The 140334-nt window shown below is 57.3% G+C and overlaps 3 protein-coding genes and 1 long non-coding RNA gene across 4 annotated transcripts in view; 2 read left to right on the forward strand and 2 right to left on the reverse strand.

Annotated features, from left to right (window-relative positions):
- Window positions 1-3583: 3583 nt before the first annotated feature.
- LOC120388394 lies at window positions 3584-10270 on the forward strand. The gene is made up of 5 exons (XR_005590554.1): window positions 3584-3790; window positions 7128-7283; window positions 7950-8028; window positions 8372-8539; window positions 9438-10270. It is a non-coding gene; the product is annotated as an uncharacterized LOC120388394 (long non-coding RNA).
- A 29657-nt stretch (window positions 10271-39927) lies between these two features.
- LOC120388473 lies at window positions 39928-96793 on the reverse strand. Its single transcript, XM_039510296.1, has 28 exons — window positions 96152-96793; window positions 95119-95412; window positions 94049-94114; window positions 93265-93378; window positions 92476-92503; window positions 92042-92091; window positions 91468-91505; window positions 90305-90450; window positions 89151-89329; window positions 88214-88426; window positions 82660-82937; window positions 80983-81274; window positions 75792-75921; window positions 75523-75697; window positions 75122-75181; window positions 65669-65696; window positions 63042-63323; window positions 56405-56480; window positions 56197-56293; window positions 54847-55018; window positions 53566-53847; window positions 52433-52509; window positions 52219-52390; window positions 50880-51170; window positions 49599-49880; window positions 41642-41770; window positions 40339-40376; window positions 39928-40023 (listed from the first exon to the last, which is right to left on the reverse strand). Exons 1-28 carry the CDS (start codon window positions 96627-96629, stop codon window positions 39928-39930), a joined length of 4563 nt encoding a protein of 1520 aa, XP_039366230.1. The 5' UTR covers window positions 96630-96793.
- Window positions 96794-106318: 9525 nt separating this feature from the next.
- LOC120388474 (platelet glycoprotein VI-like) lies at window positions 106319-111020 on the reverse strand. The gene is made up of 6 exons (XM_039510297.1): window positions 110798-111020; window positions 108905-109189; window positions 108042-108332; window positions 107520-107582; window positions 106488-106617; window positions 106319-106388 (listed from the first exon to the last, which is right to left on the reverse strand). Exons 1-6 carry the CDS (start codon window positions 110988-110990, stop codon window positions 106319-106321), a joined length of 1032 nt encoding a protein of 343 aa, XP_039366231.1. The 5' UTR covers window positions 110991-111020.
- A 7620-nt stretch (window positions 111021-118640) lies between these two features.
- TTYH1 (tweety family member 1) overlaps window positions 118641-140334 on the forward strand; it is a 22656-nt gene continuing 962 nt past the window's right edge. The window contains 15 exon segments of the mRNA XM_039510108.1: window positions 118641-118873; window positions 128617-128789; window positions 131500-131549; window positions 131552-131610; window positions 132546-132757; window positions 132939-133034; window positions 133607-133679; window positions 135217-135292; window positions 135426-135481; window positions 135899-135991; window positions 136099-136191; window positions 136778-136920; window positions 137344-137392; window positions 138847-138925; window positions 140268-140334. The exon segment at window positions 140268-140334 is cut by the window's right edge and continues 962 nt beyond it. Of these exon segments, the coding sequence (XP_039366042.1) occupies window positions 118748-118873; window positions 128617-128789; window positions 131500-131549; window positions 131552-131610; window positions 132546-132757; window positions 132939-133034; window positions 133607-133679; window positions 135217-135292; window positions 135426-135481; window positions 135899-135991; window positions 136099-136191; window positions 136778-136920; window positions 137344-137392; window positions 138847-138885 (1338 nt within the window). The 5' untranslated portion in view covers window positions 118641-118747 and the 3' untranslated portion in view covers window positions 138886-138925; window positions 140268-140334.

The raw sequence follows: 140334 nt of genomic DNA on the forward strand, positions 1-140334 counted from the left end.
GCTGTGCCTCCACAGCACAGGGAGGGGGAGCCACAGGTGAGCAAGCCCTGGTCATCATCATCATCACAGGCCCAGTAATTCTCTGGATATTTAATTTCACTGAGGCAAAATGTGTGCAATTTTATGGGTTGAATGATTGAATGACATAATACCCACCTGCCCACATTGTCCATCACTAAGTCCAGTAATTTTGTCAAGTGTTTGTTGCACAACATGGTGGTGCCTACCCCTACCTTGTGCTTCAGGAGGTGATGGGGTCAGGGAAGCCTGTTATAGAACTACCTGATTAGTAATTGGATATGTTGGCTGGCATCTTTTTTAGTAATTGGATATGTTTGCTCCCCCTGATGTTAGAACCTGGCTACACCACTGGGGAGGGGAGCTTCCTAGACCTGTGCAGCTGGGACTTAGGTGAATTTTGTGATACTGTGCCCCTCCCCAGCTACCACCCTGCAGTCCCCACTCCTGCACCATGCTGGGCAAGGGGCAGCTCCATCCCCAGTGAGGCTATGGTGAGGGGTGGCAGCAGGGGAGGCCATACATGATGGCAACCTCCCCCCTCGGTACCCACCATAGGGGAGCCGAGTGGGCTTTCTGAACCTGAGAGGGACCCTAGGAGCATGTGCAGTGAACTGCGGGGGAGAGGAGGGGTCCCTCCCCTGGAGCTTGCTGCTGCCAGGGAGGGTGGAGGGGAGTCCTCTTTGGCCATAGCCCTGGGACAGCCTGTCTGCACCCCAAGTTCCTTATCCCCAGCCCTGCCCCAGAGTCCTCACCTGACCGGAAAAACACGCAACTTAAATTTGGTGGTCAGTTTAGAGTATCATAGAATATCAGGGTTGGAAGGGGCCTCAGGAGGTCATAAGGTCCAACCTCATGCTCAAAGCAGGACCAATTCCCAACTAAATCATCCCAGCCAGGGCTTTGTCAAGCCGGGCCTTAAAAACCTCTAAGGAAGGAGATTCCACCACCTCCCTAGGTAACCCATTCCAGTGTTTCACCACCCTCCTAGTGAAAAAGTTTCTCTTAATATCCAACCTAAACCTCCCCCACTGCAACTTGAGATCATTACTCCTTGTTCTGTCCTCTGCTACCACTGAGAACAGTCTAGATCCATCCTCTTTGTAACCCCCATCAGGTAGTTGAAAGCAGCTATCAAATCCTCCCTTCTCTTCTGCAGACTAAACCATCCCAGTTCCCTCAGCCTCTCCTCAGAAGTCATGTGCTCCAGCCCCCTAATCATTTTTGTTGCCCTCCACTGGATTTTCCAATTTTTCCACATCCTTCTTGCAATGTGGGGCCCAAAACTGCACGTAGTACTCTAGATGAGGCCTCACCAATGTTGAATAGAGGAGAATGATCATGTCCCTCGATCTGCTGGCAATGCCCCTACTTATACAGCCCAAAATGATGTTAGCCTTCTTGACAAAGGCCAGAGGAGGGAGTGTTAGTGCCTGTGTGGACTTCTGAGAAGTGCATGGGGTGGAAGGAGATGCTGGGATGCTCTGGAACCACTCCTTCAAAGCCAGTCAGGACTCTGGGGGAGCCTCCTCTCTGAGCAGACTGTCTCCAGGGCAAGAAGCTTACACCTTCCTGGGTCTGACCTCAGAGCATTCAGCATGCCCTTCCACACCATGCACTTTCCGCAGTGAGTCCGCCCAGGCAGGGTTCTGGGGCAGCCAGAGGTCCCTGCACCCCAACTCGGCAGTCAGATGTGACTCTCAGCCAGACTGTAAAAACAGAAGGTTTATTAGATGATGGGAACACAGTTTAAACAGAGCTTGTTGGTACAGAAAACAGAACCCCTCTGTCAGGTCCATCTTGCGGGGTGGGGAGCCCAGAACCAAGTTCTGAGTCTCTCCCCATTTCCCCAGCCAGCTCCAAACTGACACTCCCTCCTCTGGCCTCTGTGTCTCTTCCGGACAAGGAGGCCACCTGATCTCTTTGTCCCCAACACCTTCAGTTGGCATCTTGCAGGGGAAACTGAGGCACCCACACAGTATTCAGAGAAAATATTAAGAACATTCCCACTTCATCACAACAGGTACAACAAAATATAATGTATATTGAAGTAGGCAAGTGCTGCTTCTGACTTTCCACTTTTAATTGACCCTTGTAATCTTGTGGCGCTGACGCGTTGTAGCTTCATTTTATATCGGCTTACAGGGCGGGAGCGGGGGGGCACCACCATTTTGGGCCCCACCAAAAATTATACAAACCTGTCGCCTATGGAGCCTGGCTCTGACTGTCCCCCAGGGTCCAGCTGGATGTGAGGCTGGGAGCGGAGACACTGAGCCGGGCCCTGCTACCACCAGCTCCACAGAGCTGCAGGCACATGACAAGAGTCAGGAGCTAGTAGCTGCAGCTGTAGCTCCCTGCGAGCTGCCGGCCCACTTCTTCCTGATACCTCACACATTGTCTCTAATCTGCCGCCAAATCTAGTGCGGTCAAAGTAAGCCGAGGTCCTTGCAACATCCAGGATACCCAGGGGCCCTCAGCCTGGGCAGGTGTCATATAGTTAGTCTGCAGCTTGTCCCTGTCTCTGTGGGGAGGGGGGAAGGTCATTTTCAATGTACCCTGCAGCCTTGGGGGAGCTGCAGCCCAGAAACCACAGAGTCTGATCTTCAATCTTCATCTGACCATTGTAAATATTTCCATGCAGATCCTCCCCAGTGTTACATTCTGGTTTCAAACCCAGCTGATGACTCATGTAGCTAAAATTAATACATGCTCATGTGTAACCTTCTGCTGGGGGGAGTCGGCAGCAACCAGGGCCAGGTTCAATATCCAGGGGTCCCTCCTAACAATACAACACAGACCCGGCTCGAGCCTCCGTCCAGTCATCTGGGGAAATGAAACAGCCGCCCTGCGTGTCTGTAAGAGACAACCCTGCCCCACGCGCAAGCCCTGAGAAGGACCTTCCTGGAGAGAAAATAAGGAGTCCCAAAGTGCTCGTTAATCTCGCCGCGAAAGGCAGAACAAGAATCAGCGTCTGCCAGCTGAAGCCAGAGACATTCAAGTGAGAAGCCAGGCACCAATTTTTGACAGTGAGGGTGATTAACCACTGGAACGAATTACCAGGGGAAGTGGTGGATTCTCTGTTTCCTGATGTCCTCACATCACAGCTGGGTGTCTGTCTGGGAGGCGTGTTTTAGTGACACACAAGCTATTGGGCTTAATATGGGGGTAAGTGTGTGAAACTTCCTGGCCTGTGAAATCCAGGTCAGATTAGGAGAGCAAACGGCGGCCACGTCAGGCCTAAAAATCTGTGAATCTATGAAGTGTGTGGGAGCAGGAACAGATCCTGCTGTTTTACTGTTTCTCCTGCTTGTTCCCTAGACTCACTAGTGAGCAGTGGGGTGATTTGGGGAGCAGCTGAGACACCCAAACAGGCTGGCCAGGGGCAGACACCAGCCCTGCAAGGGAGAGGTGGGCGTGGCAGTGACTTCACAAGGGCCTTGGGCAGGAACTCAGCCTATTGGGCAAAGGTGGGGAGGCGGCTGTGACCTCACAGAGCTCCCTTGACATCAGACACGCAGTACAGGGGGGCAGGGCAAGGGGGACCTCAGAGACCCCTGTGGCCTTGCTGCAGCAAACCCCCTTCTCGCCTCTATCCTGGGGGATTTGTGTTCACGCACCTGAGTGCTAAGGAGGAGCTTCAGTGGGAGTTTTCTCCTTTCCAGCTTGATCCTGTAGAACGCAGACACCCCTATGGAGAAGGTCAGATTCTCAGGGAGGGAGGGAACATTGATCCAAACATTTCCAACTCAGTGCTGGGCTCGGAAAACACAAGGTAAGCTGGCAGGAAAATGTCCCACCTAGGAATCCACCCCTTAATACCTGCTTAACTAATAGGTCTCAAAATGTAATTGTAAATGAGGAATCATTATCGGACAGGTGTCTTTCTAGTAGGGTCCTGCAGGGATTGGATCTTGGCCCTATACGATTTAACATTTTGATTAGTGACTTGGAAGCAAATATAAAATCATCACTGATAAAACCTGCAGATGACCGACAGATCTGGGGAGTGGTAAATAACAGACAGGACACGGCCTCGATACAGAGCCATCTGGATTGTTTGGGAAGCTGAGCACAAGCAACATACCTGTTAGTTTGTCCAAATGTAAAGTTATACCTCTAGGAACAAAGAATCTAGGCATTATGTACAAGATGGGGGGGCTCTATCCTGGGAAGCAGCAACCCTGAAAAAGACTTGGGGTCATGTTTGCTAATCAGCTGACCAGGAGCTCCCAGCGGATGTGATCTTTGGATGCATACACAGCAGAATCTCAGCTAGAAGTGGAGAGGTGTATTTGGCACTGGTGTGACCCCTGCTGGAATATTGTGTCCAGTTCTGGTGTCCACAATTTGAGACGGATGCCAATAAATTGGAGAAGGTTCAGAGAAGAGCCAGAAAGGATTAGAAAACCTGCCTGATAACGATAGACTCAAGGAGCTCAGTCTATTTAGCTGAACAAAGAGACGGTTACGGGATGAGCATAAGGGAACAAATATTGGCTAATGGGCTCGTCACTTTAGCAGACACAGGAGTAAGAAGATCCAATGGCTGCAGGTTGAAGCTAGACAAATTCAGGCTGGAAATAAGGGGAACATTTTTAACTGACAGGGTTTGGAACAATTTCCCCAGGGTTGTCATGGATCCTCTATAACTGGCATTTTTGAAATCAAGATGGGATGTTTTTCTAAAAAATCTGCTCTAATTCAAACAGGAATTTTTCTGAGAGACGTTCCACGGCCCATGTAATACAAAAGGTCAGACGAGATGGTCAGAGTGGATCTTTCTGGCCTTGGAATCTATGATTCACTGGGGCATTTGGAATTTGTTCTTTTTCGCTTGCCTTCACCTCCCTTCCTCTTGTCCTTTCTCTTTTCTTGTCCCATTTCTCTCTGCTGCTCGTCTTCCTGATGAGGGTGGGGCTGTTCACCAGCTGTGCTTGTAAGGGGCCCTCGCAAAGAGGTGGGGCGGGAATCGTGTGCGGATGGTGATCTCCCCCAGAATGATCTCATAGGGTGATGTAGCAGGGTGGCCACCCACTGCTGCCCTGAAAAGCTTAAAACAGCCCTGGGAGAGGGCTGTGGTAGGGGAAAACCTGGGCTGATTGGGGAAGTAGCCACAGCTGGGCCACACCCCAATCAGGCCTCAGCCGGCCCTATAAAGAGGCCATGGGCCGGGAGCAGAGAGAGTTGTCACGGAGTCCCCGGGCGATGCTCTGGACCTGCTCCCCACAAAGCCAGACTGGACTTTGGGGAGCCTCCTCTCCCTTGGAGCAGGGCAAGAAGCTCACACGGCTTCATCTCCTGAGTCTGACCTTGGAGCATTCAGCATCCTCTGCCCCTCCGTGCGCTTCCCACAGCGAGTCCGCCCAGGTGGGGTCCTGGGGAAGCCACAGGGTCCTGCACCCCAACTCCGCAATCAGACTTGACTCTCAGCCAGCCAGTAACACAGAGGTTTATTCGATGACAGGAACAGGGTCTAAAACAGAGCTTGTAGATACAGAGAACGGGACCCCTCGGCCGGGTCCATTCTGGGGGGCAGTGAGCCAACGTCTGCACTTCACTCCTCATCCCCAGCCAGCCCCAAACTGAAACCCCCTCCTCCTCTGCTCAGCTCCTTTCCCAGGCCAGGAGGTCACCTGACCTCTTTGTTCTCCCATACCTTTAGCATCCCCTTTGAAGGAGGGGAAGGGCCTGGCCATTAGTTGCCAGGTGACAGAAACTGAGGCCCCACAGTATTCAGAGGAAACATTAGGAACAGTCCCACTTTGTCACAGAAGGGCCTGGTTGCCTGGGACTTGAGTAAGGTACTGGAGTAGATCAGTGCTGGAGAATAACCCCCCAGGCTGCAGGCCTAGCCAAAGGCCTGAAAAGGTACTGGGGTTGCAGAGGTGCAGCCTGGGGGTAGGTGGAGGCAGCAGGTTCAAACCCCCCTCACGGATGATGAGTGATATGGACTGCAGTCTGCCCCAGAGTGCAGGGGCTAGATGAGGACTGGCTGTGAACACTGAGGCAAGATGGGGCTAGAGGGTGGGGATTCCCCAGGGAGGGGAGCCCAGAGAGTGGGGGTACTGCCAGGGGGCAGCACCCAAAGGAGAAGGGCACCAGGGTCCGGGAGGGACACAGGGCCGGCGACAGCGTGACATTGACCTGCAGAGGGTGCTCCCACAGCTGGAACGCTAATTCCCCAGGAGACCAGCAGGGGGCGCCGCAGGGGTGAGTCCCACATTGCTACTGATGCTGTTGTCTGCCCGTCTGTTCCCTTGCTCAGCTCCCAGCCCGGAGAGTCTCCACACGGATGGGCCGAGCTTCGGGTCCTCACTGAGTTAACAGGGCGGAGACTCAGGTCCCTGTTGGCTGAGTGCAGCGAGGCCGAATGCTCAGTTCAGGGGCGTTTCTTTGTCTGTAACACGACAATTTTTGAAAACTGCGTTAAATTGATTCCAAAATTTCTGGGCATCGGCGGGAAGAACCTTGTTGGTTTTGGTGACAGCTGGAAAACAGCAGCACCAGAAAAGCCTGATTTTCTGCACCATCCCCATTAAATTGGTGCCGTAAGCAGAGGCGCTTTGTGACATCAGAGTTAACTCAGCCAGTCAGTGCTCACTCTCTGCAGGTGATTTGCATAATTCCACCCCATTGGTTAAAATGAGTCAAGCTGGCGGTTTCAATGTGGGAGATGACCCAGGCGGGTGGCAGGGGGAGGATTTAAGATCAGGGTTAGGGGAGTGAGTGAGTGACGGGTGAGTTGCTGAGTTACCTTCGATGTCACAAGGCGACTGCTCAGGCTCCTCTGCCTGCAGCGCCACATGGGCACCGACGGCCCAGGGGAAGGTTTTGTTGATCTGAAACGTATAAAACCAGAACAGACGAGCAATGACTCAGGGGATTTGACAGGGTTTGGGGCACTATCCCGTGCAATTGTTACTGGTTCAGAGATGGAAACTGGCCCTACATAAACAAACAAGCGGCCGACCCTCTAGTTAGTCTCTTTTAAGGTCGAGTAAATAATTTTCAATGAATTATTGATATGCTGAATTTTGCTGCCTTCTCTCCTATAACTGAATATGAGCAGTTTATGATTCTCTTGAATGTGGTATTTCTTCTCAAATCAGGTTGAATCAAAAGGGATTTTTTCAAAAACAAAGAGCCACAAAAGGGATTGTCCTTTCAAGCCCAAAGGTGTCTAATGCTCATGATCTACTGAAATCGCACTGCAGCTGGGAGTTAGAGAAGTGTCTCTATCCCGAACAGAGGTGGGGAAAATAGAGGTGAGAAGCAAGAGGTGGTTACAAAGCAAGGTTGCGGCAAAGCCAGAAAGAGAAGCATAAGAAAAAATATTCATCAAAAATGTTTTTAGTTTAAAACTGAGTTCTGAAACAAAGGAAATATTATCTGTAGTTAATGAACTGAACTGATACCTTCTGCTCACCATGTCCTTCGAGATGTATGAACTGGTAGATCTCATCCCCTCACACCTCCTTTTTAGTTATAGATTGAAGGAAGAAAACAAGTTTGCTTGTTTAAGAAACCCCGGGGGTTTCTTAAATCCCGGGAATTTGTCATTGAACCGAACCAATTGGATAAACTGAAATGAAAAAAATCTTTTTCCTGCACTTTCAAAGGAGGCTACTACTGTCGAAAGCTGTTTTAGCGCTTCAAGTAATTGTGGTTCTAGGGGCTTCAGTGGTTTGACTGTCCTTAAAACTTGGCAGGAAACATGTACTGCTTAATATTGAGTTTTCCTATTCTCTTTAAATTATTTTAAGAGATTATAATAAGGTGAGGGCTTAACATAGGTGAGGGCTTAACATAGGTTGTCAATTTCAAATTTAATTTTAAGCAGCATTAGTTTAACAAACCAACCTGTGGTTAATTTAATTTAAAAAATCCAGTTAATATTATTAAAATAATCTATTTTTCATCCATCTGCCTAGGGATTGAAAAGCCTCCTAGCTCATCTCCCAGTCCAGGGTGCCTTTCCCTGGTTAAATCTCAGAGCGCTGACAACAGTGGGTAAGTGTTACAGACCCTGTTACTGATGCTCTCGAAGGGAGTGTCCTCCAGTGCTCAGTGCAGGGGCCTGGACACAGGACTCCTGGCTCCATCCCTGGCTCTGCCACTGGCTCCCAGTGCGACCCTGAGGCAGTGACTCCGCTGCCCAGGCCACAGTTTTCCATCAGGGGGTTGGGGTCCCGCCCCCATGGCCCAGGACTTGTCAGGCGTCGGGAATGTGTGTAAGGTGCCAGCAGGCCCTAAGCTGGGAGGCGCTGCCTGTGGCAGGTCCGTGTTCGGGACCCCGGCTGCTGGCCTGAGTTTCTCCATCCCTTGGCACTAAAACATCGTCTGGTTTTCACAGCCGCGGCCGGTCTCCCAGTTTCTACACCTGGCCCTGTCGGCAGCAGGGCATTGCACCGCCCGGCACAGCACCTTCCGCAGCTCACATTGTGGCGGGAAAGCAAGGAAGGGGGCCAGGGACGGGCCAACTCGGAGCATCTGCCACCCAGCTCCACGCCACCTAGAGCAAGTGAGTGGCACGTAGCCCGTCCTCAGGGGCTTCCCTGTTCTGCCTGGGGAGGGGCAGAAATGGGGGAATCTCCTCCTCCCAGGGGGACGAGATTTGCTAACAGCCCCCTGCAGCCCTTCGCTCTGGGCCTGGGCAGCACGTTTTCTGCTGGGCCTGAGGCACCTTCTGGGCCATTGTGGAGGTGGCCCAGGGTGCAGCTGTGCGGGAGGGACCCAGAACAGGGCAGAGCCGGGCACGGCGGCTCTGGGGCTTCCTCTCCAGGAAGCAGAGGAACCAGGAGCCCAGCCCCAGGGCCCAGCAGGGGCCACCCCCTGCCTGGTCCCTGGAGAGCCCCCAGCCTGCCCAGAGCAGGAGATGAGTGACCCCGGCTCCAGCACCAGCAGCTCTGTCTGCTCCCCAGGGGCCAGCAGCAGCCGCGCAGGGAGTGTGAGCGCACGGAGGCTGAAGGCTCCCCCAGGGCAGGTGAGGGGGGACACCGGGGAAGGGAGGAGGATGGGGTGGGGAGGGCTAGTAACACCCGGCGCCCGTCGGTTCACCAAGGCGTCAGGCCTGAGCCACGTGAGCCCCCTCGACACTCACAGAAACTCGCAGCGTCCAGCGGGCAGAACTGGGCACTGCAGGACGGAGGTTCCCAGGGGGGTGTCTGGGACCAGAGATATCGGCTGGTGACATTCGGTTGCACAGTCCAAGCAGCGGCTGCCCAGAGTGCTCACTCCCGGAGCTGGGAGCCGCTCACACGCCAGAGGCCGTGCGGGAGCAGCCCGGGGGTGGGGGTCTCCCAGCGCAGCAGGGTGGGGCTGGCTCCCAGGGTCGAGGGCTGGAGTGACCGAGCGGCTCACCGGCCGGGTAACACCAGGGGAACGTCACAGGCTGGTTTGTGGTTCTGTGTTTATTACAGATCTGGAGATTAACAGGATGCAAGTAGCACAAACAGCTTCATCGGCGCGTCCCCTCCCCCGCCTGGTGCTGAGCCCCCCTGGCCCCCCACCCATGGGGCTGGGTGGGACACCACCAGCTGGAGGGAGGGCTGTGGGGGGGGGGCTATAAGCCGAGCCCGTTCTCTGGGGGAGAATCACTCTGTCACCCTCTGGTGGCCGATGCTTCTTGCCCCGTCTCTCCAGTGACTCCCCCTGGGTTCACGCTATGCCGGAGGGTGGGGGGCTCCCCTGCACTCCAGGGGCGCTGCCCGTGGGGCTCCTGGCTGACATCGATGGCAGCGTACAGGACGGGCTCGGGGGCAGGAGACGCCCCACCCCGCTTGGCCTGCAGCACCTGGCCATCCAGTTCCCTGTAGGTGAGTCCCTCGGGGTCGGGCTCCAGGGGCTGGGCGGGGAGAGAGACACTGTGTGTGTGTGTGTGTGCCAACACCAACACGGACACACACCAGACAGTCCTGATCCCACTCCCAGCCACCAGGGGGCACCGATTCTCCCCCAGTCTTCCCCCCACACACCCTGCTGAACAGTTGCTCTGACACTCTCTGTCCTGTCCAGCAGGGGGCTCCCGAGAGCTGCTCTCTCCCCCCCCCCCCCAGGGAATCCAGTAACACCCCCCGCCCCCATCACCCACTCCAGCCCACAGAGCCCCATGGGGCAGAGATCAGGGAAATTCCCCCCCCCCGACACCTGCCCCCCATGGAATTGCGCTGATCCTCCCCAAATCTTACACAAATGCAAACGTTTGGAAGACAGTTTGAGGGGGGGAGTCGAGGTGAGTTGGGGGGGTGCAGGCTCAGGCTCTTATTCTCTGTTCTGGGTCGCCTGCCCCTCTCGGGTGGGGAGCCCCATTGCTGATCCCCAGCTCCAGTGTCTGCCCTGAGGGGGGATGGGGGTGGGGGGGGAGGCAGATCATGGCTTTAGTGGGACCTGTGCAGGGCCGGATGGTGGGGAGGGGAGGCTGGATGGTCCATTGGTGCTGGGGGGTGGGGGGGCTTGAGGAGTGGGGGGCACTTACCAGGACATCCAGCTGCTTCCGTTTGCCTAGGAGGGCATCTGAGGAATAGAGACACCCCCCGGTGAGTGGCTGGACCCAGATCAGGGCCCTGGGCCCAGCCCCCCACCCCCCATCTGAGCCCTTCGCAGACTGGCCTGCCTGCCCCGCAGCACACTGGGGTGGGGCAGGGTCACTAGGGGAAACTAAGGCACAAACGGGGGAAGGGGTGTCCCCCAAAGGCACACAACGAATCAGGGCTGCACCCCATATCAGCATGCCCCCCCACCAGGGTGTGGCCTGCTCTGCCAGGGGGAGCCCCACCCCCCCCAGATGCTGAGCCTGGATACCCTAGAGACAGGTCCCTGCCCCCTGCACCACAGCGCCCCCTAGTGAGCCCCCACCCCTGCACCACAGCGCCCTCTAGTGAGCCCTTACCCCACCCCCTGCAGCACAGCCCCCCCGCCCTTCTCCCTGCACCACAAAACACCCCCAACTGAGCCCCCTGCCCTGTTCCTTGCACCACAGCTCCCCCTACTGAGCCCCCACCCTCTTCAGCACAGCGCCCCCTAGTGCTGCCCAGGAGCTTTGGGGCCAGCCCTGACTGCCAGGGGAGACGCACCCTGCTAGGCCCCTGCCCCACCCCCTGGGTTTCCTTCCCCGTCTCCCATCCAAGCCGTGACCCCTTCCCAGCCCGGCTTAGCCGCAGGTTTAACCCTTCCCTCGCTGGGCGGAGCACTCACTTCCTCGGGTTCGTCTGTAGCGGACGAAGGCCACGAGGAGGAGGAGGAGGAGGAGGCCGTCGGCTGCCACACTCACCCCGGCGATGACGGTGCAGGTCAGACCCGGTGCTGGGCTTGGTTCTGATCCACCTGGGAAGCAGCACCAGGCCATGAGCATCTTGTTACCTGCTGCCCCAGCCCCTCCCTCTCAAGGACCCAGAGACCCACAGCAGAACATGCTATGGGGCTAGTGGGGAGGGGCAGGAGCAGAGGTGATTCTGGGTAATAGTGGTCGGGGGTTCACTCCCAGTGGCAGAGGGCTGTACTGGGGTGGGGGCAGGGTGTGGGGGGGGCTGTACCTCAGGCCCCATGTACCCTGTGAAGCCAGCTGGGCCCAGATACTGCAGCACCCCTCCCCCCCAAAGTCATGCCCCTGTCCTGGGAATTTCTTCTGCGTAGGAATCATATGGGTGGGGGGATGGCAGTGGGAGGAGGCTTCTGGCCGGGAAGGACACTTTGAGATCATTGGGAGAGCCATGCCCTGGTGAAGTGATCAGCAGCGGAAGATGTAAAGGTGCTGTCATTGTAACCACCATCAGTAGGTTCCAGAGTCAACAATATCTCACTCTGAATCAGTGGGTTCAAGTGTTAACACCACGTCTATCTGGACTGAGAGGTTCCAGGGTTAATGCCCCACTGGGCAGCACCCCGGCGAAGGGGGAGCCCTGCTTCTGAGCCGTTCCACTCGGCTGTCTGCAGACTCAGGCAGACAGACGGGATACACGGGGATCATTGTCCCCAGCTCTCCATCCCCAGTCTCCCAGGGGGATAAGCACCGAGCTGTGCCCCACACAGGTGGCTTTATGGTGCCGGTGGGCAGTATAGTACAGGGTTCAAAAGGGAGCTAGATAGAGCCATGGAGGATAGGTCCATCGATGGCTATTAGCCAGGACGGGCAGGGATGGTGTCCCTACCTCTGTTTGCCAGAAGCTGGAAATGGGCGACCGGGGATGGATCACTGGATGATTCCCTCTGGGGCACCTGGCACTGGCCACTGGCAGAGGACAGGACACTGGGCTGGATGGAGCTTTGGTCTGACCCAGTCTGGCCGTTCTTATGTTGCCTGTTTGTGGGGTCCCCGGGGTGGGGCTGTGCATTGGGGGAAGCTCTCCCAGGCCCTGCCCCCACCAAGCCAATCTGGCATCTGTCCAGTGACACCCCCCTCCCCCGCATATGAAATGAGGCTGGGGGGGAAGGGGTTCAAATGGGACATTTGCTGTGGGGATCTGCCCCCATCCTATCCAGCCAGCCCTTCATGGCTCCCCCTGAGGGCGGCTCCTTGGGCAGCACAAACCTGTTTCTGGGGGGGTTGATGGTGATTTCCTGCCCTCAGTCCCTGTACCTGGCCCTGCGCTGCCTGGGCCGGTGGGAGGTGGTGTCGTTCCCGGCTGAGTCGGGTCGGTTCCCCCTGCGGGAATAGAACCAGCGTCTGTCAGGGGCGGGGCGCAGGGCTGAGAAAACTGGAGCCCTGGTGTCTGTGGTTAGTTATACAGGGAACCTCTTCTCCCTGCAACCGGCAATGGTGGCTCTTCCCCGGGCTGAGCCGGCGTCCCTGGGGAGAGGATGGGACCCAGGGATTCAGGCCGGCTCAGCGCCCCCGGGATCCCAGAACGGGGAGGATCAGCCCAGCGAGACCCTGAGCGCAGATACAGCCCCTGCCTGGCTCCACGGAAACCGGAACCAAAATAATTACTGGCTCATTTTAATTACCAGGAGCCCCTGTTCTGTTCTGGGCCAGCTCCCCCGTGTGCTCGGAGCTGTACGGACACATGACACAGAAAGGGTCCCTGCCCCAGCCAGGTGCCATTCACACCTGGAGTCACTGCGGAGCAAGTCTGGGTGCGGCTGTTCCTATTTGGGAGGAGGAACGTCCCTGTGTCTGTAGAGCTACAGGGGAGCTTGTCTGCCAGCCGGGCCTGTGTCAAACCAGGGAGCGCTAATACCGACAGCCCAGACCGGCTGGGTGTGAGGATGGGAGCAGGGATGCTGAGCTGGGCCCCTCACCTGCTACCACCAGATCCACGGGGTCGCTGGGCTCCGACCAGATGGGCGGGTCCCACTTGGTGCGATATTGGCAGCTGTAGTTCCCTGCGTCTCCCTGGCTCACGCTGCGGATGGGAAACTCAGCCACGTCCCCCACAGGGTCCATCGAGCGCCGTGCGTCCGGGTCTCCAGCTTTACTCAGAAGGACCCTCGCTCCCCGACACCGACACTCACACCGGATGGTCACGGCTCCCCCGAGGGCGACCTGCCCGCTGGGGTGCAGGGAGATGCTGGGTTTGGGCTCTGCAGGCAGGAGGAGACAGGCTGTAAGACACAGACCCCAGCATGGTCACTGCGCCCCGTCCCCACCTCCCAGCCCCAGTGACGAGGCTGATACAGGGGCTGCAGGGAGAGTCTCCTGGATGCTTTTCCCTCAAATCCAAGACCGAGAGAGCTGGGCTAGCGACACAAGGGACACAGGGACCCCCACCCCCCAGCAGGGCAATGGTGCGGATCCATCTGCCAGGAACCCAGGGAGGGGTGCCTGGGGCAGGGCAAGGAGAGGCCGAGGGGACCTAGAGGCCAATTGTGTTTTCTCTCCATCTGCTGGGGAAGGAGAAATCAGTTCAGTGGGGAACGATCACAAGTGAATCAGAGTTCGCTGGTGTAGCAGGAACTGCTGGGGAGGGTCACACTGGGAACTATTGCTGAGCTGCCTGACCAGTAACTACCATTGGCTGAATTAAACCCACTTCATGGGCAACACTTTACATTCATGGAGCCCCAGGAGCTGGAGTTGGAACGTCCCAGGCACTAGGCCAGAACCCACCGCGCTACGGTCCCGTCGCGGCTTCTCTGTCCCTAGGCTGGTTTGTTGTATCTTGAGCCCTCCCCTTGCGCCGTCTCTGTTTGCTGCTCTGAGCTCCAGCTCAGACACCTGCAGCGATTTCTCCAGGCGATGGGTCGGCTTCTCAATTTTTCATGTTTCACTGCCTGGTTCTTCCTTTAACTTTCCCCTCCTGCCTCTGCCTTTCCTCTCTCTGCCTCCCCCTGTTCCTGCCATCTCTGCCCCTTCTCAACGGGACTGTCCCCCTGCCAGCTCTGGGCCTGGCCCCTTCGATGACACAGCTCGGCCACCGGGTCCCTTTCCACTGGCTCCCGCTCGCTGGGTCCCTGCGGTTCTGGTGCCGGTTGGTACCTCGCTGGCTGCTGGTGTCTCTGTCCCGGGGCTGGACACCCTCCCTCCAAACTCTACCAGCCGTTTCCACCAGCAGCGCTGGGGCGGGGGAGGAGCTGCTGGCTACTGTCCCCCGCTGGTTTCTTTCTTTCTCTCCCCACCACAAAAAATCCCGCCCCAGGCTCGAGCTCCCCCCACTTCCCCTGCCCGGGAATCCTTGGGGGTCTCCCCACAGCCAACGTGTGCAGCTCCCACTGCTCTGTAACCCGACAGCCCCCAGCCCAGGTGGGCATCACACAGCCGGCCCTGGAAGGCCGTCACAGGCTGGGGGCAGGGCCGGCTGGGCAGCCCCTGGGCCCGACTCCTCTGTGGGTCCCCAGAGCCGGGGCAGCCAGGGGAGCACCCCCCTGGGACAAGCCCCTGCTCTGCAGCTCCCCCTGGGGGCAGGGCCGTGTTCCTGCTAATTTTTTACATCCATGTGCGGAATGAATTTTGTTATGTGCACAGAGAGGTGATATGTGACGGAGGTGGGGCAGAGGGTTGGGGTGCAGGGGGGGTGAGGGCTCCGGCTTGGGGTGGGGCCTCTGGGGTGGGGCTGGGGATGAGGGGCTTGGGGTGCAGGCTTCCCCAGGGCTGCAGCGGGGAGAGAGGACTCCCCCCAGCCCTCTGTTGCCGCAGCACCCCGGGGCCGGGGGAAAGGTGCCTCTCCCTGGCCATGGCAGCTTAGAGGAAATTTAGGGGCAGGAGTCCCGCCCTCCCTCGGCCCCTAATCTCAGGCAGCTGCTGCACCCCCCTAGCTAGGGACCCCCTAGTGACTCCGTCCCCGCTCCCCAGCTGGGCGTCCCTCAGGGCAGATCCTGGCTCTGAGTGTCCCACTGGTGCACAGCCCTGGAGGGTCTGGCTGGGGGTGGGGCTGGGAACGGGGATGCCGAGCCCGGCCCCTCACCTCTCACCACCAGCTCCACGCGGTCACTGGGGTATGACACGTTGAACGGCTCCGATCTGCTGTGATAGAAGCAGCTGTAGCTCCCACCGTCCTCCCGGCTCATGTTGCTGATGGGAAACACAACCTCCAACCCATCCGAATCCACAGGTGGGAAATGGCGTCGCTCTTTATTCAGCATGAACTGCACGCCCCAGTGCTGCCCCCGACACCAGACGGCCACGGCTGCCCCCAGGGAGACCCCCCCGCTAGGGCTCAGCAGGGAGATGCTGGGTTTGGGGTAGCTGGGCTCTGCAGGGGGAAGCAGACAGGCCGTGAGACACAGGCCCCGTCACTCACTCCTGGGGCCCGTCCTCACCACACGGCCTCAGTGGTGGGTCAGACCCGGCGGCCCTGGGGATGGGCTCCTGGATCCCTTTCCACAGGGGCCAGAGTTTCCCCTCAGCCCTGGGCTCACAGCATTAGACACGGAGCCACCCCAGCCCCTGGGGCCCAGAGCTCTGCTCCCCGGCGGGTGACAGGCCAGGCCAGTCTCCAGTGTCCATTCTCTCCCTGGCTTCTCTGCTGGGAGGGCTGGGAGCCAGGACTCCTGGGTTCTGCCCTGGCTCTGTGAGGGGAGTGGGGTCTAGTGGGGAGAGCAGGGGGGTGGATGGGGGCCAGGACTCCTGGGTTCTGTGCACAGCACCACCACTGACTTGTAGGGGACTGTGCAAGTCTCTACTATACACTGAGGTTTAAAACCTTCAGCTCCACCCATCACCCCCTAACTGGTGTGTTGCCTGGGAAAGATCCCCCCTGCTCTGCAGCTCCCCCTGGGGGCAGGGATCCCCCCTTCCTCTTCCCCAAATCTCCAGTGCCTGCTTCTCCCCCCTGGCTGGGGAACCTCCCACTCCCTGACTCCCCACTTCCGGGCCGGGTGTCCCCTCTGCTGGGCCCAGGGCTCAGGGCAGAGCCTGGCTCTGAGTGGCCCATCGGTGCGAGCCCCCGGGGATCTAGCTGGGTGTGGGGCTGGGAGCCGAGGTGCCGGGCTGGGCCCCTCACCTGCTACAATGATCTGCACAGGGTCACTGGGCTCCGAGTAGGTAGTTGGGCTTGTTCTGTCACTATAAAGACAGGTGTAGTTGCCCCCGTGTTCCCGTCTGGCACTGGTGATGAGAAATTCAGCCTCAGAGCCGGCAGGGTCTGTGTAAGTCGTATGGTTCCTATCTCCAGCCTTGTAGAAGAGGATCCTCATGCCCAGGCGCTGATGCCAGCACCGGATGGTGACATTTCCCCCCACGGGGATCACCCCACCGGGGCTGACGGAGATGGAGGGTTTGGGGTAGGACCCCTCTGGAGTCACAAACAAACAGGCAGTAAGTGGGGGTGACACAAACCGTGTCCGTCTGATTCAATCCTCTGCCCATCTGTCACTCCAGCGTTTCACCCCCTGCCCATCCCTGGGGTGCAGCCCGGCCCCGCGGCTCACAGCCGGGGAGAGACACAGCAGAGGGGAAAGGAAATTTCCAGTCTCGGATTCCCTCTGTTCTCCAGGGTCTATTCAGCCCTGCCCCTGCTGCAGTCAGAGGTGACTCCGGATTGACCCTGGGGCTGAGATCAGAATCACCCTCCTTCTGTGTTTCTAACATTGTAGCTGAGCTGCAGCTCTGCTGGAGTTGGGCTGAATATGGATTAGTCTTTAAAATCTTCTAAAAACCACATTGACCCCATGTGACGGTGCGATTCTGGCGGGACCCAACTGAGAGTGCCAAATCAGGACCAATTGCTTAAACTGGGCAGTTACAGCCCTAGGCTGGGGTTTTTCCACCTCTAAGGCAAACCAAACCAGCCAGACAAAAAGGACTTTGGTCTCACCCCACTGGCTAACCACAAGTCACACAAGCAATTTCCTTAGACACTCCAGTCTCCCAGCATCACCACCAGTGCACTCGTCCTGGGGATGAATGGTTATGAAAACCAACACCCCAATAAAAGAAAAAGGTTCCCTCGATCCCAAAGGACCAAGCCCCAGACCCAGGTCAATATACACATCAGATCTTACCCACAAATCACGCTGTTGCCAATCCTTTAGAATCTAAAATCTAAAGGTTTATTTACAAAGGGAAAAAGGTAGAGATGAGAGGTAGAGTTGGTTAAATGGAATCAATTACATACAGTAATGGCAAAGTTCTTAGTTCAGGCTTGCAGCAGTGCTGGAGTAAACTGCAGGTTCAGATTAAGTCTCTGGAACATCCCCCGCTGGGATGGGTCAACCGTCCTTCGTGCAGAGCTTCAGTTTGTAGCAAAGTCCTTCCAGAGGTCAGAAGCAGGATTGAAGACAAGATGGAGATGATGCATCAGCCTTATATAGACTTTTCCAGGTGTAAGAATCTCTTTGTCCTCACGGTGGAAAATTACAGCAAAATGGAGTCTGGAGTCACATGGGCCAGTCCCTGCATACTTTGCTGAGTCACAAGGCGTGTCTGCCTTCTCTCCATGGGTCAATTGTGTAGCTGATGGCCCTTAATGGGCCATCAAGCCAGCTAGGCAGGGCTAACATTAGCTTTTCTGGGATCTTTCCCAGAAGCAGAGCATAATACAAAATACAGACAGTACAGAGCCAATACTTATAACTTCAACTACAAAATAATACACAGACATACAGACAGCATAATCATAACCAGCAACCCAGAACCTGGTCTTAGACACCTTATATGACCCCCTTTACTTAAGATTTGGTGCCACTACAGGACCTTGGTTGCAACCCATGTTCTATATGGTCCCAATTTATATCAATAACGTTGTTGCCGGCTCAAAGAGCCCGAGGCAGAGCAACAGCAGGGTTCGTTGCCCGGTGTGCGTCGCACTAATTATCACACCAGGGTGGAGAAGCAAAACCAGGTTTATTTGAGCCCAAAAAGGTGCCAGGGAGAAAAGCATTCTCAAATCCTGCACACAGATACAAAACAGCTCTCTCTCTTTTTATACATGATTTCAACTAAGCATTCCCATTACTCCTCACACTCCTCCTCTCCCCCCACCTTTCATTCTCATGCAGCAAATACACTTTGCAATAGCAATCACATGAAGCAGTTAAGTCATACTTGGCAAAAAACCACCTTAGCTCGTTAGCAACTCTTCTGTGATCAGTTATCTGTACTTTCCCACCGTGGGGGCTACGTTCTCATGCATATAACTTTAATTACAGCACCTGCTTTCCGCCTATCTTATTTAGTATTGGCTACATCTAGTATTAAGCAACCTTGCCACTGCCAGTAATTAGCACATAACACAAAAGGTTACAAAAGCTTAGCAAGGCTAACAAAAGCACTTTACATAAAGGTACTTTGGGTCACATAGGCCCAAAGCCATCCTCCCGAGTTACCTAGATTTATGCCTAGTGACACCAACAACTCCCCCCTTTGAGAATACTCAACAAATTTTTGGCTGAGTCTTCTCAAACTTTAAAGACAAAAAAACAATGAAGCTTTGCAGAAATATGTACAACTGCTCTTTTGAGCTTAATCACCCCAACCCAAGAATGAACGCATGGACAAAAGAGTGGAATGTTCATTTAACAACTAAGGGATTGGGACACTGACTATAAATCAGGTAGGTATACCAAGTGGTTTAATTTCCCAGATGTCTTGGTGAATAATTTAGTCCCATATGCATCCTCCCCATGGACCCAGCAGGATTCGGTATGTGGAAGCCCACACCCACCCTAACCGGTCCATATGCTTGGAAGGAGCACTGTGAATGTCCCCACTTCCATCCAGAAAGTGTCCAAGTATGTCTTCATGACCACAGATCAGATGGTACTCCTGACGTGTCTGGAAGGGCAGTGGGCCAAGTCTGGTCTAGATCCCACTGCAATGCCTTCCCAGCCTCAGTGATATTCAATACCATCTCTGTCAGTAACTTCTGGGTCACAGAACTAAGGGCTGAAATGACATGTAACTACCAACTCCAGCCTGTACTTAAGACAGCTGAGCTTCAAGAGTAAGTCTAGTGGCCTTTTCTAGTTGGCCCAATTTCTCATCATTTTCTTGGCTTTTAGGTCCCTCTTTGTTCCAGAGGAAATAGCCCAGGCTCTCTGTTATACTAATGTAAGGGCAGCCCCTTGTGAGCAATCTGGGTATGTAAAAGTGATCTGAAAACTGGATAAGGACAATGTTATTCAAAATGCAATGAGGGAGGGCAATACATGCTGAAGGATTTATCCAAAACACAGGGCGCAGCCTGTAGAATAAACCCCAAAATCCAATTAATACCACAGTTCCAAATATAAGTCCCACAAATTTCGTCCTGCCAGTGTGTAATTCTTTGTTTCTTCACCAGGGTCAGTTCTTAATGTCCTTTCTGGTCAGGAATTCCTGGACTTTGGCAATGTCAGTGGAGTGAGTGTTTCTTCGTCTTTCCCAAAACAGATGTAGTTTAGCATTCTACAGGGGAGAGATTATCAGTACATCACCCTGTAATGGTTTTGCTTCTTTTAGAAAAATTCAAAGGCACAATAGATTTGTCCGTGGACAAGGGAGAGGTTCAACCAGCACGTCACCTTGTCCTTTTGCCCTGCTGTTCAGAAGCACAATAGAACTAGAAAAAAAGAATAGGCTTATCATCAGTAGGAGAATTCTTCTGAGGTGGAGGGGTCTTTTTGCAGTGAGAATCCTGGGTCCAAGCAGTCAGTCTTTGGCACTTCACAGCGGTGTTGGTAGTCAGCAGGATTCAATACGGGCCTTTCCAGCGTGGAGCCAAGGCAGTCTTTCGTTGATGGATCTTTATGTAGACCCAGTCTCCTGGTTCCAAGGGGTGGGAGGGCTGCTAGGATCTTTGGGTTGTTTCTTCTTTACCTGTGTGAAAAAAAACCTAACACATTGCATTAGTGTCTTTGCAGATTTTACAAATTTTATAGCTGCATGGGCAAATTTAAGTCCCCCCCTTGTTCCTTTTTTTGGGGGTTAGCCAAGTCTTAGCTGTGAGGAGTGTCCTTGAACAAAGTCAGTGTCTCAGCTTTAAACTGAGCATGTTATCTAGTTTTTTTTTCAGTCAACTTGTTTTTTTTTCGCTTCCCTTCTCAGCTATTTTTTTTTAACCTACAAAAGAAACTTTCACGTTTTACGTATACACCTGGTGTTAACAATGAACACATACACATTGCTGTTATACAGTACATTAGTCTTATCTAATATATGCCACATATACCATTTCACTAAAATAATGTTATTACAGAGCTTGAGAACAACAAACCAGGACAAGCACACCCACTTCGATGAGTTCATTTAATACAAACTGTAGTCCAATAGCTTCCCACCATCCCCAGCCCTCTGGCTAGAAGTCTGAGGTAGCCAGAAGGATCCCATGTACAATATGGGGAGTGGGTTAACTTTCCATGTCCTTGCTTTTAAAGACTGTTAGTATGCAAATTTTAATAACCACTCTAAATTAAAAGATTTGGCCAATAAAGTTTCTTTCTCTTAAGGAAATGTACTAGACTTTAGTATATCACATTTTTCTGATATATCCAAACACTTTGTATTCTAAGTAAAACAAAACAAGTATCTGCACTTCAATTTAACACTGCCACTTGATTTTAAATTAGACCATCCCATAAAAATATTAAACACAACAATTCTGGCCACTTGAGACAAACACCACAAGACAGAACATAGAACACAAAACATAATTGTTACTCTGTCAGTAAATGCATGGTATGTTGAATGCTGTTCAGCTGGCATTAGTTTTCTTTGATTATCTGAAAGGCAAAACAAAAATCTACCCCTTCTGGGCAGTCAATCATTACTTAAAATATACAAATACTCTTGTTAATTTAGGAGAATTACCCCATATTTTTTTTGCCTGAATTTATTTACAAACATTTCAGAGACACCAAGAACTTTTTACTTTAGTACGTTTACAAAGTTCAACTGCTGTTCCCTCCAGCAACTATAGAGTTAACTTTTCACTGTGCCTTAAATCACTTGCCTGTCCTTTCAACAGCCACTTACCAACTCAGATCACCATTCAAAATATTCTTCTGAGTATATGAACCCCTATGCGTATACTTACTTACTCTGTTCTTGTTTTTTCACTACACCCTAAAAGTTTCCAACCTGTTCTCCAAGCTCTCTGTCTGTTGCCTGGCCGCCTGGGCCCGATCCTTTTTTTTTTTTTTGCTGAACCGTTTCTTTCCATGGGTACCAACGTATTCCACTACCAGTTAGCTAGGAGGGTGGGCTTTTCAACTTGCCCCCACCCTTCTGGTCTTTTCCCTAAAACATTTTTACTCCCAAAACTACTCGAGTCCTCCCTAGTAAGGCTTGCCACCTGGCAAAAATACATGGCCATTGGGTAGAGGCCATTTACTTAACACACAATCCAAACTCCTTTGGGGGTCTACCCAGAGACCCACCCATTTGTCTGCTGACACTTAAACAGAAAAGAAAATTACACAGAGAGCAGTGAAAATTACAGTCTAAGCCAGATTTTTCCACTTCTATTACATTGTCCGTTACAGGGGGGGCGGGACAGAAAGATCTCAATACAACCTCAGAGCTTCATCGCACACATGGCTTCCACCCTGAGGAATTATGAACGAAAAGTTCAGTTCCGCCCACACACCTAACGCCCAAATGAACAGAGCAGAAAAACAACAGTAACCGGTTAAACAGAACAGAACCAGAACCAGATAGTGCACCAAAACCAGATAGTGTTTCCTTATTCTATTAGGGCTCACCTTTAACCATACAATCCTTATCATATAATACCAAACAATACCAAACAAAGCAAACATAAAATAACAAGGGTAAAACAGATAGATGGTGTATATTCTGCAGGGCTCCCCCATTCTCTATTGCTCACCAAACTGTGACAAATTTCTGTTACCAATTATTCCTCATGTCAGGTGATCAAACTGACACTGCATATAATTAAATTTTAAAGCTTCATTAAAAATAATAAAACAACAATGGAGAGTATTGGGAACACTCCCACATCACTCAGGAAAAATATGAATGCCCCAAGCCTTAAGCCACTTCAATGCTTACACATATCCAGACTGGCCACGTCTGTGTATAATGGTCAAAGAAGGGAAATAGGTGGACGGGAGATTATCCTGTATACAGCTTGTCCAGAATTTCCAACATGCTTCCACTCTTGGGATGGCTGTTCTTTTACACCCTGGACTCTCCTGCGGCGTCTCTTTCAGAGATTCCAGTTCAGGTCAGCTGCCTGTGGCTTTTCCAGTGTCACCGAGCCATACCAGCTACAGGGTTGCAGAAGCACACTGTTGGATCTCACTGGAGAATTAAGCTTTGCAAATGCAATCTCAGTTCTGTAACTTGTACTGCGCCTTTGGTTTGCCTCTGTCTCTATTTTCCACAACCAGCTGGGGCTGAAAGCAGTTTTTTTTTTTGTACTTAACATAGTCTGTACTGATTCTTGACCTTGTACACAGAGCAGCTTTCTCCTTATCTCTGGGGTTAGCCGAGTTTCAAATTAACCAGTTCCTAGACAAATTGCTCACACTGTGTCAGAGGCTTTTCTTTGTGATTAAAAGCTCCTCTGAGATATATGATCTTATCTAGATTGAAGATACCTTCTAATGGGCATTGTTTAGATGGATTTTCACACATGTGAAGATTCCAATTCTCTAAATACCTGCAGGTTTTAGGACCATAATGTACGTACATGTAACATGCTGGGGTACCCTTAGGGGGTGAGGTGGAATATTTAGACTGTCTCTCCCCCATTTTCCACACACACACACACACACACACACACACACACACACACACACACACACACACACACACACACACACACACACCAAGGCCATTATTTCCTATTACCACGATGCATCTTATCTTGCTGCACAGTCAATAAATTCAGATGGCGTGAGCCCAAGAGAGACAGACGTCCCCACGGACAGTCTTCCTCCCAGTGTGGCTCTGGGGCATATGCTGGGGGAATTTTTACAAGAGCTCTACATACAAACAGCTTCAGAAGCTACCCATTCGCTGACAAAACAGAAATAATTGAAGGATCATGTTGTAATTAAGTGATCCTTCTGGTGGCCACCTTTCCTGGCTCTCTAGCTGATACTGAGGCCAGTCTACTATACAAAACCTTTTCAGTTTGCTTTTAGTCAATGGATCTGATTCAAACACTTTCCAATTCACCAGAATGCATTCTAAGGGTGTACACCATACCCTGCCTGTACTCTGTTCCTGCCCCATACCTATGGGAAGACACTGGGCGTCCCCAGGTCTTAACAGGCAAACAAAAGGTTAACAGCACTGGACTGTTCCTACCTTATCCACAGGACCGGTTCCTCACCGTCGCCCGCAGCTGCTTCTCCACTATCTGAGCGCGTTGCACCGTTGTGTCCTCCAAGGTCAGCCTGACGCGTCTCTGCCAAGGCCCCCGGTAAAGGCACCGGTGCGCGCCAGGCATCAACTGTGACCATCGTCCACCGGCCATTGGAGGAGTCCGGGCAAGGCACAATTTTGCCTCGAGCCCACCCAGGGACGCCAAAACTGTTGCCGGCTCAAAGAGCCCGAGGCGGAGCAACAGCAGGGTTCGTTGCAAAAGGCCGTCGCACTAATTATCACACCAGGGTGGAGAAGCAAAACCAGGTTTATTTGAGCCCAAAAAGGTGCCAGGGAGAAAAGCATTCTCAAATCCTGCACACAGATACAAAACAGCTCTCTCTCTTTTTATACATGATTTCAACTAAGCATTCCCATTACTCCTCACACTCCTCCTCTCCCCCCACCTTTCATTCTCATGCAGCAAATACACTTTGCAATAGCAATCACATGAAGCAGTTAAGTCATACTTGGCAAAAAACCACCTTAGCTCGTTAGCAACTCTTCTGTGATCAGTTATCTGTACTTTCCCACCGTGGGGGCTACGTTCTCATGCATATAACTTTAATTACAGCACCTGCTTTCCGCCTATCTTATTTAGTATTGGCTACATCTAGTATTAAGCAACCTTGCCACTGCCAGTAATTAGCACATAACACAAAAGGTTACAAAAGTTTAGCAAGGCTAACAAAAGCACTTTACATAAAGGTACTTTGGGTCACATAGGCCCAAAGCCATCCTCCTGAGTTACCTAGATTTATGCCTAGTGACACCAACAACATCACACCCCAATTGTCCGGCAATGTGCTGTATGCACAGGACTGTGGGGTGGGGTTTGTGGGACAAATCCGAGTCCTTTGAGCAAAGGCTATGAAAAACACGTTTGCAAAATCCCCCGGTTGTTCTAACATTTTCCATCCCACCCCTGGGGCTCAGACTCCGGCTCTGCTCCGCCCCAAACCGCTCTCAGCCGCTGGGGATTTAGCTCCGCTCTGCACGGTGCCGGGGGCCCCTTTGGGGACGGGATATTCCCAAAGCTGTTCAGGGGACATTCCAAATGCCGGGCCGGGCTGAGCCTGACCCACGAGCAAAGCAGTGACACGCGCGTGCAGCAAGCCGAGGGTGAGAGACAACGGGGCCTTGCTCCAGTCCCGCTGCGTGTCCACGTCTTACAGCCCTGCTCTGCCTGACCCGTTCCCCGGGCTCCTGCCAGCTCCCCGGGCACAGTGCGGGGGCGCTGCGGGGTGGCTGGTGCCTTCACTCTGTATTTCCTGCTTTGAGTGCAGGTGAATTCACCCTGTGTGGTGCCCATCCCTGTAATGAGTGGGGCGAGGTCTCAGTCCCACCTCGGAGTGGGGAAGGGAGCCTCTTGAGCCCTCCCCTCCCGCCGTCTCTGTTTGCTGCTCTGAGCTCCAGCTCAGATACCTGCAGCGATTTCCCCAGGCGATGGGTCGGCTTCTCAATGCCACAACTGTCCCTCTGCTGCTTTTCCTAGAGTCCCTTTGTTCTTGGACAAATTCTCTCTTCCTGTTGCTGCAGCTGAAGGTTTTCTAACAATTTGCTGCCCGGTTCCTCCTTTAACTTTCCCCCTCCTGCCTCTGTCTTTCCTCTCTCTGCATCCCCCTGTTCCTACCATCGCTGCCCCTTCCCAACGGGACTGTCCCCCTGCCAGCTCTGTGCCTGGCCCCTTCGATGACACAGCTCGGCCACCGGGTCCCTTTCCACTGGCTCTCGCTCGCTGGGTCCCTGCGTTTCTGGTGCCGGTTGGTACCTCGCTGGCTGCTGGTGTCTCTCCCCGGCGCTGGGCAGCCTCCCTCCAAACTCCACCAGCCGTTTCCACCAGCAGCCCTGGGGTCGGGGAGGAGCTGCTGGCTGCTGGCCCCTGCTGGTTTCTTTCTCTCCTCACCACAAAAAATCCCGCCCCAGGCTCGAGCTCCCCCCACTTCCCCTGCCCGGGAATCCTTGGGGGTCTCCCCACAGCTGGTGTTTCCAGGCTGCTTCTGAGCAGCCAACGTGTGCAGCTCCCACTGCTCTGTAACCCGGCAGCCCCCAGCCAGGTGGGCATCACACAGCCGGCCCTGGAAGGCCGTCACAGGCTGGGGGCGGGGCCGGCGGGGCAGCCCCTGGGCCCGACTCCTCTGTGCGCCCCCAGAGCAGGAGCGGCCAGGGGAGCATCCCCCTGGGACAGTCCCCTGCTCTGCAGCTCCCCCTGGGGGCAGGGCCGTGTTCCTGCTCATTTTTTACATTCATGTGCGGAATGAATTTTGTTGTGTGCACAGAGAGGTGATATGTGATGGGGGTGGGGCAGAGGGTTGGGGTGCTGGGGGAGGTGAGGGCTCCGGCTGGGGGTGGGGCCTCTGGGGTGGGGCTGGGGATCAGGGGTGTGGGGTGCAGGCTGCCCCAGGGCTGCAGCGGGGAGAGAGGACTCCCCCCAGCCCTCTGTTGCCGCAGCAGCCTGGGGCCAGGGTAGAGGTGCCTCTCCCTGGCCACGGCAGCTTAGAGGAAATTTAGGGGGGACCTCCCCCCCCTCCCTCGGCCCCTAATCTCAGGCAGCTGCTGCACCCCCCTAGCTAGGGACCCCCCAGCAACTCCGTCCCCTCTCCCCAGCCAGGCGTCCCCTCTGCGGGGTCAGGGCTCAGGGCAGAGCCTGGCTCTGAGCGTCCCATTGGCACCAAGTCCCCGTGAGGGTCTGGCTGGGGCTGGGGCTGGGAATGGGGATGCTGAGCCAGGCCCCTCACCTCTCACCACCAGCTCCACGGGGTCGCTGGGGTACGACACGGCGAACGGCTCCGATCTGCTGTGATAGAAGCAGCTGTAGCTCCCGCCGTCCTCCCGGCTCACGTTGCTGATGGGAAACACAACCTCCAACCTGTCCGAATCCATGGGTGGGAAATGACGTCCCTCTTTATTCAGCATGAACCGCACGCCCTGGTGCTGCCCCCGACACTGGACAGTCACGGCTGCCCCCAGGGAGACCCCCCTGCTGTGGCTCAGGGAGAAGTTGGGTTTGGGGTAGCTGGGCTCTGCAGTGGGAAGCAGACAGGCCGTGAGACACAGGCCCTTCACTCAGTCCTGGGGCCCGTCCTCACCACGCGGCCTCAGTGGTGGGTCAGACCCGGCGGCCCTGGGGACGGGCTCCTGGATCCTTTTCCACAGGGGCCAGAGTTTCCCCTCAGCCCTGGCTCACAGCATGAGAAACGGAGCGACCCCAGCCCTAGGGCCCAGAGCTCTGCTCCCCGGAGGGTGACAGGCCAGGCCAGTCTCCAGGGTCCATTCACTGCCTGGCTTCTCTGCTGGGAGGGCTGGGAGCCAGGACTCCTGGGTTCTGTTCCTGGCTCTGGGAGGGGAGTGGGGTCTAGTGGGGAGAGCAGGGGGGTGGATGGGGGCCAGGACTCCTGGGTTCTGTGCACAGCACCACCACTGACTTGTAGGGGACTGTGCAAGTCTGTGCTATACACTGAGGTTTATAACCTTCAGCTACACCCATCACCCCCTAACTGATGTGTTGCCTGGGAAAGGCCCCCCCTGCTCTGCAGCTCCCCTGGGGGCAGGGATCCCCCCTTCCTTTGCCCCAAATCTCTAGTGGCTGCTTCTCCCCCCTGGCTGGGGAACCTCCCGCTTCCAGTGACTCCCCACTTCCCGGCCGGGCGTCCCCTCTGCTCGGCCCAGGGCCCAGGGCAGAGCCTGGCTCTGAGTGGCCCGTCGGTGCGAGCCCCCGGCGATCTAGCTGGGTGTGGGGCTGGGAGCCGAGGTGCCGGGCTGGGCCCCTCACCTGCTACAATGATCTGCACAGGGTCACTGGGCTCCGAGTAGGCAGCTAGTCCTGTTCCGTTGCTATAACGACAGGTGTAGTTGCCCCCATTTTCCCGTCTGGCGCTGGTGATGGGAAATTCAGCCTCAGAGCCGGCAGGGTCTGTGTGAGTCAGATAGTTCCCAGCTCCATCCTTGTAGAGGAGGATCCTCAAGCCCAGGAGCTAATGCTGACACCGGATGGTGACGTTTCCCCCCAAGGGGATCACCCCACCGGGGCTGACGGAGATGGAGGGTTTGGGGTAGGACCCCTCTGGAGTCACAAACAGGCAGTGAGTGGGGGTGACGCAAACCGCGTCCGTCTGATTCAATCCTCTGCCCATCTGTCGCTCCAGCGTTTCACCCCCCGCCCATCCCTGGGGTGCAGCCCGGCCCCGCGGCTCACAGCCGGGGTGAGACACAGGAGGCAGAAAGGAGATTTCCAGTCTCTGATTCCTTCAGTTCTCCAGGGTCAATTCAGCCCTGTCCCCGCTGCAGTCAGGGGTGACTGGATTGACCCCAGGGCTGAGATCAGAATCACCCTCCTTCTGTTTTTCTAATGTTGCAGCCAAGCTGCAGCTCTGCTGGAGTTGGGCTGAACAGGGATTATTCTTTAAAATATTCTAAAAACCACATTGACTCCAATTGTCCGGCAATGTGCTGTATGCACAGGAGTGGGGGGTGGGGGGTCGTAGGACAAATCTGAGTCCTTTGAGCAAAGGCTCCGAAAAACACATTTGCAAAATCCCCCGGTTGTTCTAACATTTTCCCCCCCCACTGGGGGGGCTCTGCTCTGGCTCTGCCCAACCCCGCTCCTCAGCCGCTGGGGATTTAGCTCGCGCCTGCGGTGTGCGGGGCCCTTTGGGGGGGGGATATTCCCAAAGCTGTTCAGGGGTTTCCAAATGCCGGGCCGGGCTGAGCCTGACCCACGAGCAAAGCAGGCCGAGGGGACACACGGGGCCTTGCTCCAGTCCCGCTGCGTGTCCACGTCTTACAGCCCTGCTCTGCCTGACGACCCCCCCTCTCCCCTGCTCCCCGGGCACAGTGCGGGGGCGCTGCGGGGGGGCTGGTGCCTTCACTCTGTATTTCCTGCTTTGAGTGCAGGTGAATTCACCCTGTGTGGTGCCCATCCCTGTAATGAGTGGGGCGAGGTCTCAGTCCCATCTCTGGGTGTGGGAGGGAGCAGGGGTCTGAGAGGCTCATAACTTTGTGGGATCTGCTGCACCCCTCATCCCTCACCCATGTCCCTTGTCCTTAATGTGGAAATTCCCCCAGCTGCCCGATTCCCCACAGATACTCACCTCCGGACACCCCGCTCCGCCCAGCCAGCCAGCAGCCTGTAATGAGATGGATCGTTAGGGACCAGATCCCAGAGCAACTGGATCCTGCACCCTGGTCTCAGATCCCCCCAATGGGCACACACCCTGGCTGTCTCGGATACTCACCGAGTCAGAGGACGATGAGAGCAGATGCCATGACGGGGGCAGCGAGGGGCCCCTCAGCACTATCACCAACACCCCGGTGCTCAGCTCCACTGAGCCCCAAATAAGGAACTCGTCTGCTGGCTGCAGCTACAAGGAAGTCAACGATATCTCGTCTCTTCCTGCGTCCATCACAGATTGTCTCTAATCTGCTGGTGAAATCTAGTGCGGTCAAAGCAACCCAGGGACTGTCAGCCTGGCCAAGCGTCACGCAGCTCCCAGCTTGTCTGTGTCTCTGGGGGGGGACGGGACAGGTCACCCTCAACGTACCCTGCAGCCTTGAGGAAAGTGCATCAGCCTGAGAGACCACAGGGTCTGGTCTTCAATCTTCCACTGATCACTATTTCCATCCCCTTTTCATTCTGGATTAAAGCGGCTGATGACCCATGTAGGTAAAATTAATACCTGATCATGCAATTAAAGGCTGGTGTTGTGATGGAGCTGCATGAGTGGGCAGAGTTAAGGTCATTCAGGAAACTGTAACTGTGGCATTTCCTGGTGCTGGAGGGTTTGACTCTGCAGCCTTCCCGCTCAGCCTGCCAACCTGCCCACCTGCGACACGAGCCGTGGCACCGAGTGAGGAGCGGGCGCGATGGAGGACGCCTGGGTTTGCTGCCCCTTGGGCTTGGCACCAGGCTGCCCTCTGGGAAATGGCGCCTACCTGGGCTGGGAGGGGGACAGTGTGGGGGGCAGGAGAATACGGGGTGTCATAAACATACAACTAAGGGTAGCACAAATCCCTCTTTACCCTGTAAAGGGTTAATTTCTGCTTTACTTGTAAAGGGTTAAGAAGCTCAGATAACCTGGGGGGCACCTGACCAAAAGGACCCATAAGGGGAGAAGATACTTTCAGATCTTGGGGGGAAGGTTTTGGTCTGTGTCTCTTGGAGCCAGCCAGGAAACCAGGCAGAGAAATTACATCTCCTTAAGAATATCTGAACTAAGCATCTTGCAGAAATACTAAGTAATAGCAAGGAAACGCGTTAGGTTACATTTTGTTTTGGCTTGTGAATTTTCCCTGTGCTAAGAGGGAGGTTTATCCCTGTTTTGTAACTTTAAAGTTTTGCCTAGAGGGGAAATTCTCTGTGTTCTTGAGTCTTTTGCTACTCTGTAAAGTATTTACCACCCTGATTTTACAGAGGTGATTCTTTTACCTTTTCTTTAAGTAAAATTCTTCTCTTAAGAACCCAATTGATTTTTCATTGTTCTTAAGATTCAAGGGGTTGGGTCTGTGTTCACCTGTACCAACTGGTGAGGATATTATTCTCAAGCCTCCCCGGGAAAGGGGGTGCAGGGCTTGGGGGAATATTTGGGGGGAATAGGACTCCGAGTGGTCCCTTCCCTGATTCTTTGTCTAAACCACTTGGTGGTGGCAGCGATACCGTTCAAGGTGGAATTTGTGCCTTGGGAAAGTTTTTAACCTAAGCTGCTAAAAATAAGCTTAGGGGGTCTTTCATGTGGGTCCCCATATCTGTACCCCAGAGTTCAGAGTGGGGAAGGAACCCTGACATGGGGGGTGGCAGAATGTGGGGGAACACTGGGGGGTGAGGGGGCTGAGGGGAAGGAGCTGAGGGGGGCAGGGCAGTAGCGGGGAAGGGGGGACAATGGCTGTTGCCCCCCACAGTTGGGGGGTGCCTGGGTTCCCCCCTTGTGAGCATTTAAGGGTGGATCTTCCCCATGGCCATGAGGGGCACTGGGGGGCATCGCCTGCACCTGGCTCCCTGCCTCTCCCAAGCCAGCCAGAGGTGCCCCAGCTCAGCTGGAGTTTTGGCCGAAAAACAAATCCCTCCACACACCCCATCTGCCGACCCCGACTATGTGAGGGGGGAGCCAATCCCCATCCCCCATCCCGCTCGCCCCCATTCCCTTTCCACCTCCTCCCCACTCTTGTTTCCCCTCAAACGCCCGTCCCGTCACCCCTCCAGCACCCACCCACCCACCCCTTTTCTCTGTCCCCTCAAATTCCTGTTCCCGACTCCCTCCCTGATCTCAGCCCATCTCCCCTCTAATCCCTCCCCGCTGCCCTCAGCCTGTCCCCCCAAACTCCCGTAGCCCCGCTGCTCTTTGCAGAGGGGCTCACAGGCCCAGAGGGCTCAGGGGGGCTGGAAACTCTCTCCGTCGCCAGCGTTATCCAGGCCAGAGGCCGGGGCTCGTTTCAAACCGAGCCCCTGGTTCTACTCGGCTCCCGGGCAAACCCCCAGCAGCAGCTGCTCACAGGCAAAGCTTTCAGGTTAACCCCTCGGACAAGGAATCACACCCGGCCTGTCTATTGAAATGGGGGCTGAGCGACCGTGGCCAACAGCCGGAGTCAGCCCGGCTCCAAGTCTCGCTCCTTCGGGAGTCACCAGAGCAGAGCCACTTGTGTCCAGACCAGCCGGGCTGTGGGGGGAGGAACCGGTTCATTCACTCTCCGGTTGGATGGGCAGGGCGGCCGCTGACCCCGCTCCTAGTGTAAGCAGGGGAAGGGTCCCGCTATTGTGGGGAACTTTCCTGGCTTATACCTGCCCCGGTGGGATTGGCTTGTGAAAGGATCTGAGTCCTCGCTCCCACTCCCTTTACCGAGGCCTGACCTCGAGGGCTCCCCTTCCTCCCTCCCGTGCGGCAGAGTCCTCATAACCCCGGCTCTCAGGTTGGAAGCAACAAAACCGGAGACAGCTTTATTCAGGACATGCAATCGCAAGAGAAGAACACAGCTGACAGAGAGCATCTCTGCCTCAGTTTCTCCAAAGTGCAATCGATGTCACACAAGCATTTATGCATTTTAGCGCCCTGCATTAATTAACAACATCTGCAATTTGTGGGTTATGTCCTGCCCAGTCCTGTATTTTCACTTCTGTTCTCAAAACATCGCTATCTCAAGGCTGGGTCACACGGACTCCACTCTGCCGTCTTCCCACCCGCTTCTGACGTGAGCCCTGCTTCTACAGGGCCCGCGATATTAGGCCAAGGGTATGGCTACACTTACAAGTTGCAGCGCTGGGAGTTACAGCGCTGGTCATGCAGCTGTGTAGGGGCCAGCGCTGGAGTGTGGCCACACTGACAGCTACCAGCGCTGCAGTGTGGCCACACTTGCAGCACTTTCCAGCGCTGTATTGAGAGGTGCATTGTGGGCAGCTATCCCACAGAACACCTCGTCCCGTTTTGGCGCCGTTTTGGCGCTGAGTATTGTGGGAAGGGGAAGGAAGTGTGTGGGTCATTCCGCTTCCTGTTCCAACGCCCCGTGGTGCATCGCTTCACATCCCAGCATTCTGTCTTTCCGGCAACGTTTGGCGCCATTGTGAGTGTCTGTTTTACTCTGTGGGAAATGGAGCCCGAGCTGCTGAGGACTGTGCTGATGAGTGTCGCCAGCACAACACGTTTGGCAGTCGAGCTATTCCTTCAGCTCCAAAGTGACAGCGAGGAGTCTGATGATGATATCGATATCGATTCTCCTGCCACGTGTGACACCAAAGTGCTTGTGGCATTCACAGAAATGCTCAGCACCGTTGAACGCCGCTTTTGGGCTCGGGAAACAAGCACTGAGTGGTGGGATCACATCGTCATGGAAGTCTGGGATGACGAGCAGTGGCTGCAGAACTTTCGTATGAGAAAAGCCACTTTCATGGGACTGTGTGCTGAGCTCGCCCCCACTCTGCGGCACAAGGACACAAGATTGAGAGCTGCCATGACGGTGGAAAAGCGGGTGGCTATTGCAATCTGGAAGCTGGCAAATCCAGACAGCTACCGGTCGGTCGGGAACCAGTTTGGAGTGGGAAAGTCGACCGTTGGAATCGTTTTGATGCAAGTTTGCAAGGCAATTAATCGCATCCTGCTAAGAAAGACTGTGACTCTGGGGAGCGTGCAGGACATGGTGGATGGCTTTGCACAAATGGGTTTCCCTAACTGTGGAGGGGCAATAGATGGGACGCATATTCCTATTCTGCCCCCCCCCCCCACCTGGCATCAGAGTACATTAATCGAAAGGGGTATTTCTCTATGGTTCTCCAGGCGCTTGTGGATCACCGCGGGCGTTTCATTGACATTTACACAGGCTGGCCTGGAAAGGTGCATGATGCACGCATCTTTCGGAACAGTGGCCTGTTCAGGAAGATGCAGGCAGGGACTTTTTTCCCAGACAGGAAGATCACAGTAGGGGACGTCGAAATGCCCATTGTGATCCTTGGAGACCCCGCTTACCCGTTACTGCCTTGGCTCATGAAACCCTATACAGGGAAGCTTGACAGGAGCAAGGACCGGTTCAACTACAGGCTGAGCCGGTGCCGAATGACTGTGGAGTGTGCTTTTGGCCGTTTAAAGCACGCTGGCGTTGCTTGTATGGGAAGCTAGACTTGGGGGAAAGCAGCATCCCCGCGGTTATATCCGCTTGCTGTACCCTCCATAATATTTGTGAAGGGAAGGGTGAAACATTCAGTGAGGCATGGACCACCGAGGTTCAAGTCCTGGAGGCTGAATATGCACAGCCAGAGAGCAGGGCTAATAGAGAGGCCCAGCACAGGGCTTCAAGGATTAGGGATGCCTTGAGGGAAGAATTTGAGGCTGAAAGCCAACAGTAATGTTTGCTGACTTGCATGGGAGTGAATTGCACTGTTTACACTGTTATTCTATTATCCCTAAAATGATTTGCAGTGCCTCTTTCTTTACTGGGCTAAGGTATCTTTCACTATCTGCTATAATAAAGACTGTTTTCAAAGCCAAGAATTGTTTTATTGTAAAGAAAAAAAATTCCTTGACAGACAGACAGACACACAACATTTCATGAACACAAGAGGGACGGGGTGTGGGTTGGTGAACTGTACAGTCACAAGTTTGCATGTGTCCTGTCTGGAGTGCTGTTTAACGATTCCTGCACTTCAGGGTGCATATACTGCATGGTTATGGGGGTTGAGTGCAGAGGGTAAGGGTGGTAGGTATCAGGGCTGGTTGGTGAAAGAACAGGTGTTGGAGGCAGCTGGTGGTGGTAAGAAACTGAATGCTGGGGAAAGGCGGTTTGAGCTGACATTGGGGCACAAGGAAAACAGCTTTGGGACGGGGGCTGGGGCAGCACGGGACTGCTCTGCCTGCATGGCTAAGATTGCCTTGAGAGAGTCCGCTTGGCTCGACAGGATCTCTAGCAGCTGGTTTGTGCTTTTCTTCTTTGCCACAGCGTTTCTACGCCAATGTCTCTGGCGGATCATGCTTTCCTTCTCTCGCCACTCCTTCAGTTCCTTTCTCTCTGCAGCAGAGTGCTGAAGAACAGTCTTCAGCATCTCCTCTTTGCTCTTTCGGGGATTTCTTCTCAAATTTTGTAGCCTCTGTGCTGTGGAACATCTGCCCACTCCAGGAGTCAAGGTCACTGTAGAAATGAAACATTTAACAGGGGCAGCATTGTATCCACTATCTCCAGACATGAATTGTTACACTGAGGGAGTTTGCACTTTAACATTCTTTTCCCACACGCATAACACGACAGAAGCCACGAAATGGTGAGTGCTTATAGAAGGAGAAGTGGGGCTTGATTGATAGAGGGGGGCTGGTTGCTTCGGGTAATCTGGAGTGATAGAGGGGTTGAGTGAAGATGCAGCTGCAGGGGTGATCTTCACTATCTACCTATCTCTTCACTAAAGAGTCTCCCAACATTTTTCACAGGAGTTAATCCTGCAAGATATCTCCCTGCTGCGAGTCACTAGGGGACAGCGGGAGGCTCTTTACAGCAATGTGGATTCCGCCCGGGACCCTACGCGGCTTCCTGTGTTCAGAAATGATCCCCACTCGCGGAACAGTGGCGCGGACGCCAGCGTGACTGGGACAAGAAACACAGTGGCTCTCCTATAAACCTGCGCAGGCATATTGCCCACGCTCTGGCTGAAACTTTTGCTGAGATAACTGAAGCAGATTACCGCGACATGATAGACCACATCAACGGGCTATTCCACATCTAGAGGCTGGCATGCATGCAGCCATAACCCCCCTTCCTCTCCAGAAACATTTCCACCCAGAAAATAAAAGCCGCTTACCGTTAACCCGCTCCTCTGCTTGTCCTTCTGCAACTGCTGGCTGCTGCGATTGGGTACTTTCCTCCTGGCTTGAGAAGAGATCCTGGCTGCATGCCCACTCTGGGGTGTCTTCCCCCATCCCAGTAGCTTCACTCGTGGTTTCCTCCCCGCCTCCTCCGCCTCCGCCGCCTCCGCCTCCTCCTCCTGTCCCCCAGCCTGCTCAGAAGTGTCCATCGTTATCCTGGGATTGGCAGTGGGGTCACCCCCAAGTATCTCGTCCATCTCCCTGTAAAAACGGCAGGTCGTGGGGGCAGCTCCAGATCGGCGATTACACTCGCGGGCTTTGTAATAGGCACTCCGCAGCTCCTTAACTTTCACCCTGCATTGCAGTGCGTCCCGATCATGGCCCCTATCCAGCAAGGACCTTGATATCTGCTCAAAGATATCGTAATTCCTACGGCTGGAGCGCAGCTGGGCCTGCACTGATTCCTCCCCCCAAGCACTGATGAGGTCCAACAGCTCGCCATTGCTCCATGCTGGGGCTCGTTTGCCACGTGGAGGCATGGTCACCTGGAAAGATTAACTGATTGCACTCCACACCTGGCTGCAGCAAACAGGAAGGAGATTTTTAAAATTCCCGGGGCATTTAAAGGGCTGGTCACCTGAGGCAAGAGCAGTAGAGTGCAAACTGATGAGCAGAGTGGCTGAACAGGAATTCTGGGATAGCTCCTTATTCCCTGGAGGACAGGTAAAGCGCTGGTGAGTGTCCACACCTGCTGAGCAGCGCTGGATCCACCAGCGCTGCACTCCTTATACCCCTGCCGGGATGGGTTTTCAGCCAGCGCTGCAACCAGGGAGTTGCAGCGCTGGTTGTGCCCTGCAAGTGTGGACGGGGTGTAATTGCAGCGCTGGAAAGCCTCCACCAGCGCTGCAACTTGTAAGTGTAGCCAAGCCCTAAGACTTAGCACGACGGTTGCTCTGTTTCTTACAACTGAGAGGCCTACATTTAAATCCTTTAACCCTGTTGCCACAACATCTAAGTAGCAGCGTGGAGCCCCTGTATTCACCACTACAATAGAATTATGATGGGTTGGGTACAAAGTTGCCTTGTGAGGCATCATTTTAAAAGTCTTGATCTGCTGAACATTCATGTCCTGTTGCTCTGTGTGTGCTAAACTTGTGTGGGACGTTATGAAGCATTGCTGGGTGTGCTGCTGAAATGTGTTGTGAGGTTGGGAGACGCCCACAGCCAACCTTTCAACTGCAACAAAGGACCAGCCAGACACTGTTAATGGCTCATCAACACCCATCAAGGAAAGAATCCACTATCCCAGAGACTGTGCACAATGGAGATTGCTGGACCAATGGGGACTGCCTGGTCCCCGGGTTGCAGCAAAGATCTTTCCAGCAAACTGGAAGAAAATATAAAACAGGGGAAGGGACATAATCCCTGGGCTTCTCTTCCCCACAATTCAACATCTGGAGGAACATCTGGAGGACAAAAACTTTGCACTGGGGAAGGGTGGTCCCAGGCTGGAATGGAGTCCAGTCTGTGTATTGAGGATCTGTAACCTGCTTGTCCCATCTGTAAAGTGACCATACGTACTGGTTTTACCAGTACAGTACTGGTTTTTTGGACATTGGTCTGGTTAGTCGTGAGATGTAACCAGTACAGTTTAGAACTACAAAATCAAAAATTATTAATTTATCAAAAGATTGAGTACATCAAATCAATCCTTGATAAAGCAGCCTAAATCAATTTTATTAATTTATGCTAGTTTTAGTTTTATTTTACACGACGGTTCTCGTCGTTGGATCTCGGCAATACTCGGCATTCAGCACACGCACTCTCACTATATTGTGGCCACGGCGACTCTTCGATAATACTCCCGCGCATTACATACAGCCCGACCGTGGGAACTCGATGATGACATCATCACACAGAGCCCGCCAAAATTGACCAATTCGGTGTTAGCTTCGGACTATAAAAGGCCCTCCGCAGCACAGGACAGGCACCAGTGATCTGGCATCTTCGGACTGTGACACTGGCCTTCAGAGCTCCGCGCTCTCTTGGTTACTCGAGCTTTTCGCTCCGCCGTTTTCACAGCGCACCTCGCTGATTCGCCAGGACCCGATGACTTCGCCCCCTTGGACCAGGATCGACATCCGACGAAGTTTGTAATAATTGTTTATTTTTGGACACCCATGGCGCCAAAACGACGAAAGTGCGTCTTCAATGACGAGTTAAAATCGAAATATACATTCATCAAAGCAAGTACTAATAATGACAATAGTGAGGTGGAATGTGTAAAATGTAGAAGTGTATTTTCTATTGCAAACAGTGGAAAAACCGACATTGAAAACCACATACAAACAGTCAAACATAAACGGGCCATGTCTGCAGCAATTGCAAGTATGAGTGTGACATCATATTTTAAGAAAAAACTATTTGAAGATGCTGAAAGAAAACTAGCTGCAGCTGAAGGTTTATGGGCGTACCACACAGTAATGCATAATCACTCATTCCGATCAATGGATTGTACCTGCAAACTGATTAAAACATGTTTTGATGCCAGGTTTACATGTTCTAGAACAAAATGCGAGGCAATAGTTACCGATGTGCTGGTGCCTTATGCGAAACAGTTATTGGAAGAGGATTTAGATGCTGCAAATTTTATTTCTATTTATTCGGATGCATCAAACCACAAGGAAGTAAAGTTGATTCCCATAATAAAAAGATATTTTTCATACCAGTATGGAATACACATCAAAATTTTGGAAGTAAGAGATTTGCCAGGCAAAACATCTGACATAGTTACTGATTATATTTTGGAAGTGTTAAAAAAGTATCGTTTAGATACCAAGGTACTTGGATTTTGTGCTGACAACACCAATACTAACTTTGGAGGAATGCGAAGAAGTGGGAAAAATAACATTTTTACCAAGCTGAAATCAAATTTGGGTGGAAGAGAGCTTGTGGGAATTGGTTGTGCCGCTCATATTTTGAACAATGCTATACAAACTGCAGCCGACCGTGTACCAATTGATGTGCAAACTTTTATCACCAAGATTTATTCATACTTTTATATATATACAGTGCACGTTAATGAATTGAAAGAATTTTGTGAATTTGTGGACATCGAATATAAGAAAGTCTTGGGATACAGTGCCACACGATGGTTGGCGTTACGACCCGCGATTGAGCGCGTCCTACAAATATATCCTGCCTTAAAATCATATTTTGCCTCAAACGAGAAGAGCCCCACAATTATCACAAATTATTTGATAATTCAGAGACAGAGTCTTGGCTTTACTTTTTGCATAACGTGTCATCAATGTTCCACAATGCTATTTTGAAAATAGAAGGACAGGAGATTTCTATTATAGAAACTAGCAATATTTACAGTGACTTAAAAACAAAATTAGCTGACAGAAAAGCAAATGTTTTCTTGCCGTTACAGGTGCGGCAAAATTTGAAGCAGCTTGAGGAAGAAGGCATATTAAAACCTGCTATTTTACTTGGATCCCAAAATCATAAGTATACAATTATGTACTAATCTACCCATATCAAATATTTGGTTTTTTTCGCAAAATTACTTTCATAATATATAATATAAATAAAAGAAGTACATTTTATTGTATTCTTTCACTTAAAGAAAAAAAAAGATAAGCATACTCCGCAATATTTTTCAACTTATATTCTACTACAGCGACTATTACTCATGCTGGCTGAGCTATTTTAAATGTCCTGGTTTTAAATTTGAAAAAAATGGTCACCTTAGCCTTTACGTATGTAGGACTATAAAATCCCTCTTGGCAAGAGGTACAGAATCACTTCCCTGTAAGGGGTTAATCAGGCCAATTAATCTAGCTGGCACCTGACCAGAAGGACCAATAGAGAAGGAAGATACCTTCAAATGGGGGCGGGGAGGCTTTGTTTGTTCTCTTGTGTGTGTTCCCTCTTGAGACGAAAAGTGGGACCAAGCAGGTAACCCAGCTCCTACTGAAATGATACATCTAAAATTACAGAAATTGTAAGTAACAGCAAGGAAATGTGTTAGATTCTCTTTTGTTTTAGCTTGTGAAATTTTCCCTGTGCCCAGAGGGAGGTTTATTCCTGTTTTGTAACTTTGAAAATGAGCCTAGAGGGGAATCCTCTGTGTTTTAAATCTTTTTATTACCCTGTAAAATTACCTTCTGTCCTGATTGTACAGAGGTGCTTCTTTTCCTTTTTATTTTATTTTTCTTTATGATAAAGTTCTTTTAAGAACTGGATTGGTTTTTAGTGTCCTAAAAACCCAAGGATCTGGTCTGTGCTCACTTTGTTAACCTATTGGTTGGTATATTATTCTCAAGCCTCCCCCCAGGAAAGGGGGTGAAGAAGCTTGGGGGGATATTTTGGGGGGAATAGGGCTCCAAGTGGCCCCTCCCTGAATGTTTGTTTAAATCACTTGGTGGTGGCCGCGATACTAAGGCTAGAAAGGAATTTGTGTCTTGGGGAATTTTTTAACCTAAGCTGGTGGAATATAAACTTAGGGGGTCTTTCATGTGGGTCCCCACATCTGCACCCCAGAGTTCAGAGTGGGGAGAGAACCCTGACAGCGCCTATGCATCCTGCCCCTCCCCAGAGCAATCCCATCTCCCCCAGGTGTGACACACTCTCCTGGCGCCAGGACGGGGGTGTTGGGGGCTGGTTTGTGGTTCTGTGTTTGTTACAAATCTGGAAGTTAACAGGATGCAAAATAACATCAAAGCTGCCTTAATGTGTCCCCTCCCCCTCCCAGTGCTGAGTCACCTCTTCTCCCATATGTGGGTCTGGGCAGGGCAGGGGGACAGCAGCTTGATGAGATGGGGCTGCAGTGGGGAGAGGGCAGCATCCCCCCTAAATCTTCCCTAGAAGCAGAGTTCTCTGGAGCTGGCACTGGAGGGGGTGAGTCTGTCGCCCCCTGGGGGGATGGTGCCCCATGGCTGCGGGGGGCTCTCACTGCGGGACTCCCTGGCTCATGTTGATCATGTCGTACACCCTGGGCTGCAGCGTCTGGCCATCCAGCTCGGCGTAGGTGCCGGAGTCAGGCTCCTTGGGGTGGGAGGGAAGAGAGTCACTCGTGTGTGTGTGTGTGTGTGTGTGTGTGTGGCATGCACCAAACATCCCCCCCACACACACACACACACAGAGCAGGGCCCATCTCCTCCAGCAGGGGGCAACAGGGGGACACACCCACCCCCTGCAATCCCAGCTGGTGTTCCCATAAGCCCATTTCCATCCCAGCAGCCTGACCCCAAACCACTGAGTGTGTCAGGCAAGGTGTGTGGGGGGACTATGAGGGGGCTGCTGGACCCATGCAGGTCAAGGTTGGGGGTCAGACCCCCTGGGGGAACAGGGGACACTTACCAGGGTCTGCATCTCTTTCCCGTGGTCGATGTTGGAGTCTGCAGAACAGAGACACCTGCTGAGCTGCACCCCCGGCCGGCCCAGAGCAGAACCCCACACCCAGCTCCGACCCCTCTGTCCAGCCAGGGGGCTCAGAGCCCAGCACAGCCACCCCTCCCCCTCCCCACAGCATGGGCCAGGGTCATTAGCCCCGTGTTACAGAGAGGAAAACTGAGGCACAGAGACAGGGGCAGAGTCCAGGGGGTTATGGTGGGGGGACTCGGAGCCAGGATTCCTGGGTCATCACCCTAGCTCTGGGCAGGGAGTGGGGTCTAGTGGTTAGAGCAGGGGGGTGGGAGCCAGGAGTGGATGGGGATTCCCTGCAGGTCACTGGCTGGTCTGATGGAGAAGTGAAGGGGGGGACACAAAAGCCCCAGGCCTGGGATGGGAGCGGGGGGAGGGGGAACACAGAGGCAGGCCCTGAACTAGAGGGGAAGGGGAGCCACCAAAAGCCCCTCCCTTCCCCAGGGGTCCTGCCCCACCCTGGTACCGCTCGTGTGTGTTACTCACAGACGGGATCTTCCTGAGCCGGGGTCTTCAACACCCCCAAGGGGCTGGTGCTAAAAGAGAGAAAATCCCTTTGTAAATGTCATAGCCCCCCCAACCGCAGGGAGATTCCACAACACACCCAGAGAGCCCCCCATCCTGCCTCATACTGAACCCTGTTCCCTAACCCCCCTGCCCCCCTCCCCAACCACTAGACCCCACTTCCCTCCCAGATCAGGGAGCAACCCAGGTGTCCTGGCTCCCAGCTCCCCTGCTCTAACCACTAGACCCCACTCCCCTCCCCAAGGTGGGACAGAACCCAGGAGTCCTGGGGCAGGTAGATCGGGGGTGGGGAGCGGAGCTGGGGTCTCACCTGCTCTGTCTTGGGGCTGGTCCTGTCCCTGCAGAGACATGAAGCAGAATTGTCCATGAGTCGACCCGGATCTCGTGTACTATAGGGCAGCTGGGATGGGGGGCCCAATACAGATGAAATTTGCCACCCCCTCCAGCTGCTGAGCCTGGATACCCTAGAGACAGGTTCCTGCCCCCTGCTGCCCAGCGCCCCCTTGTGAGTCCCTGCCCCACCCCCTGCAGCACAGCGCCCCCTAGTGCTGCCCAGGGGCTTTGGGGCCAGCTCTCCCTGCCAGGGGAGACGCCCCCTGCTGGCCCCTGCCCCACCCCCTGGGTTTCCTTCCCCGTCTCCCATCCAAGCCGTGACCCCTTCCCAGCCCGGCTTAGCAGCGGGTTTAACCCTTCCCTCGCTGGGCGGGGCACTCACTTCCTCGGGTTCTTCTGTAGCAGATGAAGGCCACGAGGAGGAGGAGGAGGAGGAGGCCGGAGGCCGCTGCGCTCACCCCGGCGATGATGGGGCGGGTCAGACCCGGTGCTGCGTTTGGTTCCGATCCACCTGGGAAGCAGCACCAGGCCGTGAGCACCGTGAGCAGCTGATTCGTTATCTGCTGCCCCAATCTCTCCCCCTCAAGGACCCAGGGACCCACAGCAGAACATTCTATGGGGCTGGGGGGTGGGCAGGAGCAGAGGGGATTCTGGGTAATAGTGGTCGGGGGTTCACTCCCAATGTCAGAGGGCTGTACTGGGGTGGGGGCAGGGTGTGTGTGGGGCTGTACCTCAGGCCCCATGTACCCTGTGAAGCCAGCTGGGCCTGTATCCTTCAGGCCTAGCTCATGTTACAGTCTGCATACCTGCCTCTCACCTAAAATCCTCCCTGCTCTCCCATCCTCCCTGCTCTCCCATCCCCCACATAGACAGTCCCTACTCCACCACATCTCTCCCCCCTCCGAGACTGAACTGAGCGGGGTCACTTTGCCCAGGACAGCGCGTCCGCTATCAGGTTGGCACTTCCCTTCACATGGACCACGTCCATGTCATAGTCCTGCAGGAGCAGGCTCCACCTCAGGAGCTTGGCGTTGGCTCCTTTCATCTGGTGCAGCCAGGTCAGGGGAGAGTGGTCGGTGTACAGGGTGAAGTGGCGCCCAAAGAGATATGGCTCCAGTTTCTTAAGGGCCCACACCATGGCCAGGCATTCCTTCTCGATGGCCGCGTAGTTCTGCTCCCGGGGTAGCAACTTCTTGCTCAGGTACACGATGGGGTGTCTCTCCCCCTTTTCATTCTCCTGCATCAACACCACCCCCCAGGCCCGTGTCTGAGGCGTCAGTGAACACCAGAAAGGGCTTGTCAAAGTCTGGGTTTGCCAGAACTGGGCCACTAACCAGAGCCTCCTTCAGTGCCTGGAGAGCCTCCTGGCACTGCTCGGTCCAGACCACCTTGTCCGGCTTCCCCTTCTTGCACAGCTCAGTGAGGGGGGCGGCGATGGCGCTAAAGTGGGGCACGAACCTTCCCGCCATCCCGATAAAGGCCTGGACCTGCTTTTTGGTCTGGGGCGCGGGCCAGTCTCTGATCACCTCCACCTTGGCTGGTTCTGGCTTTAGGCAGCCGCTCCCCACCCGATGGCCCAGGTAAGATACTTCCGCCATCCCCACCAGCCTCCCGGAGTCGGTCCAGCACTCGTCTAACCGGGGACACGTGGTCCTCCCAGGTCTGGCTGAAGACGCAGATGTCGTCAATATACGCCACAGCAAAACTCTCCATCCCCCTCAGTAGCTGATCCACCAGGCGCTGGAAGGTGGCCAGCGCTCCCTTGAGGCCGAAGGGCAGGGTCAGAAACTCATAGAGCCCCAGAGGGGTGATAAAGGCTGATTTCAGCCTGGCATCTGCATCCAGCAGCACTTGCCAGTAGCCTTTGGTAAGATCCATGGTGGTGAGGTACCGAGCACCTCCCAGCTTGTCCAGGAGCTCGTCAGGCCTTGGCATGGGGTAGGCATCCGATACATTGATTGCATTGAGCTTTCGATAGTCCACACAGAACCGGATCGACCCGTCCTTCTTGGGGACCAGCACCACTGGGGAGGCCCAGGGGCTGGCGGACGGCTGGATCACCCCCAAGGCCAGCATGTCCCTGACCTCTCTTTCTAAGTCCTGGGCAGTTTTCCCGGTGACCCGAAAAGGGGAGCATCTTATAGGGGAATGTGACCCAGTCTCCACCCGGTGGACAGTCAAATTAGTGCGTCCAGGTTGGTTGGAAAACAGCTGTTGGTACAGATGCAGCACCCCTCTGATCTCAGCCTGCTGGGCCGGAGCCAGCTGATCAGAGAGGGGAATCGCCTCCAGGGGGAAACCAGCCTTTGTCCCTGGGAATAGATCCACTAAAGGGTCATCCCCCGGCTCCTCCCAATGCCCACACACGGCCAACACCATATTCCCCCGGTCATAATATGGCTTCATCATATTCACATGGTACACCCGGCGGTGGTGCGCCCGGTTCGACAGCTCCACCACATAGTTTACCTCATTCAGTTGCTGGACAACCTTGAAGGGCCCTTCCCAGGCAGCCTGGAGTTTGTTTTTCCTCACGGGGATGAGAACCATCACTTGATCCCCGGTGGCAAAGGCGCGGGCCCGTGCCGTGCGGTCGTACCAGACCTTCTGCTTCCTCTGGGCTCGGGCCAGATTCTCCCTGGCCAGGCCCATGAGCTCAGCAAGTCTTTCCCGGAAGGTCAGGACATACTCCACCACCGACTCTCCATCGGGAGCAGCCTTCCCCTCCCATTCGTCTCTCATCAGGTCCAGGGGCCCCCTTACCCGCCTTCCATACAACAGTTCGAAAGGCGAGAACCCAGTTGACTCCTGGGGTACCTCCCGGTACGCAAACAGCAGGTGATGTAAGTACTTGTCCAAGTCCTGTGGGTGCTGATGCATGAATGTTTTTAGCATCATCTTTAGCGTCCCGTTGAACCTCTCCACCAACCCGTTGGTCTGGGGGTGGTACGCTGAGGCCCAGCTGGGTCGGACCCCACATTTCTCCCACAGGGACTGGAGCAGCTTCGACATGAAGTTGGACCCCATGTCCGTTAAGACTTCCTGGGGGAACCCCACCCGGCTGAAAATGGTCAGCAGCGCATCCGCCACGGTGTCTGCTTCGATAGAGGACAAGGCCACCGCCTCGGGGTATCGAGTGGCGAAATCTACCACCACCAGGATGTATTTTTTCCCTGACCGGGTCGCCTTGCTGAGAGGCCCCACCATGTCCATGGCCACCTTCTGGAAAGGTTCTTCTATGATGGGTAAAGGCCTCAGAGCTGCTTTCCCCTTGTCCCGGGCCTTCCCCACCCGCTGGCAGGGGTCACAGGATTGGCAGTACTGCCGGACATGGGTAAAGACCCCAGGCCAGTAAAAGTTCTGAAGCAGCCTCTGCCTGGTGCGCCGGATTCCCTGGTGCCCTGCGAGGGGGATGTCATGGGCCAGGTACAGCAGCTTGTGACGAAACTTCTGGGGAACCACCAGCTGCCTCCTAATCTCCTATGACTCCACTTCCCCGGGGGAAGCCCATTCTCGGTACAGGAACCCCTTCTCCCACAGGAACCTCTCCTTGCAACCTCTCCTCATGGTCTGTGCTGCATTGAGGTCAGCCCGGTCCCTGGGCTTCTGCAAGGAGGGATCTTTCTGCACCTCGGCCTGGAACTCAGCCGCTGGGACAGGGATGGGGACCTGCTCTCTCTCACCGGCTGGGACTGAGGCCGCAGCCTCTCCGGGCCGTGTCCCTGGGCGTTCCCTCCCCGCCAGGTCAGGGTCCTGCGCCTCGGGCAGAGTACCTTCCCCGTTGTCAGGGCACAGTGCCCTGCGCCGACTCTGACTACGGGTCACGACCAGGGCACCCCGGACATTGCCTGGCCAGGCCTTGAGACCCCCCCCCATTAGCACCTCTGTGGGCAAATGGGGGTGTACCCCTACATCCTTGGGGCCCTCCTTGACCCCCCACTTCAGGTGCACCCTCGCCACGGGCACCTTGAATGGGGTCCCGCTCACGCCCATCAGGGTCAGGTAGGTATCAGGCACAATATGATTTGGGGCCACCACCTCAGGCCGGGCCAGCGTCACCTCTGCGCCTGTGTCCCAGTACCCAGTGACCTTCCTCCCATCCACCTCCAGGGAAACCAGGCACTGTTTCCGGAGAGGCAGCCCCGTGGCCACCCTGTAGCAGAACCTTGTGTCCGGAGCATCCAGCCCCCCAGAGGCGCTGGCCTGGGGCCCTCCTCCCTCCTTCCCAGGTGGGACGCTGCCAGCCCCCCTCTCTTGGGCATGTTGCCCCTCCTCCGATTGGGTCCTTACCCAGTCAACCCTCTGCGGGTTGGGTCTGCTCGGTCTGTCTCTGAACTTGGGGCATTGGGCCCGTATGTGGCCTTGCTGGCCACAGTGGAAGCAGCCCATGTCTCGTGGGTCCCCTCGAGTGGGTCGGGTGGACCTGACGCTGGACGTTCCCCTTTTGTGGGGGTTCTCCATAGGGCCCCGCTGGGAGGTCCCATGGTGACTCTCTCTCTGCGTTGAGGCAGGCCTGTTCCCTCGAGACTCCTCCCCGCCATCCCCTGCCCGACTGTCCACATATTGGTCGGCCAGCCGGCCTGCTTGCTGTGGGTTCTCCGGCTTCTGGTCCATCAACCACCGCTTCAGGTCGGATGGGCACTGCTCATACAGGTGCTCCAGTACGAATAGGTCAAGCAGGTCCTCTTTAGTTTGGGCCCCAGCCGTCCACTTGCGGGCATATCCCTGCGCCCGGTTGACCAGTTGTAGGTATGTGACCTCCCGGGTCTTACGTTGACCCCGGAACCTCTTCCGGTATATCTCCGGGGTCAGCCCAAACTCGCGGAGCAGGGCCTCTTTGAACAGGTTGTAGTCCCCCGCCTCCGCCCCCTTCATTCGGCTGTACACCTCCACAGCGGTGGAGTCCAGTAAGGGGGTGAGGAACTGGATCCTGTCTGCAGGGTTAACCTGGTGCAGCTCGCAGGCATTCTCAAAGGCCGTCAGGAAGGTGTCTATGTCCTCCCCCTCCTTACGCCGGGCCAGGAAGTTCTTATCGAAGCTCTTTGTAGGCTTGGGCCCCCCCTCACTCACCGCAGCCGGGGCCTTACTGTTGCTCAGCTGGGCCATGGCCAGCTCATGTCTGCGCTGCTCCTCCCTCTCCTCGAATTCGTGTTGCTTCTCCTTCTCCTCCCGCTGCTGCTGGCGCTGGGCCTCCTCGAATTCGCGTTGCTTCTGCCGGTCCTCCATCTCCATCAGTTTGATCTCTCTCTCCAAGTCCAGCCGCCTGAGTTCCACGGAGGCCGAGCGTCGCCGGGATGATTCCTGGCTGGCCGGGGGGCTCACGGTGCCCTCCATAGCTGGTCTCCTCCTCCCCCTCCCCCTATGCCTAGGGGTGGGGGGTCTTGGGGAGCCCTCAGCGGCCGGCTGACCACTCCCAGCGGAGGCAGACACTGGTGCCTGCGCTGCATCTGCCCGGTTGCTTCCCTCAGAGACAGGGACCGGTTCATTCCTGCGATCTCTCTCCTCCAGCCGGGCAATCAGCTGGGCCTTGGTGAGCTTCCCATGGCGCAGCCCCCTCTGCTTGCACAGCTCCACCAGGTCGCACTTGCGCTTCTGGGAATACATCTTCCTGCTAGCCGCTCGCAGGCCGGGGTGTTCGCCGCTCCCCACGGGTTCCAGGGGGACCCCTAGTGTGCCAGTCCTTCAGGTCACCACCTCTCTGCCAGGGTCGAGCTGCAGACTCCTCCGCCCCTGGGACCGCTCGCTGCGATCCCCCGGGGGACCCTGTTACTGCAAAGTCCTGCACTCTGGTCACACTCTCCCAGGGGTTAATCGCCCCTTCGTTTTACTGCTCCCCAGTCATTCACTGCAGGAAGCGCCGTCCACGGGGTGCAGTCGATCCCACTGCTGCCACCAGTTGTCACGGAGTGTGGGGGAGTCCAGCCCTGCACCCCTCTTCCTGGGCTCACAGTGACTCTCAGCCAGCCAGTAAAACAGAAGGTTTATTGAACAGCAGGATCACAGGATACAGCCCAGCTTGTGTTCAGAGCCAGGACCCCTCAATCTGGCCTATCTGGGGGGTTCAGGGTGCTTGGATCCCAGCCTAGGATCCCCTGAAAACCCACCTCCCAGCTCCCAACCGAAGACTGACTTCACTCCACCCTTCCCTTTTGTCTAGCCCCAGCCAGAGGTGTCACCTCCCCTCCCCCAGGCCTAGCTCATGTTACAGTCTGAATACCTGCATCTCACCTAAAATCGTCCCTGCTCTCCCATCCCCCACACAGACAGCCCCTGCTCCATCACAGCGGGAAACTGAGGCACAGACAGATTCATTGTCCTCACTGAGCTCCCAGGGGCAGGGACTGTCTCTTCACTCTGTGTTTATGCAGCTCCTGGCACAATAGGGCCCTGATCATGGCGAGGGCCCTATATGCTCCCCCAGCACAAGGGATCCAGCACTATTGAGGCCAGGGTTTGCAGAGGTCTCCACTAACTGTGGGTGTCTCAGTTTGTGGGTGTTCAGCCTGAGATCCCTGAACATTGAGGCTCCCCCACCATGAAGGACACTTTTGGAAACCAAGACGTGCTCCCATCACACAGAGTCTGTGGCTGCTCCAGGAGCTGGTCCAGATCTTCTGGGTCCCAGCCCAGCGCCGTGTCCACCAAACCACTGATTCTCCTGCAGCCCCTGCCTCATTCAGCCCCAGCCGGGGCACTGCCTGGGGCGGGCGCTGGAGAACAGAGGGGTTGGGACCACGGGATTAAATAGCAACTCACGGTTTATACAAACTGGGGACAGCGTTAAAGTAGCCTCCAGGGCTGCTGCTCCCCCTTGGCTGGGGAACCCCCAGTGACTCCGTCCCTACTCCCCGGCCAGGCGTCCCCTCTGCGGGGTCAGAGCTCAGGGCAGAGCCTGGCTCTGAGTGTCCCATTGGCACCGAGTCCCCGTGAGGGTCTGGCTGGGGGTGGGGCTGGGAACGGGGACGTGGAGCCGGACCCCTCACCTGCTACCACCAGCTGCACGGTGTCACTGGGCTGGGAGGAGACAAAGGGCTCTGACCGGGGCCGGTAGCTGCAGCTGTAGCTCCCTCCGTGCTGCCGACCCACACTGGGGATGCGGAACTCGGACACGTTCCCGGCAGGGTCCATGTGTTGCTGTGGGTTCAGGTCTCCCACCTTGTGCAGGAAGAACCTCACGTCCCGGCGCTGCCCCTCACACCGGATGGTGACGTCTGCCCCTGGGGCGGTGACCCCAGTGGGGCTCAGAGAGATGGAGGGTCTGGGTAAGCTGGGATCTGCGCACAGGAGACAGGCCGTGAGAGCCAGACCCGGGCACCCACCCAGCCCCAGCCTCCTCGCCCAGCTCCAGCCACGGGCAGATCCAGGGGCCCCCGGGGCAGAGATTCTCTCCCAGATCCCAGAGTTCCCCCCACCAAGAATCCCAGCCCTGCGAGCTGGGCTCCCAGCCCCACAGACAATGAGCCGCATCTCCCTAGTGCTTGATACCCTCATATGCCCGTGTGTGGCCCCTGCCTCATTCACTGCATCCAGCCCCCCAAGCACAGAGCGACTCACGGGCTGGTCTCTGGTGCCCGGCACCGCCCAGCACCACAGGCCCCGAGCCGCACACAAGGAGGGAGTCAGCCTCCCATTCTACAGAGCGGGAAACTGAGGCACAGACAGATTCATTCTCCTCACTGAGCTCCCAGGGGCAGGGACTGTCTCTTGACTCTGTGTTTATGCAGCGCCTGGCACAATGGCGCCCTGATCATGGCGAGGGCCCTACATGCTCCCCCAGCACAAGGGATCCAGCGCTATTGAGGCAGCGTTTGCAGAGGTCTCCACTAACTGTGGGTGTCTCGGTTTGTGGGTGTTCAGCCTGAGATCCCTGAACATTGAGGCCCCCCCACCATGAAGGACACTTTTGGAAACCAAGACGTACTCCCATCACACAGAGTCTGTGGCTGCTCCAGGAGCAGGTCCAGATCTCCTGGGTCCCAGCCCAGCGCCGTGTCCACCAAACCACTGATTCTCCTGCAGCCCCTGCCTCATTCAGCCCCAGCCGGGGCACTGCCTGGGGCGGGCGCTGGAGAACAGAGGAGTTGAGATCACGGGATTAAATAGCAACTCACGGTTCATACAAACTCGGGACAGCGTTAAAGTAGCCTCCAAGGCTGCTGCTTCCCCCTGTCTGGGGAACCCCCCAGTGACTCCGTCCCCGCTCCCCGGCCGGGCGTCCCCTCTGCGGGATCAGGGCTCAGGGCACAGCCTGGCTCTGAGTGTCCCATTGGCACCGAGTCCCCGTGAGGGTCTGGCTGGGGGTGGGGCTGAGAACGGGGACGCCGAGCTGGGCCTCTCACCTCTCACCACCAGCTCCACGGGGTCGCTGGGATCTGACATCTTGAACGGCTCCAATCTGCTGCGATAGGAGCAGCTGTAGTTCCCGCCGTCCTCCCGGCTCACGATGTTGATGAGAAACAGAGTCTGTGAGTTCGCATCCACACTTTGGACATGGCGTCCATCTTTATTCAGCACGAACTGCACGACCTGGTGCTGCCCCTTACACCAGATGCTCACGGATCCCCCCAAGGAAACCCCCTCGCTGGGGATCCCAGAGATGCTGGGTTTGGGGTAGCTGGGCTCTGCAGTGGGAAGCAGACAGGCCGTGAGATGCAGACCCAAGGCAGGGAGGGGCCGACACGACGACCCAGCCACCCACCCTTCCCCAGAACAGCTCCCGACTGAGTACTGGGTTTCCAGAGGAGTGGGGAGGGCCGGCTGAGCAGTTCCTGGGCTCCTAGCTCTCTGGGTGTCCCCCAAGATGGGGAGTGTCCCCCTGGGAAAGGCCCCCTGCTCCGCAGCTCCCCCGGGGACAGGGATCCCCCCTCCCTCAATCTCCAGTGCCTGCTGCTCCCCCCAGTGACTCCATCCGCCATGGGCGGTGGGTGGACCCCCCTTTCCGGGAAGCTGGCCCTGCAGCCCCACCACACACACACACACTGCACAAGGCCCCGCTTCTAGTGGCAGGAGCCCTGAGTGCCCCTCGCCACCCCCTCCCCCGGACGGAGAACCCCCAGGCAGGCCGGAACCACGAGACAGCCCCCCACCCCCACCGCCAGAGGACCCTCGGCACAGCCCCAGTCCCGGGTCAGCTGCAGCCAAACAACCGACCTGAGCCCCAGCCCTGCCAGCCGACTGAGCCCAGCCCCAGCCTGGCCAGCCCCAGTCATGTCAGCTGGCCTGAGCGACCCTAGTCCCCGGCTGACCAACCCCAGCCCCCGGCTGCCTGGCCAGCCCCAGCCCAGTCCCGAGTCAGCCACAGCCACCCAACCAACCCGAGCCCCAGTCATGCCATGCCAAGCAGCCCCAGTGGCGCTAGCCAGCCCGGGTGACCCCAGCCCCTGGCCCCGGCCTGCTGGCCAACCACAGCCCAGCGTCCCTCGGCAGCGGCTCCAGCCAGGGAAGGCAGAGCTTTCCCTGGACTATTATACCCCCCACCCACGTCGTCCCCGCTCCCCGGCCGGGGGTCCCCTCTGCTGGGCCCAGGGCTTAGGGCACAGCCTGGCTGGGAGCCTCCTAGCAGCATGGAACCCCCCACAAGGGTCTGGCTGGGAGCCGGGAGGTGGAGCCGGGCCCCTCACCTGCTACCACAAGCTGCACAGGGTCGCCGGGCAGCGAGGAGATGAAGGGCTCTGACCGGGGCCGGTAGCTGCAGCTGTAGCTCCCTCCGTGCTGATGGCCCACGCTGAGGATGCGGAACTCGGACACGTTCCCAGCAGTGTCCATCTGTTGCTGTGGGTTCAGGTCTCCAGCCTTGTGCAGGAAGAACCTCACGTCCCGGCGCTGCCCCTCACACCGGATGGTGACGTCTCCCCCTGGGGCAGTGACCCCAGTGGGGCTCAGAGAGATGGAGGGTCTGGGTAAGGTGGGATCTGCGCACAGGAGACAGGCTGTGAGAGCCAGACCCAGGCATCCACCCAGCCCCAGCCTCCTCGCCCAGCTCCAGCCACGGACAGATCCAGGGCCCCCAGGGAAGAGACAATCCCAGATCCAAGAGTTCCCCCCACCCAGAATCCCAGCCCTGCGAGCTGGGCTCCCAGCCCCACAGACGCTGAGCCGCAGCTCCCTAATGCTTGAGACCCTCATATGCCGTGTGTGGCCCCTGCCTCATTCACTGCATCCAGCCCCCTGAGCACAGAGCGACTCACGGGCTGGTCTCTGGTGCCCAGCACCGCCCAGCACCACAGGCCCCGAGCCGCACAGAAGAAGGGAGTCAGCCTCCCATTCTACAGAGCGGGAAACTGAGGCACAGACAAATTCACTTTCCTCACTGAGCTCCCAGGGTCAGGGACTCTCTCCACTCTGTGTTTAGGCAGCGCCTGGCACAACAGGGTCCTGATCATGGCGGGGGCCTACATGGTCTCCCAACACAAGGGATCCAGCGCTATTGAGGCCAGCGTTTGCAGAGTTCTCCACTAACTGTGGGTGTCTCGGTTTGTGGGTGTTCAGCCTGAGATCCCTGAACACTGAGGCCCCCCCACCATGAAGGACACTTTTGGAAACCAAGACGTGCTCCCGTCACACAGAGTCTGTGGCTGCTCCAGGAGCTGGGCCAGATCTCCTGGGTCCCAGCCCAGCACTGTGTCCACCAAACCACTGATTCTCCTGCAGCCCCTGCCTCATTCAGCCCCAGCCGGGGCACTGCCTGGGGCGGGCACTGGAGAACAGAGGGGTTGGGATCACGGGATTAAATAGCAACTCACAGTTCATACAAACTGGGGACAGCGTTAAAGTAGCCTCCAGGGCTGCTGCTCCCCCCTGGCTGGAGAACCCCCCAGTGACTCCGTCCCCACTCCCCAGCCGGGCGTCTCCTCTGCGGGGTCAGGGCTTAGGGCACAGCCTGGCTCCGTGCGTCCTAGCAGCATGGAGCGTCCCGCGAGGATCTGGCTGGGAGTGGGGAAGCCAAGCCAGGCCCCACACCTGCTACCACCAGCTGCACGGGGTCGCTGGGCTGCGAAGAGACGAAGGGCTCTGATGGGCGCCGGTAGCTGCAGCTGTAGCTCCCTCCGTGCTGCCGGCCCACGCTGGGGATGCGGAACTCGGCCCCGTCCCCAGCAGGGTCCATGTGTCGCTGCAGGTTCTGGTCTCCAGCCTTGTGCAGGAAGAACCTCACGTCCCGGCGCTGCCCCTCACACCGGATGGTGACGTCTGCCCCTGGGGCGGTGACCCCAGTGGGGCTCAGGGAGATGGAGGGTCTGGGTAAGCTGGGATCTGCGCACAGGAGACAGGCTGTGAGAGCCAGACCCAGGCACCCACCCAGCCCCAGCCTCCCCAGCCGGCCCCAGCCATGGACAGATCCAGGGGCCCCCGGGGCAGAGATTCTCTCCCAGATCCCAGAGTTCCCCCCACCCAGAATCCAGGCCCTGCGAGCTGGGCTCCCAGCCCCACAGACACTGAGCCGTGGCTCCCTAGTGCTTGGGATCCTCATATACCCATGTGTGGCCCCTGCCTCGTTCACTGCATCCAGCCCCCCAAGCACAGAGCGACTCACGGGCTGGTCTCTGGTGCCCGGCACCACAGGCCCCGAGCCGCACACAAGAAGGGAGTCAGCCTCCCATTCTACAGAGCAGGAAACTGAGGCACAGACAGATTCACTTTCCTCACTGAGCTCCCAGGGGCAGGGACTCTCTCTTCACTCTGTGTTTATGCAGCGCCTGGCACAACAGGGCCCTGATCATAGCAGGGGCCCTACATGCTCCCCCAGCACAAGGGATCCAGTGCGATTGAGGCCAGGGTTTGCAGAGGTCTCCACTGACTGTGGGTGTCTCGGTTTGTGGGTGTTCAGCCTGAGATCCCTGAACATTGAGGCTCCCCCACCATGAAGGACACTTTTGGAAACCAAGATGTGCTCCCATCACACAGAGTCTGTGGCTGCTCCAGGAGCTGGTCCAGATCTCCTGGGTCCCAGCCCAGCGCCGTGTCCACCAAACCACTGATTCTCCTGCAGCCCCTGCCTCATTCAGCCCCAGCCAGGGCACTGCCTGGGGCGGGCGCTGGAGAACAGAGGGGATGGGATCACAGGATTAAATAGCAACTCATGGTTCATACAGACTGGGGACAGCGTTAAAGTAGCCTCCAGGGCTGCTGCTCCCCCCTGGCTGGGGAACCCCCCAGTGACTCCGTCCCTGCTCCCCGGCCGGGCGTCCCCTCTGCGGGGTCAGGGCTCAGGGCAGAGCCTGGCTCTGAGTGTCCCATTGGCACCGAGTCCCCGTGAGGGTCTGGCTGGGGGTGGGGCTGAGAACGGGGACGTTGAGCCGGGCCCCTCACCTCTCACCACCAGCTCCACGGGGTCGCTGGGATCTGACATCTTGAACGGCTCCAATCTGCTGCGATAGGAGCAGCTGTAGTTCCCGCCATCCTCCCGGCTCACGATGTTGATGAGAAACAGAGTCTGTGAGTTCGCATCCACACTTTGGACATGGCGTCCATCTTTATTCAGCACGAACTGCACGACCTGGTGCTGCCCCTTACACCAGATGCTCACTGATCCCCCCAAGGAAACCCCCTCGCTGGGGATCCCAGAGATGCTGGGTTTGGGGTAGCTGGGCTCTGCAGTGGGAAGCAGACAGGCCGTGAGATGCAGACCCAAGGCAGGGAGGGGCCGACACGACGACCCAGCCACCCACCCTTCCCCAGAACAGCTCCCGACTGAGTACTGGGTTTCCAGAGGAGTGGGGAGGGCCGGCTGAGCAGTTCCTGGGCTCCTAGCTCTCTGGGTGTCCCCCAAGATGGGGAGTGTCCCCCTGGGAAAGGCCCCCTGCTCCGCAGCTCCCCCGGGGACAGGGGTGCCCCCGCCCGCAATCTCCAGTGCCTGCTGCTGCCCCCAGTGACTCCATCCGCCATGGGCGGTGGGTGGACCCCCCTTTCCGGGAAGCTGGCCCTGCAGCCCCACCACACACACACACACTGCACAAGGCCCCGCTTCTAGTGGCAGGAGCCCTGAGTGCCCCTCGCCACCCCCTCCCCCGGCCGGAGAACCCCCAGGCAGGCCGGAACCACGAGACAGCCCCCCACCCCCACCGCCAGAGGACCCTCGGCACAGCACCAATCCCGGGTCAGCTGCAGCCAAACAACCGACCTGAGCCCCAGCCCTGCCAGCCGACTGAGCCCAGCCCCAGCCTGGCCAGCCCCAGTCATGTCAGCTGGCCTGAGCGACCCTAGTCCCCGGCTGACCAACCCCAGCCCCCGGCCGGCTGGCCAGCCCCAGCCCAGTCCCGAGTCAGCCACAGCCACCCAACCAACCCGAGCCCCAGTCATGCCATGCCAAGCAGCCCCAGCAGCGCCAGCCAGCCCGGGTGACCCCAGCCCCTGGCCCCGGCCTGCTGGCCAACCACAGCCCAGGGTCCCTCGGCAGCGGCTCCAGCCAGGGAAGGCAGAGCTTTCCCTGGACTATTACACCCCCCACCCACGTCGTCCCCGCTCCCCGGCCGGGGGTCCCCTCTGCTGGGCCCAGGGCTTAGGGCACAGCCTGGCTGGGAGCCTCCTAGCAGCATGGAACCCCCCACAAGGGTCTGGCTGGGAGCCGGGACGTGGAGCCGGGCCCCTCACCTGCTACCACAAGCTGCACGGGGTCACTGGGCAGCGAGGAGATGAAGGGCTCTGACCGGAGCCGGTAGCTGCAGCTGTAGTTCCCTCCGTGCTGCCGGCCCACGATGAGGATGCGGAACTCGGACACGTTCCCAGCAGTGTCCATGTGTTGCTGCGGGTTCAGGTCTCCAGCCTTGTGCAGGAAGAACCTCACGTCCCTGCGCTGCCCCTGACACCGGATGGTGACGTCTGCCCCTGGGGTGGTGACCCCAGTGGGGCTCAGAGAGATGGAGGGTCTGGGTAAGGTGGGATCTGCGCACAGGAGACAGGCTGTGAGAGCCAGACCCAGGCATCCACCCAGCCCCAGCCTCCTCGCCCAGCTCCAGCCACGGACAGATCCAGGGCCCCCAGGGAAGAGACAATCCCAGATCCAAGAGTTCCCCCCACCCAGAATCCCAGCCCTGCGAGCTGGGCTCCCAGCCCCACAGACACTGAGCCGCAGCTCCCTAATGCTTGAGACCCTCATATGCCGTGTGTGGCCCCTGCCTCATTCACTGCATCCAGCCCCCCGAGCACAGAGCGACTCACGGGCTGGTCTCTGGTGCCCGGCACCGCCCAGCACCACAGGCCCCGAGCCGCACACAAGAAGGGAGTCAGCCTCCCATTCTACAGAGCGGGAAACTGAGGCACAGACAGATTCACTTTCCTCACTGAGCTCCCAGGGGCAGGGACTCTCTCTTCACTCTGTGTTTAGGCAGCGCCTGGCACAACAGGGTCCGGATCATGGCGGGGGCCCTACATGGTCTCCCAACACAAGGGATCCAGCGCTATTGAGGCCAGCGTTTGCAGAGGTCTCCACTAACTGTGGACGTCTTGGTTTGTGGGTGTTCAGCCTGAGATCCCTGAACATTGAGGCCCCCCCACCATGAAGGACACTTTTGGAAACCAAGACGTGCTCCCATCACACAGAGTCTGTGGCTGCTCCAGGAGCTGGTCCAGATCTCCTGGGTCCCAGCCCAGCACCGTGTCCACCAAACCACTGATTCTCCTGCAGCCCCTGCCTCATTCAGCCCCGGCCGGGGCACTGCCTGGGGCGGGCGCTGGAGAACAGAGGAGTTGAGATCACGGGATTAAATAGCAACTCACGGTTCATACAAACTGGGGACAGCGTTAAAGTAGCCTCCAGGGCTGCTGCTCCCCCCTGGCTGGGGAACCCCCCCAGTGACTCCGTCCCCACTCCCCAGCCGGGCGTCCCCTCTGCGGGGTCAGGGCTTACGGCACAGCCTGGCTCCGTGCGTCCTAGCAGCATGGAGCGTCCCGCGAGGGTCTGGCTGGGAGTGGGGAAGACAAGCCGGGCCCCTCACCTGCTACCACCAGCTGCACTAGGTCGCTGGGCGGCGAGGAGACGAAGGGCTCTGACCGGGGCCGGAAGCTGCAGCTGTAGCTCCCTTCGTGCTCCCGGCCCACGCTGGGGATGCGGAACTCGGCCCCATCCCCAGCAGGGTCCATGTGTCGCTGCGGGTCCTGGTCTCCAGCCTTGTGCAGGAAGAACCTCACGTCCCGGCGCTGCCCCTCACACCGGATGGTGACGTCTGCCCCTGGGGCCATGACCCCAGTGGGGCTCAGAGAGATGTTGGGTCTGGGTAAGCCGGGATCTGCACACAGGAGACAGGCTGTGAGAGCCAGACCCAGACACCCACCCAGCCCCAGCCTCCCCAGCCGGCCCCAGCCATGGACAGATCCAGGGGCCCCCGGGGCAGAGATTCTCTCCCAGATCCCAGAGTTCCCCCCACCCAGAATCCCAGCCCTGCGAGCTGGGCTCCCAGCCCCACAGACACTGAGCCGTGGCTCCCTAGTGCTTGGGATCCTCATATACGCATGTGTGGCCCCTGCCTCGTTCACTGCATCCAGCCCCCCAAGCACAGAGCGACTCACGGGCTGGTCTCTGGTGCCCGGCATTGCCCAGCACCACAGGCCCTGAGCCGCACAAAAGAAGGGAGTCAGCCTCTGTGACGTTATTGATATAAATTGGGACCATATAGAACATGGGTTGCAACCAAGGTCCTGTAGTGGCACCAAATCTTAGGTAAAGGGGGTCATATAAGGTGTCTAAGACCAGGTTATGGGTTGCTGGTTATAATTATGCTGTCTGTATGTCTGTATCATTTTTAGTTGAAGTTATGAATGTTGGCTCTATGCTGTCTGTATTTCAAGTTGGTGCTGTGCTTCTGGGGGAAGCATCCCAGACAAGCTGGTGTTAGCTCTGCTTAGCCTGCTTGATGGCCCATTAAGGACCATCAGCTACACAATTGACCCATGGAGAGAAGGCAGACACGCCTTGTGACTCAGCAAAGTATGCAGAGACTTGTCCATGTTACTGCAGACTCCATTTTGCTGGGATTTTCCACAGTAAGGGCTTGTCTACACTACAGGACTATTTCGAATCTACTTAAGTCGAATTTGTGGATTCGACCTTAATAAGTCGAATTTGTGTATCCATACTAAATACACAAATTCGAACTTCTTAGTCCACATTCACGGGGCCAGCTTCGACTTTGGAAGCGGTGCACTGTGGGAACCTATCCCACAGTTCCCGCACTCCCCGCTGCCCATTTGAATTGTGGGATTTCCCCCCAATGCATGCTGGGGGGAAAAATGTGTCGTCATTGAACCGTCAATCCCGCCCTCCCTGTCTTCCTTGAAAGCGCCGGCGGGAAATCTGTTCGCGCCCTTCTCTGGTCGGTTACAGCGCGGACGCCACAGCACTGCGAGCATGGAGCCCGCTGCGATCATCGCTGCACTTATGGCCGTTGTCAACTCCTCGCACATTATCGTCCACCTCTTCCACAGTCAGATGCTGAGAAACCGGGCGAGGAGGCTCCGGCAGCACGGTGAGGAGAGTGGCGCAGACCTCTCACAAAGCAGGGTACGCCGGGCAGTGGAGATCATGGTGGCAATGGGTCAAGTTCATGGTGTGGAACGGCGATTCTGGGCCCGGGAAACAAGCACAGACTGGTGGGACCGCATAGTGCTGCAGGTCTGGGATGACACAGAGTGGCTGCGAAACTTCAGGATGCGTAAGGGCACTTTCCTTGAACTGTGTGACTTGCTGTCCCCTGCCCTGAAGCGCCAGGACACAAGGATGCGAGCAGCCCTGACTGTGCAGAAGCGAGTGGCCATAGCCCTCTGGAAACTTGCCACGCCAGACAGCTACCGGTCAGTAGCGAACCACTTTGGCGTGGGCAAATCTACCGTGGGGATTGCTGTCATTCAAGTAGCCCACGCAATCGTTGAGCAACTGCTCTCAAAGGTAGTGACTGTCGGAAATGTCCAGGTCATCATAGATGGCTTCGCGCGCGATGGGATTCCCAAACTGCGGTGGGGCTATAGATGGGACTCACATCCCTATCCTGGCACCAGCCCACCAGGCCAGCGAGTACATTAACCGAAAGGGCTACTTTTCAATGGTGCTGCAAGCTGTGGTGGACCATAGGGGACGTTTTACCAACATCAACGTCGGGTGGGCGGGTAAGGTTCATGACGCGCGTGTTCAGGAACTCTGGTCTGTTTAGACGCCTCCAGGCAGGCACTTTCTTCCCGGACCACAAAATAACGGTTGGGGATGTGCAGATGCCTACAGTGATCCTCGGGGACCCGGCCTACCCGCTAATGCCCTGGCTCATGAAGCCCTATACAGGCGCCTTGGACACTGAAAAGGAACTCTTCAACTACCGGCTGAGCAAGTGCAGAATGGTGGTGGAGTGTGCTTTCGGACGTCTCAAGGGAGATGGCGGACCTTACTGACTCGCTCGGACATCAGCGAAAGAATATCCCCGTAGTTATTGCTGCTTGCTGTGTGCTCCACAATCTCTGTGAGAGCAAGGGCGAGACCTTTTGGCCGCTTGGGAGGTTGAGGCAAATCGCCTGGCTGCTGTTTACGATCAGCCAGACACCCGTGCTGAGAGAATATCCCAGCGGGAAGCGATATGCATCAGGGAGGCTTTGAAAGCGAGTTTCCTCGCAGAGCAGGGTAACCTGTGACTGTCCACTTGATTTTAAGAGAGCCTGATCATAAACCAAGTTTTCCCCACTTCCCAAGGACGTTTTAAAACTAAGGACATGTTTTAGTAATTAATAATAAATCTTTCGTTGACTTTGCATTTCTGTTTCTTCGTTGAAACATGGAAGCATTCTGTGCTGGTTAAGGTGTGCACTGATGGGTGGGTTTGCAGGAAGGGGCGAGGGTGCCGTCCTTGGATAGGGGTTACCATGACGGCTGTGGGTTTGGGCGTTGGAAGGGTGAGGGTGTGGGGAAGGGTGAGTATCTGCCCCTGGATGAGGTCTCTTTTTGGGGCTCGGGGCACCGGGGAGGATCGTGACTACGGTCCAAATGCATGTGAAGGGAAGCCTGCCTTTACATTCGGGGATGTCAGGCACCAGGACCCTGCACAAGCATACACATCAAGGAAAGACCCGGGGCAGCATACACCACACAGACTGTCCCTGGTGCCTAGTGACTGCAGTCTGTGTGTGCCCTGCAGTTGACCCTGCAGCCAAGTCTGTAGCATGGCACTGTGGGCTATGCAGTGACATTACAATTCCCCCCCCCACACACAGAACAACAGAAAGTCTTCTGACACCAGAAACGTGACGGAAACAGTCAGTAACACCAAACCGCTTTTAATAATGTAATACACAGTGGGGGGGGTTGAACTTGGAGTTGGGACTGGTTGATGCTGTAAGGAAAGAGCTTGTACAAATTTACAGCGCGACAGTTGTCTCGAACATTATCGGTGTGCTGCGGTGCAGGGACAGTTCTCACGGCCCCTACCGCCCCTCCGTCTTGTCACTTTGGGTGAGGGGGGGACAGGACTTCTTGGCGTTGGAGGGCGGTTGCAGATGCACTGCAGGGGGGCTCTCTCCTCCTGACTGCGGTCTTGCAGAACATCTACAAGGCGCCGGAGCGTCTCCGTTTGCTCCCTCATTAGACCAAGCAGCGTTTGAGTCGCCTGCTGGTCTTCCTGCCGCCACCTATCCTCCCGTTCCAGGTGTGTGCGATGCTGCTGACACAGGCTCTCCCTCGACTGTCTCTGCTCTGCCGCCTCCGCTCTGGAGCTGGCCATCAGTTCCTGGAACATGTCGTCCCTTGTCTTTTTCTTTCGGCGTCTAATCTGAGCCAGCCTCTGCGAGGGGGATGGCGGGGCAGTCCGGGAAGGAGCCGAAGCTGTGTGATGCGAAAAAGTAGGTGATTTCCTTGAACAAATACATGTTTGCCAACAGTAAACACAGTCTAGTCATTTTCAGTTAAGAAGACCAAACAGGGAACCAAGTCTCAGGAGATCTCGGAACTAGTCCGAGATTTCGGAATACGCTCTCATTGGCGGCGCGATTGCACTGGATAGCGCACAAGCGAGGAGAGACAGCTGCATCCTCTTGCACAAAGTCCTGGTAAGCCTTACAGTACAGAGTGCTTATCAGTTAGTGCTTAGCTGTGCTCTCCTGCTGGAGGCAATGTGCAAAGCAGAAAAGATGAGCGTTATGCGGCATCTCCCGCCAGTGAACGGGAAAGACCCCTGTATGCTTTTCCTCTGAGGCCTGCAACACGTGGCTGTTAAGCGAGGGTCATTCTTATGCAAAGTAAAACTCTGTTAAGCGAGGGTCATTCTTATGCAAAGTAAAACTCTGTTAAGCGAGGGTCATTCTTATGCAAAGTAAAAGTCTACCATGCACAATAGTAACAGTACACTAATTCCACTAATTAGATGCAGCACTTCCACAACGACATCATCCTGAGGCGTGTCAGGCGCACACAGAGAGAGCGGATGTTAACAGAAGCCCTGCACAGACCAGGACCCTACGCTGCCATGCTCGTAGAGGCGATGGTCCCCCTGTACCTGAGGATGGCATGGCGCGGAAGAGTGTGCTTCAACGGAGCACCCAATAAAGCACCTCTCCCAAGAAACCTCTTGCTGAGGCTTTTCCAGCTGCTCTCTGAGAGCTTTTTTGAACTATCCCCAGAGGACTATTGCTCCATTCCTATGTGTGTAGACCTGCTGTTTGTTTAGTTTCATATTTAAAATTTTTTATATAGTATTTCTATTTTTTATATATATCCCTGTTTCTTAAAAAAATAAATGTTTCCCTGTTTGTAGCACTTACCGCCTGATCCTTCCCCTGATTCCGAGTCCGGGTTAACGGGCGGGGACGGTTGGTAGGGGATCTCTGTGAGGGTGATGAAGAGATCCTGGCTGTCAGGGAAAGCGGGAGTGGGTTCGATGTCGCCTGCGCCGTCCTCTAAAGACCCTTCCTCATCTTCCCCATCGGCGAACAGGGAGGGGGAACTGTCCCGGTACACTATTCCGTCCTCGGAGTCCACCGTCACTGGTGGGGCACTGGTGGCAGACCCACCTAGAATGGCATGCAGTGCCTCGTAGAAGCGGCATGTCTGGGGCTGGGCTCCGGAGCGTCCGTTTGCCGCTCTGACTTTTTGATACCCTTGTCTTAGGTCCTTCACTTTCACGCGGCACTGCATCGCATCCCGGCTGTATCCTTTGTCTTTCATGGCTTTAGAGACCTTCTCGAAGGTCTTCGCGTTCCGCTTGTTGGAGCGCAGCTCCGAGCACAGACTCCTCGCCCCACACAGCGATCAGATCCTGGACTTCCCGGTCAGTCCATGCTGGGGACCTCTTTCTATTCTGGGATTGCCCGGACTCCTCTGCTGGAGAGCTCTGCATCGTTGCAGGTGCTGCGGAGCTCGCCCCGATGTGCAACCAGAACGTCAGATTCAAACCACCCAGACAGGAAAATGAATTCAAATTTTCGCGGGTCATTTCCTGTGTGGCTGGCCAGAGAATCCAAGCTCGGACTGCTGTCCAGAGCGTCAACAGAGTGGTGCACTGTGGGATAGCTCCCGGAGCTGCTAAGTTCGATTAGCATCCACACCAAGCCTAATTCGAGCTAGCAAGTGCGAATTTAGCGTTACTCCACCTGCCGGGGTGGAGTACCAAATTCGAACTAAAGAGCCCTCTAGTTCGAATTAAATGGCTTCCTGGTGTGGACGGTTGAGCGGTTAGTTCGAATTAACGCTGATAAATTCGAATTAAAGTCCTAGTGTAGACCAGGCCTAAGAACAAAGAGATTCTTACACCTGGAAAAGCCTATATAAGGCTGATGCATCATCTCCATCTTGTCTTCAATCCTGCTTCATACCTCTGGAGGGACTTTGCCACAAACTGAAGCTCTGCACAAAGGGACTGACTGACCGACCCATCCCAGCGGGGGATGTTCTCCAGAGACTCAATTTGAACCTGCAGTTTACTCCAGCACTGCTGCAAGCCTGAACTAAGAACTTTGCCATTACTGTATGTAATTGATTCCATTTAACCAATTCTACCTCTCATCTCTACCTTTTTCCCTTTGTAAATAAACCTTTAGATTTTAGATTCTAAAGGATTGGCAACAGCGTGATTTGTGGGTAAGATCTGATGTGTATATTGACCTGGGTCTGGGGCTTGGTCCTTTGGGATCGAGGGAACCTTTTTCTTTTATTGGGGTGTTGGTTTTCATAACCATTCATCCCCAGGACGAGTGCACTGGTGGTGATGCTGGGAGACTGGAGAGTCTAAGGAAATTGCTTGTGTGACTTGTGGTTAGCCAGTGGGGTGAGACCAAAGTCCTTTTTGTCTGGCTGGTTTGGTTTGCCTTAGAGGTGGAAAAACCCCAGCCTAGGGCTGTGACTGCCCAGTTTAAGCAATTGGTCCTGATTTGGCACTCTCAGTTGGGTCCCGCCAGAATCGCTCCTTCACAGCCTCCCATTCTACAGAGCGGGAAACTGAGGCACAGACAGATTCACTTTCCTCCAGCGCCGTGTCCACCAAACCACTGATTCTCCTGCATCCCCTGCCTCATTCAGCCCCAGCCAGGGCACTGCCTGGGGCGGTCGCTGGAGAACAGAGGGGATGGGATCACAGGATTAAATAGCAACTCATGGTTCATACAAACTGGGGACAGCGTTAAAGTAGCCTCCAGGGCTGCTGCTCCCCTCTGGCTGGGGAACCCCACAGTGACTCCGTCCCCGCTCCCCAGCCGGCCGGCCTCTCTGCGGGGTCAGGGCTCAGGCCAGAGCCTGGCTCTGAGTGTCCCATTGGCACCGATTCCCCGTGAGGGTCTGGCTGGGGGAGGGGCTGAGAACGGGGACGCCGAGCTGGGCCTCTCACCTCTCACCACCAGCTCCACGGGGTCACTGGGGTCTGACATTGTGAACGGCTCCGATTTGCTGAGATAGGAACAGCTGTAGTTCCCGCCTTGCTCCCGGCTCACGATGTTGATGAGAAACAGAGTCTGTGAGTTTGCATCCACACTTTGGAGATGGCGTCCATCTTTATACAGCACGAACTGCATGAACTGGTTCTGCCCCTTACACCAGATGCTCACGGATCCCCCCAAGGAAACCCCCTCTCTGGGGATCCCAGAGATGGTGGGTTTGGGGTAGCTGGGCTCTGCAGTGGGAAGCAGACAGGCCGTGAGACGCAGATCCCGGGCGGGGAGGGGCCGACACGACGACCCAGGCACCGGCACCTCCCCAGAACAGCTCCCGACTGAGTACTGGGTTTCCAGGGGAGTGGGGAGGGGCCGGCTGAGCAGCCCCTGGGCTCCTATCTCTCTGGGTGTCCCCCGAGATGGGGAGCATCCCCCTGGGAAAGGCCCCCTGCTCCGCAGCTCCCCCGGGGACAGGGATCCCCCCTCCCTCAATCTCCAGTGGCTGCTGCTCCCCCCAGTGACTCCATCCCCCATGGGCGGTGGGTGGACCCCCCTTTCCGGGAGGCTGGCCCTGCAGCCCCCCCCTCCCCCACCCACACACACTGCACAAGGCCCCACTTCTAGTGGCAGGAGCCCCAAGTGCCCCTCGCCACCCCCTCCCCCAGCCGGAGAGACCCCAGTTAGCCAGAACCCCACGACAGCCTCCCACCCCCGTTGCCAGAGGACCCCCGGCACAGCCCCAGTCACCGGTCAGCCCCAGCCAGCCAACCGACTCCAGTTCCAGCCGTGCGATGCTGAGCAGCTCCAGCTACGTTTGCCAGCCCGGGTGACCACAGCCCTGTGCTAGGCCAGAGCAGCCCCAGCCCCCGGCCTTCCTCTGCCCCAAATCTCCAGGGGCTGCTGCTCCCTCTGGCTGGGGAACCCCCAAGTGACTCCATCCCCTCTCCCTGGCCAGGGGTCCCCTCTGCTGGGCCCAGTGATCAGGGCAAAGCCTGGCTCTGAGCGTCCCATCGGTGCATCCCGCTCCCCCATACCGCCGCCCCACCGTCCCAATTCAGTCCATCCGTCATTCGGCCTCTCTAGGAGTCTGTCCCCTACCAGGGTTGGCACTGCCTGCCCATGGGGCTCGGGGGCAGGGGGTTCACCCAGACGTAGCTCAGGGCCCGGCTGCATGAGAGATCACCTGCAACCACCACCCCCAGCCTGAGGCCAGCCAGGGAGCCTGAGTCATGGGCCCGATGCAGCTCTGCCCCCCGTCCCACGGTTGGAAATAGAGTCTGTCACTGGCAGAAAACTCACAAGACCCACCGTTCCCCAGGCCTTGGTGGGGAGCCTCTGAGTGCAGGGGAGGGAGCTGTTGGGGGTGGATCTGGGGGCAGGGGAGGATCTGGGGGGTTTTCCCCCATGGCTGCACAGACCGTGAATGTTTCGGTTCCCAGAGGGGATCTAGAGTGGGGGGGTTTCTTGGGGTTTTCTGTGGTTTCCAGTGGGTTGCATGGACAGGGGGTGGGACTCAGTGTCCTTGGGTGTTACTGGTTTAAGGAGGTGAGGGGGGAGGGAGTTTGTTGTTAAAGAAGACCGGAGAGAGACTCGAGACCCCGGCCGATGGCCTGGAGTATGGAGACCCCAGTGACTGGTGACCTGGTGACCCGGAGGCCCAGCTCAGGAGTCACAGCTGGTTCTGGCCAGTGGGAGGACAATGGGCTGCAGAGAGAGGACCCCAGTGACCTGACCAGCCGGTTCCAGCCAGAGGGGCCAGAGGAGGGCTGAGAGGAGAGGAGGCCCCGGCCTTCCTGTTTACGACCCTGTTTACCTGGAGAGAAGACAATGGACAGAGGAGGCCTGGGGCTGGTGATATCAGATGCCCAGCTGGGAAGCAGGGAAGCTCTGGGCTGGAGAGGGGGTGCAGGCAGAGCCCACCTGGCTGCAGGGGAAACTGGGATGTTCTGTGCTGAGGGAGGCCAGGCCTGAGGCCCTGAGAGTTTCCTGTGCTGTGTTCAACTCTCAATAAACCCTCCTGTTTTATGCTGGCTGAGAGTCGCTCCGGGCTAGAAAGCAGGGTGGCATTATCCCCTTCGGGGGTGAGGAGACCCGGGGGGTCCAGAGCGCGTGGGCTGAGAGACAGGGGCGCTAAGGCTCAGAGAGGTGCAGCTCCGGGAGGTGGAGGGGCCTGACCCCCAGAGAGAGAGGACCCCCCGAGAAGGGCTGTCGCTCTGAAAGGGGCACCCCCCACAGACCGCACGGGGCCAAGAGTGGGCACGATCTGTGAGTCCATGACAGAAATAAATCCACATGCCGCCCCCAACCCCAATCCTCACAGCCAGGGGTGGGGAGTGGGAGAGGACATTGAACAAGGGGACAGTTCCCGTCTGCTGTCTGGTCACCCTACCCCCTGCAGTTCTGCCCCCCGCCCCGGGGTTGGAACTAGAGTCTGTGACTGGCAGGAATCTCACAAGACCCACCGTTCCCCAGGCCTTGGGAAGGGGGGCGGAGGAGGAACTGTGAGTGCAGGGGAGGGAGCTGTTGGGGCTGGATCTGGGGGCAGGGGAGGATCTGGGGGGGTTTCCCCCATGGCTGCACTAACCGTGAACGTTTCGGTTCCCCGAGGGGATCTAGAGCCCACAGGGGGGCCCTGTTAGCATTTGTATGAGCCGAAATAAATCCACCTGCTGCCCCCAACCCCGATCCTCACAGCTGGGGGGTGGGGGGTGGAAGAGGACAAACGAGGGGACGGTTCCCGTCTCCTTCATCAGACCCCACAAGCCTGATTCGGCTCCTAGTTATTCTCTAGCGGGGCCAGGACGAGTCTGAGCTCACAGGGGAGTTTGGGTTGAGTTTGGGGGAGGTTCAGGGCTCAGTTCCTCTTTTCCCCACCCCATGCATCCCCTCCCCCGTCCTTGATGTTATCGTCCTCCCCACAAACTGATACTCACCTCCCCACACCCCGCTGTGCCCGGCCAGCCAGCAGCCTGGAGAGTAGACGGCTTGTTAATAACCAGATCCCAGGGCAACTGGATCCTACACCCTAGTCTCAGACACCCACCCCCAAACCATGGGCACATGCCCTGGTGTCAGTTTCCCTGCATGGACACACGCCCTGGACTCAGATTCTGCCACCCCCACACTCCCCATGGGCACACGGCCTGGTCTCATATCCCACCCCCCATGGACACAAGCCCTGGTCTCATATCCCACCCCCCATGGGCACATGCCCTGGTCTCAGATCCCACCCCCCATGGGCACACGCCCTGGTCTCAGATCCCTTTTCCCCATGGCACACGCCCTGACTTTATTCGATACTCACCGAGGAGGACGGTGAGAGCAGATGCCATGATGAGGGGCCCCTCAGCACTACCACCAAGACCCCGGTGCCCAGCTCCACTGAGCACCAAATGAGGAACTCAGCTGGTGCCTCCAGTTACAGGAAGTCGACGATCTGTCATCTCTTCCCGTGTTCATCACACATTGTCTCTAATCTGCAGGCGAAATCTAGAACAGCCAAAGCAAGCAGAAGTACCTGCAAAACCCAGGAAACCCTGGGCCCCTCAGCCTGGCCACGCATCAGGCAGCTCCGAGCTTCTCTATGTCTCTGTGGGGACTCGGGAAAGGTCACTGTGATGCAGCAGGGAGTGGGGAGTATTGACCTGGGAATGTTGCAGGTGAGTTTTACTGGGACTGTGTGTGCAATGGGAGACTTTCCTTGAGGAAAGATACCTGAGCACGTAACATGAGAGCCCAGGATGGGGGGTTGGGGCCAGGTGACACCTTCTGCCCGGGAAACTGGATAAAGGCTGGAGGAGGAACCAGGAGGAGGGGGTGTGAGACAGCTGGACGGGGTTTCAGTTTGGAGCTGGCTGGGGAAATGGAGGGAACCCCAGAATTGATCCCAGCAATTAAAGACCAGTAAGTCTAACGTTAGTACTGGGTAAATTAGTTGAAAGAATAGTAAAGAATAAAATTGTCAGACACATAGAAGATCATAAATTGTTGGGCAAAAGTCAACATGGTTTCTGTAAAGGGAAATTATGTCTTACTAATCTATTGGAATTCTTTGAAGAGGTCAACAAACATGTGGACAAGGGGGATCCAATGGACATAGTGTACTTAGATTTCCAAAAAGCCTTTGACAAGGTCCCTCACCAAAGGCTCTTACGTAAATTAAGTTGTCATGGGATAAAAGGGAAGGTCCTTTCATGGATTGAGAATTGGTTAAAAGACAGGGAACAAAGGGTAGGAATTAATGGTAAATTCTCAGAATGGAGAGGGGTAACTAGTGGTGTTCCCCAAGGGTCAGTCCTAGAACCAATCCTATTCAACTTATTCATAAATGATCTGGAGAAAGGGGTAAACAGGGAGGTGGCAAAGTTTGCAGATGATACTAAACTGCTCAAGATAGTTAAGACCAAAGCAGACTGTGAAGAACTTCAAAAAGATCTCACAAAACTAAGTGATTGGGCAACAAAATGGCAAATGAAATTTAATGTGGCTAAATGTAAGGTAATGTACATTGGAAAAAATAACCCCAACTATACATACAACATGATGGGGGCTAATTTAGCTACAACGAGTCAGGAAAAAGATCTTGGAGTCATCGTGGACAGTTCTCTGAAGACGTCCACGATGCAGTGTGCAGAGGCGGTCAAAAAAGCAAACAGGATGTTAGGCATCATTAAAAAGGGGATAGAGAATAAGATGGAGAATATCTTATTGTCCTTATATAAATCCATGGTACGCCCACATCTTAAATACTGCGTACAGATGTGGCCCCCTCATCTCAAAAAAAGATATTCTAGCACTAGAAAAGGTTCAGAGAGGGCAACTAAAATGATTAGGGGTTAGGAGCGGGTCCTATATGAGGAGAGATTAAAGAGACTAGGACTTTTCAGCTTGGAAAAGAGGAGAATAAGGGGGAATATGATAGAGGTCTTTAAATTCAGGAGTGATGTGGAGAAAGTGAATAAGGAAAAGTGATTTACTTGTTCCCATAACACAAGCACTAGGAGCCACCAAATGAAATTAATGGGCAGCAGGTTTAAAACAAAAAAAAAGGAAGTTCTTCTTCACACCCGCAGAGACCCTGCCCCGAGCTGGAGGAGACACTGTCAGTGGTTATGTGGCCAGGCCCCTAGAGAGGGACGTGCCACAGGCTTGTTTATATAGACATCCCTTCTCCCCTCAAATCCCCGTCCTCTCTGCCGCCGTCCTGTCCCCCCTCAACCCCCGCTCCCTGCACGAACCTCCGCCCATCTCCCCCTCATCCCTGTCCCCCCAACCCCACACTGCGCTCTCCCATCTCCCCTCCAACACCCGCCCCCTTTCTGTCTCCACTCGCTCCCTGATCTCAGCCCATCTCCCCTCTATCCCCCCCCGCCCCACCCTCGGCCTGTCCCCCCAAACTCCAGTCTTGGCTGCTCTTTGCAGAGAGTCTCACAGGCCCAGAGCCCTCAGGGGGTTGGAAACTCTCTCCCTCGCCAGCGTTACACAGGCCGGGGGCCGGGGCTCGTTTCAAACCGAGCCCCTGGTTCTACTCGGCTCCTGGGCAAACCCCCAGCAGCAGCCGCTCACAGGCAAAGCTTTCGGGTTACACCCCCAGACAAGGAATCACACCCGGCCTGTCTATTGAAATGGGAGCTGAGCGACCGCGGCCAACAGCCGCAGTCAGCCCGGCTCCAAGTCTCGCTCCTTCGGGAGTCACCGGAGCAGAGCCGCTTGTGTCCAGACCAGCCGGGCTGTGGGGGGAGGAACCGGTTCATTTCACTCTCTGGACGGACGGGCAGGGCGGCCACTGACCCAGCTCCTAGTGTAAGTGGGGGAAGGGTCCCGCTATTGTGGGGAACTTTCCTGGCTTACACCCGCCCCGGTGGGATTCGCTAGTGAAAGGATCTGAGTCATCGCTTCCACTTCCTTTATCCAGAGGCCTTCCTGACCCCGAGGGCTCCCCTTCCTGCCTCCCGTGCGGCAGAGTCCTCGTAACCCTGGCCAGGCTGGGCCCCGGATCCCTGGGGGCTCGACCCCCAGTCTTGTCGTGGTCACTTAGGACAGGGGCGAGGGTGTCCCCACTCCGGGGCACTCTCTTTGTGCCGGCTGCTTCCCTGACCCACTGATCAGTACATAGAGTTCAGAGCACGTACAATGTATTAAACAGCAACTCATAAAGAAATAAGGAAAAGATGGCGAAGGTGAAAGTAAACAAGTCACCCCACCCTGTGGGCACAGGGACACCACAAACAGCCGCCTCTGCAAGGGAAAGGAAGTTCACAGCCTCTTCCTCAAAAGTTATACATCTCTTTTCCAGGCCCTGGTCACGCCAGGGTGATACCACAGGGTGACAATCTGTATCTCAAAGTAGCACTGAGGAGCTCCAGTATTCACCACTACGATAGAATTATGATCGGTTGGGTACAAAGTTGCCTTGGGAGGCATCATTTTTAAAAGCCTTGATCTCTTGAACATTCATGTCCCGATGCATTGTATGTGCTGTCGTTGTGTGGGATGTTCTGAAGCATTGCTGGGTGTGCTACTGAAATACGTTGTGAGGTTGGGAGACGCCCACAGCCAACCTCTCAACTGCAACAAAGGACCAGCCAGACACTGTTAATGGCTCATCAACACCCATCAAGGAAAGAATGGAGATTGCTGGACCAATGGGGACTGCCTGATCCCTGTCACAGCAAAGATCTTTCCAGCAAACTGGAAGAAAATACAAATGAGGGGAAGGGACATAATCCCTGGGCTTCTCTTCCCCAAAACTCAACACCTGGAGGAACATCTGGAGGACAAAGGCTTGAACTGGGGAAGGGTCGTCCCAGGCTGGGATGGAGTCCAGTCTGTGTATTGAGGATCTGTAACCTGCTTCTACCATCTGTCGGGGGAGACACTGCCTGATTCAAATCCTGTTTCGTTTGTAGAAATTAGACTGTGAATATATTTTTATTTCTTAAGTCACCAACTCTAATCTCTGCACCTGCTCCTTATAACCACTTAAAATCTCTCCTTCTGCACTTAATAAATCTGTTTTATATTTGACCTAAAACAGTGTGTTTTGGTTGAAGTGCTGGGAAATCTCAGCTCAGTTTACAAAGGTTAGTGCGTGTCCCCGCCACACTGAGGGAGGGGGGGACTTAATGAACTGACACTGTATTGGCTTCTGATAGCTGCAGGATGGTATCGGTCTGGGGTGCAAGGCTGGGGAGCTGGGGGTAATTGGCTGGAGCTCCCTATTGCTGGTACCTGAGTGGCTGGGAGATCATTGGTGTAACACAGCTGGGTGGGTCCCTGCCTGTGGCTGGCTGTGTGAGTGCAAAGCCTCAGAGGTTCATAGCTTGACATCAGCATCACAGTGTCAAAGGCAGCCCAGGATAGTGGCTTTGGAGGGCTCGGTGGTCCCACAATCCAGGTTTCACCCTGGGGAACCCGTCACACACAGCTCAGACACTTGCTCTGGTGGGGGCCACACGCCCTCAGGCGCTAGGTGGCAGGACCCTTCTTCCCAGCGTCGTCCCCCCCACCCCCGTCTGTGTTATGATCCCCCTCCGAGTCCGGCCTGCAGGGCCTCTTGCCTGGGGGTTCTCTCTGTGCTGGCCCAAAGTCCCTCCCACCAATTTGGGGCTATTAACTCCTCCTTCCAGCTTCTGTTTTCGCCCAGCGCGATGTCAACAGTCCTGGGGCTGTAGCCAGGGGGCTTTTCGGGTCAGACCAACCCAGCATCTGTGGCTGGTTCTCTTGCCCGGGTTACAACGTTCAGCATCGTCCCCAATTTCCCCTGGTTCTCGGGGCCCTGGCACCAGGGGCGGCTCTAGAGCCCAGCGGGGCAAGCACCCGCCTGGGGCAGCCCTTTCCCAGGGGGGTGGCAGGCTGGGCCGGTTGAGCTGCCGCAGTCATGCCTGCGGGAGGTCCACTGGAGCCCCGGGAGGACCGGACCTGCCGCAGGCATGACTGCGGACGGTTCGCTGGTCCCGCGGCTCGGCTGGACCTCCCGCAGGCATGACTGCGGCAGCTTAACCGGAGCCGCCGGACCAGCGACCCGTCCGCAGCCGCGGGAGGTCTAGCTGAGCCGCGCGATCAGCGGACCCTCCGCAGTCAAGCCCGCGGCAGGTCCGCTGCTCCCGCGGCTCGGGGGCGCCTCCCGGGCATGATTGCTTGGGGCGGCCAAATTTGTAGAGCCGCCCCTGCCTGGCACAGCTGGGGACCTTCCCCTTGGGTTTTACACGTGAGCTTGCAGCCGGGCCGCTTCGCAGGCTCAACAACCACAACAGTGCGAACGACCCCCAGCTTCCTTGTAGGCCCGGAGCTCTCCCCTAGGGTGCCCGTGTCCCAATGGCTGCAGCTGCTTGAGGCCCGAGTGCGAGGGGAATGAGGAACTGCGCCGGGGGCTGCAGCCCCAGGAAGCCCGTGATGCGCTCGGCCCCTTTCTTCCCCATCAGGTGGTTTCTCTGTAATCTCCAGCCCAAATCTACCATGGTCAGAGCAAAGCCAGCTCCCTGCAATGCCCAGCAAACCACATCCCCTCCTGCAGCTGCCTGGTCCCTCTCCGGCCTCAGGATGTTGTGAAAGGGACACTGAGGGAGGGGGAGCCGACCTGCCCCCCAGAAAGGGGAGGGGACAAGATCACGGGGACAGAGCTCAAGAGAAACTGCCCCCCCGGCAGATTCCCCAGCAGATTTGCCCTTCACCCCCCTGATGTTCACCCATTGGACCCCTCAGCCCCCCATTTTGCCCCCTTTGCCTGCATCCACTCCCCCATTCATGTGCCCCCCAACCCCACCCCCGTCCTGTTAGGTGTAAGAAGTATCAATGGTTTAATATGTTCAATTAGTTGCTCAATAAGGTGTTTATGAAGTAAATCACTGGCTTTAAAATAAGATCCAATATGGAGCAGATGAACTATTGACCCCTGGACTCCATCTCTGAGAGGGGACTTGTTTACCATCAGGGGACAGGCTCAAACCGGTCAAAACCGGTTTTTCCCGCCAAAACCAGCCCTCAGCGTTCCATCTCCTCAGCACTTTTCCCGCCACAAAAGCTTTATAAGGACGTGTTCAGCCCCGGCACGGGGCCGTTCCCCCCCAGCGACGGCCCGTCCACGGTCGGGTCTTCACAGAGGGTTTATGGGCCTGAGCTTTAAGCTCCCAAAGCCAGTCACTGTTTCATTGTATTAATTAAGTTTGCATTTCCCCCTCTTCCTCCCAGTTTTTCTGTACCTGTACCCTGACTACACTGACCTTTGTTTGTGCCACACCACCTTGTCTCCTCTTTATTTGATTTACACCACACAAGGAGAGAGGCTAAATCCACTGGTGATAGAGACAGGAGGGAGTCGAGTTTGTATCTTCTGAGAAAAGGGGCTTTCCTTTCCTATTTCTCCCCTACCATTTCTAAATTTTCCTTTTGAAGCGTTGCCTTATTCCCCTTGAGGTAACAGTCCCATGTCCCCTCATGTCCCTGGCTGTCCCCGTCCCCCCATTCTGTAGTTCCTTCATGTCCCCCCATCAGGTCCCTCTCCCCGCAATTCTGCCCTGTCCCTTCACCCTCCATCATGCCCCTCATGCCCCACATCCTATCCCCTGTTCTGACCCACCATCCCCCGTCCCCTCATGCCCCTGACCGCCCCCTTGTAGGGAAGGGACCCCTGGCTGCCCTCAGTTAACATGGCCGCCCCTGCACCCCGGCCCCTTGCTGACCCCTGGCTAAGATGGCCAGACTGTCGGGTTGGGGCAATTGCTGCATGGGAACGAGCCCCCCCTCCGGCTTCTCTGACCCTAGCCTGACCTCCAGCCTGTGCCCCCCAACTCCCATCTCTTGAGCCTGCCACATAGTCATGCAGGGGTCATTGCCTCCCCCCACATCCCTCCCCCCGGCTGGTGCTGCCTCATCTCAACAATCCTGCCCCCCCCAGTTTGCTGTGTGGGGGGATCTACGTGGGAAAGACCCCCCAGCCTGCTCCCCCCTCATGCTCACCCCCCATCAGCCCAGCTCCCCCAAAGCCCCCATCTCCCACCCGGCCTGTCCCCATCAGGGAGAGAGGCTGAGGGGATGTGGGGGCAGTGGGTGGTAGGGAAGAAGAATGTGTGGGGAGAGGAAGGGGGCTGATACTGAGGGGGCAGGTGCAGAGGGGAGGCTGGGGCAGGACAGTGACCGGGGATGGGAGGATTTGGGGTCCCCCCCATGTGTGTGTAGATAAATCTCTGCATTAAGCATCTTCGCATAACTTTCCTGCGACTTTGTATTGTGCCTCTTCATATAACCTTGTACGGGGTTTATCCCTGTGTGACCCCTGTTTTCATACGACTTTGTATCAAGTCCTTTGATATGGGAACTTTCTATCAAATCCTTATATAGAGACTTTGTATTGAGCCTCAGTATAATGTTATAGCCCCTAAGGATAGCTCAGGTAGAAGAAAAATGTCTTTTCGCTAGTAGAATAAGATCTCCCCGCCTTTTAATCAATTGCAGTTACGGGGAGCTTGTGTGTGTGTGTGAGTATGGGTGTACTATAGATCAGATGCATATGACACAGTGTTGATTGATACCTGTATTACCAGTAAATGTGGCGCTTTGCCTTATCTCCCCTGAAAAGATCCTGTGCAGGACTTTAAGTACAACATGTGTTTCAGGCTGAACCTGTCCCCTGACCATTCAGGCAACCCCATCCCCTCTCTCTCCCCCTCCCGCCTGGCTCAGCAGGGGTTTTGGTGGGAAACAATCCTGCCCCCTCACCTCAGACCCACTGGGGGGGGGGGACTATGTGGCAAAGTGCGGTAGCAGAAAAGGGGGGTCAGGAGAGGGCACTGAGGGGCTGTGAATGTGGGGGGAAGGAGTATCTAGAGGGGTGGAGAGGAGGAAGAGAGGAGGGGAAGGTGAGGCATGGAGGGCCATTATGGGGCAGGGAATGTGGGGCAGAGCGGTGTGTGGGGGCAGGAGACTGAGTGGCAAGAAAGTGGGGGATGCAGGACTGAGGGGGCAGGAGCAGGAGGGGGCAGTGAGAGAGGAAGCTGCCGAGGGATTGCAATGGCAGCCCCCTCCTGGGGGGCACCGTCTGCCCCTCCCCCTCAGACACCCCAACAATTCTACCCTGCCAGCTCTGACCTTCTTGGGGGAGCCTGTCTGCCCTCAAACGCCTGTCACCCATCCCGGCCCCCTCAACCCCCCTTCTGACAACCCCAACTTACTTCCCCCAAATGCCCAGAAAAGCCAGCGGCTAAATCACTCTGCACCCTGCTGTGTTCCTGGACACGCAATAAAGGGCCCAAGGTGCGAACACACCCCAGCCCCTGCCCCACACTGAACAGGGTTAAACACAGGGTGAGGTCCAGAGCCCGTAGCCTGCTCAGCCCCACGGCAACCCCCCCCCTTGACCCCTGGGACCGGCTGTTACAGACACAGCAGAGCAGGAACCAGGGGAGCCGTGGCAGGCGCGGTGTGAAACGAGGGGTTTGTTCCAGCCCCAGACCCATTTGCTGGAGCGAGTCTCTAGACGGAAAATCCTCCAGGTTTGGGTGTCTCCCCACTGGCCCCGGAGACGCTAGCAGCTGTGCTGGGAGCGCAGAGGAGCCGGCAGAGCTGGGCTGGAGTCAGCGTCACCGTGGCTGCTGTTAAAGTCTGACTCTGTTTCCTCCCGGGTTGGGGGTTCAGCCAGGGGAGGGGCGATGGCGTCAGGGTCCCTCTCTCCAGCCGCTCTGCTCAGGACGTCTCCGCGGAGCAGGGTGTGGATGGCTCAGGGGGCCCAGGAGACGGGGGGTGGCAGCCACGAGGGTGAAGCGAGTCTCTTTCTTTAAGGCCCCCAAAGAGTGGTGGGTGGCACAGCCCATCCCCACAATATTTTATCCATCAATGAGGCCTCGTTTCCGACACCCCAATTTTGGATCACAGATTTCTGCTCCCCCCCTTCTCCCGTGTCCCAGGCAGGCCCCAGCCCAGCCCGTGGGGTCTGTCCGGCGGCCGCTCGGGTTGGACTAATCCCGTCTTTCTGTCTCCCCGACTTTCCCCTCAACGTTTGTTCGTCCAGGTTCTCGCGACGCTGCCTGAACTTCTCACTCACCTTCGTCGGCTGAACCCCCCACGAGGGGACATTTGGAGGCTCCGGTGTCACAGCCGCCCCCTGGGGGGGGGAGATTTGGGGGGCAGGGGAGCAGGAAGATCTAGGGAGTTGTACAATAGAAATACAGGGCGGGGCAGGTCTAGGGAGAAAGGGGGGGAGAGAAAAGGGGCTGGGGGACCCCGCTGCAGAGAGAGGAGGGGGACAGACACCGGGGGGCAGTAAGGGCCGTTATTCCAGCCCCAGGGTCAGACGCAGCGTCCCCGCTCCCCACTGACAGCCCCAGGCAGAGACCAGCCCAGCTGGGGCAGCGAATGGGACCCCGACACCCACCAGGGGCTGGTCTGTGGGGAGCCTGATGCGCCCAGTGCTGTGGCAGCTCATCTAGCTGGTGCCACAGTGACTGGTGCCTGTGGGGCCAGAGGTCGGGGTTCAATCCTGGGGTGCAGCAGTTGGGTCGGGAACACTCTGGGGGGTGGGATTCTCTGAGGCAGGGGTGTTTGGGGGCAGGGAATTTGTGCTGGCATCTCAGCCCCCCATGGGGAAGCGGCTCTTCTCTGTACGGCCGGATCCAGGCTCCTGGGGGTGCAGAGAGACAGCATGTTAGAGGGGCCGGTGTCGCCCTGGGCCCAGCCCCTGGAGGGAGCAAGGGGCATGGGGGGGGTCATCTCACCTAGGTGCTCCCCTCAGGTGGCTGTAATAGGCGTCAGACAGGATCAGCCCCAGGACAAACAGGACCATGGTGCTCAGCACCAGGCGGGCGATGTTGGCGTAGGTGAAATCCGGGTGCCCTGGGGGGGCTGCTGTGGGGGGAAGGGGAGAGACACTCGGGGGCTCGGATGGGGAAATCAGCAGCTGGCGCTGCCCCAAGAGCAGAGCCCCCACCCCCATACCCCCATCTGGCAGGTCTGGCCCAGCTCCCCCAAGGGCTCTCCCAGGTGCTGCGGCTCTGGGGCCTCCCCGGGGCATAGGAATTTGGGGGAGATGGTTGGGAGATGTCCAGGTAATCTCCACGCCAGAATTTAACATGGAGAGGGAAGGAAACAAAGTAAGAGAGGATACAGCCGTGGGCAGGAGAATGGACATAAGGAGGATGGGTAGTGTAGATACCAGTCTAATAGGTGATACTGGTGGTAGAATGTCTGGGCCTAACCGGATAATGTGAGTGAAGCCAAACAGCAAGAATTAAGACGTTTGTACACTAATGCGAGGAGCCTAGGTAACAAAATGGAGGAACTAGAGTTATTGGTGCAGGAAGTGAACCCGGATATTATAGCGATAACAGAAACATGGTGGAATAGTAGTCATGACTGGAGTACAGGTATTGAAGGGTCTGTGCTGTTTAGGAAAGACAGAAATAAAGGCAAAGGTGGTGGAGTAGCGTTGTATATCAATGATGAGGTTAACTGTAAAGAAATAAGAAGTGATGGAATGGATAAGACAGAGTCTGTCTGGGCAAAAATCACACTGGGAAAGAAAGCTACTAGCGCCTCCCCTGAGATAGTGCTTGGGGTGTGCTACAGACCACCGGGATCCAATTTGGATATGGATAGAGACCTCTTTAATGTTTTTAATGAAGTAAACACTAATGGGAATTGGGTGATCATGGGAGACTTGAACTTCCCAGATATAGACTGGAGGACAAGTGCTAGTAACAATAATAGGGCTCAGATTTTTCTGGATGTGATAGCTGATGGATTTCTTCACCAAGTAGTTGAAGAAACAACAAGAGGGGATGCCATTTTAGATTTGGTTTTGGTGAGTAGTGAGGACCTCATAGAAGAAATGGTTGTAGGGGACAACCTTGGTTCGAGTGATCATGAGCTAATTCAGTTCGAGCTAGATGGAAGGATAAACAAAAATAGATCTGGGACTAGGGTTTTTTATTTCAAAAGGGCTAACTTTAAAGAATTAAGGAAATTAGTTAGGGAAGTGGATTGGACTGAAGAACTTGTGGATCTAAAGGCAGAGGAGGCCTGGAATTACTTCAAGTCAAAGTTGCAGAAATTATCAGAAGCCTGCATCCCAAGAAAGGGGAAAAAATCATAGGCAGGAGTTGTAGACCAAGCTGGATGAGCAAGCATCTCCGAGAGGTGATTAAGAAAAAGCAGAAAGCCTACAAGGAGTGGAAGATGGGAGCGATTAGCAAGGAAAGCTACCTTATTGAGGTCAGAACATGTAGGGATAAAGCGAGAAAGGCCAAAAGCCATGTAGAGTTGGACCTTGCAAAGGGAATTAAAACCAATAGTAAAAGGTTCTATAGCCAGATAAATAAGAAGAAAACAAAGAAAAAAGAAGTGGGACTGCTAAACATTGAGGATGGAATGGAGGTTAAGGATAATCTAAGCATGGCCCAATATCTAAACAAATACTTTGCCTCAGTCTTTAATGAGGTTAATGAGAAGCTTAGGGATAATGGTAGGATGACAAACGGGAATGAGGATATGGAGGTAGATATTACCACATCCAAGGTAGAAGCCAAACTCGAACAGCTTAATGAGACTAAATCGAGGGGCCCAGATAATCTTCATCCAAGAATATTAAAGGAACTGGCACATGAAATTGCAAGCCCATTAGCAAGAATTTTTAATGAATCAGTAAACTCAGGGGTTGTACCATACGACTGAAGAATTGCTAACATAGTTCCTATTTTTAAGAAAGGGGAAAAAGTGATCTGAGTAACTATAGTCCTGTTAGTTTGACATCTCTAGTATGCAAGGTCTTGGAAAACATTTTGAAGGAGAAAGTAGTTAAGGACATTGAGGTCAATGGTAATTGGGACAAAATACAACATGGTTTTACAAAAGGTAGATCGTGCCAAACCAACCTGATCTCCTTCTTTGAGAAGGTAACAGATTTTTTAGACAGAGGAAATGCAGTGGATCTAATTTACCTCGATTTCAGGAAGGCATTTGATATGGTTCCACATGGGGAATTATTAGCTAAATTGGAAAAGATGGGGATCAATATGAAAATCAAAAGGTGGATAAGGAACTGGTTAAAGGGGAGACTACAATGGGTCATACTGAAAGGTGAACTGTCCGGCTGGAGGGAGGTTACTAGTGGAGTTTCTCAGGGATCGGTTTTGGGACCAATCTTATTTAATTTTTTTATTATTGACCTTGGCACAAAAAGTGGGAATGTGCTAATAAAGTTTGCAGATGACACAAAGCTGGGAGGTGTTGCTAACACAGAGAAGGACCGGGATATCCTACAGGATAATCTGGATGACCTTGTAAACTGGAGTAATGGTAATAGGATGAAATGTAATAGTGAAAAGTGCAAGGTCATACATTTAGGGATGAATAACAAGAATTTTAGTTATAAATTGGGGACACATCAGTTGGAAATAGCAGAGGAGGAGAAGGACCTCGGAGTATTGGTTGATCACAGGATGACTATGAGCCGCCAATGTGATATGGCCGTGAAAAAAGCTAATGAGGTCTTGGGATGCATCAGGCAAGGTATTTTCAGTAGAGATAAGGAGGTGTTAGTACCATTGAACAAGGCACTGGTGAGACCTCATCTGGAATATTATGTGCAGTTCTGGTCTCCCATGTTTAAGAAGGATGAATTCAAACTGGAACAGGTTCAGAGAAGGGCTACTAGGATGATCCGAGGAATGGAAAACCTGTCTTATGAAAGGAGACTCAAAGAGCTTGGCTTGTTTAGCCTAACCAAAAGAAGGTTGAGGGGGGATATGATTGCTCTTTACAAATATATCAGAGGGATAAATATTAGGGAGGGAGAGGAATTATTTAAGCTCAGTACCAATGTGGACACAAGAATAAATTGATATAAACTGGACACTAGGAAGTTTAAACTTGAAATTAGATGGTTTCTAACCATCAGAGGAGTGAAGTTCTGGAACAGCCTTCCAAGGGGAGCAGTGGGGGCAAAAGACATATCTGGCTTCAAGACTAAGCTTGATAAGTTTATGGAAGGGATGGTATGATGGGATAGCCTAATCTTGGCAATTAATTTGGCAATTGATCTTTGATTATCAGCAGGTAAGTATGCCCAGTGGTCTGTGATGGGATGGGATCTGAGTTACTACAGAGAATTCTTTCCTGGGTGTCTGGCTGGTGTATCTTGCCCACATGCTCAGGGTCTAGCTGATTGCCATATTTGGGGTCGGGAAGGAATTTTCCTCCAGGGCAGATTGGCAGAGGCCCTGGAGGTTCTTCGCCTTCCTCTGCAGCGTGGGGCACGGGTCACTTGCTGGAGGATTCTCTGCAGCTTGAGGTCTTTAAACCACAATTTGAGGACTTCAGTAACTCAGACATAGGTCAGGGGTTTGTTACAGGAGTGGGTGGGTGAGATTCTGTGGCCTGCGTTGAGCAGGAGGTCAGACTAGATGATCATAATGGTCCCTTCTGACCTTAAAGTCTATGAGTCTATGAGCTTTCTTGCAGCAACCTACAGGGCAGGAGGCTTTGGAGGAGCTGGGGGACTGGCAGTGGGGGAGGGGTGGGGGAGTGTTTCCAGGGCTGATTCAATTATGATTCGCCCCCAGCCCCGGTACCTGGCCCCGCACTGCCCAGGAGGGCAGGAGCCGGCACCGCTGCACGCTGGGTCGGGTCAGTTCCCCCTGCGGGAATAGAACCAGCGTCTGTCGGGGCAGGGGGAGGGGATGAAACAGCAACTTAGTGATCACCCCACCCCTGACTCAGCATCAATCATCACTGTCAGTCCTGGGAAGGGGGGGAGTGAGATTTTAGTGGCTGGGGAGTGGGGTCCCCCCTTTCCCTCACTGAATCAAACCAGGAGGCGCTAATACTGACAGCCCAAACTCGCTCTGAGATCACCAGTAGGGGTTGGGAACCACACGGGAGCCGTCATTCTGGGTCCAGTTTTCTTGTGGACAGTCTACCTTAGTCCATCTTTCTATCCCTCACCAGACGTGTTCCCATCTGTCCACCGCCCTACGTTCCCAAGGACCCACATTCCCACCAACCCATGGCTGTCAGTCCCCATGGATCTGTCTATCTAGAAGAATTGAACCCACCAGTTCTGTCTGCAGGGACCATCCCCCTCCAAATGGCCTGAATGGCCCCGTGGGCGTCTGAGTGGGGAGCCCTGTTCCCTGGGGGATGAATTGTTCCATTTATCTCACTCACCTTCTCCCTCCAGCTCCATGGGGGGGCGGGCAGGAATCCGGCTTCTGGGGCCCAGCTGGGTCAGTTCACTTGGTGGGATTAAAATGAGCTTCTGCTGGGACGGGGGAGGGAGGGAACCGAGAACCCAGGCCCAGGGGAGGAAGCTGCTGAAACAGTGACACTGGTCAGCCCACGACCTGGCGTTTCTTTTGGCTTTAATTGTCCGGGCTGGTGGGGAGTGAATTCAGCGCTGGAGCCGGAGCCGGCTGGGCAGCCCCTGGGCCCCGACTCCTCTGTGTGTCCCCAGAGCAGGGGAAGGAAGGGCAGCATCCCCCTGGGAAAGGTCCCTGCTCTGCAGCTCCCCCTCAGGGCAGGGATCCCCCCTCCCTGAGCCCCAAACCTCCAGCAGCTGCTGCTCCCCCCTTGCTGGGAACCCTCTAGTGTGTCTGACCCTGCCCCCAGCCAGGCATCCCCTCTGCTGGGCCCAGGGCTCAGGGCAGATCCTGGCTCTGAGCGTCCCATTGGGGCAGAGACCCCTGATCAGGGGCGTGCACAGGAATAAAAATGTGGTTGCTTTTGGAGGGGCACTTTGTGTGCCCCCCGCAGCCCGAGGAGCTGGCTCTGCTCCCCGGAGGAGTTCTGAGCTCCGGCCCCACTGATTTGGGGGGGCCCTGTGCCTGCTTGCCCCCCTTTCACATGCCCCTGCCCCTGAGGGTCTGGCAGGGTGTGGGGCTGGGAACGGGGATACTGAGCCAGGCCCCTCACCTGCTACCACCAGCTCCACGGGGTCGCTGGGATATGACCAGGTGAACTGGTACCGTTTGTCATGATAATAGCAGCGGTAGCTCCCTGCGTCTCTCCGGCTCACGTTGTGAATCAGAATCTCAGCCAGGTCCCCAGCCGGCTCCACGTCCTGCAGCGCGGTCGGGTTTCCATCTTTGTACAGAAGGAACCTCATGCTCTGGTGCCGACCCCAACACCGGACGGTCACGGCTCCCCCCAGAGAGACCCCCCCCGCTGGGGCGCAGGGAGATGGAGGGTTTGGGGTAGATGAGCTCTGCAGTGAGAAGGAGACAGGCCGTGAGACAGACTCGGGCTCAGTCACTGCTCCCCGTCCTCACCGCACGGTCCCAGAGATGTGGCCCCTGGGAGAAAACCCAGCCAGAGGAACCTCTCTGACATCCCAGAGATTCCTGGGAGCTACATCAGAAGCTGCCTAATATCTAGAGCACCCCGCCACACCCGTCTATCTATCTAATGGGGCCCCACATGCTGGGAGCCAGGACGCCTGGGTTCTATCCCTGACTCTGGGAGGGGAGTGGGGTCTAGTGGTTAGATTGGGAGAGGGCTGAGAGTCAGAGGGCTAATTTAGCTACAACGAGTCAGGAAAAAGATCTTGGAGTTATCGTGGATAGTTCTCTGAAGACGTCCACGCAGTGTGCAGAGGCGGTCAAAAAAGCAAACAGGATGTTAGGAATAATTAAAAAGGGGATAGAGAATAAGACTGAGAATATATTATTGCCCTTATATAAATCCATGGTACGCCCACATCTCGAATACTGCGTACAGATGTGGTCTCCTCACCTCAAAAAAGATATTCTAGCACTAGAAAAGGTTCAGAAAAGAGCAACTAAAATGATTAGGGGTTTAGAGAGGGTCCCATATGAGGAAAGATTAAAGAGGCTAGGACTCTTCAGTTTGGAAAAGAGGAGACTAAGGGGGGACATGATAGAGGTATATAAAATCATGAGTGATGTTGAGAAAGTGGATAAGGAAAAGTTATTTACTTATTCCCATAATACAAGAACTAGGGGTCACCAAATGAAATTAATAGGCAGCAGGTTTAAAACAAATAAAAGGAAGTTCTTCTTCACGCAGCGCACAGTCAACTTGTGGAACTCCTTACCTGAGGAGGTTGTGAAGGCTAGGACTATAACAATGTTTAAAAGGGGACTGGATAAATTCATGGTGGCTAAGTCCATAAATGGCTATTAGCCAGGATGGGTAAGAATGGTGTCCCTAGCCTCTGTTCGTCAGAGGATGGAGATGGATGGCAGGAGAGAGATCACTTGATCATTGCCTGTTAGGTTCACTCCCTCAGGGGCACCTGGCATTGGCCACTGTCGGTGGACAGATACTGGGCTAGATGGACCTTTGGTCTGACCCGGTACGGCCTTTCTTATGTTCTTATGTTCTTAGGTCCTGGGTGTTGCACAAACGTGCTGAGTAAAAGCCCCGGCCCTAAAGCCAAGTCCTGACGATCCAACCAGACACAAAGTGCAGGAGGGATGATTATGTCCCATTTATACAAGGGGAAATGGAGGCAAAGGCAGGTTAAGTGACACCCCAAGGCATGTCCCATCTGCCCAGAGACCCCCATAACGGTCTGGCTGGGTGTGGGGCTGGGAGCGAGGACACCAAGCCGGGCCCCTCATCTACTACAATGATCCGCACAATGTCACTGGGATCTGACCAGTTGGGCGGCTCCGATCTGGAGCGAGATCGGCACATGTAGACCCCTCCGTCTTCCCGTCTGGCGCTGGGGATGATAAATTCGCCCCCGTCCCCAGCAGCATCCAGCTCCTGGATTTCAATTCCATCTTTATACAGAAATAACCTCCTGGCCTCACACCGACACTGACAGCGGATGGTGACGGCTCCCCCCGGGGCGATCACCCTGCTGGGGCTGACGGAGATGGAGGGTCCGGGCGCAGGGAGCTCTGCGTTCACACACAAACAGGAGTGAGATGGGGAGACACAAACCCCTCCCCGTGTGTCTGTAACCTGCCCTTAGCGCCCGGCTCCAGGGACAGCGCTGGGGTAACAGACACCTCACTGCATCCACAGGGAACCTGTGGGCTGGGTTCTGATCTCAGGCGCACGGGATCAATCCGGAGTCACCCCTGACTGCACTGGGGGCAGGGCTGGGCTCTGATCTCAGCCCACCACGAGGGTGACCATATTTCCCTATGCTGAATATGGGACACCTGGTAAAATTACTTGTATTCAAATGAGTTCAACGGCCACCAGCCAGAACTACGCAGTACAAACATTCAAATTAACATCGAGTTGACTGAGCCTGTGTTAAAAAGAAATTCTTTGTAGCTGGATTCTTTTTATTTATCTTTAAGGCTTTAGCGTTCACATGGAGAGGGATGACACACACACACACCCTATCCCCCCTACAGGAAGAAGTTACACACACACTCCCATACCCCTCTCTCACACGGTGGGCTGGTGACTGACCAACCCGAACCTCCCTGCCCAGGGCTCTGAACCCTCCGTGCCTGGCTGGGCCCTCGGGGACGGACCCACCTCTCCTGATACCTGGTGCCATGTCTTCCCGAAGCAACGTGTGAGGGCGGTGAGACACGGGGCCACATGCCACCCCCACCCAGATTTCACACCAGAGTGTGGCCAGCAGCAGCCTCTCGGGCCTATGTGGGAGGGAAGGGACGGAAGCTGCTTCCAGTCACCGAGGAGGAGTTGTGGGGAAGGGAGGACCTGGCCCGTGTCTTTGCAGAGCTCATCTCTCCCCCTCTCCCCCATGGCTGGAAGCAGCTTGTCCCTTCCTGCCCGCACAGTGTGGAAAGGCAGCGAACACCCCCAGGCTGCTGCTGGCCACCCACATAACCCAGCCGCCTCCTGTCCCCCAGCTACAGCGCGGGCAGGAAGGGGTTAAGCCCTAAGGCTGCACTGTGCCCCAGGGCCCAGGGAACCTGCCTGCAGGGGCCTCAGTGAGCCCGGCCAGAGAGGGGGCTCAGCAGGGGAGATGCCGAGGAGACGGAGCAGCCCCGCGCTCCCTGGGGGCAGGACCCAGGGCGAGGGGGTGGGGGGCAAAGAGGGTGCTAAGCTCCTGCCCAGGGGCTCCTGTGAAGCCTGAAGGTTCAGGGTATGAATAGGCTGGAAATCGCTTTCCCCCTTCCCGTCCTGAACACTAAAGTTTCCCCTGCCCCACAGATACTCACGTCTGGACACCCCGCTCTGCCCGGCCAGCCAGCAGCCTGGAAAGGAGATGGGACATTAGGGACCAGATCCCACAGTGACAATATTACACCCTGGGCTCTGATCCCACCCCCACCCGCCCACCCCATGGGCACATGCCCTGGGCTCTGATCTCCCCCATGGGCGCATGCCCTGGTCTCCGATCTCCTCTATGGGCACATGCTCTAGTTTTATCCGATACTCACCGAGGAGGAGGACGGTGAGAACAAATGCCATGATGGGGGCAGCGAGGGGCTCCTCATCACTACCACTGACACCCTGAAGCCAAACTCCACTGACCCCCAAATAAGGAACTCAGCTGGTGGCTCCAGCTACAGGAAGCTGATGATGTGTCGTCTCTTCCTGTGTCCATCACACCTTGTCTCTAATCTGCAGGCGAAATCTAGGGCAGGCAAAGCAAGCAGAGGTCCCTGCAAAACCCAGGAAACCCTGGGCCCATCAGCCTGGCCACGCATCATGCAGCTCCCAGCTTGTCTATGCCTCTGTGGGGAGGGGGGAGAGGTAACCCTCTGTGCACCCTGCAGCATTCGGGAACGTGCATCGGGCTGGGAGCCAGGAGACCACAGGGTCTTGTCTTCAATCTTCCACTGACCACTGCAGTAGAACCTCAGAGTTACGAACTGACCAACCAACCACACCCCTCACTTGGAACTGGAAGTGAGCGATCAGACGGCAGCAAAGATAACTTAAAACACACCAAATACAGAACAGTTCTGTGTTAAACATAAACTGTTCAAAACATAAAAGGGAAGTATAAAAAGGAAGATTTGACAAGGGAAGGAAACTGTTTCTGTGCTTGTTTCATTTAAATTAAGATGGCTAAAAGCAGCATTTTTCTTTGGCATGGTGAAGTTTCAAAGCTGTACTAAGTGTCGCCCTCCAGTGCTCGCACACAGTGCTGGGCTGGGCCGGGGCTGCATTAAAGATGCATCAACTGCCCGGCAAAAGGGTCCCAATGAGCCTCCTTCAATCAGCCCCCTTGTCTCCCAAGGCCCCGACCTCCCTGCTCACCAGCTCCCTGGGAGCCTTTGTCCCCGGCCCCCAGAGCAGGAGGGAGACGAGCGGCAGATACATTGTGAAGCAGGGTCATTCCCACCCCCCTGGCCTGAGCCCCCCACTCCTGCCTGACTCCCTAGCCTGTCCCCCCTCACAGCCCCCCCACTAGTCATGGCCACCATCTCCGATTGCTTTCCAAGGGAAGGAAGCCCCTGGCTGCCCTCAGTTGACATGGCCACCCCTCTGCCCCACACCCCAGACTACCTAGAGGGACAGAGAGAGGAGAAGGGGTGAATGTAGCATTGATCCCATAGGCACCAACTCTGTGGGTGCTCTGGGGCAGGAAAAATTGGTGGGTGCTCTGCACGCACCGGCAGCCAAACGTCCCGCCCCAGCTCACCTCACCTCCACCTCCTCCCCTGAGCGCGCTGCGTCCCCGCATCTCCTCCCAGCACTTGCTGCCACAAAACATGTGACTCCAAACACCATGTTGTTCCCTGTAATTTTCCATGGGAGAACGATGGGTTTCCCTTCACTTGGCAGAAGCTATAAAAGGCCCTGGAGACATCTCCATTTTGCCTCTTTCCTGCTCACACCTCTGGACTATGAACTTATACTAATAGGAGCATCTAACCAAGGGCCTGAGGACCTTCCAGTTATTTGGAAACAACCAGAGACTTAACAAGACAGAAGTTTATTCCATCACTGCTACAAGCCTAATAAGACCATAAGGACGGCCACACTGGGTCAGACCAAAGGTCCATCTAGCCCGGTATCCTGTCTTCCAACAATGGTCAATGCCAGGTTCCCCAGAGGGAATGAACAGAACAGGGAATCATCCAGTGATCCATCCCCTGTCACCCATTCCCAGCTTCTGGCAAACAGAGGCTAGGGACACCATCCCTGCCCATCCTGGCTAATAGCCATTGACGGGTTCAGTCACAGAGACCCCCTTGAGACTGTCATCTGATGTGCTGAGACTACCTCTGAGCCCATTTTCCCTGCCAGCTTGGGACTCCAGACCCCTGCCTTGTTGAGCCAGACACGCTAGCCAGCTGCATACACAGACCCAGGTATCGTCCATGCCCTCAAAGCTACAGACTTTAACCAAGAACTGCTCAGAGGTCACCTATCACCAGCACCCAGACACCCAGCTCCCAATGGGATCCAAACCCCAAATAAATCCATTTTAATCTGTATAAAGCTTATACAGGATAAACTCATAAATTGTTCTCCCTCTATAACACGGATAGAGAGATATGAACAGCTGTTTGCTCCCCCAGGTATTAATCACTTACTCTGGGTTAATTAATAAACAAAAGTGATTTTATTAAGTATAAAAAGGAGGATTTAAGTGGTTTCAAGAAATAACAGAGAGAACAAAGTAAGTTACCAAACAAAATAAAACAAAACCCGCAAGTCTAAGCCTAATACATTAAGAAACTGAATACAGGTAAATCTCACCCTCAGAGATGTTCCAATAAGCTTCTTTCACAGACTAGACTCCTTCCTAGTCTGGGCCCGATCCTTTCCCCTGGTACAGCCTGGTTAGCTCCAGCTCCAGTGGTAACTAGGGGATTTCTCATGACTGGCCGCCCCCTTTGTTCGGTTCCACCCCCTTTTATAGCTTTGGCCCAAGGCGGGAATCCTTCGTCTCTCTGGGTTCCCACCCCTCCTTCTAAATGGAAAAGCACCAGGTTAAAGATGGATTCCAGTATCAGGTAGGCAGTGGAGGCTCGCAGGAAAACAGAGCCATCTACAGCCAATTGTCCTAGTCAATAGGAGACCTCAACATGCTAAAACACCATTAATGGCTCATGCTTTGCATAATTACAGTAGGACCTCAGAGTTAGGCTATATTTCTAGTTTCAGTCCCTGGCTGTCTTGGCTTCTGCCAAACCCAGCCAAGCAGGGCGCGCTGATGAAGGCTGGTATGTTACCCGCTGCCCCCCACGTCCTGGCGGTGCCCAGGGCCCAGCCAGATGCAGCAGGACATCTATTGGGGGGTGGGCAGGGGTCCCCTGAGCCCCAGTGGGGGGAAGGGAAGAAAGAGCAGAGGGAATTCTGGGTAATGCTCACTCCTATTGCCAGGGGGACGTCATGCGGGCCAAGAAGGGGGGGGTTATTGCCCCAGGACTCAGGCACCCAGCTGGGCCCAACTCCACAGCCAGGTCCCCCAGATCCTGCCCCCACCCCTGGGATGCCCCCAGCAGCTTCCGTGCAGCGACCTGCAGGGCAGGAGGTATCAGAGGAGCTGGGGGTCAGGTGGTGAGGGAAGGGTGGGGTTGCCCCCCCCCCAGTGTCTGGGCCCATGCGCCAGGAGTCACTGCCCCCATCCCAAGCAACCAGGCCCAGCTCCCGGGGTGGCTCCTTGGGCACCACGAGCCTGTTTCCAGGGCTGGTTCTATGGTGAGTCCCCGCTCCCGGTACCCGGCCCGGCTGGCGCAGTTCCAGGCTGGGTCGGGTTGGTTCCCCCCGCGGTCGTGCTGCACCTGCTCAGCCTGGGTTTGAAGGGCTCCTTGCTGCTGTCCAGGGTTCGTGTCAGGTTCCATGAGCCCTGGGAGTAAGGGCTACGCCGGGTCTCCCAGGATCACTCTGGGCATTTCAACACCCCCCACTGGAATCTTCTGGTGTGGAAAGAAAGTCCCTGCTTCCAGCTTTCTGTCCAGGCCGGTGTTCCTGACGCTGTGAGCGTCATGCTCCTTCCCAGAGCACCCTGCGCTGGGGTCAGTGAAACACCCACGGTGACCCACAGATGCCTGCAACACCCTGGAGAAGTCCCCCTTCCTACTGATGTGTCCGTCGCAAGATGGTCCGGGGCAAAAATTGGAACCTGCGTTCCCTCTATCGCCGCGCCGCAGTTAGGGAATCCCATTGCGCAAAGCCCTTCCGCTATTTCACGCACATTGCCGAGAGTCACGGTCCTTCGTAGCGAGGTGCGATTAACGGCTCCGTGCGCTAGTGTTAACGCGGCACCCGCGGTCGACTTCCCCACTTCCTGCAGATTCACGACTGACCGGGAGCAGTCTGGAGTCGCCAGCGTCCACAGAGCGATCGCCGGGCGCTTCTCCACGAGAGGCGTCTCTCATCTGGGTGTCCTTGCGCCACAGGGCTGGGGCGAGCTCCGCACGCAGGCCCAGGGAGGGGGCTTCCCTCATCTGACCGTTCTGTAGCCGTGGGTCGTCGTCCCAGACCGGGCGAGTGGTAACTGCAGATAGTGGGGGTGGGGAGGCGAAAAGATGCCCCCACCACCACCACAGCCACGGTCGGCTTCCTGGTGACTGCCAAGGCCCCTCCAGCAACATCCTCGTGACCATGGCGCCTGGGCGGTCGCCCACCTCCCCCACACTTAAGGCCAGCCCTGCCAGGGTCGTCCTTCGGGAAAATGATGCCCTAGGCAAACATGTATTTTGGCGCCTTGGCCCCTGCTCCCTCCCCCCGCCCCCCCACCTCCCTATCACCCCTGGCCCCCGCTGCCTCCCCCCCCCCCCCCTTGCCCCGACTCCCTGAGCTCCCTTCTGCACATCCAGGCAGGCTACTCCAGACCAGCACTCGAGCAGGTACATACATTTCCCTGCTGGACTAATACTCAGTTCACCAGACCCGTGTCACCCGTGAAGAGGAGTTATTCTCATGGGGGCCATGCAGCTGCCGGGCGAGGAAGTGGGGGAACTCAGCCGGCTTCCCTGTGCCCCCTCTGGCAGAGAGCTGCGCTGCCAGCCCGGCCTCACTTCCCGGCTCTGGGCGATGCCTAGTGGGTCTCAGCGGGAGCATCGCTGCTGGTGCCTTTCCCATGCACAGGCCAACTCGCACCCCGGCAGAAATCTGTGGGGGGCCATGTGACCCCGCGTGCCCCCCACACACACGTCGCTTATCCCAGACCTGCATAACAATGTGATCCCACCACTCAGCGCTTGTTTCCTGAGCCCAACAGCGACGCTCCACTGTATGCAGCTGCTCCCTGAATGCCAGGAGGAAGCTGGTGTTGTTTCTTTCCACGGCACACAGCAGCTCGGGCAGCTCTGGTTCCTGTTCAGACTGGGAGCTCAGGACATACAGCCTGGCCAGCCGCTCTGCGTTCACAGCAGCAGAGAGCCGGGCGGGATCCATCCTTTCACACAGGGATGGCGGGTGCACCGGAAACAGGGACCGTTGGAAAATGCCGCGAAACGCAGTCGGACCAGCAGGGGTTGCTGGGACAGAAAATAATGCACCGTGGAACACTGAGCCCGCCCCCGTGACACGCTGCGATCCCCCCCCCCCCGCCTTCCCACCAGTCCTAGCTGCAGAAGGTGCCGAGTCGCACGGTGGGATAGCTACCCACAATGCACTGCTCTCACTGTCGACGCTGGAGCACCAAAGGTGGACGCGCTCTGCCGGCAGAGGAAGCGCAGTGTGAATGTGCAATAGCGAGGTTATCATGGCGCTTTTTGTCAACAACACTCTGTGGTGTAGACAAGGCCCAACCGTCAGAGGAGCGAAGCTCTGGAGCAGCCTCCCAAGGGACCTAACGGGTTTCAAGACTGAGCGTGAGACGTTTCTGGAGGGGACGGGATGAGGAGAGATCCCACAATGGCATGGAGCCGATCCGCGACTGCTAGCAGCAAATCTCTCCAACGGCCGGAGACGGGACACTCGCTGGGGAGGGCTCTGAGTTACTACAGAGAATCCGTCCCCAGGTGTCTGGCTGGTGGGTCCTGCCACATGCTCAGGGTCTAACTGGTGGCCGTATCTGGGGTCAGGAAGGAATTTCCCTGCCTCAGGTCAGATTGGCAGAGACCCTGGGGGGGGGGGGGGGGTTACCTTCGTCTGCAGCCTGGGACGTGGGGCACTGGCAGGTTTAAACTAATGTCAATGGTGGATTCTCTGTAACTTAAAGTCTCTAACTCATGATTTGAGGCCGTCAGTGACTCAGCAGGACGCTGGGGGTCTGCTACAGGAGGGGGTGGGTGAGGATCTGTGGCCTGCGATGTGCAGCAGCTCAGACCAGATGATCAGGATGGACCCTTCTGGCCTTAAAGTCTGTGAGTCAATGAGTCTGTCGCACCCTGTGGGCCGGCACCCCATGACTGCGGGGGACTCTCACCGCGGGGCCCCCCAGTTCACGTTGATCGCGGCATACATGCTGGACTGGGCTGGCTCCGAGGCAGGGGGCTGGCCCCCCCGCTTGGCCTGCAGCACCTGGTTGTCCAGCTCGGCGTAGGTGAGTCCGTCAGTACCGGGGTCGGGCTCCTGAGGGTGGGAGGGGAGAGAGTGACTGGAGTGTGTGTGTGTGTGTGTACCAACCCCCACCACACACACACATGCACACAGACCAGGGCTTGTCCCCTCCAGCAGGGAGTGACAGGGACACACACACGCACACACACACACATCCCTCTGCAATCCCAGCTGGCGATCCTGTGACGAACTGGGAATGTTCTTAATGTTTTCTCTGAATACTGTGTGAGTGCCTCAGTTTCCCCAAAGCATTTCTTAGGTATCTAGGTGGGGGGATCAGGGTGTAATTGTTGCAGAGCCCAAGAAGGCCCCTGTGATGGTGTCTGCACAGAGAATGGCCGACACTCTGTCTCCTGGCAACTGATGGCCTGGCCCCCCATCTCTGCAAAGGCGCCAGCTGAAGGTGCTGGAGAACAAAGAGATCAGGTGACCTCCTGGCCCGGGAAAGAGACAAAGCCTAGAGGAGGGGCTGGAGGGTGAGTCAGTTTGGGAGCTGGCTGGGGACATGGAGTGAAGTGCAGACGTGGGGGTCTGGCTCACTGCTCCCCAGAATGGACCCGGCCGAGGGGTCCGGTTCTCTGTACCTACAAGCTCTGTTTTAGACCCTGATCCTGTCGTTTAATAAACCTCTGTGTTACTGGCTGGCTGAGAGTCACGTCTGACTGCGAAGTGGGGGGGCAGAACCCTCTGGCTGCCCCAGGACCCCGCCGGGGTGGACTCGCTGGGGGAAGTGCACGGAGGGGCAGAGGATGCTGAATGCTCCAAGGAGAGACCCAGGAGGTGAAGCTGTGTGAGCTTCTTGCCCTGGAGACAGTCTGCTCCAAGGGAGAGGAGGTTCCCCAGAGTCCTGCCTGGCTTCATAGGGAGCAGCTCCAGAGCATCGCCCGGGGACTCTGTGACCGATCCCATAAGCCCCTCCCAGCAACCCGACTCCCACCCCAAAATACTGAGTTTGCCAGATCAGGTGAGTGGGGCCCATGTGGGTCAGGGTTGGGGGTCAGGCCCCATGGGGGAACCGGGGACACTTACCAGGGTCTGCAGCTCTTTCTCGTCATCGATGGAGGAGTCTGCGGAACAGAGACACCCGCTGAGCTGCACCCCCGGCCGGCCCAGAGTAGAACCCCACACCCAGCTCTGACCCCCACATCCAGCCAGGGGGGTCAGAGCTCGGCACAGCCACCCCTCCCCCGCCCCACAGCATGGGCCAGGGTCATTAGCCCCGTGTTACAGAGAGGAAAACTGAGGCACAGAGATGGCAGCAGAGTCTAGGGCGTTATGGCGGGGCAGGGGGGCTGGGAGTCAGGATGCCTGGGTGAAGTGAAGGGGGGACACACAAACTCCAGGCCTCGGGGGGAGAAGGGGGGACACACAGAGGGAGTCCCTGAACTAGAGGGGGAGGGGAGGGGGACCCCCCCCCCAGGAAGCTGGTCGGGAGGAGGCAAGAAGCTCAGCTGACACCGGCTACCTCTGGGACCCTCTGCTTAGTCCCGCCCAGCAGCAGCTGTGAATCAGGCCCCGCCCCATGTGGGTGGAGCCCCCACAAGCCCCGCCCCTCTCTAGGGGTCCTGCCCCACCCTGGTACCCCCTTGGGTGTGTTACTCACAGATGGAGTCTTGCTGATCCGGGGCCTTCAACACCCCCAAGGGGCTGGTGCTAAAAGAGAGAAAATCCACTTGTAAATGTCATATCCCCCCACCCGCAGGGAGATTCCCCATCACACCCAGAAAGCCTCCCACCCTGCCTCACGGAGCAGCCGAGCTGGGGAGCTGCTGGACAGGGAGAGGCAGAGGCTGGAACAGAGGAACAGCTGGGAGCTGCATGGGGAGGGGGGTGTCACTGTTTTCCGGGGTGGGTGGTGGGTGGGGGTGGTGTGACTCCAGCTGTCCTGGGGTCAGGCCCCTCCAGTGTCAGCAGGCCCAGAGCACCTCTGAGGAGTCCTGGCCCCCACCCCCCAATCCTCCCAGAGCCGGGAAGAGAATCCAGGAGCCCTGTGACCCCGGGAGGTCCTTCGGGATGCGGGAGGAGCCGGGTTCCTACCTGCTCAGTCTCGGTGCGGTTCCTTTTCCTGCAGAGGGACACAAACCAGAATCGCCCATGAGCCGATCGGGATCCCCCAGTCCCAGCACCCGGCCACTCACCCCCCACAGGGCAGCAGGGATGGGGGGACTGGGGGGTCCCCTCTGCTGCTGGTGCTGAGCCTGGATCCCTGCTGGGCTGGGCCGGACCAGCAGGGGGCAGCACAACACCGTAGCTCAGTAGCACTAAAAATATTTTTATTGATGATCCTTTTCACACAGCAAACCTCTGAGTGCGACTCCCCTTATATATTAAAAAGTTTAATTTATTTGTATTTATATATTTAACGCCATTATAAATGCTGGAGGCAAAGCGGGGTTTGGGGTGGAGGCTGACAGCTCGTGACCCCCCCCCCCATGTAATAACCTTGCCACTCCCTGGGGGGTCCTGACCCCCAGGTTGAGAACCCTGCCATAGCAGGCAGGAGCCTGATCCACAGGCCGGTTAGCTCCCCTGGCACCCCATGAACCTGAGAGGCTCGGTGCCGGTGGCTCTTTCTACAGGGACCCCCTGGCCTGGTGCTGAGATGCAGCCACCTCTGGGGAGGGGTGTGGGGACTGGTTAAATGCAGCCCCTCTGGGGCGGGACGGCTGTGGGCACAGGGATTACCCAGGCAGCAGAACTCCCTGCTGAGCCCCCGACCCCACCCATAATTGGCTTTCCCGGCACAGTCCCCCAGCCAAGCTGTGACCCCATCCCACCCTGCTTAGCGGCGGGTTTAACCCTTCCCTCGCTGGGTGGGGCACTCACTGGCTCGGGTTTTTCTGAAGCAGACGAAGGCCACGAGGACGAAGAGGAGGATGGCGGCCGCTGTGCTCACCCCAGCGGTGATGGGCCAAGTCAGAGCCAGTGGTTTTGATTCACCTGGGAAACGGCAGTAGGCTGTGAGCGGCTGGTCTGTTCCCCCCGGCCCCCAGCCCCTCCCACCCCTGGCAGTGCCCAAGGGGCTGGGACACCTCAGGGTGTAGGCAACAGAAAATTCTATGGGGAGGATGTTGTGGGGTCCTGGGGAATCAAGTGGGATCAGAGCCAGCAAGATTTGGGGGATTGGTTGCGTTGGGGGCACTGGGCCGCAGGGTGGGGGGCTCAGTAGGGGGCGCTCTCCCCATCGGTCAGGGCTGGCCCCATTGCCCCAGCACGGCGCTAGGGGGTGCTGTCTGATGCAGCCTGGCGTCATTTCTAAGGCATTTCACCCCCTTCCTCATGGCCACACCGGCGCAGGCCAACAGGCCCATCTAGCCCGGTATCCTGCCTCCCCTGCTGGCTGCTGCCGGCTGCTTCGCAGGGAGCTCCAGGCCCCTCCCCCCGCCCATGGCCACTGATGGACCCAGCTGCCCCCAGAGGAAGCCTCCAGCTGCCCGGTTAGTGGCGGGTTCGTGTCCGAGCAGGAGGCTTCGCTCCCCTCCCAAATCCGTCTGCGGGGGGGCAGGAGTCACTGCCCCTAAGAACAGCCTCCATCCCTCCCCTTGGGCAACCACTGGGGGAACCTGCCCCATAATCTGTGACTCAGTAGATTCCCCCCCAGCCCCGGTACCTGGCCCCGCGCTGCCCGGGAGGGTGGGAGCTGGTGCTGCTCCAGGCTGGGCCGAGTCGGTTCCCCCTGCGGGAATAGAACCAGCGTCTGTCAGGGCGGAGGGAGGGGCTGAAACGCCGACTCAGAGATCGCCCCCCACCCTTCACGACCAGCGGTGGATCAGATGCCGGGCGAGCAGGCCGGGCTAAGCCCCAGCACCCCGACCCTGGTCCCCCGCAGAAGCATGGGGGAGTGGGAAGGGGGCAATGGAAGCCTGAGCACCGGGACGGCAGGAGGTCTCGCTACCTGCAGGGGTCTCAGGGCTGAGGGAGCTCTCAGGAAGGAAGGCAGCAAGGCATCTTTATCCCCATTCTACAGGGGGGAAACTGAGGCACAGACAGATTCAGTTTCTTTAGTGAGCTCCCAGGGGCAGGGACTCTCTTCACTCTGTGTTTATGCAGCACCCGGCACAATGGGGCTCTGATCATGATGTGGCCCCTACATGCTCCCCCAACACAAGGGCTCCAGAGCTACTGAAGCCGGCGTTTGCAGAGGTCTCCACTAACTGTGGGCATCTCAGATTGTGGGCACGTGGCCTGAGATTCCCCCAAGATTGAGCCCCACCCAAGGAAGGACACTTCTTACAACCGCGATGTGCTCCCATCACACAGAGTCTGTGGCCGCGCCAGGAGCTGGGCCAGATCTCCTGGGTCCCAGCCCAGCACCGTGTCCACCAACCACTGATTCTCCTGCAGCCCCTGCCTCATTCAGCCCCGGCTGGGGCACTGCCTGGGGCGGGGCCTGGAGAACAGAGGGGATGGGATCAGGGGATTTAATAGCGACTCACGGTTCCTACGCACAAGGGGCAGCGTTAAAGTAGCCTCCCTGCCCTGAGTCTCCAGCGGCTGCTGCTCCCCCCTGGCTGGGGAACCCCCCAGTGACTCCGTCCCCTCTCCCCAGCCGGGCGTCCCCTCTGTGGGGTCAGGGCTCAGGGCAGAGCCTGGCTCTGACCATCCCATTGGCACCGAGCCCCTGTGAGGGTCTGGCTGGGGGTGGGGCTGGGAACGGGGACGCTGAGCCGGGCCCCTCACCTCTCACCACCAGCTCCACGGGGTCACTGGGGTACGACACGTTGAACGGCTCCGATTTGCTGTGATAGGAGCAGCTGTAGCTCCCGCCGTCCTCCCGGCGCACGTTGCTGATGGGAAACACAACCTCCAACCCGTCCGAATCCACAGGTGGGAAATGACGTCCCTCTTTATTCAGCACAAACCGCATGCCCGGGCGCTGCCCCCGACACCAGACACTCACGGCTGTCCCCAGGGAGACCCCCCCGCTGGGCCCGCTGGGGCTCAGGGAGATGTTGGGTTTGGGGTAGCTGGGCTCTGCAGGGGGAAGCAGACAGGCCGTGAGACACAGGCCCCGTCACTCACTCCTGGGGCCCGTCCTCACCACGCGGCCTCAGTGGTGGGTCAGACCCGGCGGCCCTGGGGACGGGCTCCTGGATTCCTTTCCACAGGGGCCAGAGTTTCCCCTCAGCCCTGGGCTCACAGCATGAGACACGTAGCAACCCCAGCCCCTGGGGCCCAGAGCTCTGCTCCCCGGCAGGTGACAGGCCAGGCCAGTCTCCAGGGTCCATTCATTCCCTGGCTTCTCTGCTGGGAGGGCTGGGAGCCAGGACTCCTGGGTTCTGTCCCTGTCTCTGGGAGGGGAGTGGGGTCTAGTGGGGAGAGCAGGGAGGATGGGGGCCAGGACTCCTGGGTTCTGTGCACAGCACCACCACTGACTTGTAGGGGACTGTGCAAGTCTCCACTATACACTGAGGTTTATAACCTTCAGCTCCAACCATCATCCCCTAACTGATGTGGTCCTTGGGAAAAGCCCCCCACCCTCCCCAGTCTGCAGCTCCCTCTGGGGGCAGGGATCCCCCTTCCTCTGCCCCAAATCTCCAGCAGCTGCTTCTCCCCCCACAGCTGGGAAACCCACCAGAGACTCCATCCCCACTCCCAGGCCGGCCGTCCCCTCTGCTGGCCTCAGGGCAGAGCCTGGCTCTGAGCATCCCATTGGTGCAGAGACCCCCTGCGGGTCTCGCTGGGTGTGGGGCTGGGAGCCCGGGCCCCTCACCTCCTACAATGATCTCGACGGGGTCGCTGGGATAGGATGAGCGACTCGGTTCCGTTATGGAGCGATAGTCGCAGGTGTAACTCCCTCCATCTTCCCGGCTGACCTTGGCGATGGGAAATTCAGCCACTTTCCCTTCAGGCACCGTCTGCACCTGCGGGTTCGGGTGTCCAGGTTTACGCAGGAAGAACTTCATAGATCGTTTCCAACCCTCACAGCGGATGGTGATGTTTCCCCCGAACGCCACCACCCTGCTGGGGCTCACCCGGATGGTGGGTTTGAGAAATTCACGCTCTGCTTTCAACAAGAGACAGGAGTTAAACAGGGGAGACACAGCCCCCCCCACCTCCCTCTGCCCCATTTCAGTCCATCCGTCATTCGGCCTCTCTAGGAGTCTGTCCCCTACCAGGGTTGGCACTGCCTGCCCATGGGGCTCGGGGGCAGGGGGGTCACCCAGACGTAGCTCAGGACCTGGCTGCATGAGAGATCACTTGCCCCACCTGGCCCCACCTTAGGCCAGTCAGGAGGCCTGACCTGTGGCCCCCCAGCAGCTCTGCCCACTACCCTGTGGTTGGAAATAGACAAGGCCGGCTCTGACTTTTTTGCCGCTTCAGGTGGCCCCATGCGAGCGCCGCGCCGCCCGAAGCCCCCGCCCCCCAAGCGCCACACCGCCAAAGCCCCCCCAGCGCCGTGCCGCCCGAAGCCCCACCCCGAGTGCCGCACCGTGCAAGTCCCCACCCCTCTGAGCGCCGCGCCGCCCAAGCCCCCCCATGCCATGATGCCGAAGCCCCCCCGAGCACCACGCCGCCCAAAGCCCCCCCCGTGAGTGTCGTGCTGCTGAAACATGCCCCCCCTCCGAGCGCCGCCCAGTGAAAACAAAAACAAACCAAAACAACCCTCCAGCACCACCCCACCGAACCAAAAAAAACCCGAGTGCTGCCCCACCCCAAGGTGCCACCCTAAGCACATGCTTGGTCAGCTGGTGCCTGGAGCCGGCCCTGGAAATAGATTCTGTGACCGGAGGGAGAAGTGTAGATAAATCTCTGCATTAGGCATCTTCACATAACTTTCCTACGACTTTGTATTGTGCCTCTTCATATAACCTGGTACGGGGTTTATCCCTGTGTGACCCCTGTTTTCATACAACTTTGTATCAAGTCCTTTGATATGGGAACTTTCTATCAAATCCTTATATAGAGACTTTGTATTGAGCCTCGGTATAAAGTTATAGCCCCTAAGGATAGGTCAGGCAGAAGAAAAATGTCTTTTCCCCAGGAGTAGAATAAGATCTGCCCCCTTTTCATCAATTGCCCTGTTGAATGGACGCAGTGTGAATGAGGAAGGCAGCACCTCCAGACAGCTGCACCCCTTGGAGAGGGGATGGGAGGTAATAATTGGAGATATACCAATCTCCTAGAACTGGAAGGGACCTTGAAAGGTCATTGAGTCCAGCCCCCTGCCTTCACTAGCAGGACCAATTTTTGCCCCAGATCCCTAAGTGGCCCCCTCAAGGATTGAACTCACAATCCTGGGTTTAGCAGGCCAATGCTCAAACCACTGAGCTATCCCTCCTCCTGACCAGGAGCCAGACCCAAGGACAGTAAAACTTGTCAAGGGGGCTCATTAAAGCTCAGACATCCTGAGGCCCTCGGGAGTTAGGAGCCAGCACCTTCTTTTGAAAACATCCCCCTCTTTGAAAATAAATGTGGCAGCATTAAGACAACCCCCAGAAGGAAGCGCCACGGGTGACTGACTGACACAGACACAGAGTTTGCATCTGGTGCAGATTTGCATGAGAGGGGAGCTGCTATAACTGGGAGGGGTCTTGCAGAGGACCCCGGGTCTCGTCTTGTCGACATGGGAGCATCGATCTGGATCGGCAGAAGCCCAGCTCCACCCCCCATCTAACCACCTGGCCAGTGCAGTTAAGGGGAGCAATAGTTGGTAACAACAACAAGACGGAGTGTGCTTGTGTGTGTGTGTGTGTAATATAGATCAGATGCATATGATACAGTGTTAATTAATACATGTACGTTAATTAATAAATGTGGCGCTTTGCCTTATCCCCCCTGAAAAGACCCTGTGAAATACTTTAAGTACAACATGACCCAAAGAGGTCGGGGTGCACGATCACCTGCCTACCGAGGTGCTAGGGGGTAATGAGGGGGGAGGGAGAGCTCAGTGGTTTGAGCATTGGCCTCCTAAACCCAGGGTTGTGAGTTCAATCCTTGAGGGGGCCATTTAGGGAACTGGGATAAAAATCTGTCTGGGGATTGGTCCTGCTTTGAGCAGGGGGTTGGACTAGAACCTCCTGAGGTCCCTTCCAACCCTGATCTTCTGATTCTATGACTTGGAGAACTGGCCGGACGGCACTCAGAGCGCCCTGGTCCTTAGCCAGAGCCAGCGAGGGATGTGGGACCTCCAGAAGGGGAAAAGTGAAGCACTGAGGGTAGAGCTCAACAGAGCTGGGCCAGAGCCTCCGCCCCAAAGTGGGGAACCTGAGGCCCCACCAGCCAGGGCTGTATCCCCCAACCCAGCAGCTGAATTCCAGACGGAGCTGCAGGAGGATCCCTCCCTGGAGCAGCTGAGGGCCCTGGCCGGCCACAGCGGTGCAGGATCCCAGGGGGAGGACCACTGGGAGCGATTCCTGTGGGAGAAGGGATTCCTGTGCTGGTTTGGGGCAAATTGAACCTTGGAAAGCCAGGGGGCAGTTGGTGGCTCCCAAGAGGTACCACCACAAACTTGGCCCAGGATATTCCCCTGTCAGGGCATCCGGCACACCAGGCAGAGGCTGCTGCAGAACTTTTACTGGCCTGGGGTCTTTGACGCTGTCCAACAGTATTGCAGGTCCTGTGACTCCTGCCAGAGGGTGGGGAAGGCCCGGGGCAAGGGGAAAACACCACTGAGACCTTTGCCCATCATAGAGGAGCCTTTCCAGAAGGTGGCCGTGGGGCCCCTCAGCAGGGTGACCCGGTCAGGGAAGAAACACATCCTGGTGGTAGTGGATTTCGCTACGTGCTACCCCGAGGCAGTGGCCTTGTCCTCTACCAAGGCAGACGCCGTGGCGGATGCGCTGCTGGCTATTTTCAGTAGAGTGGGGTTCCCCGAGGAGGTCCTTACAGACCAGGGGTCTAACTTCATGTCAACCCTGCTCCAGTGCTTGTGGGAGAAGTGTGGGGTCCGAGACACCTGGGCCTTGGCCTACCACCCTCAATCCAACAGGCTGGTGGAGAGGTTCAGCTCCACCCCCTCCCCATGGCCCCCGCCCCTGCTCCGCCCCCGCCTCGCCCCTTTTCGTCCCGCCTCGCCCCCACTCCACCCCCTCCCCAGGCCTTGGGAACCGGGGGGGGGGCTGTGAGTGCAGGGGAGGGTGCTGGAGGGTGGATCGGGGTCTGGGGGAAGATCTGGGGGTGGGGGTGGATCTGGGGGGTTCTCCCCCATGGCTGCACTGACCAGGAACATTTCGGTTCCCCGAGGGGAATCCAGAGCCCGCGGACAGGCCCTGTTAGCGTTTCCCCACGTGTCGCCCCCAACCCCGATCCTCACAACGTGGGGATGGTTCCCGTCTGCTTCACCAGACCCCGGGAGCCAGATTTAGCTGCTAGTTACTCTGGAGTGGGGGGCGAGTGGCACAGAACAACGGGGACAGGTCTGAGCTCACAGGGGGAGTTTGGGTTGAGTTTTGGGGAAGGTTCAGGGCTCAATTCCTCTTTTCCCCACCCCACGCATCCCCTCCCCCATCCTTGATGTTACCCTCCTCCGCACAGACTGATACTCACCTCCCCACGCCCCGCTGTGCCCGGCCAGCCAGCAGCCTGGAGAGGAGACAGCTCATTAGTGACCAGATCCCAGAGCAACTGGATCCTACGTCCTGGTCTCAGACCCCCACCCCTCCATGGGCACACACTCTGGTCTGAGATCCCACCCCACCCCCATGGACCCACGCCCTGATTGTCCCCAATACTCACCGAGGAGGAGGATGGTGAGAGCAGACGCCATGATGGGGCAGTGGGGGGCCCCTCAGCGCTGCCACCAACACCCCAGTGCTGAGCTCCACCAAGCCTGAAGCCCGAGTGCGAGCAGAATGAGGAACTGCGCCGGGGGCTGCAGCCCCACGGGGCCCGTGATGCGCTCGGCCCCTTTCTTCTACATCAGATGATTCCTCTGCAATCTCCAGGCCAAATCTACCACGCTCAAAGCAAAGCCAGATCCCTGCAACGCCCAGAAAACCACATCCCCTCCTGCAGCTGCCCAGCCGTCGCCATCACCTCCCAGCCCCACACAGGAGCTGCCCAGTCCAGGGACCAGCTGGGAATGGGGGAATCTCAGGAGGCATCAAGAGGTGACCAGTCTGCCCTGACCTTTTCCAACAGGCCCGTCTAGCCTCCCTGGAGCAGCAGCTCAGAGCAGAGGAGGGCCCCCCACACACACACTGTGCCCCCCACGGAGCAACCCTCTCCCATGGAGTGGAGCAGAGGTTCCTTCCTGACCCAGCTGGGCCCAATTCCCACCCTGGAGCATGAGGGTGGAGGGGCCTGGCCAACCTCCTTCTCGGGTAGTGTCGCTGCAGATGCGGTTCTTAGCGCAGTGGTGTGAGACAGAGGCAGGCCAGAGGGGTGTAGGGCTGGGAGGGGTTGTGGTTTCCGGCACCTGTAAGGGGGGGTGAATGTAGTGGTAAATTTAGACCCTGAGTTGTTAAAGGAGGAACGGAGGAACCGGTAAATCTGTGAAAAGGGGAAGTCTGCCCAGAGCCGGCGCGCGCTTCCTGTTTCTGGTTCTGAAAAAAAACAACGTGGATCCTTGTGGCACTTTAGAGACTAAGAGATTCAGTGAAACTCGGCATAAACCTGATGCCCCAGCAGCTACCTTGTAATATACCCCAGGTCTGGGAGGAGAGTGGGGTCTAGTGATTGGGGTGAGGGGCTGGGAGCCAGGACTCCTGGGTTCTCTCCCTGGCTCTGAGAGGGGAGTGGTGCCTGGTGGTTAGAGCAGGGGGCTGAGAGCCAGGACTCCTGGGTTCTCTCCCTGGCTCTGGTTGGGGGGTGGGGTCTGGTGCTTAGAGAAAAGGGCACAGATCAGACCCAGCCCCCTAGAGGTGAAAGGCTCCGTGTCCCTTCCCCAGCCCATCCCCGGGGCCGTGGGTCTGGGCAGCTCAGGGCCTTGGGCAGAGCTCACAGGGGTCGAGAGCTGAGCCGAGCTTCCCTCTCCGACCCCAGGATGCTGCAAAAGGGACACGGGGGGGGGGGGGGCAGAGACCAGCCCCCCAGAAAGGGGAGGTGGCAAGAACATGGGGACAGAGCTCAAGACAACCCCTTCCCCAGCAGATGCCCCAGCTCTGGCTCCCCAGCTCCTTTGCCCTTCACCCCCCCATCCATGACATTCATCCATTGGGCCCCTCAGCCCCCTGTTCTGCCCCCTGGCCTGTGTCCCCTCCCCCATTCTGTCCCCCGAGCCTGAGTTCCCTCACGTCCCCTCCTCGCCCCATTCAGGTTCCCATTCCCCCAGTTCTGTCCCCATCCTGTGTCCCTTCACCCCGTTGTGTCCCATCATGCTCCACATCCCCTCCCCCTTTCTGCCCCCATCCCCATCCCCACACACAGCTGCCCCATCTCAGCAATCCTGGCCCCCTGCTTTGCTGTGTGGGGGCAGCTACATGGGAAAGAGCCCCCAGGCCTCTCCCCCCCACGCTCACCCTCCCCCATCAGTCCATCTTCCACAAAGCCCCCATCTCCCACCTGGCCTGTTCCCCATGAAGCAGGGAGGCTGAGGGGACAGGAGGCTGTGTGGGGCCATTAAAGACCAGGCAGCGTGTGAGGCTGAGGGAGGGAAGAAGAATGTGTGGGGAGGGGAAAGGGGGCTGAGACGGAGGGGGCAGGAGCTGAGGGGAGGCTGGGGCAGGACAGTGACAGAGGAGGGGGGATTTGGGGTTCCCCCATGTGTGTTTCAGGCTGAACCTGCCCCATGGCCATGGGGGGTGCCCCATCCCCTCTCCCTCCCCCTGCCGGCTCTGCAGGGGTTTTGGCAGGAAACAATCCTGCTCCCCACTTCCAGCTCAGACCCACTGAGGGTGGGAGGGGGCTAAATGGCAAAGTGTGGGGAGCAGAGAAGGGGGGCAGGAGAGGGCACTGGGGGGCTGGGAATGTGGGGGGGAGGCGCATCTAGAGGGGTGGAGAGGAGGAAGAGAGGAGGGAAGAGGAGGCATGTGGGGGTCATTATGGGGCAGGGAATGTGGGGCAGAGGGAGGTGGGGCAGGAGACTGAGTGGAAGAAAGTGGGGGACCCAGGACTGAGGGGGCAGGAACAAGAAGGGGGCAGTGAAAGGGGAAGCTGCTGAGGGGTAGCAATGGCAGCTCCCTTCCAGCCGGCACCATCTTCCCCTCCCCCCTCAAACACCCCAACAATCCTAACTCCCCTAGCTCTGACCTTCTGGGAGCCTGTCTGCCCTCAAACTCCTGGTCCCCATCCCAGCCCCCTCCACCCCCCTCCTGACCCCCCCAACCTCCTTCCCCCACACTCCTGGTTCCCCCCAGCCACCTCCCCGCAAACGCCCGCCATGGGGAGGCCCAGAAGCACGAGCGGCTAAATCGCTCTGCACCCTGTTGTGCTCATGGAGATGCCGTCATAAACATACAGCTACGGGTAGCATAACATCCCTCTTTACCCTGTAAAGGGTTAATTCCTCGCTTACCTGTAAAGGGTTAAGAAGCTCAGATAACCTGGGGGGCACCTGACCAAAAGGACCCATAAGGGGAGAAGATGCTTTCAGATCTGGGGGGGGAAGGTTTTGGTCTGTGTCTCTCGGAGCCAGCCAGGAAACCAGGCAGGGAAATTCCATCTCCTTAAGCATATCTGAATTAAGCATCTAGTCTTGCAGAAATAGTAAGTAATAGCAAGGAAGCGCGTTAGGTTACCTTTTGTTTTAGCTTGTGAATTTTCCCTGTGCTAAGAGGGAGGTTTATCCCTGTTTTGTAACTTTAAGGTTTTGCCTAGAGGGGAAATTCTCAGTGTTCTTGAGTCTTTTGTTACTCTGTAAAGTACTTACCACCCTGATTTTACAGAGGTGATTCTTTTTACCTTTTCTTCCATTAAAATCCTTCTTTTAAGAACCTGATTGATTTTTTCATTGTTCTTAAGATCCAAGGGGTTGGGTCTGTGTTCACCTGTACCAATTGGTGAGGATGTTATTCTCAAGCCTCCCCAGGAAAAGGGGTGTAGGGGTTTGGGGGGATATTTTAGGGGAGGTAGGGCTCCAAGCGGCCCTCCCTGAATATTTGTTTAAATCACTTAGTGGTGGCAGCGATACTAAGGCTAGAAAGGAATTTGTGCCTTGGGGAAGTTTTTAACCTAAGCTGGTGGAATATAAGCTTAGGGGGTCTTTCGTGTGGGTCCCCACGTCTGTACCCCAGAGTTCAGAGTGGGGAACATAAGAACATAAGAACATAAGAATGGCCGTACCGGGTCAGACCAAAGGTCCATCTAGCCCAGTATCTGTCTACCGACAGTGGCCAATGCCAGGTGCCCCAGAGGGAGTGAACCTAACAGGCAATGATCAAGTGATCTCTATCCTGCCATCCATCTCCATCCTCTGCCGAACAGAGGCTAGGGACACCATTCCTTACCCATCCTGGCTAATAGCCATTTTAAACATTGTTATAGTCCCAGCCTTCACAACCTCCTCAGTTAAGGAAGTTCTTCACAGTCTGCTTTGGTCTTAATTATCTTGAGCAGTTTAGTATCATCTGCAAACTTTGCCACCTCACTGTTTATCCCTTTCTCCAGATCATTTATGAATAAGTTGAATAGGATTGGTCCGAGGACTGACCCTTGGGGAACACCACTAGTTACCCCTCTCCATTCTGAGAATTTACCATTTATTCCTACCCTTTGTTCCCTGTCTTTTAACCAGTTCTCAATCCATGAAAGGACCTTCCCTTTTATCCCATGACAGCTTAATTTACGTAAAGACCTTTGGTGAGGGACCTTGTCAAAGGCTTTCTGGAAATCTAAGTATACTATGTCCACTCGATCCCCCTTGTCCACATGTTTGTTGACCCCTTCAAAGAACTCTAATAGATTAGTAAGACATGATTTCCCTTTACAGAAACCATGTTGACTATTGCTCAACAGTTTGTGTTTTTCTATGTGTCTGACAATTTTATTTTTAACTATTGTTTCGACAAATTTGCCCGGTACCGACGTTAGACTTACCGGTCTGTAATTGCCGGGATCACCTCTAGAGCCCTTTTTAAATATTGGCATTACATTAGCTAACTTCCAGTCATTGGGTACTGAAGCCGATTTAAAGGACAGGTTACAAACCTTAGTTAATAGTTCCGCAACTTCACATTTGAGTTCTTTCAGAACTCTTGGGTGAATGCCATCTGGTCCCGGTGACTTGTTAATGTTGAGTTTATCAATTAATTCCAAAACCTCCTCTAGTGACACTTCAATCTGTGACAGTTCCTCAGATTTGTCACCTACAAAAGCTGGCTCAGGTTTGGGAATCTCCCTAACATCCTCAGCCATGAAGACTGAAGCAAAGAATCCATTTAGTTTCTCCGCAATGACTTTATCGTCTTTAAGCGCTCCTTTTGTATTTCGATCGTCAAGGGGCCCCACTGGTTGTTTAGCAGGCTTCCTGCTTCAGATGTACTTAAAAAACAGTTTGTTATTACCTTTGGAGTTTTTGGCTAGCCGTTCTTCAAACTCCTCTTTGGCTTTTCTTATTACACTCTTGCACTTAAGTTGGCAGTGTTTGTGCTCCTTTCTATTTGCCTCACTAGGATTTGACTTCCACTTTTTAAAGGAAGTCTTTTTATCTCTCACTGCTTCTTTTACATGGTTGTTAAGCCACAGTGGCTCTTTTTTAGTTCTTTTACTGTGTTTCTTAATTTGCAGTATACATTGAAGTTGGGCCTCTATTATGGTGTCTTTAAAAAGGGCCCACGCAACTTGCAGGGATTTCACTTTAGTCACTGTACCTTTTAACTTTTGTTTAACTAACCCCCTCATTTTTGTATAGTTCCCCCTTTTGAAATTAAATGCCACAGTGTTGGGCAGTTGAGGTGTTCTTCCCACCACAGGGATGTTGAATGCTATTGTATTATGGTCACTATTTCCAAGCGGTCCAGCTATAGTTACCTCTTGGACCAGCTCCTGGAAGGAACCCTGAACAGATGCAATAAAGGGACCAAGGTGCGAACATGCCCCAGCCCCTGCCCCACATTGAACAGGGTTAAACACGGGGCGGGGTCCAGAGCCCGCAGCCTGCTCAGCCCCACGGCAAACCCCCCCTTGACCTCTGGGACCGACTGTTACAGACACAGCAGAGCAGGAACCAGGGGAGCCGTGGCAGGCGCCGTGTGAAACGAGGGGTTTGTTCCAGCCCCGGCCCTGTTTGCTGGAGCAAGTCTGTGGCCGGAAAATCCCCTGGGTTTGGGCGTCTCCCCGCTAGCCCCAGAGACGCTAGCGACTGTCCTGGGGGGCAGAGGAGCCGGCAGAGCTGGGCTGGAGCTGGCGTCGCCGCAGCTGCTGTTAAAGTCTGACCCTGTTTCCTTCCGGGTTGGGGGTTCAGCCGGGGGAGGGGCGATGGCATCGGGGTCCCTCTCTCCAGCCGCTCTGCTCAGGACGTCTCCACGGAGCAGAGTTCGTAGCAGTCAGCTGAGTGCCCCTAAAAGGGGTGGTGAGCGGCACAGCCCATCCCTGCAATATTTTATCCACCAGTGAGGCCTTGTTTCCAACGCCCCAGTTTTGAGTCACGGATTTCTGCTCCCCCACTTCTCCCGTGTCCCAGGCGGGCCCCAGCCCGGCCCGTGGGGTCTGTCCGGCGGCCGCTCGGGTTGGACTAATCCCGTCTTTCTGCCTCGCCGACTTTCCCCCCAACGTTCGTTCATCCAGGTTCTCGTGACGCTGCCTGAACTTCTCACTCACCTTCCTCAGCTGAACCCACCACGAGGGGACATTTGGAGCGTCCGGTATCACAGCCCCCCCTGGGGTGGGGAGATTTGGGGGGCAGGGCAGAGGAGCAGGAAGCTCTGGGGATTTATACAATGGAAATGCAGGGCGGGGGAGGTCTAGGGAGAAAGGGTGCAGCAGTCGGATCGGGAGCAGTCTGGGGGGCAGGATGTGTGAGGCAGGGGTGTTTGGGGGCAGGGGGATTTGTGGAGGCATCTCAGCCCCCCGAGGGGAAGCGGCTCGTTCCCTGGGGAGATTCTCTTCTCTGTACAGCCAGATCCAGGCTCCTGGGGGTGCAGAGAGATGGCAGGTTAGAGGGGCCCATGTCGCCCTGCACCCAGGCCCTGGGGGGAGCAAGGGGCACAGAAAGGGGGGGGTCACCTCACCTAGGGCGCCCCCTTGGGCGGCTGTAATAGGCCTCGGCCAGGATCAGCCCCAGGATGAGCAGGATCACGGCGCTCAGCCCCAGGCGGGCGATGTTGGCATGGGTGAAATCCAGGCGCCTGGGGGGGGCTGCTGCGGGGGAAGGGGAGAGTCACTCGGGGGCTCAGATGGGAAAATCAGCTGGCGCTGCCCCAGGAGCGGAGCCACCAACCCCCCGTCCGGCAGGTCTGGCCCGGCCCCTCTGGGGTCCCCCTGGCACCGCGGCTCTGGGGCCTCCTCCGGACCCCTCAGGGAGGCTGCGTCCTGCTGCCCTGGGGGGGCTGAGCCCCAGCTTCTCCAGTGAACAGGGCACCTGGGCAGTTGAACTGCCCCCCGAGCCACCCAGCACCCCGCAGTGCCCTCTGCCCACCCCACAGGTGCCTCTGCCCCGGCCTGTCTGCTGTGTAGTGAGCCCAGCCCCGGGTATCTCGGCTCCTGCCACACACAGCCAGGCAGTGCACACGGGGGGAGGCTGGGACGTCACCCACTGCCCCCCACGTCCCAATGGTTCCCAGGGCCCAGCCAGATGCAGCAGAACATCTATTGGGGGGGTGGGTCAGGGACCCCCTTCCTCGCTGTATCAAACCAGGGGCGCTAATACCGACAGCCCAGACTCGCTGTGAGATCACCAGTGGGGGTTGGGAACCACACGGGATTCGTCATTTCGGGTCCAGTTTTCATACACAAGGTCTTAGTCCGCAAGGTCACAAGGTCTTAGTCCATCTTAGTACACAAGGTCTTAGTCCATCTTTCTATCCCTCACTAGACGTGCTCCCATCTGTCCACTGCTCTACGTTCCCAAGGACCCACATTCCCACCGACCCGTGGCCGTCGGTCCCCATTGATCTGTCCATCACCCTCTATCTAGAAAAACTGAACCCATCAGTTCTGTCTGCAGGGACCATCCCCCTCCAAACAGCACGAGTGGCCCCGTGGGCGTCTGAGCCGGGAGCCCTGTTCCCTGGGGGATGAATTGTTCCATTTCTCCCGCTCACCTTCTCCCGCCGGCTCTGTCGGAGGGGGATGCGGCTCCTGGGGCCTCGCTGGGTCGGTTCCCTCTGGGGGATAAAAACGAGCGTCAGCTGAGAGGGGGAAGGGAGGGAACCAAGCACCCAGGCCCGGAGCAGGGGGGAAGCCACTGAAACAGTGACACTGCTCGGCCCATGACCTGGCGTTTCTTTCGGCTTTAATTGTCCGGGCTGGTGGGGAGTGAATTCAGCGCTGGGGCCAGAGCCGGCTGGGCAGCCCCTGGGCCCTGACTCCTCGGTGCCTTCCCAGAGCGGGGTCAGCAGGGGCAGCACCCCCCTGGGAAAGGTCCCTGCTCTGCAGCTCCCCCTGGGGCAGGGATCCCCCCTCCCTGAGCCCCAAACCTCCAGCAGCTGCTGCTCCCCCCTGACTGGGGAACCCCCGGCCCGCAGTTGGCCCCAGGGCTCAGGGCAGAGCCTGGCTCTGAGCATCCCATCACAGGCTGGCTGGGGGTGGGGCTGGGAACGGGGATGCGGAGCCGGGCCTCTCACCTGCTATCACGAGCTCCACGGGGTCGCTGGGCTCTGACCAGACGGGCGGGTCGGATTTGGAGCAATAACAGCAGCGGTAGCTCCCTGCGTCTCTCCGGCTCACGTTGCGAATGGGAAACTCAGCCACATTCCCAGCCAGCTCCACGTCCTGCAGCACATTCGGGTTTCCAAATTTGTACAGAAGGAACCTCATGTTCTGGTGCCGACCCCGACACCAGACGGTCACGGCTCCCCCCAGGGCGACCCCCCTGCTGGGGCGCAGGGAGATGGAAGGTTTGGGGTATCTGAGCTCTGCAGTGAGAAGGAGACAGGCCATGAGACAGACCCCGGCACAGTCACTGTGCCCCGTCCTCACCGCACGGTCCCAGAGACGGGGCCCCTGGAAGAAAACCCAGCCCGAGGAGCCGCTGGGAGCTATGCCTGAAACTGCCCAAAAATCCAGAGCACCCCTCTGTACCCCAGTCTGGGAGCCAGGACTCCTGGGTTCTATCCCCAGGCCCAGTGAGGTGTAATGTTTAGATCAGGAGGGGGCTGGGAGTCAGAGGTGCTGAGTGCTGCACAGACACAGACAAAAGGTGAAGAAGGATGATTATCCCCCATTCTTACCAGGGGAAACAGGCAGGTTCAGTGACACCCCAAGGTTGCCTGGGGGAAGGGATCCCCCCCTCCCTCATCCCCCTAGCTCCAGTGGCTGGGAAGCCCCCCACAGTGACTCCATACCCACTCCCTGGCCAGGCGTCCCCTCTGCTGGGCCAAGGGCTCAGGTTAGAACCTTGCTCTGAGGGTCCCATTGGCCCAGAGACCCCCTGTGGGTCTGGCAGGCTGTAGGGCTGGGAGTGGGGACACTGAGCCGGGCCCCTCACCTGATACAACAATCCGCACGAAATCACTGGGATCTGACCAGTTGGGTGGCTCCGATCTGGAGCGAGATCGGCAGCTGTAGAACCCTGCGTCCTCCCATCTGGCTCTGGGGATGGTGAATTCACCCCCGTCCCCAGTAGCATTCAGCTCCCGGATTTCGATTCCATCTTTGTACAGAAATAATCTCCTGGTCTCGCACTGACACTGACAATGGATGGTGACAGCTCCCCCCGTGGTGATCACCCCACTGGGGCTGACGGAGATGGAGGGTCCGGGCGCAGGGAGATCTGCGTTCACACACAAATAGGGGTGAGATGGGGAGACAAAAACCCCTCCCCGGGTGTCTGTAACCTGCCCTTAGTGCCAGCCCCAGAGACAGCGCCAGGACTAACAGACACCTCACTGCATCCACAATCTGTTACTCCCGGGGCAATTCTGCACAGCTGCAGACATGCTGGAGTTGCCAATTTTGGTTGGATGCGTTCCTGGAGATTTCATCACATGACATAATCTTTAAGTAAAGATTAATCTATAATTCCTGGAAACTCCAGGCCAATCCCGGAGGGTTGGCAACCCTAGGACATGCATAATTCAGCTGTCCTGCATCATTTTGCTTTTTACCCGCAGAAAATACATTCTGCCCCAGACGTGCGGCAGTTCCGCTTTTTCCCCACCAGGGGCCGCTGTGGCGCCAGAACACCCAGCAGCATGAACGGAGCCGGCTGTTCTGGCGCCACAGCGGCCCCTGGTGGGCAGAGGCGGAACTGCAGCACTTCTGGGGCAGAATGTATTTTCTGTGGGGAAATAAATTCTCTGCCTGCCCCGTGCTGCAGAATCCCCCCAGGAGCAGAAGTTCATCACAGCACCTGCCTGCAGAGCCCAGTTAGGGCAGAGTGGGGCACCCAGGGCTGCTGGGGGGTCACAGCCCGGGGCTCAGGAGCTAGTGGGGTGACAGCGTTGAGTCTGGGGACGGGGGAGGAGGCGGCAGGGACCCATGGGGACGGGGGTTGCGGGTACAGGGGCTGATGTGCCTGACTGAATGGCAGAGGTTTGAGGTCAGCCAGGGTCTGCATGGGGGAAGCTTCCCAGCTCCCTAACAATCCCCCCCCCCAAAAAAACCTTCTCCCACCCACACCAACAATGTCTGGTTTTACTGCCAGGTTCCTCCCCCTCTTCCTCAGCTCCTCCGTTACCCCTGACTCCCCCACGCCTTTGCACTGCTTCTGACAGGTGCAGGAAATACAGGTCTGTCGTGTGATTTAAATGAATTAACCAAAGTTCTGTGTTAATGTGCCTAGTGAGGAATATATTTAAAAAAAAATTACCGGAATCTTTTGGTTTTGGTCTGCAGTGTTACAGACACACTCGCAGACAGATATTTTGAAATAAATGACCAAAATAATTGAAAATGTCGTGATTATATTGTGTTATTTTGGCAAACAAAATCTGCAACAGTTTGCCAAATTTTCAAATATTTGTGCAGCATTTTTAATTTTTTGGCGCAGAATTCCCCCAGGAGTGTACCGTTGTCCAGGCTGATGGGAAGTGAATTCAGTACTGGGGGCCGGGCCGGCTGGACAGCCCCTGGGCCCCGACTCCTCTGTGCATCCCCTGAACAGGGGCAGCCCAGGGGAGCATCCCCTGGGAAAGGATGGCTGCTCAGCAGCTCCCCCTGGGGGGCAGGGATCCCCCCTCCCTTGGCCGTGAACCTCCAGCAGCTGCTGCTCTCCCCTGGCTGGGAACCCACCAGTGATCTGTCCCCACTATCCAGCCAGGCGTCCCCTCTGCTGAACCCATGGTAGAACCTGGCTCTGAGCATCCCACCAGGGCGAGACCCCCCGAGGGTTCAGCTGGGTGTGGGGCTGGGAGTGGCGAAGTGGAGCTGGGCCATTCACCTGCTACCACCAGCTCCACGGGGTCGCTGGGGTACGACCAGACGGGCGGGTCTGATTTGGAGCGATAATAGCAGCTGTAGCTCCCTGCGTCCCTCCGGCTCACATCGTGGATGGGAAACTGAGTCACATCCCCAGCCGGCTCCACGTCCTGCAGCACGGTCAGGTTTCCATCTTTGTACAGAAGGAACCTCATGTTCTGGCGCCGACCCCGACACCGGATGGTCACGGCTCCCCCCAGGGTGACCCCCCCGCTGGGACGCAGGGAGATGGAGGGTTTGGGGTAGTAGGTCTCTGTAGTGAGAAGGAGACAGGCCGTGAGACAGACCCTTGCAGAGTCACTGCTCCCTGTCCTCACCGCACGGTCCCAGAAACGGGGCCCCTTGGAGAAAACCCAGCCAGAGGAACCTCTCCGAGATCCCAGAGATTCCTGGGAGCTACACCCGAAACTGCCCGAGGACCTAAATCCAGAGCTCCCCTCTGTACCCGTCTATCTACTTAATGCGCCCCCCCCCGGCCCAGTGTCCCCCCTCCCCATCCCCGACCCCCAATGGGCCCATCTAGCCAGTATCTGCCCATGGGTGAGTGCACAGACGCCACCATCCCCGGCCAGGTGTCCCCTCTGCTGGGCCCAGGGCTCAGGGCGGAGCCCGGCTCTGAACGTCCCATCAGGGCAAACACTCACCGAGAGTCTGGCTGGGTGTGGGGCTGGGAACAGGGACACTGAGCCGGGCCCCTCACCTGCCACAATGATCCGCACAATGTCACTGATGTACGACCGGTTGGGCGGCTCCCATAGGGCATGGGATTGGCAGCTGTAGGCTCCTGCATCTTCCCACCTGGCGCTGGGGATGGTGAATTCATTCCCAGCAGCATCCAGCTCCCAGATTTCGATTCCATCTTTATACAGAAATAGCCTCCTGCCCCAACACCAACACCGACAGCGGAGGGTGACGGCTGCCCCCGGGGCGATCACCCCCCTGGGGCTGACGGAGATGGAGGGTCTGGACCAAAGGAATGCTGCGTTCACACACAAACAGGAGTGAGATGGGGAGACACAAACCCCTCCCCGTGTGTCTGTAACCTGCCCTCACGGCTCAGCCCCAGGGGCAGCGCCAGGGCTAACAGACACCTCACGGCATCCACAGGGAACCTGGTTCTGATCTCATAGACTCATAGACTTTAAGGCCAGAAGGGACCATTACGATCATCTAATCTGACCTCCTGCAAAACGCAGGCCACAGAATCTCACCCACCCACTCCTGTCACAAACCCCTGACCTAGGTCTGAGTTACTGAAGTCCTCAAATCGTGGTTTAAAGACCTCAAGGTGCAGAGAATCCTGCAGCAAGTGACCCGTGCCCCACGCTGCAGAGGAAGGCGAAAAACCTCCAGGGCCTCTGCCAATCTGCCCTGGAGGAAAATTCCTTCCCGACCCCAAATATGGCGATTGGTTAAACCCTGAGCATGTGGGCAAGACTGACCCGCCAGACACCCAGGAAAGAATTCTCTGTAGTAACTCAGATCCCACCCCATCTAACATCCCATCCCAGACCACTGGGCATATTTACCTGCTGATAATCAAAGACGAATTAATTGCCAAGATTAGGCTGTCCCATTATACCATCCCCTCTATAAATTTATCAAGCTTAGTCTTGAAGCCAGATATGTCTTTTACCCCCACTGCTCCCCTTGGAAGGCTGTTCCAGAACTTCACTCCTCTGATGGTTAGAAACCTTCATCTAATTTCAAGTCTAAACTTCCTAGTGTCCAGTTTATACCCATTTGTTCTTGTGTACACATTGGTACTGAGCTTAAATAATTCCTCTCCCTCCCTGGTATTTATCCCTCTGATATATTTGTAGAGAGCAATCATATCTCCCCGCCACTCCCCGCCCAGCCTTCTTTTGGTTAGGCTAAACAAGCCAAGCTCTTTGAGACTCCTTTCATAAGACAGGTTTTCCATTCCTCAGATCATCCTCGTAGCCCGTCTCTGAACCTGTTCCAGTTTGAATTCATCCTTCTTAAACATGGGAGACCAGAACTGCACACAGTATTCCAGATGAGGTCTCACCAGTGACTTGTATAACGGTACTAACACCTCCTTATCTCTACTGGAAATACCTCGCCTGCCTGATGCATCCCAAGACCTCATTAGCTTTTTTTCACGGCCATATCACATTGGTGGCTCATAGTCATCCTGTGATCAACCAATACTCAAGGTCCTTCTCCTCCTCTGTTACTTCCAACTGATGTGTCCCCAATTTATAACTAAAATTCTTGTTATTAATCCCTAAATGCATGACCTTGCACTTTTCACTATTAAATTTCGTCCTATTACTATTACTCCAGTTTACAAGGTAATCCAGATCTTCCTGTAGGATATCCCGGTCCTTCTCTGTGTTAGCAACACCTCCCAGCTTTGTGTCATCCGCAAACTTTATTAGCACATTCCCACTTTTTGTGCCAAGGTCAGTAATAAAAAGATTAAATCAGATTGGTCCCAAAACCGATCCCTGAGGAACTCCACTAGTAACCTCCTTCCTGCCTGACAGTTCGCATTTCAGTACGACCCGTTGTAGTCTCCCCTTTAACCAGTTCCTTATCCACCTTTCAATTTTCATATTGATCCCCATCTATTCCAATTTAGCTAATAATTCGCCATGTGGAACCGTGTCAAATACTTTCCTGAAATCGAGGTAAATTAGATCCACTGCGTTTCCTTTGTCTAAAATATCTGTTACCTTCTCAAAGAAGGAGATCAGGTTGGTTTGGCACGATCTACCTTTTGTAAAAACAAGTTGTAATTTGTCCCAATTACCATTGACCTCAATGTCCTTAACTACTTTCTCAGCCCAGATCTCAGCCCCCCGGGGTCAATCTAGAGTCACCCCTGACTGCACTGGGGATCATCCCCATGGGTCAATAACAGGAGGTTGAAGTGAGTTTTGGGGTGAAGGTTCAGGGCTCAGATCCTCTTTTCCCCTCTCCAAGCCCTGTTCTAAACACTAAAGTTTCCCCAGCCCCACAGATACTCACATCCTGACATCCTGCTCTGCCCGGCCAGCCAGCAGCCTGGAGAGGAGACAGGTCATTAGGGACCAGATCCCAGAGCAACTGGATCCTACACCCTGGGCTCAGATCCCCAGCGCCCCCCCACTCCCACCCCCACCCTCCCTCCGGACTTTGACACACGCGGTGGTCTCTGATCCCCACCATGGACAAATGCGATGATCTCAGATCCGCCCCCGCAATGGAGACACACCCTGGTATCAGACACCCACCCCAATGAGCACATGCCCTGGTTTCACAGCCCCCCCCCCCACCCTGGAGACACACCCTGGTCTCAGACCCCCACCCCCATGGGAACACATCCTGGTCTCAGATCCCCACCATGAACAAATGTGCTGATCTCAGATACGCCCCCGCAATGGAGACACACCGTGGTATCAGACACCCACCCCAATGGGCACACGCCCTGGTTTCACATCCCCGCCATGGAGACACACCCTGGTCTCAGACCCCCCCCCCCAAGGGACCACATCCTGGTCTCAGATCCCCACCATGAACAAATGCGCTGATCTCAGATCCGCCCCCGCAATGGAGACACACCCTGGTATCAGACACCCACCCCAATGGGCACACGCCCTGGTTTCACATCCTCCCCCCCATTGAGACACACCCTGGTCTCAGACCCCACCCCATGGGAACACATCCTGGTCTCAGATACCCACCTCCCCCCGGGTACCTGCCCTGGTCTCAGATCCCCATGGACACACGCCTGGTCTCAGAAACCTCCCCATGGACACACACCGTGGTCTCAGATGACACCCCCCACACACACCATGTACACATGCCCGGGGCTCAGATGCTCCCCATGGACACACACTCTGGTCTCACATCCTCCCAGATGGACATAAGAACATAAGAAAGGCCGTACCGGGTCAGACCAAAGGTCCATCTAGCCCAGTATCTGTCTACCGACAGTGGCCAACACCAGGTGCCCCTGAGGGAGTGAACCTCACAGGCAATGATCAAGTGATCTCTCTCCTGCCATCCATCTCCATCCTCTGACGAACAGAGGCTAGGGACACCATTCTTACCCATCCTGGCTAATAGCCATTTATGGACTTAGCCACCAGGAATTTATCCAGTCCCCTTTTAAACATTGTTATAGTCCTAGCCTTCACAACCTCCTCAGGTAAGGAGTTCCACAAGTTGACTGTGCGCTGCGTGAAGAAGAACTTCCTTTTATTTGTTTTAAACCTGCTGCCTATTAATTTCATTTGGTGACCCCTAGTTTTTGTATTATGGGAATAAGTAAATAACTTTTCCTTATCCACTTTCTCAACATCACTCATGATTTTATATACCTCTATCATATCCCCCCTTAGTCTTCTCTTTTCCAAACTGAAGAGTCCTAGCCTCTTTAATCTTTCCTCATATGGGACCCTCTCTAAACCCCTAATCATTTTAGTTGCTCTTTTCTGAACCTTTTCTAGTGCTAGAATAGGACACACGCCCTGGTTTCAGATTTCCTGCCCCCCCCCCCCCCGTCCCCAGGGACACACACCCTAGTATCAGACCCCGCCATGGACACACTCCCTGGCTGTCTCCAATACTCACTGAGGAAGAGGACAGTGAGAGCAGATGCCATGACGGGGGCAGCGAGGGGCCCCTCCGCGCTGCCACCAACACCCTGGTGCCCAGCTCCACCGAGCCCCAAATGAAGAACTCAGCTGGGAGCTCCAGACACAGGAAGTCGGGGATGGCTCATCTCTTCCTGCATCCCTCACACGTTGGTTCTAATCTGCCGGCCAGATCTATTGGAGCCAAAATAAGCAGCGGTCTCTGCAACGCCCAGGAAATCCTGGGGCTGTCAGCTTGACCAAGTGTCATGTAAGTTGCAGCATTTCCGTGTCTCTGTGGGCAGTGGGGACAGGTCACACTCAATGTACCCTGCAGCCTTGGGGAAGGTGTACCAGGCTGGGAGCCAGGAGACCACCAGGTCTGGTCTTCAATCTTCCACTGCAGATTCCTCCTGTCCCCAACTATTACATTTTGGATTCAAGCAGCTAGGGACCCATTTAGGTTAAATTAATACGTGATCATGCAATTAAAGGATGGCGTCGTAATGCATATGCTCAAGTGGGCAGAGTTAAGGGTGTTCAGGAAACCTTAACTGGCATTTCCTGGTGCTGGAGTTTTTGACTCTGCAGCCTTCCATCTCAGTCTGCCAACCTGCCCACCTGCGACACGAGCTGTGGCACCATGTGAGGCTCCTCTGTTGAAAGATTCTCTTCCCTGCATGGCCGGATCCAGGCTCCTGGGGGTGCAGAGAGATAGTGGGTTAAAGGAGCCCAGGCCCAGCCCCTGGGAGGAGCAAGGGGCACAAAATGTGGGGGGGGGGTGTTGGAGGCGGCTAGACTCTCGAGGCATTGCCTTGCTATCTACAGCAGGGAAAATTCCTGCCGGTAGCCTCTTAAACTGATTACTTCCCCTTGCTGAGGCAATTGTGCTGGAATCTCAGTGCAGCTTTAGGCATGCACTTCGTTGCCTGCCAAATCCAGGAAAAATCTCAGGAACTAAATCCGCACCTGTACGTGGCTTTCATCGACTTGACAAAGGCCTTTGACTCTGTCAATCGCAGAGCCCTGTGGAAGGGTCTGGCCAGATCTGGCTGCCCTCCGATATCTATGAGGCTTCTCCACAAGCAGATGACTGCCCCAGTTCTCTGTAATGGCCACTGGTCATCAAAACTGAGGTTAAGCCAGGATCCGTCATTGCCCCAACCCTGTTTTCAACCTATTTAGCAGTAGATGATCCTCGTTAAATATCACCCCCCCCCCCATGGAATTGACATTCAATACAGAATGGACGGGCGGCTTTTTAATCTTTAATCGACATCTTCGCTTGAAGTCTAAAGTCTTCAGGGCGTCCATTACTGATCTCCAGGCCGCCGACGATTGTGTCATCCTGGTGCATGCTGCGAATGACCTTCAGCCCACACTGGATTTTCTTTCACGCGCTTCCTGAAGCCTACGATGCTCACTCCTGTTGGAGAAAAACAGAGTTCTTAGGCTGAGTGCAGCAAAGTCAGATACTTTATTTTTAAGCAATTGCATAGAGGGAGGGAGGGTGCTAGGACACAGGGTTTCCCCCTCCTAGGCAGGTCTCTCTCTATGCTCAGGTATCGTCACCCTGGTATCCCATCACCAATGCAGACAGTCCCATCAGACCATTTAATCTGGCCCTTGAGCTCCCGCCAGGGAGTGGGAGCAGGGACTTGCCCCGCTCTGTGTGTGCCGTGGCACCTGGAAGCAGCAGCCCGTCCCCCTTCCAGTTCCTACACGTAGGGGCAGCCAGGGGGCTCCTGCTGCTCCCACCCCAAACACCAGCACTGCAGCTCCCATTGGCTGGGAACCGCGGCCAATGGGAGCTGCAGGGCCGGCACCTGCAGACTTGGCAGCATGTAGAGCCGCCTGGCTGTGCCTCTGCATAGGAGCTGGAGAAAGGACATGCTACTGCTTCCAGGAGCTGCTTGAGGTCAGCGTCGCCTGGAGACTGCACCCCTGATCCCCTGCCCCAGCCCTGATCCCCCTCCTGCCCTCCAAACCCCTCGATTCCAACTCAGAGCAGCCTCCTGCCCTCCAAACCCCTCATTCCCAGCCCCACCCCAGAGCCAGCAACCCCTGCACCCTAACCTCCTGCCCCAGCCTGGAGCCCTCTCCCGCACCCTGAATTCCTCATTTCTGGCCCCACCGCAGAGTCCGCACCCCCAGCCAGAGCTCTTACCCCGTCCCGCACCCCAACCCCCAATTTCATGAACATTCATGGCCCGCCATACAATTTCCATGCCCAGTTTGCCCACCCCGGTCTAGTGGGTTGGGGGCGGGGGGACAATGGCGCTGGGATTCAGGGGGACCAATTAAAAACTGAGCCAAGGAAGCACTTTTCCCCACGACACGCGATTGGCCTGTGGAACTCATTGCTACAGGATTTGGCATAAGGCCAAGGCCTTGGCACATCCCAGGCTTCCAAAACGCCCCTTTGCCGGGACACGTACCTGAATGGCGACAGGGATTCGGGCAGCTGGTTTGCTGGGACAGCTGCCACTCAAACTGACCGGCCTGTTTCTTTGCACTCCCCGCCCCCCAGGGTCGGTCCGTTTGTCTCCACCCGCCGCAGTGACCGTCTCTTCGTTCCGCGTCTGTACAGCGCCTGGCGTGGGGCAGCCCTGGCCCGGCCCGGTTAGGAGCAGTGGCAAGGCAAGTATTGGTAATGAATGATAATAAGGAGCGTGGAGGAGGAGGAGGGTCATGAGGATCTGGGAGTGGGTGGAGCAGCGAAGGGTTAATTCAAGGGTTAATTTAAAGGGTGGAAGGTTAAATTAAACTTTAATTTCAAGGGTCCCTGTTATGGGAGGGGGGAGACTGAGCGGCTGATGAATTATATCAGCTCACCACGAGGGGGTTCTGTCCCCTCCCCAGGCTCCGCCCTCCCAATGGGCTGGGACATGAAGGGTTAATTTAAAACGGCTCCCTCCCTCCGCCCCCTCCCCATGGGCTGATTTAATGACTAGTTAGGAAGCTCCCGGGTGTCACCACCAGGGGGCGCTGTATCCCCTATGGGCTGGGGAGCGAAGGGTTAATTTAAAGGGGTCCCCCAGGGACAAGGATGGGAGGAAAAACTGGGAAGTTCCAGGACTTCACCACCAGGTGGCGCTGCCCCTCCCCCATAGCCCCCCCCCATCTCCCCGCCTGCATAATATCCCGCCCCCCCCCCCCTCAGCCCAGCCAAATCTCCGCTCGCTCACTCGCTCTCCATCTCCCTGCCCGCCGGGCGCCCCTGCGCCCACCCCGACCCCCCAGCCCCATGGGCGGCCCGAGGCGGTGAGCCAGGGGACCCAGGCGTCCGGGGAGAGGGTCCCCTTCACGTGCGGCCAGAGGGGGCTATGGGGGCCCCCCAGGGGTACCAGGCGTCGTGGTGGGTTTACCTGCTCCACCAGGTGCCGCGCACCAATTTCCAGTTCGAGGTGGTGGAGAGCAGCTTCGCCCCCCAGGACAGGGAGTACCAGCAGGTAAGGGGGGCACGGGGGGGCAGTACGAAGGAGGGGGGGAATAGATGGACAGAAGCAGAGTGAAAGGGAGGGAGAGATGGAGAGAAAGAAAAAGGGAGGGAGAAAGAGAGATGGATGGAGCAGTGTGTGTGTTGGAGGGAAGGGGATGGAGAGAAGGAGACAGGAGGGATGGAGGAGAGATGGATGGAGCAGTGTGTGTGTTGGAGGGAAGGGGGATGGATAGAAGGAGACAGGAGGGATGGAGGGATGGAGGAGAGATGGATGGAGCAGTGTGTGTGTTGGAGGAAGGGGATGGATAGAAGGAGACAGCAGGGATGGAGGAGAGATAGATGGAGCAGTGTGTGTGTTGGAGGAAGTGGGATGGATAGAGAGAGACAGGAGGGATGGAGGGATGGAGGAGAGATGGATGGAGCAGTGTGTGTGTTGGAGGAAGGGGATGGATAGAAGGAGACAGGAGGGATGGAGGAGAGATGGATGGAGCAGTGTGTGTGTTGGAGGGAAGGGGATGGATAGAAGGAGACAGGAGGGATGGAGGGATGGAGGAGAGATGGATGGAGCAGTGTGTGTGTTGGAGGGAAGGGGGATGGAGAGAAGGAGACAGGAGGGATGGAGGAGAGATGGATGGAGCAGTGTGTGTGTTGGAGGAAGGGGATGGATAGAAGGAGACAGGAGGGATGGAGGAGAGATGGATGGAGCAGTGTGTGTGTTGGAGGAAGGGGATGGGTAGAAGGAGACAGGAGGGGTGGAGGGATGGAGGAGAGATAGATGGAGCAGTGTGTGGGTTGGAGGAAGGAAGGATGGATAGAAGGAGACAGGAGGATGGAGGATGGAGGAGAGATGGATGGAGCAGTGTGTGTGTTGGGGGAAGGGGATGGATAGAAGGAGACAGGAGGGATGGAGGGATGGAGGAGAGATGGATGGAGCAGTGTGTGTGTTGGAGGAAGGGGATGGATAGAAGGAGACAGGAGGGATGGAGGATGGAGGAGAGATGGATGGAGCAGTGTGTGTGTTGAGGAAGGGGATGGATAGAAGGAGACAGGAGGGATGGAGGGATGGAGGAGAGATGGATGGAGCAGTGTGTGTGTTGGAGGAAGGGGATGGATAGAAGGAGACAGGAGGGATGGAGGAATGGAGGAGAGATGGATGGAGCAGTGTGTGTGTTGGAGGAAGGGGATGGATAGAAGGAGACAGGAGGGATGGAGGGATGGAGGAGAGATGGATGGAGCAGTGTGTGTGTTGGAGGAAGGGGATGGATAGAAGGAGACAGGAGGGATGGAGGGATGGAGGAGAGATGGATGGAGCAGTGTGTGTGTTGGGGGAAGGGGATAGATAGAGACAGGAGGGATGAAGGAGTTGAGGAGGGAGGGAGACAGAAAGAGGAGAGGTATGGACAGAGGGAGGAATAAAATGAGCGAAGGAGAGGGATGGACAGACCGGAGCAATGTAGGACCCGAAGGAGAGAAAGATAGAGAAGGAGAGAGACCTGCAGCTGGAGGGATCAAGAGAAGAAGTGAACAGACAGGAGGGCAGAGGGAGTGCAGAGCCGGGAAGGGGGCAGAGTGGGTGCAAGCGGGGTGGAGGGGACATGTCTGTGTCCTGGGTCTGGCCAGGCAGTGGGGCCAGCGGGGGTGGGGGGGTAATTGACGGGGGGGTGTCTAATCTCTTGTTATGCTGGGAGCCACCTGTTGTGTGTGCTGGGGGGAGGCTGGGGCGGGGTCGTACCCTACTTCAGATGTAACCATCCAGGGCCCCACCAACAGGGGCAGCTCCTCTCCCTACAGTGGGGGGGGGCGCTGTCTGTCTGTCCATCTATCCCCAGAGCTGCCTGTCTGTCCCCATGCACTCACCTCTATCCATCCAGCCCCATACAGAGCCCTTTATCTATTTATCCCCATCCCTCTATCTCCATTCTCATCCCTGCTTCCATCCATCCATCCCATTGCTGTGTCTATCTGGCCATCCGTCCCCACACTCCTCTACCTCCACCCCCATCCCTCCATCCATCTGTCTTTCCATCCCCGTTCAAACTACTCACCCACTCAGACGGTGACGTTAGCTAGATATAGAATTACACTAACATGTTACCCCCGACCCCCCAAGAAATTTCCTGTGTATCTCTGAGCCGCCCCCTAGTTCCCCGGTCCCTGAACCTGCCATCTCCTCTCAAGGGGGCTCCCATCTGGCCTGATTCCCAGACACCTAGATTTGCAGGTAACCCTGCATAATCCAGGCCTGAGAGATTCCTGCAGGGAAGAGCCATAAGGATGCCCCAAGGCCTGGAGAACATTTGCACGGGGCGTCCCGTGAAATTAAATGGTGGTGACTTCACAAGTGATCCAAGGCAAGGCGTCGTTGGCCTGTGGATCTCCTTGCCACCGGGTGGCATAGGCGCCAGGATCTTGGCAAGTTAGGAAGCCTAGATGGGCACCAACAATATCCAGAGCTGTCATTAACGAGGATCCAAATTCCAGCTGGGCCACTCAACCTCAGGCTTAAACCGAGCTCGCAGCTACGAGAGTAGGATGAAAACTGTGTGGACGCAGGGTTCTTAGACCGTGTGGCCATGGAGTTCTCAGACCTTCCTCTGAATTATCCGGGCGAGGTGTCTGAGCCAATGTGCCTCAAAAACCTGTATAGGGGCTGGTCCTTGGAGGGTTTTAAGAACAAGTGGAACGAACATCAGCCGGAGCTGATCTAAGTTGACTTGGAGATGGTGTAATGACCCCTTAAGATCTCTTCCGGCCCCACAGTTCTAGCATAACACGCGGGGCAATTGACCAGACGAGCTCGTACGAAATAATCCGACGCACGGTGGACGTCCTAGAAAGACATCCCCACACCTCACCTGAGCACAGGTCACGTTCATCCCTGCTTTGAGCGCCATTATCCGCAGCTGATTTACATTTTGCAGCCCCAAACAGAGACAGTGGGAAATGCCCCTGTGAAGGGGGGGCCGCCCCACACTGTCTGAGAAGGGACCAGCTACCCGGATAGTCCCACAGCTGAGGGGAATTGAGTGACCCCTGACTGGGATGCTGCAGACCTTGGACACTAGTAAGAGGGTCTTCAAGCTGGATCCTGGAGTGAAGGGTGGGCCCGGGCTCCCCTACTGGTCACCGGGTAAGGGGCACAGGCTGGGCTGTGGGATGGTTCATCCTGTTTGACTTGGATACCCCGGGAGGAGGAAAGTGCATCGTGAGCACGGATGGCCAAGCCATGATGAGGGAGCACTCAGAGAGAGAGACTTTGGTGTGCACGACTGAGTGACGGAAGGGGGCATCGGACCTGGAAGGAACTAATTCCCAGAGCAGCCAGGAGGAGGCGCCCTAACAGCAAGCAAGCCCCAATGGCAGGAGTTGAGCCCAGATGATCCACCTGCCAAGACTGTGGGGGAAGCTGGGGGATGTTGCCTCCAAATCTGGTGATCAGTCAGACCCCGAGCATGGGAGCAAGATGCCACCGGCCGGGCTGCTGGACCAAGCTGAACCAAAATATGGGTCCCTCTGATTCTGGTATAAACATGTCCTCACACAGGGAGTCATCCCGATACAGCGACGGCACATCCAACCTGGTTCGGGAATAGCATCTCCATGTAGACAAGCCAAGAGACTCGAGGAGCTCACTTGATTGGGCCCAGCCAAAAGGGGTGACTTTTCCACGGTCTAGAAATTCAGAAGGACGCAGGACTGGAAGGTCACAGAGTGCAGTCCCCTGCTGTCGTCAGCAACACCATCATGCCGTCCCATTCGTAGATGTACAGCTCCATCTTCGAACCACTTAGGCTGATCCAGATGGTTAGGAACTTTCTCCTAATTTCCAGCCTCAGTTTATCCATGCCCATTTGTTCCTGAGCCAGGCACTGTTCTTCGGTTTCAACACACCTTCTCCCTCCCTGCCGTTTGCCCCCCTGAAAGCGATCAGATCCCCTCCCAGCCTCCTTTTTAAGCGAAACATGCCAAACTCTTTGAGTTTCTTCTCGTAAAATTGACTGTCCAGTCTCCGGATCATCCCAGCAAGGTTCCTTGTTCTTGCCCGTGAGAGGCTAGAATTGGACACGGCATCCCAGAAAAGCTAAAGCAAGATCAATCCAGATGAGAAATATCTACGGTGCAGACTTGTACCAGTGAGGATAATGAGCCATCGGAAGAGCTCCCCTAGGGATGAGGTAGAGTCTCCATTCCTTGGAGTCTGGTCTACTGGATCTTTTCTTCCATCAAATTAGTGCAAGTGAATTAACTCAACTGAGTCGAAACGCCTTCTCAGCGCTTCTCAAGACCCATCTTCAAAGACTTGTCTACACACAATCATGGTCCCATTATAACTCTTCCTTGGAGGGGCTGCAGGAATACAGGTTGCTTATACTGCTATAGCTATTCCTCGCCGGGGAAGGGAATAAATTGAACGGGTATCAAGCAGCATAGCCTAATGGAGAGTCCCAGACTGGGGCTAAAGAGACCTTGTTCTGCTGGGGGACTGTGGACAGGTCACTGCCTCAGTTAATGGGTATAATTACACGGAGCTCCTTGGTCAGGTGCTTTGAGATCTACCAATGGGCTATTAAACCTCAGACTTCAGGCTTAAGCCAAGATCTTCACTACAAGATTAGGATGGAAACGACGGGTGTGCAGGTTCTTTCACATCGGCGAGCAGGAAGTTCTGAGACCTTCCTCTGGTAGGGAAAGACCCAGGTCATTTTATTCTGATACTGACGCTGTACCCCCGATCTATAACAAACGGCATTCCAGTGGGTACAAAATTGCCCGTAGAGTGGCCTCTCTGAAAGTCTGCGTTGGCTGCTTTGAGAGTCGAACCATCCGAGGCATTGCCCCAACTCAATGCCTTTATATCGAATTAAGACTCAAACGGAAGTAACAAAGTGGGGTGAATTCAAAAAATAAAATGAGCTGATCGAAAAGATCAAGAGGTAACTTGATTATGACGTAGAGGTACCTTCCCGGGGAGGAAGTATCAGCTACTCTTCGACCTGGTGATGGAAGGCAGAAGACCCAAGGGCTGGAAGCCAGACACCATCAAACTGGGAAGAAGACACCAGTTTTGAACAGCGGGGCCTGGGGGGGGTGTAATTTAACTGAGTCGAAACGCCTCATTGGAACAAGCTACCAAGGGAAGTGGCGGAGTCTATCTCTTGATGGCTGATTGACCTCCTCTCAGCCCCCCCAACTAGGGGTCTGGCCCCATTGCCTCCGATGGAGCGATGGCCAATTGACACCCCTCCTCCCCTTCCCAGCTGGGGGTCTGGCCCCACTGACTCCGACAGGACAGAGCAAGGGACGATTGACACCAGCTGGGGATCTATCTCTGGGCAGATTAAGACCAAATCTGGCCTCCACCCCCAATCCTGTCCTGGGGATTACGAGATGCAAATATCAAAAATGCGCCTCTTTTTTTTTTAAACAAAATGCAAATTAGCTGGGAATTAATGTGTGTCAGGAGTCGTCTGTGTAACAGGCGGGAGGCAGCTTGTTTATGATCTTTAATCCTGTCTATCCATCCCTCCTCCCCCACACTCCTCCATCCCTCCCTCCCCACACCCCTCCATCCTTCCCTCCCTCCCCCACACCTCCCTCCCCACACTCCTCCATCCCTCCTCCCTCCCTCCCCATTCCTCCTCCTCCCTCCCTCCCCCCACACCCTCCATTCCTCCTCTACCCACACCCCTCCATCCTTCCTCCTCCCCCACACCCTCCCTCCCCACACTCCTCCCTCCCTCCCTCCCTCCCCCCCTTCCCCTCCCTCCCCCACACTCCTCCATCCCTCCCTCCCTCCCCCCATGCCCCTCCCTTTGCTTTTAGTTAATATTTCTTCTCCTCTTCCCCACCCCTGCTGAGTGAATAGCTGCTGGGGAGCCCAGTCACTGCCCTTCCCCTCTCTAGGGACCAGCGGGGGGTGTGGGGTCCTTCCTCTCTCGGCTGCTGAGCCCAGGGGCTGATCTGGGGAGGGTTTGGAGGATCAGGGGAATCGGGGATACCAGGCTGGCTGGGCCCTGGGGAATCGGGGATACCAGGCTGGCTGGGCCCCGGGGGATCGGGGGGATCCCGGGCTGGCTGGGCCCCGGGGGGTCGGGGGGATCCGGGGCTGGCTGGGCCCAGGGAATCGGGGGATACCAGGCTGGCTGGGCCCAGGGGTCGGGGGATACCAGGCTGGCTGGGCCTGGGGGGTCGGGGGGATCCTGGGCTGGCTGGGCCCCGGGGGGTCGGGGGGATCCCGGGCTGGCTGGGCCCAGGGGAATGGGGGGGATCCCGGGCTGGCTGGGCCCCGGGGGGTCGGGGGGATACCAGGCTGGCTGGGCCGGGGGGGTCGGGGGGATCCCAGGCTGGCTGGGCCTGGGGGTCGGGGATCCCAGGCTGGCTGGGCCCAGGGTCGGGGAGCCCGGGCTGGCTGGGCCCAGGGGACTCGGGGGGATCCAGGGCTGGCTGGGCCCAGGGGGATGGGGGGGATCCCAGGCTGGCTGGGCCCCGGGGGGTCGGGGATACCAGGCTGGCTGGGCCTGGGGTCGGTGGCGGATACCAGGCTGGCTGGGCCTGGGGGGTCGGGGGGATCCCGGGCTGGCTGGGCCGCGGGGACTCGGGGGGATCCCGGGCTGGCTGGGCCCCGGGGGGTCGGGGGGATCCCGGGCTGGCTGGGCCCCGGGGGATCGGGGGGCTCCCGGGCTGGTTGGGCCCTGGGGGGTCAGGGATCCCTCCTGCGCGGAGGCGCGCCGGGAACAGGGGCCGGCGTATTGGGCTGGCGGGGCCCGTCCCTGGCAGCATGTTCCTGTTTTACAGCCTGCGGCTTCGTTTCTAATGAGCTCCTGGGGGGAGTCCTCCCCGGGGAGCGTTGGCTTTACACCAGTTACAGCAGTGGGGTGGGCTGGGGTCACTCGAGGACCCTGAGCAGCCTGGCTCCCTGCGGGGTGGGGGAGCCGGGGCGGCAGCCACATTCGCTGGTGATTCCCTTGGCAGGCGGAACCAGGAGCCGAGCTCTGGATTCGCTGCTATGTAGGTCACCGGGGGCCCCCCGCGCCGCCGAGCCAGCGCCTCTGCTCTGAGACAGGCAGGGTGCAGCCGCTCAGCCGCCCGCCCCACGTGCCCCCATCCCCACACACAGCCCCCATCTCCCCATGCACAGCCCCCATCCCTCCCCATGCACCCCTCCTCCGTCCCCACGCGCAGCCCCCCATCTCCCCATGCACAGCCCCCATCCTCCCCATGCACCCTCCATCCCCACACAGCCCCCATCCCTCCCCATGCACCCCTCCCTCCGTCCCCACACAGCCCCCCATCTCCCCATGCACCCCTCCCTCCATCCCCACACAGCCCCCATCTCCCCATGCACAGCCCCCATCCCTCCCCATGCACCTCCTCCATCCCCACACACAGCCCCCATCTCCCCATGCACAGCCCCATCCTCCCCATGCACCCCTCCTCCATCCCCACACACAGCCCCCATCTCCCCATGCACCCCTCCCTCCATCCCCACACACAGCCCCCCATCTCCCCCCATGCACAGCCCCCATCCCTCCCCATGCACCCCTCCCTCCGTCCCCACACACAGCCCCCTATCTCCCCCCATGCACCGTTCCCTCCGTCCCCACACACAGCCCCCATCTCCCCATGCACAGCCCCCATCCCTCCCCATGCACCCCTCCTCCATCCCCACACACAGCCCCCATCTCCCCATGCACCCTCCCTCCATCCCCACACAGCCCCCATCTCCCCATGCACCTCCTCCATCCCCACACACAGCCCCCTATCTCCCCATGCACAGCCCCATCCCTCCCCATGCACCCCTCCCTCCATCCCCACACACAGCCCCCATCTCCCCATGCACAGCCCCATCCCTCCCATGCACCCTCCCTCCATCCCCACACACAGCCCCCATCTCCCATGCACCCTCCTCCCCATGCACCCTCCCTGCATCCCCACGCGCAGCCCCCATCTCCCCATGCACAGCCCCCATCCCTCCCCATGCACCCTCCCTCCATCCCACACACAGCCCCCATCTCCCCATGCACAGCCTCCCATCCCTCCCCATGCACCCTCCTCCATCCCCACACACAGCCCCCATCTCCCCCATGCACCCCTCCCTCCATCCCCACACACAGCCGCCCATCTCCCCATGCACAGCCCCCATCCTCCCCATGCACCTCCCTCCATCCCCACACACAGCCCCCATCTGCCCCCATGCACCCCTCCTCCATCCCCACACACAGCCCCCATCTCCCCATGCACAGCCCCCATCCTCCCCATGCACCCTCCCTCCCCAGGCACAGCTCCTCCATCCCCACATACATCCCCACATCCCTCCCCACGTGCCCCTCCCTCTGTCCCCACACACAGCCTCCCATCCCTCCCTCCATCTCCACACACACCTCACAGCCGTCCCTGTCCCTCTCTCCTCCCACACCCCCATCCCCATCCTCTATCCCTGCCCATCCATCCCCACACGTGCCCCTCCGTCCCCATGCACCCCTCCCTCCGTCCCTATGTGCCTCTCTGTCCCCACGCACCCTCATCCCTCCCTCCATCCCCCCACACAGACCCCATCCTTCCCTCCCTCCCCATCCCTGTGTCCCCACGCACCTTCATCCCGCCCACCCGTCCCTCCAACCCCCCACCCAGCCCCCTGGGCCTCTTCCTGCCCCCCACCCCCGCTGCCGGCTGGGAACGGGCCACAGCCCCACGGGTTCCCGCCACCGGCCAGGCCGAAGTAAATGACACTGGGTTGTCTCTGCATCCTCAGACACGCTCCTTTGTCTGTCTGTCCATCCATCACCCCCCGCCCTGATACCCTCTGTGTCTGTCCGTCCCCACACACCCCTCGCTGGACCGATAGGTGTGGGGGATGGATGGATGGACACGGGGTGTGTGGGGAGGGGTGGGGATGGGGATGGATGGACGGACGGACACGGAGTATGTGGGGAAGGGGGTGGATGGACGGACGGACACTGGATATGTGGGGAGGGGTGGGGATGGGGATGGACGGATGGAGGGTGCATGGGGAGGGACAGACAGCCAGACGAGCTGTATTTCTCAGACTGGCAAGCCCTGGCCGCTCTCCAGCAGAAGCTGGCTGAGAAATGTCTCTCAGCGCCTCCCCGCAGCGCCCCGCCCACCCCGCCCCGCAGCGCCCCCGCCCACCCCGCCCCCGCACTCTGCCAGCTGCTGTGGGGTGGGGGCCTGGCCCACGCAGCTTCACTGGGGGCGGTTTCACCATCTAAGCCTGGAGCAAACTGAGAGAAGCTGTAATCTGCTGTGGGGGACGGGGGGGCGGGGGAGATTGGGGCTGGCTGGGGGAATAGCTACAGGGTCGGGCACCCTGGATATGCCCCGATCTGCCCCCTTTGGGCCCTGGGGGGCAGAGATCGCCACAGGGCCAGGCACCTCCACCTGGAAATATAGAGGAGAACCCAGGAGTCCTGGCTCCCAACTCCCCCTGCTCTAACCACTAGACCCCACTCCCCTCCCAGAGCTGGGGAGAGAACCCAGGAGTCCTGGCTCCCAGCCCCCTCCTGCTCTAACCACTAGACCCCACTTTCCTCCCAGAGCGAGAACCCAGGAGTCCTGGCTCCCAGCTCCCCCTGCTCTAACCACTAGACTCCCCTCCCCGAGCCGGGGAGAGAACCCAGGTGTCCTGGCTCCCAGCTCCCCCTGCTCTAACCACTAGACCCCACTCCTCTCCCAAGCCTGGGGGAGGCGGGTGCTGTCCTTTGGCTGATCTGCGTCTGTCCGTCCGTCCCCCAGGCCCTGCTGCTCCTGGCCAGCGTGGCCGGGCTCTGCCTGGCCATCAGCCTCGTCCTGATCTGCGTCTACCTGATCCGGTTCTGTTGCTGCGACCCGGAGGACGAGGACGAGCCCAAGCCGCGCAGGGTTTGCTGCATCACCTGGAGCTGCGTGGCCGCCATCGTCGTCTGCTGGTGAGGACCCGGGGAAGGGGCAGGGGGGAGACGGATGGGGCTGGGGGGGGTCAGAGCCCCCCATCCTGTGTGAGAATGGGAGGGGGCTGGGGCAGGTAGGCTGAGGCCTCAACAAACTTGCTTCATGGATGGTTCCAGCATGAGATGGGAGCCGGCGCCCCCTAGAGAGGACAGACCCTGTGACCCATTCCCTGCCCCCCTGAGCCAGCCAGTCCCTGCCCCGGGGCCGGATGGGAGCCGGCGCCCCCTAGGGGGACAGACCCCGTGCCCCATTCCCTGCCCCCCTGAGCCAGCCAGTCCCTGCCCTGGGGCCGGGTAGGAGCCGGCGCCCCCCAGAGGGGACAGGCCCCGGGCCCCATTCCCTGCCCCCCTGAGCCAGCCAGTCCCTGCCCTCCCCATTCTCTAAGCCTTTGCTAAGGAGGCTGTTGGGGTTGGTATCTGTCCTCCCCGTCCCTCCCCACATTTCTCCCTCCTCCTCCCCTGCCCGCCAGCAGCCTCCTGGGCCCATCAGACTCCCCATTGTCCTGGCTTTGTCTGGCACTGGCTGTCGGTGCCCCCACCCTCCCCGCCCCCAGCTGCCATAAAGAGCTGCTTGTTTCCCGGCACTATAGGAAGCCGGGTCCCTTTTCTCCCCCTGGCCCCGGCCCCGGCCTGGGTCCCCCCGGCTCCTTTGTCTCTTTGTTCCGCCATGGCCGGGCCCCTGCGTGGTCCTGTCTCCCACCCCTTGCCAACCTCCCCCGCTTCACTGCCACATGGGGGGGGTGGGAAACAAAACTTCCCAACCCCGGGCACCAAGGCAGAAAGCCAAGTTCATGGGACAAAAACAGCCAATCCCCCTCCCGCACCAGAGCCGCAGAGAGAACCCAGGAGTCCTGGCTCCAAGCCTCCTGCTCTAACCACTAGACCCCACTCCCCTCCCAGAGCCGTGGAGAGAACCCAGGAGTCCTGGCTCCCAGCTCCCCCTGCTCTACCCACTAGACCCCACTCCCTTCTCACTGTGGCGAATTTCACCAGACTCTCTATTCTCTGGGCTGGGTTATTGGGTGGCTCCCCAGCCCCACCCCTGCCCCTCGCTGGGGTTGCTGGCAGCACCCTGAGAACTGGGGGGAGAAGGGCCCCATTGAGAGCCCAGCCTGGGGCCATTCAGGGAGGGGACAATGGGCCCCTCTGTGTGCCAGGGGGCTGGCTGGCGGAGGAGCCCTACTCCCTGGGCTCAGACCCAGGCCTGCTCCTGAGCAGCCGGGCCGTGGACGGGAGGACCAAACCCCAGAGCGCCCGGCCCCATTGCTATGGAGGGGAGTAGGGTCTAGTGGTTAGAGGGGGCGGGGCTGGGAGCCAGGACGCCTGGGTTCTCTCCCTGCCCCCCTCCCACCCAGCTTGGCTCGGTGATGGGGAAAGAAACTGGCATCCCCCCCACCGATCCCCCCCACATCGCTCCTGCCCTGCAAGGAAGGGGCCTCATTAGCGTGAGAATGGGGCTGCCTCCCCCGCGGGGAGGGGGCGGTTGCCATGGCAGCAGGATTTTGGGTGCCAGCCGGCCTCAGTCACAGACAGATGGAAGGGGGGGGATGGATGGAGGGGAGGGCGGCATGAGGGGGCTGGGAGGTACAAGGGGGAAGGAGGAGTCTGGGGATGGGGGCATGGGGTGGGGATGGGTATGAATGGGAGGGAGATAGAGGGGTCTGGGGAGGATGGAGACATGAGGGGTGGGATGGGGATGAAGGTGAATGGGGTTATGGGGAGATGGAGGGAAATGGGGGCATGGGGGATGGGAGGTATGGGGGGATGGAGGGGTCTGGGGTGTATGGGGTGGGTGGGGTTGGGATGGAGGGTCTGGGGTGTGGGGTGGGAGGTATGGGGATGGAGGGGTCTGGGGGTGTATGGGGGTGGGTGGGGTTGGGATGTAGGGGGGATGGAGGGATCTGGGGTGTATGGAGGGATGGAGGGGTCTGGGGGAGCATGGGAGGGTTGGGAGGTATGGGGGGATGGAGGGGTCTGGGGTGTATAGGGGTGGGAGATAACGGGGATCTGAGCGAGTATGGGGATGGAGGGGTCTGCGGATGTCTGGGGTGAGGTTGGGAGGGATGGAGGGGTCTGGGGTTTATGGGGTGGGGTGGGGTTGGGATGGAGGGTATGGGGTGGGGATGGGAGGTATGGGGATGGAGGGTCTGGAGTGTATAGGGGTGGGAGATATGGGGATCTGAGGGTGTATGTGGGGATGGAGGGTCTGGGGAGCATGGGGGTTGGGACGTATGGGGGATGGAGGGTCCAGGACAGTCTGTGGGGCTGATCAGCGGCTGTTACCCCGGAGCTCGAGGGGTGTCTCCAACTGGGCACCCCTCGTTATCCACAGGGCTGTAATTACCCCCCCACACACCCCATGCTGATTGCTGGGTGGGGGGCGGGTCTGGCTGTCAGGAACCAGCTGCTTCTTGGGGGGGGGGGCGGGAGGCAGTGACAGCTGGATGGGCCTGTGGGTGTGATGGGGGCGGGATCCCAGGCTGGCTGGGCCTGGCCCCATGCTAAGAAGCTTATGGGTCTTTATCCATCATCCCCGCCCGCCGCTCTCCCCAGCTGCTGCCCCATGGCCACACCCCTGCCCCCAGGCCTGGGGGGGCACCCAGAGGGCTGGAGCTCCAGTGGGATGGGGCTGAACTGGGGGGGCGCTAGGACTGCTCCCCCCACTGGTACCGACCCCGTGTGCCCCCAGTGCAGGAATTGGCATCGGCTTCTATGGGAACAGCGAGACCAACGACGGGTCGGGCAGGCCACGGCCGCACTGCTGGACGCCAACCTCACGCTGCAGGGCGCCGACGCGCTGGTGAGCCCCCGTGCCCCTCTGTGCCCCCACTGCCCCCACTTCCCCTGTGCCCCCACTGCCCCCTACCTACCGCTGCCCCCAGCCCCTAACACCAATTTCACGCTGCAGGGCACTGACACCCTGGTGAGCCTCCCTGTGCCCTCCTGTGCCCCCATTCCCTCCCGTACCCCCCACTGCCCCTGTGCCCCCGGTACTCCCATGCCCCCCATCCCCCCGTGCCCCCGACTGCCCTCTGACCTCCCACTGTGCCCCCAGCACCAACCACATGCTGCACGGCGCGGACACGCTGGTGAGGTCCCCGAGTCCCCTGCCTCCCAACTCCCCACAGCCCCCCAAACCTCCCAGAGCCCCACTGCACCCCTTGCTAGCGCCCAGGGCGCGACTCCCCCACCCTGTGCCCCCTCCGCATGTCCTGTCCCCCAGCCCACGCGGGGACACTGTGTACACGTGTGGGGGAAGTGTGTGAGGGGGCATGTGGCAACACGGAGGCATGTGGGAAGGGTGACAGCGCACACACGTGGAGAAGGCGTGATGATGAAACATGCATGTGGGGGAGCTGTGACGGTGGCACACGGGTGTGGGGGAGGCGTGACCATAACACACATGTGTGGGGAAGGCATGACGGTGGCACACACGTGTGTGGGAGGCGTGACAGTGACACGCATGGAGGAGGTGAGATGTGGCACAGGCATGTGGAGAAGGCATGATGGTGGCACACACGTGTGTGGGGAGGTTTGACCATGACACATGCATGTGGGGAAGGCATGACACTAGCACATGCATGTGGGGGAGGAGTGACATTGATAAACACGTGGAGGGGAGGCGTGACAGTGGCACACACATGGGGGAGGCATGACGGTGACACACACATGCGGAGGAGGCGTGACGGTGACACACGCGTGTGCCATGCATCCGACCCGGGCCCCTCCCCCCAGGTGCGGCAGACGCTGGGGCTGCTGTCGGGGCTGTGGGGACCTGACGCGCTGGAGGAGGCTGGCCCCCGCATCGAGTTCGTGGCCGTCGTGCGCAACACGCGGCGCCAGGCCGAGGCCGTGGCCCAGATCCTGGCGAGTCTCCCCTTCTGGGGGGCCCTGGGGACGAGTCCCAGCCAGCTGGCCCTCGGCCTGGCCTTCCTGGAGGACTACAGGTGAGACCTGGGGGGAGACGGGCGGGAACAGGGCGGGTGCGGGCAGAGCTGCCCTCCCCTCAGGTGATGGGTAGGGGCAGGGATGGAGGGCAACGGGGCTGGGCTCACCCCTCCCCGCAGGTGGCTGGTGGGGTCGGAGGTCAGGGGCTGGGCTCACCCCGGGCTCACCCCTCCCCCGCAGGTGGCTGGCGTATCTCCTGCTGCTGCTGCTGGACCTGGTCATTTGCCTCTTCACCCTGCTGGGGCTCGGCAAGCAGAGCAAGTGGCTGGTGGTCGCGTGAGTCGGGGGGGGGGACCTGGCGGGGGGGGCATCTGCACTCACTGGGACCTGATCCCCCACAGCCCCCTCCTCCCCTCCCCCACAGCTCCCTCCCTCCTCCCTGCAACCTCCCCATGCCCCCACAACCCCCCATCTTCCCTTCACCACCCCCACAGCTCCCTCCCTCCTCCCCACAATCCCCCATTGTCCCACCTCCCCCAGTCCTGCTTCACATGGGGGGGGGCTGTGGTGAGAGGGGAATGCGGTGCAGTGGTAAGAGCGGGGGGGGCTGGGAGCCAGGACGCCTGGGTTCTCTCCCCAGCTCTGGGAAGGGAGTGGGGTCTAGTGGTTAGAGCAGGGAGGGGCTGGGAGCCAGGACGCCTGGGTTCTCTCCCCGGCTCTGGGAAGGGAGTGGGGTCTAGTGGTTAGAGCAGGGAGGGGCTGGGAACCAGGACGCCTGGGTTCTCTCCCCGGCTCTGGGAGGGGGCAGGGTTGAGAGGCTGTTTCTTTCTGCCCCACAGGTTGGGGGAGGGGGTGAGTTGAGTCTTTCCCAAATGCTGACTCTAGTGTCTCCCCCCCCCTCCCCGCAGAATGACTGTGATGAGTTTCTTCGTTCTCATCCTGAGCTGGGGCTCCCTGGGGCTGGAGATGGCAGCAGCTGTGGTGAGTGAAGGGCTGAGGGGGCGGTTGTGGGTCTCAACCCCGTTCTCACCAGGAGATCACTGCCTCCTGGGGCTGCGGGTCGGGAGTGAGGGGCACCGGCAGAGCTTCATGCAAAAGGTCTCTTGTAAGAGAGACCTTTTGCATGGTCTCTCTTACAAGAGACCATGCAAAGATCATAAGCTTTGTAAGGTCATTACAAAGCTTATGATCTGCTGAGTGTGGCCGTCCTGTTTGTAGGAATGTGTCACTCTTGTATCTGGGACTAGCAAGATGAACTATCACTCTGAGGGCTTATTGTAGTTATGCAAAGTGGGGGCCATTAAAGGTGGTTTGGAATCTTGATGGCTCCCAGCAACCAGGACAATTGACTGTGGAGGGCTCTGGTTGCAGGTGCCTTCCTGTGAGTCAGGCTGGGAGGAATGAGGGCTTGGGGGGTCTCACAGGACTTGTGATCAGGGCTGGCTTTAGGCCGATTCGCCCCACGCCTAAGAGGGCCCCACGCTGGCGCCTTTTTAATTTTTACTCACCCGGCGGCGCTCCAGGTCTTCGGCGGCGGGTCGTTCAGTGCCACTGAAGACCCGGAGCGAGTGACGGACCCGCTGCCGAAGTGCCGCCGAAGACCCGGAGCGCCGCCGGGTGAGTACGAATCGGTTCTCGCACTTGCTAAAGCCGGCCCTGCATGTGATCATGTCACCTGAACTGGAATCCATCTCGAACCTGGTGCTTTTCCATTGAGAAGGAGGGGGTGGGAACCCAGAGAGGGACAAAGGATTCCCGCCTTGGGCCAAAGATCTATAAGTGGGTGGAACAGAACAAGCTGCAGCCATCATGAGCAATCCCCTAGCTTCCACCTGAGCTGGAACAAGGGCTGTACCCGGGGAAAGGATCGGGCCCAGACTAGGAAGGAGTCTAGTCTGTGAAAGAAGCTTATTGGAACATCTCTGAGGGTGAGATTTGATCTGTATTCGGTTTTCTTACTGTATTAGACTCAGACTTGCAGGGATTATTTTATTTTACTTAGTAATTCACTTTGCTCTGTCTGTTACTACTTGGAACCACTTAAATCCTACTTTCTGTATTTAATAAAATCACTTTTTACTTATTAATTAACCCAGAGCATGTTTTAATACCTGGGGGAGCAAACAGCTGTGCATCTCTCTCTATCAGTGTTATAGAGGGCGGACAATTTACGAATTTACCCTGCATAAGCTTTATACAGGGTGAAACGGATTTATTTAGGGTTTGGATCCCATTGGGAGTTGGGCATCTGCATGTTAAAGACAGGGACACGTCTGTGAGCTGCTTTCACGTAAACCTGCAGCTCTGGGGGTGAGTTCAGGTGAGACCCTGGGTCTGTGTTGGAGCAGACGGGCGTGGCTGGCTCAGCAAGGCAGGGTGCTGGGGTCCTGAGCTGTCAGGGAAAGCAGGGACAGAAGTAATCTTGGCACATCAGTTGGCAGCTCCCAAGGGGGTTTCTGTGATCCAACCAATTCCCCCCCTCCCCCGTGTCAGTAACAATAACTCCCCCCCTCCCCAGGGACTCAGTGATTTCTGCTCTGACCCAGACGGCTTCGTCCTGAACCTGACCCAGGCCAAGACAGAACTGAGCCCAGGTAGGCACCAGGGGCAGGAGGCCGGGCTAGATGGGCCCATGGGTCTGATGGGGGCAGGGGAGGGGAGACCAGACTAGAGGGGCCCATTATTAACCCCTTCCTTCTCTCACCCCCCACCCCCGCCCCCCGGCAGAAATCCTCCAGTACTATCTCACCTGCAGCCAGGACGTCCCGAACCCCTTCCAACAGGTGAGACCCCAACACCTCACCCATGAACCGAGCTCTCTGGGGCTCGGCCCTGGGCCTGGCAGGGAGGGGCACGCCAGCACCACCAGCACGGAGGCCTGGGCCATGGATTCTGGGGGCTGAGTGTGGGGGGGGGACCCCAGGCTGGGCTGCGGGTCGGGAGTGAGGGGCACTGGCAGGGCTGGCGGGAGCCCAGGGCTGGGCTAGCAGGGGGTTGGGGGTCGGGAGTGATGGGCACCAGGAGGGCTGGGGGGGAGTTAACGGGGGGCTCTTACACCGCGACCTGAACTCACCACTAGAGGGCGCCAGACACCGCCGTGCAGCTGGTTTGTTGCTGACCGGCAGCTCCTGGGGCGGGAGCCGGGGGGGGTGCACCCCTCCCCCCACTGTGCCCCCCAATCCCGCTCTCACCCCCCACAGAGGCTGACCATGTCGCAGCGGGCGCTGTCCAGCATCCACTCCCAGCTGCACGGCCTGGAGAGAGAAGCTATCCCACAATTCCCTGCGGCAGAGGTCAGTGCAGGCTAGGGATTAAAGCCAGGGGGTGGGGGTGGGGGGCTGGCTGGGAGCCCGGACGCCTGGGTTCCATCCCCCCACCTCTCTCTCTCTCTCTCCCCCAGAGGAACCTGGTCTCTGTGCAGGGCACCCTGAACTCCACGGAGAGCAACTTCCACCAGCTGGTCGCGCTGCTCAACTGCCGGGGACTTCACAAGGTATCGGCTCCTGCCCCCCCGGGGGGTGTCCCGCGGCTGCCCCCAGCAGGATTCCCCGGCTATGGCACCACCCTGGCCTGTGGGAGCGTCCCCAAGCTCCACCCCCCTGAGCTGTGGTAGCTCCCAGGCTCCACCCCCCTGAGCTGTGGTAGCTCCCAGGCTCCACCCCCCTGAGCTGTGGTAGCTCCCAGGCTCTGTCCCCCCAGGCTGCGGTAGCTTCCTCAGGCTCCACCTCCGCGCCAACCCCCGCTGCGGGCTGTGGTAGCTTCCCCAGGCTCCGCCCTGCACCCACCCCACCCCGCCAGGCTGTGGTTGCTCCTCAGGCTCCACCCCACTGGGCTGTGGTAGCTTCCCCCAGGCTGTTCCCCCCCAGGCTGTGGTAGCTTCCCCAGGCTCCGCCCCTGCATCCACCCCGCACCCCCCGCCGGGCTGTGGTAGCTCCCTTCAGGCTCCGCCCCCTGGGCTGTGGTAGCTTCCCCAGGCTCCGCCCTCCTGGGCTGCGGTAGCCCCTAGGCTCCGCCCTCCTGGGCCGCGGTAGCCCCTAGGCTCCGCCCCCTGCGGGCCGGTGACGCTGTCTCTCGCCCAGGACTACGTGGACGCGCTCAAGGGGCTCTGTTATGACGGCATGGAGGGGCTGCTCTTCCTGCTGCTCTTCTCCCTCCTCTCGGCCCTCGCCTTCACCACGGCCGTCTGCAGCCTGCCCCGCGCCTGGGGGAGGTTCCACAGCAGGTGGGCGGGGCAAGGTGCAGGGGGCGGGGCCTCTGAGGGGGTGGAGCCGAGCGGGCAGCAGGGGGTGGGACATGTGGGGTGAGGGGGCAGGGTTGTTTGTGGTGGGTGGGGCCACTCGCATTGCGGGGCGGGGCGTCTGAGGTGCCCGATGGGGATGGTTGGGGCAGGTGGGTGGAGCTTCTCAGAGTGGAGGGAGTGGGCGGGCAGCTGGGGTGGGCGGGACTGCTTGCAGTGGGGCGGGGCCTGTTGTGGCATGGCAGCAGGTTGCTGTGGGGGAGGGGGGTTCCGGCACGGCAGGGGCGGGGCATCTGGACAGGGGGCGGGGACAGTCATGGTGGTGGGCGGGGCATCTGGGGGGGCAGGCAGGGGAACATGTCGTGGGGCATCGCCAAACAGCCCCACCAACCCCTCTCTGGCCGGCAGGAACATGGAGTACGAGGACGCGGAGGACGACGACCCCTTCACCCCTCAGGCACGTAGCCCCCCGCCCCGCGCCAGCCTGCGCCTCTCGGCCCCACCCAGTTCCAACGCCCCCGTCTCACAGTACATGTGAGTAGCCCCCCGTACCCCCCCCAATGGACTGCAGCCAGGGGCCGGGGCGTGCTGGGCATCCATCCCTCGCTCCCCACCCTGTGTCTGTCTGTCCCACCCCACCAGCCAGCTGGCCCCGCTGTGGTTCTCCGTCCCCACTGCATCCGTCTCCCCGTTTGTCCGTCCAACCACCCGTCCATCCCCACTACACCCCCATCCATCCATCCCCCCCCGGTACCCCTCCCTCCGGTCCCTCTCTCCCTCATTCCCGAATCTATCGCTCTTCTTCCCCAGCCGTCCCGCCGTCCCCTTCCCCACCGGCCCCTGCAACAGCTCTGGCTCAGCCGCGCCGGCACTCGCCAGACCCCGGCCTGCCTGGGACTTAGGGGTCAGGTGCCCGGGTGCTGAGCTGGGCCTGACGCTGATGGGTGCCTCCTCCATATTGCCCCCTGTCCTGCCTTGATGGCTGGGGCGGGGGGCAGTCCAGGAGACCCTCCCCTAACCATCAGTGGGCCCCGACCTCCCACATGCACCCCTCCAGCCAATCTCTGTCCCTCTCCACTATTAAAGCTATCCCCCGAGCCACCACTGGGGGGCATATGGCAACCCCCCCTCCCCCCCACACTCTCCCGTTGTTTCTGGGTTTACTCTGCCCAGAACTCAAGGGTTAATTATAACAATACCAGCTAGTGGGGGATGGGCCTCTAGGACTGTTCAGACCAGATCAGATCAGAGCCGTGGGACCCTCCAGCCCGGTATCCCGGCTGCTGCCCTGTCAGAGCCCTGGGCCCCTCTAGCCCAGTATCCCGGCTGCTGCCCTGTCAGAGCCATGGGCCCCTCTAGCCCGGTATCCTGGCTGCTGCCCTGTCAGAGCCATGGGCCCCTCTAGCCTGGTATCCCGGCTGCTGCCCTGTCAGAGCCCTGGGCCCCTCTAGCCCAGTATCCCGGCTGCTGCCCTGTCAGAGCCATGGGCCCCTCTAGCCCGGTATCCTGGCTGCTGCCCTGTCAGAGCCATGAGCCCCTCTAGCCCGGTATCCCGGCTGCTGCCCTGTCAGAGCCATGGGCCCCTCTAGCCCGTTATCCTGGCTACTGCCCTGGTTCAGAGCCATGGGCCCCGGTATCCTGGCTGGCCTGGGAATCTTAAATAGATTCCCGCCCCCCTTCACCTCCAATTAAACCAAGACATCCAGCTGTTTCCCTCTGCCCCCCGCCCCCATCACCAGTGGGCAGCCCTGGGTTCAATAACCGAGCAGAGACTCGGGATGGGGGTGGGGGAGATGGGGGTACAGTGATGTCACATACACTTCAGTTCGGGGGCCTGGCTCTCGGAGGTGGGGGGCAGGATCCCCCTCCCCCCCCCCCCCCGGCTAGCGCCCGTCTCGCTCTCCTCGGCAGGAATCAAAGCGGTTCGTTCAGTGGCAGTCCTCTATATGATAGCGTGCCCCTCCTCGACCGGCACTCCCCGCCCCCCTCGGTAAGTCTCCCCCCCCCCCCCGCCTTTGCCCCCACACCTGGGGCGGGGGGGGATCACAACCTGGCACTGTGGGACCGCTGTGCCCCCTTAACTCACTGGCCTGAGCTGTCTCAGTACCACCCCGGTGACGAGCCCCGAACCCCCTGCCGGTGCAGCGATCACTCAGCCAGCAGCATGTGCAGCCCCCCCTCCCGCCCCAGCAACACGGCATGACGGCTCCCTGAACCTCTCAGAGAGGGACCCCAGCCAGTCGCCCCAGCCTGGCACCCCAGAAATATACCATCTTCCACTGCTCGGCACTCCCTCGGCCGGTGCAAGCTGATTCATTAGTTTGCCGTTCCGGCAAAAGGGGAGTGAATCCACGCTGGTTTGGGTAAAACATCAACCAGGTTTATCAACTCCAGCAAGACGGAGGGTCAGTGGCTCTCGGCAGCAGAGTCGGTTACCTAAGAAATAAAACTAGAAACGGCATCTCAATGTAACCGTCTGAGCAAGATTTGAATCGAACAACCTCTCCCCCTAACAGGCAGCTTGCAGCTCCTCCCGACGCAGGCCGGGTTCCCTTCCTGCCTGGGACCAGTCTCCCTAGCTCAAAGCTTTTGTCTTCCGGACCATTTTCCGGGTGTGGAGACGGGGGAGGAGAGAGGCCAAGTGAGGACGTCACGGTCCCTTTTTCATACTTGCTTCCAGCTGCTAGAAAGATCCGCGTGGGTCAGGCAGCCCCCGTTGGTCGGGCAGTTCAGAAAAGAACTAGATAAGTTACTGGAGGATCGGTCCCATCAATGGCTATTAGAAGGCAGGGCTGGTGCTTCCTGCCTACGGCGCCAGGATTCGTTGCGCCGCCGAAGAAGGTTCTTCTGCCGACGTGCCATGGAAAACAGCGGCAGCCAATTGAGCAGCTCAATGACTGCCACTGTCGCCTGCGGCATTTCGGCAGAGGGTCCTTCTTCGGTGGCGTGATGGGAGCAGAACCGGAAGCTCCCGCGCACCCCGTGGGGAGCGCACAAAATGCCACCCCCCAAATTCTGCCTAGGGCACCAGAAACCCTGGTGCCGCTTCTGTTAGCAGGATGGGCAGGGATGGGGTCCCCGGCCTCCCCACCTCACAACACATTATCAGTCGCACACAGAGAGCAAAACTTTGTAACTTGCCACACAATGGTAACACACGCAGCCCAACAGGACAGGCCTTCAGATGATGATCCCAAACATCCTAATCCCATCCCGGGGGTGAACGCTGGGGTCCCAGGAGGCTGCTTTGAGGTACAGAGCGTCACGTCATCCCCTACAGTCTATCCCCTCCATCTCTCATCTCTCCCATCTCTCCCCCCCTCACCCCCCAGTACTCACCCAGCATGCAGGCATCTTACGTCGGCGCCAGCCAAGAGGAACCGGGCCCCCGATACCGAA

The sequence above is a fragment of the Mauremys reevesii genome, linkage group 22, assembly GCF_016161935.1.
Source record: "Mauremys reevesii isolate NIE-2019 linkage group 22, ASM1616193v1, whole genome shotgun sequence".
NCBI classification, from domain to species: domain Eukaryota; kingdom Metazoa; phylum Chordata; order Testudines; family Geoemydidae; genus Mauremys; species Mauremys reevesii.

Bases quoted from the DNA above. Each gene is read 5' to 3' on its own strand.
- LOC120388474 (XM_039510297.1), bottom strand. From the start codon at position 110,990: ATGAGGTTCCTTCTGTACAAAGATGGAAACCTGACCGTGCTGCAGGAC. The intron at 108,333-108,904 runs GTGAGGGGCCCG...TTCTCACTGCAG, and splicing joins CGTGCGGATTGTTGTATCAG to AGCTCAGATACCCCAAACCT. The intron at 106,618-107,519 runs GTGAGCGGGAGA...CTTCCCCCGCAG, and splicing joins GACAGAGCCGGCGGGAGAAG to CAGCCCCCCCCAGGCGCCTG.
- LOC120388473 (XM_039510296.1), bottom strand. From the start codon at position 96,629: ATGCAGCCAGGTCCTGAGCTACGTCTGGGTGACCCCCCTGCCCCCGAG. The intron at 88,427-89,150 runs GTTGGGCTCAGG...CACTATCTGCAG, and splicing joins GCATACAGTGGAGCGTCGCT to TTACCACTCGCCCGGTCTGG. The intron at 41,771-49,598 runs GTGAGAGGCCCA...GCTGCTTCCCAG, and splicing joins CGTGGAGCTGGTGGTGAGAG to GTGGATCGGAACCAAACGCA.